We start from the raw sequence: 124345 nt of genomic DNA, 5'->3' as shown, positions 1-124345 counted from the left end.
CTCTTATTGATTATAGATTTATTTGTTACAAAAAGAGCAAAAAAGTATACTCTAATGACATTTGTTAATTTATCTTACTGTAAACTGCAGTAAGTTCGTTTGCATTATATTCTAGTAGCTGATCTCCAGCTGTGCTTTGTGACTCCTGCACAGCAGGTTTATAGTGAATGAACCTGTTCATTCTATTTCTGTTATGAACCAGCTAGCTCCCACGCCCCGAGTTAATTGCTCTACAAACCATATCTCAAATCCTTACGACCTCGGGCCTAGTAGACATTTTGCATAGAAGAAAACTAAAGCTTAGCTATATTAATTTGCCCTAAGCTACAGCTAGTAGTAGAAGATACGAAATCAAAAGCCCAGATCTGCAGGGTTCCAGACCCTGGCATATCTGCATGTTGTTTTAATCAAGTCGACCTCAACCAGTGGGAAATAGAGCTGACACCCCTGGTTCTCGCAGTACTTGGTGCCTTGTTTCCCATTGTTCCCACAGTGGCTTCTAGGCGAAGTCCAGAATCAGTCACGGCAGCTGATGGAGGCAGCAACCCTAGGAGGCACAGCATGTACTTAGGACTGTAGTAAGCAGTCGAGTACCCTCGAGAAAATGGCATGTGTACACAGGAGACACATAAGAATATTTATTGCAGCATTATTTGGAAATAATATTAGTGAAGGAGAAAGATAATCCCAAGGACTATCGCAGAGTAGAGAATGAGCTAGGCCTACGCATCAACATAGATAAATCTCAAAAACTACTGAACAGAAAAGGAAAGTGCAGAAGGATATATATGGTATGCTTCACAACAAAGATCAGAACGTTTCAGAACGTTCCAGCGTCTCTGCAACCTTTTGTCTGCAGCAGGAGACCCTTCTGTAGCTTCCCCAAACCATCCGTCCATCAGAGCCATGGGCTGATATTCCAAAACCACACCTGACATTTGGCTTTGCAGGTTGCTCAGTCGAAGTGCAGTTGGCTTCATTGTCTCACCAGGTTTCTTTGCAAGGAAGGATGTTGGTTGGACTGGGAGCATGTGGGTGGACTTGATTTTTACGAGTGCATAAGGAGAGCCGCCCAGCGCAAAAGAAAGTGCAAACTGCCCAAGTATGGTGCCGCACACACGAAGAGCTAATGCAGCAAGATGACGCAACAAAAAGTAACAGTTTCCCATGCCGCTGACAACAACAGAAGCAGACAAAGAACACACAGCAAATAGACACAGAGAAGAGACAACTGGGGGGAGGGGGGAGGGGGAAGGGAGAGAGAAAAAAAGAACGTAATTAAAAAAAAAAAAAAGAAAGGGCATTAGTGTAAGGGGAAAGGCACCCATGGAACGGGAGAGTATAGGAAACCACATACCTGATCAGGGCTTAATATCCAGAATATGTGAAGAACTCCCACAACACAGTAGCAGCCCAATCAAAAATGGGTTATGGATTTGAATAGACATTTCTCCAAAGAAGATATTCAAATAGTCAACAGGTATATGAAAATATGGTCAACATCGTTAGTCGTTAAAGAAAGGCAAATTAAAGCTCCAGTGAGGTACCACTTCACACCCACCCGGATGGCAATTGTTTAAAAAACAAAATAAGTGTTGGTAAGGATGTGGCGAAATGGGAGCATTAGCACGCTGCTGTGGAATTATAAAAATGGGGCAACCTCTGTGAAAATATTTTGGTGGTTGCTCAGAAAGTTAAACATATAATTACCATCTGACCCAGTAATTCCACTGAGGCTGAAAGCAGGGACTTGGAGAGAGAACGTGTGCGCGCCTATGTCCATCACGGGGTTATTCCTAACAGTCAAAAGTTAGAAGCAACCAAACTGTCCATTAATAGATGAGCAGATAAACAAAACTATGCACAGCCATACAATGTGGGGGAATAGGGTTACCTTTGGGTGGGGCTTTGCGGGCTTGAGGGGGGCTAGGGATGGGAGGATGGGCAATATTGCCCAAGAAATTGGGGGAGGGTGGGGCAACATATGAACATAGGAGATTGTCAGGTATTTAGTTGAGAGTATAATGCTGAGAAAACTTTTTCAAAAATATAATGAGTAAGGTTACCTATTTAAGATGCTTAAAGGGGATAATCCGATGCAGGACAGGCTCCTAGGGAATATGTGAATGCTCATTTTGCCATAGTGGGTTATATCATTGGATAGAGACCCATATAATGAGAGTGAAGGTATACCCACATCCTGGGGAGGACTAATGTTCTCAAATAGAGGAAATTGTATCTCTCGAGAGAAATGGTGGCTCCCAGTGCATTAGGGCAGTTGAGCATGTCAAGCCCTCAACACTGTTGCAAGTATCTCTGAACATGGCCCTTCAAGCAATGAAGATGAACTGTCACTGTGGGCCCTAAGGGGAAGGGGAAAGAGGTATTGAATAGATGGAACCAATGTAACTGTGTGGGCAATAGAAGTGTTGCACAAGATTACACAAGGATGGCTATAAGACATGTTAAATTATACCAAAAATATATAGGGGCTAGATAGGCTAAAATGTAAATCATAATGTAAAACATAAGATAACTAAAAATTTAGAAAATTATATAGTCTAAAATATAAACCACAATGTAAACCCAAATGTTACCTTGTTTGAAAGCTATTGTCTCAATATCTGTACATCAGTTTCAATGAATATAGTATGAATATGTAAAAAGTTTATTGCTGTGGAAAGGAAAAGGGTTTTATGTTGGATGTGTGGGAGTACTGTATATTGTATATATGAATTATGTATATATGATCTAAAACTTTTGTGACGATAATCTTAATAATTAGGAAAAAAAGAAAAAAGAAAAAGATAGGACGTAGACACTGAGGAAAAGACGGAAATAGTTGCCTTGCCAATTTGCATACAGGGCAACACATTGCAGTGGTGGAAGGCAAAATACTAAAAACAAAGCTTTTGCATTTTTAAATTTTTTGGTACCCCAATTTATTTTTACCTTAATTTTTCTAAATTAATATGTATTCTATATCTAACCTTTAAACTCATAGCTGTATTCCATTTTACTATTAATGGAACCTGGCAATATATTGGGCTTCACTTCTGAAGAAGTTTTGGATCACAGAGAGGTTCAGCAATGGCAGGGGAGGAATACTGGTCTGGGATGTTATTGACAGGGGACACATGGTTGGCAGGGAGTTCTTCAGGGCATATATCCAAGGTACATAAAAATGTTTGGATATTTTCATAGTGGTTACAATTAAAAATAACTGAGGGAGTGCTGAGTTCCTAGCCAGGGGAGCTTTATCACAGTCCCTAGAGGAACAGCAACAATCCCCCAAGTGCAACGGCAAAGACCAAAATAGAAGGAAGATCCAACAATGAGCCCTTGATACTAAGGACTATGCTTGTGAGCCTGTGCACCTGAAATAAGAACAAGGCCTAGAGCTGCGGTGTGCCTAAGAGTTACCTCCTGAGAGCCTCTGTGTTGCTCAAATGTGGCCAGTCTCAAAGCCAATCTCAGCATGTAAATGTGTTGCCTTCCCCCCAGTGTGGGACATGACTCCTGGGGATGAGCCTCCCTGGTGCCAAGGAATTACTACCAAGTACCAGCTGATGATGTAACTAGAAAATGACCTTGAATAAAAGGGTCAACTCGACCAGAATATCTCGGTCTACATATAATGCCAGGAGTTAAAAATGCTTTTTGACCTGAATAAAAGGGGGAAATGGAAAGGATAAAAGTTTATATGGCTATGAGTCTCCAAAAAGAGCTGGGAGGTTATCAGAGGGGTTGCCCTTATGCACACCTGAGCAGAGTCCCAGAGACAGATAAAGTAGATACAACCCCAGGTATTGATTCTGCTGAGGGCTACAGAGACCCACAGGTTGTATTGTCATGGCAGATGGGAGTTCAGTGCCATGTCAGTTGGCCCTACTTTGGAGTTTGTGTTTCTGTGTGATGGAGCTGGACTTTGATGTGATCTTTGTCCACAAGTCTTTCCTGTTACTTTTACCGGAACTGTAGTGGGTGCTGGGGTTTAGTGTATACCCAGGGGACCTGAATCTCTGGACTAACCATGTGATAGCCAGGCCCTGAGCCTCAACAGACTTGTAACTCCTACACTCTGGTTTACTGGACTTACCCACTCTTCTAACATGGAGGTGAAGAAGGTCAACCACCACACCAGGGAGCCAAGAGTGCCTACAACTGCTAGCAGGAGAATTGCATCCAGCATCCATGTGGAATCAGCCCCCTCTTGATATAGATGTGGAGTGGACATCACCATTCTAAGGTCCACAGGATGGAGGAATAGAATATGGATTAGAGTGGACTTACTGATAGTCTATTCATGAACTATTCTAATTAGTAATCAAAGAAAATGTGGCATTGGTGTGGAGAAAGTGGCCATGGTGGCTGCTGGGGGTAGGGAGTGGGAGGAAGAGATGAAGAGATGTGATGTGGGGGCGTTTTTGGGACTTGGAGTTGTCCTGGGTGGTGCTGCGGGGACAGTTACCAGACACTGTATGTCCTCCCATGGCCCACTGGGTGGACTGTGGGAGAGTGTGGGCTATGATGTGGACCACTGACCATGAGGTGCAGTGGTGCTCAGAGATGTATTCACCAAATGCAATGAATGTCTCATGATGATGGAGGAGGTTGTTGTTATGGGGGGAGGAGTGGGTTGAGGGGGTTGGGGGGTATATGGGGACCTTATATTTTTTTAATGTAACATTAAAAAACAAAGACAAAAAAAACCACAATGTAATATTATTCAGTCATATAAAGAAATGGTGCGCTGGTACATACTACAAAATTGACAAACCTTGGAGATATCGTATTGAATGAGATAAATCAGAAACAAAAGAACAAATATATGATTTCTCTTATACGAAATACTTAGAATTAGTGAATTCTCAGAGACAGAAAGCAGAATAGTGGTTACCAGGTGTGGGGGAAGGAGATATGGGAAGTTAACTGAGTTTTGGTTTGAGATGATGAAAATAATCTGGAAAAGTGATGAAAGTTACACGGTCTTGTGAAGGTACTTAATGTTGAATTGTCCACTTAAAATGTTTTAAGTGATTTTTGCTATGGTTATTTTACCACAACTAAAATAATTTAAAAATAGCAATTCCCAGGCCCATCCCTAGAAGCTGGATCCAGCAGGCCTGGGGAGGGCCCAGGAATTGGCATTGTGTGGGGCTCGGCCGATGCAGGTGCCCACAAACCACATGGGGAAGGTGCCTGCCAGGCCAGAGGGCGGCTCACGGCTGGCACTGCCTCTCCACGCGGCCACCCGGGCAAGCTGCTCCGGACCTGCGCCCCGGCTCAGGCCTGTGAAAGACGGTCCTTCTGGTTCTGGCTGCTGGCGCTCCCCTGGACCTCGGAGATGCTGCCCAGTACCCACCACCGCTTGCCATGGACTGTCGGCTCCTGGCCTTCCCCGACGGTCCCACCTGCCGGGAAGCTTCTCTCCTGCTCACAGGCAGCGGGGCTCAGTGGAGGAACAAGGAGTCCGGCCGGGCTGTGTGCGCCAGTCCCTTGAGCACGGGCTTGGGGAGGGGGGGTCCTTCCCCCTGGAAGACAGCAGAACATTTCCCTCCAAGGCGGTTAGCGCTTAGCAGGCCCTGTGCTTTGCTAGCTGGCATTCCCCCGAGCGTGCTGTCTTCCAGCTCTGGGATATGGTGAGTGCCACGTGAATAAGATGTCCTGGCTGTGACCCTCCCATCTCCTCTGTCATCTTTCACGCTTACCATGTGAGCCTTACACTTAAATATTTATACAGAATTTATGGAGAAAGCCTTCCATATCTTGCATAGTGCCTTGCACACAGTGCATACTTAAATATTTGTGAAATTAATACATGTAGACTAATCACAAATGAAAGCCCCCTTCCTTTCCCTGTGAAAGGTCAGCATTAAATCCTGGGCAACCCATCATGCTTAAGAAACATGTGAGACTCCTGATAGATTTTTAAATTCTCATGATTATTTTGAGTATAGTAAGTTACTTCTAAAGCAATACTTAGTCGATTTAACACTCAGTTTTTGTTTGTGGTGTGGGTGTGGGGTTAATTGACATGAACCCGTGAGTGCATGTAACTATTCCTACGTGTTCACACATGACTCTTGGTGAGGTTCAGGGCGTTTGAAGCAGGTGCTAATGGATTTATCATCCTCCATGCAACTCCCAGGACGCTGGACATTTCTGCAGCGTAGGGCATTTTGTGCGCTGCCTCTGGCTGAAAAGCTGGATCTGTGAGCTGCAGTGAATTCAGTGGATTGTGAGACCGCCTCTCTTTTATCTTCAGGTGATCTCATTAATGACAAAGCTAAGTCAACAGGGCCACTTCCTAGAGAACTGTATTGATTACATTTGAAAGAAATTAAGAATTTCAGGATGGCAACAACAGAGCAGGAATGAGGTGGGCCCTCTCAGCACAGGCTCGGGGGGACGTCCCAGGTGCTGTGCTCAAGAAGGCCCCTTGGCTGTGAGGTCCTTCCAATCGCTGAACAATATTTTTGTTCCATTGTATTTCCCAATTACTTTTGATTGTTTTGCCTTGCCTGAGATAATTTTAGATTCCTGAGCAGTTGTCAGCGATATCCTGAAAATGCCCCATAGTAAAGTTTTGTAAAATGTCAAGATAGTGACACTGATGCAATCCACCCATTTTATTTAGGTTCCCTAGATTTGCCTGTATCCATTTGCCAAAGAGTGTGTGTGTGCGCGCGCGTGCGCCTTTTGTCCAGTATAATCTTATTACATGAGTAGGTTCCTGGATGCACCACAACAGTCAAGATTTAGAACAGTTCCATCACATCACCCTTTTTTTTTTAATACTTAAAAAAATTAAAAAAAATTTTTTGATTACATAAATGTTACATAAAAAACGTAGGAGATTCCCATATGCCCTACTCCCTCCCTCTCCCACATTTTCCCACATTAACAACATCCTTCATTAGTGTGGTAAATTTATTTGTTACAATTGATGAACAGACATTGGAGCATTGCCACTAAATGTGGATTATAGTTTACATCATAGTTATATTCTGTCCTGCATAATTTTGTAAGTTACATCACCCTTTTATAACCGCACCCATCTCCTTCCCCAGCCCTGGTTCTGTAACTAACCCTTGACAACCCCTAATCTGTTCACCATTTCTAAAATTTTGCATTTTGAAAATATGCACAGGGGATAAGGAGAGGGGGAAGGGGATTGGGAATCGGAAATCCCCTATATTTTCTATGTGACTTTTCTGTAACATAAAGCTTCTTTGAAGATAAAGCAAAAATAATACACTGGGGAAATATATGGAGCAATTTTTCACTACATAAATGATAACACCTTTCAGTGATGAAAGAACCATTGAAGGGAAAATTTTATTGTACTTTATTTTTATTTTTACCTTTATTTTTAATTTTTGTATTTTATTTTCTTTTGAGGTACCGGGCTAGGGATTGAGCCCTGGGCCTCATGTGTAGAAAGCCAGCGCTCAGTCACTTGAGCCACATCCACTCCCCTTTGTTATTATTTTTGTTAATTATTTTAGTTTTGTTTTGGGGGAGGTTTTGGATTGCAGAAGTGTTACAACTGTGGGGGGAGGTCACTGGTATGGGTTTTAAGTGATGGGGGATATGTGGGGAGGGGTGAAATGGGCATGTGAATATGTTCAAGTGGTTGTGGGGCATTGTCTTGGTGGATGGAGACCCACACAATAACCAAAAAATATTGAATCCCCATCCTGGGAAGTCCTGCTACGTTCTCTAATAGAGCAGCAAGAATCCCAATTACATGGGCAGTGCCTAATGAAGGAAGACAGGCCATTTTCCTAGATCCTTGATCTTCATGGTTGTACTTATGAAACTTTTCTTAAGAAATTGAAACCTAGCCTAATATTATATATTGCCTAAGAGTTAACCTCCTGAAAGCCTCCTTGTTGCTCAAATGTGGCCTCTAAACCAAAGCCAGCATATAAATGCTCTACCTTCCCCCTGGTGTGGGACATGACGCCCAGGGATGAGCCTCCCTGGCACTGAGGGATTAATAAGCACTAACTAGCAATACATTTGGAAAAAGACCTTGACCGAAAGGGGGAAATATTAAATACAAATGAGTTTTTATGGCTAAGAGTTTTCAAGGCGAGTCAAGTGATCATTCCAGAGCTTACACTTATGCATGTTTCATCATGATCTCATTGACTGCCACAGTAAACAATGCCTCAAACAGCAGGGCTCCTGAAGGCTCTAGAGATATCTAGACTTTATAGGCAGAGCAGACAATCTGGGGAATTTGGCAGCCTGTTGGTGGGCCTTACTTTGGAATATATGCTCCCCAATGTAACAGAGTTAAATTCATTTACAATTTCCCTACACATGACTATTCTGCCCTTTTTATTTGAACCTATAATTAGCACTATATTCATTAAATATGTCACAGAGACTTAAATCTTTGGTCTGTTCATATGCTGGTTGAGCCCTGAATCTCAGCCAGAGTTGCAACATTGGACTCACCCAGAACAACTAACAAAAGGATGGTGGGCAATGCCCATCCAAGAAAACAGAGTATCTACCACTGCAAGCAAGACAGTTCCGTCTATCTGCTCCATGGGATCTAAGCCCTTTCTCAATCAAAAACAGAGTGGGCATCACCAAGCCAAATCCTTAAGGTTGAGGAATGAACAAACATAAGGGGGGAATGCAAGTGTGGACTTGAGTAGACTTACAATTACACTAGCAATGGAAGAACTTGTATCATTGATATAAAGGCAGTGGCCACCAGAGGTTCTGAGGGGAAGGAAAGGGAACATGGTGTAACTGGGGTACTTTGGGAACATTGGGATTGTCCTGCATGACATTGCAGTGATAGATACAGGCCATTATACATTTTGTCAAAACCTATAAAATTGTGCAGTGCAAAGTGTAAACTATAATGTAAACTATATAGTCCATAGTTAGAAACTTCATACTACTAACTATGCATACAATAGATATTCATCAATTGTAACAAATGTACCACACTGATGAAGATGTTGTTAATGGGGGAAAGTGTGAGAGGGGTAGGGGTGGGATATATGGGAATCCCTTATTTTTTTTTTTTTAAGGCAAATTTAACTTTTATTTTACCTTTTCCCAGAGCCCTTCATCTACCACCCAGTGCCCAGTGTCTCCTTCCACGAATGTACCTCTTTTCCCAGTCTAATACGTGCAGCAGTCAGACATAGAGATTTTTGCATTTGTAATGACTTAAAATATATCTAAAACTGCAGCTTCTGGAAGAACCACTTGTTTTTGCCTGTCTTGTACCTCTCCTTGAACTTGACTTTGGCCTCGCGCCAGGCCTTGCATTTAAGAGCAGGGTCTCTGAAAACATCTTTGTTGACAACGGTCTTGTCCAAGGGGATATCCACAGAGTACCTTGTGGGCATGAGGTGATTGTAGTTATAAACTTTCACGAAAGACTTGATCTTTGACCTCCTGGCGATTTTCTTTTTGCCCATGGCAGCTGTCACTCTGCGGGGGTAGCAGTCAATTCCAGCCACCAAAGCATGGCTGTAGGGGTGGTCCGAGGGGCCACCATCAATGTTCTTCACGATGACGGCTTTGCATCCAGAGTAGCGCCCAGCCAGCACCAGCACCACTTTCCTGGGTTTCATAAACTCGCCCATTTCGGTAGCAATCACTGGACCCTATAGCAGAAGGAAGGAAGGAGGGGATCCCTTATATACATATTTTTTATTTTATTTTATTTTTATTTTTCCTTGTTTCTCCCCCCATCCCCCCCCCCCCCCATTGTCTGCTCTGTGTCCATTTGCTGTGTGTTCTTCTGTGTTGTATTCTTATTAGGCAGCTCTGGGAACCCATCCTGGGACCTTCCGGAGTGGGAGAGAGGAGATCATTCTCTTGCTTTACCTCAGCTCCCTAGTTCACTGCATCTCATATTGTCTCTTCTCTGTGTCTCTTTTTTTTTCCTTTTTGTTGCATCATCTTGCTGCATAAGCTGTCTGTGGGTGACACCACTCCTGGGTGGGCTGCACTCTTGCGTGGGGGCACTCCTTGCACGAGGGGTACCTTGTGTGGGGGCCACTCCTTGCATGCGGCAGCACTGCACGTGGGCCAGCAGGCCCTGGGTATCGAACCCTGGACCTCCCATATGGTAGGCAGAAGCTCTTATCAGTTGAGCCACATTCGCTTCCCCCTATATTTTTTATGTAACATTTACGTAATCTAAAGCTTATTTAAAAATAAAAAATTTTAATAACTAAAAAAAAACAAGGAGAAAAAAGAAAATATATAAATGAAACGATACTGTTAGTAAACTTTTGAAATTGGTGTTTTTCACTTACATAATTCTTTGGAGTTTGTTAACAGTTTGAGATTATTTATGAATTCCAAAAAGAGATGTAGATCATGTTTGTAAACTGGTCTGTTCTTCTGGGCATGATACCCTTTGATTACATTATGTTACGATCAGGGCTTTGATTTGACCACATCATTAGGGTGACTCACTTTGAGTCCCTGCGGCGGCTTGCTCGGTCGGTAGAGGTGGGGTCTGGCTGCGGACGAGGGGTCGGTCCAGCTCTGGACGAGGGGTCGGTCCCGCTTGGGACGAGGGGTCGGTCCCACCTGGGACGAGGGGTCGGTCCGGCAGCAGACGAGGGATCGGTCTCACAAGGGGTTGCGCGGTTCGGCTGACGGGGTCGCCCGGCGAAGCCGGCGATGAAGGGGTCGCCCGGAGAAGCAGGCGACGAACTGGGGACAAGGGAGGCCAGGCCCTTGTCGGGGGCTCTCAGGACTGGAGGGCGCACGGCAGAAGAACTACCGCGGAGACAAGGTAAACACGCAAGTCCACTTTACTGAGGGAGAGGCAACAGTTTTATAGGGACTGGGGAAGGCTGATTGGTCGAAGCCACGCCCTGTTCTGATTGGTTGCCGGCAAAAGGTCAGTGGGCGGTACTGGGCGGGGGAGGGGTGGTGGTTAGGGATTGGCTGTCGCTGTTGCTGGGGGAAGGGGCAGGGTTTCGGGATTGGTGGCTGCTGTTGCTGGGGTGGAGGGCAGACTTGAGTTTCCCGCCCACGCCTGGCTGTTGCTGCTGTCGGGGGAAGGGAAAAGGGCGGGCTGGATTTTTCCGCCCACACCTGGCTGTTGCTGCTGTCGGGGGAGGGGAAAAGGGCAGACTGGAATTTTCTGCCCTGCGCCTGCGCAGGGAGAAGGAAGAAGAAGGGTGCCGCCCCACAAGGCATCGGGTGGCGCCATCTGGGAGGAGGGGCGGCCGCGGAAGCATGGCTGCTGAGAAGGGGAGACCCGAGGGCACTCTGCGCCCATGCCGAGCTTCCTTCAGGGGTGGCGGTGGGCCCGACCAACCACCCTATTATGGGGGCAGCGGAATTAGGCCTACCGCGGCCGCTCCCCTGCCAGGCCAGCAAACCACACTTCAGCCGGAGGGGTGACCGCAAGTCCCCACTCCCTTTGTAGGATATTTAAACAGATACTCAATCAAGGAAACACAGAAGCAGATACAAGAGAAAAGAGGAAGGGAGCTCACAGATATGGAAGAGGATCCTGCAGCCCCGGAAAGAGAGATGAACTATTTACCTGATAGTTTACAGCTGACCTTGTGAAGAGAAAAAAACAACTGAGCATGGGAAGAAACCAGCTCTCCAGCCTACAGTGAGATAGGAAGAAGCTGGGTCCAGGGAACCTTAACAGGAAAGAGGAAGGCTGAAACCTTGCAGATATCAGCAGCCATATTGCTTCAACAGATGGCAACAGACTTGGGTGAGGAAGTACGTCTTATGGTACCTTGAGGTGGACTCTTTAAGGCCTTGTAACTGTAATCTTCTACCAAATAAATACCTTTTATAAAAGCCAACAGAGTTCTGGTACTTTGTATCAGCATCCCTTTGGCTGACTAATACAGGGTTCATCTAGGTTGTTGCATGTATCTTGAGGCTGTGTGGTTAAGTGTATATACATGTAGGATGATTATTTCTTCCTAGTGGATTGATCCATTCATCATTATGTAATATTCCTCTGTTCCTAATTATTTACTTTGCTCTGAAGTCTACTTTATCAGATATTAATCTAGCCATTCCTGCTTTAAAAAAATTGTTTGCATGGTATATTTTTCTACATCCTTTACTTTATCCTATTTATGTCATTGAACTTGAAATGACTTTCCTGTAAATGCCTTATAGTTGGGTCATTTTTTATCTACTCTGTCAACCTGTGTCTTTTTTGGGAGTACTTTGACCATTTATGCTTAATGTAATTATTGGTATGTTAGTGCTTAAACCTCTTAGCTTACCATTTGTTTCCTCTGGTTCTTTTTTCTCTGTTTCTTTTATTGCCTTTATATGGATTGCTTCAACCTTTTCCAGGATTCCATATTAATTTGCTCATAGCATTTTTGAGGGTGTCTCTTTTCCATGGTGGTTGCTCTGGGTATTATTATGCACATGTGTGTCTTATGGCAGTCTACCAGTATGAACATTTTATCACCTTGAGTGAAGTGTGGTAATCTGACTTCTTTTAGGTCCCTTGGTACCTACCCCAATGTAAAATACTGTTGAGAATGAGATGGTCTTAGAATTTTCAATCACTGAATATGATTTATAACTTATGTAGAAAAGGATAGTTTATTGTATGTACCTATATTTCTGCTTTTTTCATTGTTCCTTCTTTCTGATGTTCCAAGATCATTTTATCATTTCCTTTTTGTTTGAAGAACTTCCTTTAGCCAGTCTTTAAGGGTAGATCTGCTTGAGACAAACACTTTTAGTTTTCTGTCATCTAAGAATATATTTATTTCCCTTTTATTCCCGAAGGATAGTTTTACAGGATATACAGAACTCATGACTGACAGTTTTTTTTCTTACAGCACTTGAAAAATGTGGTGCAACTTCTTTCTGACCTCCATGGTTTCAGATAAGAAATCTGCTGTCATTCAAACTGGTATTCTCTCATAAGTAATACATTGTTTTCTCTGCTGCTTAACAGACTTTGTCTTTGTCTTTAGTTTTCAGAAGTTTAACTATGATGCATGTTGGAGTGGATTTCTTGGATTTCTTCCAGTTTGTTCTTTTTATTTTAGATTAAAAAAAAAAATTATTTCTCTCCTCTTCCCCCCCCCCCAGTTGTCTGCTCTCTGTGTCCATTTGCTCCATGTTCTTCTGTGTCCGCCTTTATTCTTGTCAGTGGCACCTGGAATCCATGCCTCTTTTTGCTGTGTCATCTTGCTGCATCAGCTCTCAGTGTGTGTGGCACCATTCCTGGGCAGGTTGCACTTTTTTTGCACTGGGCGGCCCTCCTTATGGGGTGCACTTCTTGCACATGGGGCTCCCCTATGTGGGGGACACCCCTGCGTGGCACGGCACTCCTTGAGCACATCAGTACTGCGCATGCACCAGCTCCACACAGATCAAGGAGACCCGGGGTTTGAACCGCTGACCTCCCATGTGGTAGGCGGATGCCCTATCCATTGGGCCAAGTCCGCTTCCCCCCACTCTATTTTTGACCCCACCCAGCAAGTTTTTAAATTATTGTATTTTTTCAGTTCTAAAATTTGATTTGGTTCTTTTTTGTGACTTCTTTCTTTGCCAAGGTTCTTTTTTTTTTTTCGTTTGTTCAAGATTATTTACAATTGTGAAATTTCATTATAATGGCTGCTTTAAAGTCCTTTTCATATAATTACATATTCTTCATCTTGTTTTTTTGCTCATTTGTCTTTTCTCATTCATGTTGCTATTTTTCTTGGTTTTGGTATGATGGGTGATTTTCTAATGTGTCTGGACACTTTGTTACATTAGCAGAACTAGGGTCCTATTTAAATCCTTTACTTAAATGTTCAGTCACCCTGTTTAGGTCTTGCAGACAGGACCTGACCTATTTTGTGGGCTCTGGTTTCCTTGATCAATCTGGTCCCTGCTGGTGCTGCCAGAGGGGGCAGAGGCATTTCTCCAGGCCAGGCCAAGGTGTGCCTCTTGGTGGGGAAGGGACTCTCAGGATGCACAGATGAAGAGGCTCCCCATTGGTGGGATGCTAGCTGCCCCGGTGTCCCTGGAGGTGAAGGTGAGTGTGGCTCAGGCCCACAGCTTTAAAGAGGTCGGCCTGGGTCTTTTTCCCCATGCCCCCTCCTCCTCCTGCCCAGTCTCTTTGGGTAGGTTGCACTAACTTCTTCCTAATGGTTTTAGGATACATTGATCTTTGCTAAATGATTAATTTCACTGGAATTGGACAACTGAAAAAACATGGATGCCCACAAAAGGATTCAGCTAAATTCTATGTGTCTCCAATGGAGGAACACACTCATGCCTGGGAAGTATTCTTTCCAAAAACTCAAACCTGAGTATGATCAAGTTTCTGAGTACCCATTCACTGAAAATCAAAGGACAGAAGAATGTGTTAAAATATACCACAGGGTTCTAGCCAGCAAGTTCCAGACACCAAACCTGATTCTTCAACAAAAACATTGAAAGAAAAAAGAAGACATGAAGAACCTACAGATTAAAACCTACTTAAATGACACACCAATCACAACATATGGCCTTTTTTTAGATCCCAATTCAAACAAATGGAAAAAACCATTATGAGAATATTAGGAATTTTCACACTGACTGCATATTTGAGAATATTATATTTTAAGGAGTGATAATGGTGTTTTGGTTATGCTACCTTTCTTTTAGAAATATATGCTGAAGTACTCATGGGGAAAATCTTGTAGTTTGGGATTTGCTTCAAAACATGGGAAGGTGGGAGTGGATGTAGCTTAAATGGCTAAGCACCTGCTTCCCAGGTACGAGGTCCCAGGTTTGATCCCTGACACCTCCTAAATGCAAGAACAAACAAATGGAAAAAAAAAACCAACTTTCTTAGGGGAACAGATGTAGTTCAGTGACTGAGCGCCTTCTTCCCATCTGTAAGGTCCTGGGCTCAATCCCTGGTACCTCCTAAAAAACAAAAAAAAAAAAACAGAAAACTAAACAAAAGAAAAAAAAAAAAAAAGGAAGGGAAAGAAGTGTTTGGGATTATGATGATTGGCTATGAGTTGATAATTGTAAACCTGGGTGACAGTACATAAGGGCTTAATATATTGTTTATTTTTGTATATGTTTGACATTTGCCAAAACAAAAACTTAAAGAAAAAATACCAATGCTCAGGACCATTCCCAGTGACTTGATATTTTAAAAATGCTCTCCTGACATATGAATTAATTTTTGCTGCATCACGATCTACCCCAACACTTTACAGCCACCATTTTGTCTGCATACGGCTCTGTGGTCTGTTGGTCTGTTCTTCTGGCCCCGGACGGCTTGGCTGGGCTGGGGGGTCTGGGATGGTTTACGCATATCTGTGGCACCACAGGTTGGTTGGGATGGTTGGGCCCCTCTTCCCATGTCCCCTCATCCTCTAGGAGGCTCTCCAGGATTTGTCCCCGTGATGGCAGAAGAAGGTCCAAGCAGCAAGCCCCGGTGAGCAGGTGCTCTTGCACTTCAGCCATGCGGTCACCTGGTCAATCACGCCCAGATGCAAGGGATAAAGACTCGACCTCTTGATGAGAGGAGCTGCCAAGTTACAATATAAGGGGATGGACATACAGGATAGGAACAATTTGTGGCCAATTTTTGCAGTTTCAGAGAAATAGACCCTCTTTCTGTGATACAAATTGCAACTATTTCTCAAGATTGTTTTTTTGTGTTTTGCCTTTGCATGCTGACATTTATAATTTTATGGTTTGAATTCAGCTGTCTTTTCTTTTTGATATCTGGGTTATTCAAGATTATTTTAAAAATTTAAGTTCAATATTATAAAAAAAATTCTAAGTTTTTTATGCTTTCCTTTTTTCTTCATTTACATGTTTGAGTCATTGATATTTGTGTGATATAAGGCATGAAATACAGTGTAGGTTAATTTGATTTGGTTTAAGGTATGAAATATGGGCCTGGTTAGTTGTTTCCAAATGACTCTCCAGCTGTTCTGTGATGGTTAGGCTATTGTGTCAAGTCAACCAGGTAATTATGCCCTGTTGTTTGGTCAAGCAAGCACTGGGCAAACTGTAATGCAAGGGCCTTGATGGACTTTAGTCATCATTGACTTTACTGCAGTGGTAAATCAAAGACAGATGGTTATAATGACATCAGTCAGGGAGATTGCCACCAGCAATGAGTGATGCTTAACCCAATCGGCTGAATGCCTTGAAAGGGGAAGTGATTCCAGCATTGAGAGAGAATTCCCAGCTCGTCTTTGGACAGCCAGCATCTCCCAGAACTCGTCAAGAACCTTCATTGGACTTTCATTGCAGCCCCTGGTTGCAGCCTGCCTGCAAAACCTAGACTTGTGCATCCCCATGGCTGCGTGAGAGACTCTTATAGAATCACATACTATTGACAGATATCTCTTGTTGATTCTGTTTCCCCAGAGAACCCTAACTGATACATGTTCCAACATCATTTTTTCTAAAATAAATTACCTTTTATTAATGGGGTTGAAATGCCACCTTTTAAAATGAAATTCAGCAAGATTATTTGAGAAGTTTATCTTTTTAAAAAGATTTAAACCTTTTATTTTGAAATACTTTCAAAATTACAGGACGATTACAAAAATAATACAGCACCCATCAGAGAACTGCACCCACAGACACCCAGACCCACAAATGTTAGCATTCGACCGCATTTGCGACATCATTCTATCTGCCCACTTAACAGTCCATTTTCTGAATGCTTGTGGTTGTTTACATTATGCTCCTTGAGCACATATTACTGTCATGCACATTTCCTGAGAATAGGGATATTCACTGATGTAGCCATCTTAAGTGGTTACCAAGTTCAAGACTTTAACATTTAAAGCTTACAGTCTATATTCCAATATTTTCATTGCCCCAGTAATTCCCTTTGAGTCTTTTCTCCTCCCTTATTAGATTCTACCTAGGATCATGTATTGCCTTTATCATTGTCTCTCTCCCTCTTTTTTTTTTATCACCATTTATTATTATTATTTTGGTGTAATACCTATTATTATTTTTACCATTTATTATTATTTTTTTGGTTTGGCATCTATTATTATTTTGGTCTAACACCATCTATCATTATTATTATTATTATTATTATTTTGGTTTAGCATCATTTATGATTATTTTTTGGTCATTGTCTCTTTAGTTGCTTGCTCTTCCTGTTTTACTTGTAGGAATATACATATACATACATACACACACACACAACATAAAATTTCCCATTTCCACCCCTCCCAGGTGTACCTGTTAGTGGGATTGATCACACTCACAATGTTTCAGTTGCAGCACCTTCTATTGCTAAGATGTCCCCATCTCCGCAAACAGAAGCCCTACGCCCATTTCACACTAACTCCCCAAATCCCTGATAAAGTGCCCCTTTTTAAATAAACTAAATTCCCACATATATTTGGGTTTATTCCTTGGTTTTCTCTCCGTTCCACTGACTTGTTTGTTCATGCATAGGTATGACGGTATTTTAAATACTTAAATATTTTGGATTTTTAGTTAGCATAATGTTTTCAGGGTTCATCCATGTTGTGGCATGTATCGGATCTTCATTATTTTTTTTTCATTTAAGAATTTATTGAAGTAGAGCATTCATACCTGAACATACAAAAACAATAAGTATATAGTGAAAGTTGTGAACTTACAAAGCAAACAGATCATGCAGGGCTCCCATGCCTCATCCCAGCAACACCTTTCATTGTTGTGAAACATTTGAGACAAATTACGAAAGAGCGTCACCAAAGTATTACTGCTAACTATAGTCCACATCTTACATTTGGTGTATTTTCTCCAACCCACCCTCTTATTATTTTTTTGTTCTAAACCATATATTTATGTAAAGTGTACAATCAACAGCATTTGGTATAATCATAGATTTGTGCATTCATCACTTGAATTAATATTAGAACATTTTAATCAAAAAAAAGAAAAAAACAACCAAAAAACCAAATCACTATCATACCCGTATATTAGCATTACTAATTACAAATCCTGTGATGTGCTTTCACCATTTCTATTCATTTCCAAACAACTGTTCTGCACAGATTAGGCCTCAGCTCTCCACTCCCTAAGCACCTTCCATTCCATGGCGACTTTATTCTTTTCCAGGGTTGAACAGTCATGTACGGATGGACGTTTTGTTGGTCCATCCATTTGTGGATGGACACTTGGGTTGTTTCCACCTTTTGGCTATCGGGAGGTGGCCTTTCATTTCTGGGGAGTAGAGGTAATGTAGAGGCTCTCCTTTTGTTAAAATGGAGTTGTATGTTTTATTCAATGAGAAAAGCAATGCACGGTCAATGTAAAAAGTCCAGACTACATAGAAGGGTATAAACTATGAAATGAAAATCTCCCAGAATCACATCAGAAACAACTAAGGACCAAGAGTTTAGATTTTACCCTTCCAGGATTTTTCTATGTACTTGTTAATATAATAGATTTCCCTCCTTGTGTAAGGAGCAAGACTCAGAATTCTCCTTCACGCATCTTGCACTCACTGACCCGCACTCTTCCAAGTTTTGTACCTTCGTCGTGTATCTTTGAACATCATGTGAAGGAATTCAGCACCTCTCCCGGCTGTCCTCTTTGTGGGTCTTCGCCCTTTACGGCATCTGTGGGGCTGACTCAAACCATACATTTTGCTCCCACAGCTGTAGTGTTTTGTTTACTGTTCCGTGTTTGAACATAGCATGTTGCTGGGCATTTGGCTGTTTCTAGTCTTGGACCGCCGTGGCTGAAGCTGCTCTGCTGGTCGTGTACAGGTTTGGGGGGCTAAGCTATCCCTTCTCTTAGGAGTGGATGGAATGGCAGGGCCTGCGGGAAGGGTGCCTTCAGCGGCAGTAGAGCGGCACCCTAGGCACAGCTCTCAACGTGCTTGGGCTGATTTTCACTCCTGCTGGCAAGGTCAGGACGTTCCACTGCTGACCTCTGTAGTTTCAACCACTGTTGATGTGTGGTCAGTGGCCCCTGACCGGTGGCACTTGCCCATGCCCTTCCCACCAGGGCAATTTCAAGCTCCCAGTGTGACATCACTGAACCTGCACTGGGCGAGAGATGTTAGCCGCCACCATGACACAGCATTTCCACTACCCCGATGCGGCGGATGCAGAGAGCTTTAAGACGAATACTTGCATACAGCAAAATAACCAGGGAGAGATGAGGTTGGAGTGTTTATTACCTTTGTTTTGAATAGTGTATTTATTGTGTTTATATAATTTAATTTTTAATAATGACTGCACTGAATCACTGACTTACAAAATTCCTGAAAATCTCACAACCACCTCCTGCAGCTCCTGCGTCTTTCATTCGCGTTTCCCTGATGAGCGGGGCTGAGTGCCTCCTCACATCGTCGCTGGCTGCGGAGACTTCTTTGGGACATTCCTGCTCCGTGATCACATTTTACTCGTCCTGGTTGTCTGTCACCTCCATTTCCTGAGGGCAGGGCTTTGTCCATCTCGTGCCCTGCTGTACAAGGCATAAGATTTGCAGATCCTAGCTGTTCAGAGAATACTGACCGAATGAAGGGCAGACGTGCTGACCTCTCTAGAGCGTCTTGGTTTTTTGTTTTTAAATATGGAACACTTCACAAATTTGCATGTCATCCTTGCGCAGGGGCCACACTAATCTTCTCTGTATCGTTCCAATTTTAGTATATGTGCTGCCAAAGCGAGCCCTTGGTTTTAATTCCACTACCATCAGGGTGGTGGTGAGTGGGGGGCTGGGCAGGGGCCACATTGTAGCTCCAGGTCAGGTTGGAAACTGCCCTCCCTTCCGAGGCCTGGCTTCTGGGGCTCACCCGGGAGCCAGCGGGTTTGCAGGGGTGGACCTTGGAGGAAACGCGCTCCTCGGGGCTTCTCAGGCCGTGGCCCAGGAAGCGGGGCCCACTCGGGCCTTCTAGGGTCATAGGCAGAGTGACCACGAGGTGGGAGAAGCTGGCAGCGCCCTCGCGAGGGGACGCATGACCAGCCTGTCCATTTAGTGACAGGCACAGAAAGAGCTAAATCAAGAGGAAGGCGGTGTCAGTGTGCCAGGCTGCCGTAACAAAACGCCCCAGACGGACTGCCTTAAAAATCTGAAATGTGCTGCTCACGGTTCTGGAGGCAGAGCTGGAATCAGGGTGTCGGGGGCCCTGCTCCCTGCAGGGAGTCTGTTCTGCGCCTCTGGAGGGACACGGGCGTGGTCTGAGGGCCCCTGGTGTCGCAGCTCCAACTCTGCCTCTGGCCCCAGTGTCCTCTCCTAAGAGGGCACCGGTTGTACGGGTCACGCCCAGCCCAGGCCAGCCCGGACTCAACTTAATGAATAACACCTTCAAATCCCCTATTTAGAAACAGATGCACATTCACAGCGCAGGGCCGGACTTGAGCAGTTCAATCTCTATTGACAGCGTGGGAGGAAGGACTATTTACCATGGCTATTTTTAACTTGGGTAAAGAGCAAGTGGAGAGGAAGAAGCTAGCGTCCAGCTGTCACTGATGTTCTACTTGCCTGAAGAAGGCAGGATGCAGGACAGGGACAAAACCCTGGCAAAGCTAAGACGAGAAGCTCCTTTTCCTCCAAGGCTGGAGGGAGGAGGCAAGGTGGAGGCTGTCGCTCCCCAAGGTCCCCCACCCGGAGTGCCCAGCAGGGAGGGCTCCCGGCTCTGCCTCTGCCCCGCTGCAGCCACCTGTGACCCTCGCTCGGGGCTGGTGCGTGTTTCCTGGGGCTGCTGGTTGGTTCAAGGGAAGAGAACTTCATTCTCTCATGGCACTGGAGTCCGAGTCCCAAGCCAGTTCAGCAGGCCGTGCCCTGGTGCTGGCTCCCCACGCAGGGGTGCCCACGTCCGGGGGGCCGGCTGCTCGGCCTGCTGTGCAGGGGCCATCTGCAAGGCCACGCCTTCCAGTTGCTCTGCTCTGTTGTCAGACAGGCTCCTCCTGCTTCCCTCGTGTGAAAATACATGCGGAGTACACTGAGGCCCGGCTGGACAGCCCGGGATGCCCTCCCCGTCTCAGGACGCTATCCTTACTGCACCTGTGCAGCCTGACTGCCCCAGGTGCCCTGCGTTCTCAGGTTCCAGGCAAGAGCATCTGGTACCTGTGGGCCATGCTGTGCCCACTGGTTTTTGAGAGTTGCAGGAAGTCCTGCAGTGTCAGGCGTGGGATTTGTGATTGCTCCATTCTCTTCTGCTTGGCTGGTGGAAGGTTCTGGACCGGCGCAAGCTGTGACTCTGGCAGGAGGTGCCAGCAGTCAGCTCACCATCGCGTCCTCTGTGGGGGGAAATCCTGGGCCAAGAGGTGAGCTTGGCGCCCCTCGCCGGGCTGCTGGAGGCACTCCCTGTGCGAGTGATCACCCCACGGCTCCTTGACACCCGGAGGTGCCACGCAGCAGCCGGCCATCGTCGGCTGCCGATTGTGCCAGATGCCTTCAGACGCTCACATGTTCCAGAACAAACACGGGTGTGCAGGGGCCCCCAGGGGATCGGGGAGGCAGGGGGGCAGCCTTGCAGCCTCACTCCAACCCCAGGAGAGGAAGGATGGACATGCTGGAGGCTGTAGGGCTGGGAGCACTAAGCTATGTAGGAAGGGCCCTTCTCCAGCGCCTGCGTTCCTTTCCCGGGAAGGCCTGCTCACCTCTGGTTCCCTCCACACACCCACGTGCTGACCAGCGATGCAGACGCCAGCCTCCGAGTCGGGGGACAGCCGCCAACTTCGGTACCTAGGCTCGTTGAGAAGAGGCCTCTGGGAGGTTGGCAGCGTTTCATGACGCCCACAGAACCAACAAGGAGGAAGCCGTGGAGGCGTAGGCGTACCCGGGGAGGAGGTGGGGGGCCCTCACCAGGCGGGGGCCCCACACCAGGCGGGGCTGTTCAGGGCCGCCCCTGGCCACTCCCACTGGGCGTCCCTCTCTAGAGGCCTTGGTTTTGGGGAGTTTTATCAGCCAGACGCACCGGTCCTGGGGCCCTCAGGGCCTGCTGGTCCTCACAGGGGCCTGAGTACGCCCCCCCCTCCCCAACGTGTGCCCACCCAGGGCCCCTCCCGCTCTCCCCCTGCCGGGATCTGGGGCCAGGGTTTGGCGATTAGATCCCTGGCCGAGAGGCGCGCCCCAACCCCTCCGCTACCAGACAGACTGCTGTGGTTGGGACGGGGCGAGTGACCTCGGCGGGGGGCGAGTGACGCCGCGGGCAGGCTGGGTGCTGCCGGCAGCCCGCGCGCTCGGGCTTCGGGATCCGGTTTGCAGGGTCTTCGCCTGGACAGGGTCGGGGTCGGGGTCGGGGTCGGGGTCGGGGTCGGGGTCGGGGGTCGGGGCCGGAGCCGTGCAGACGGGCCGAGGGACGAGACACGGCAAGCCCTGGAATTCCGCGCCGCGCCGCGGACACCCGGCCCCCGAGCGCCCCGGCCCGCTCCCCACGAGGGTGGCGGCCCCCCAGCCAGGGCCGCACTCGGAGCGCCCCGCCCGCTCCCCACGAGGGTGGCGGCCCCGCGGGGCCTCCTGCCGCCCCGGGACCCGGTCCTCCGCTCTCGGTGGGCGCGTCCACACGGCCCCTTGCCGGCCCGCTGGGGACAGGTCCGTGGGACCCCGGCCCTGGAAGAGCCGCCCGGCCAGGCGGGGGTTCATGGGACCCGGGAGCCGGGGGGGAAGCAGCGCCCTGGTCGGGCCGGGCGGCGGCGGCTCCCCTGGGCGCCGTTCCGCGTCCTGAGCCCCTCCGGGTCCGGCCCCCGCCCTGAAGCCCTGGGGTCCGCCACCCCGCTTCCGCCTCGGGCGCTCTCTAGGACCCTGCGGCGCGGGGTGCGCGGGCCCGGGTGTGGGCGGGGTCCCGCCATTGTGACGTCACGCCGGGGCGGGGCCTCCCCGGGCGCTGCGGCCTTGGGGGCGCACGGGCGCACGGACGGACGGACGGACGGACTGACGGACAGAGGGGCCGGTGAGGGAGCCGCGGGCGGGAAGGAACTCGGGGCGCCTCGTTCGCGGAGCCCGCCGTCCGGGTCGGGTTCCGGGACGGGGCTGTGCGTGAGCCCGCGCCGCGCGCCCCCGCGCCCCGCACCGCGCGCCCCCGCGCCGCGCACCCCCGCGCTCCCGCGCCCCCGCGCCGCGCGCGCTTCTGTGGGAAGGACGCGGAGGCACAGGGTCCCACCCCAGGCGGTGTCCTGCCCGCTAGGGGTCCCGTCCCCAGGAAGGGGGTCCCGTCCCCAGGAAGGGGGTCTCGCTCTAGGAAGGGTCCCAGGAGGGGCGTGCCCACCTGGGGGGGGGCTCCCGCCCCGGGGGCGCACGGCGCGCTCCGGCCCGCGCTCCCCGATGGCTCCTGTGCGCAGGGCGCGCGGGCCGGCCTCCGCCGCCTGACCGCTGCTGGCCTTTTCCTCGCGGCAGGCCCGACGGCGGAGGACGCGGCCATGTGGACGTGAGCACCGGGGGAGGCGCAGCTGCCGGGGCTGCGCGGAGGGCGCGGCTGCCGAGGATGGACGCGCAGGGCTTGGACTGGCTGCTGGTGCCCCTTCAGCAGCTGGTGTCCTGGGGCGCGGCCGGGGCCATGGTCTTCGGGGGCGTCGTGCCCTACATCCCGCAGTACAGGGACATCCGCAGGACGCAGAACGCCGACGGCTTCTCCACCTACGTGTGCCTGGTGCTGCTCGTGGCCAACATCCTGCGCATCCTCTTCTGGTGAGCCGGCGCCCGGGGAGGTGGCCTGGCGGTCGGGGCTTCTGGCCGAGGACCTGTTCTTGCTAAGAGGGAGCCCTGGCAGGTCCGACTCGTCCTTGCCCTGGGCAAGGCACGGCCGGTCAGTGGATGGAACTTCCCAGGGAAAGCGGTGACAGCTAAGCTCCATGTCCTTCCCAGTTCTGCGTCCTCACTCTGCCCTGGCACCTTCCAGGGCCCGACCAGGGACTGCGGTGTCCAGGGAGGAAGGAATGACAGGAAGAGAAGGCAGGAGCCCTGGGATGGCCGAGGGGACAGCTTTGCCCCCGTGAGGGTGCCAGCCTTTCAGCCGCCCCACCGGCGTTGTTCTGGGAGTGTCGTGTTTGTGCAAGGTTGTTTTTAGAAATAGGAAGTCAGCTTTTTGGATAACCCTTAAGATGGGACTTTTCTCTTGCTCTCTCTCAACTTCCTTTTTATTATCACTTGTATCCTGTTGAGGAAACTGAATTGACTTTTAATAGTAGCTGAAACCAGACATAAGTGGGAGGATGAATTTTCAGAGGAAAATGAAGAGGTCACAGCTGCATTTCAAGGCCAGAGAAGTCTGGTCTTGTCCTTTCTCCTGGCTGGTCCAGGCATGGTGCCCTCTGGGTGCAATCTGTTGGGAGGCTGGTGGGGCAGCCGGCTGGGATGTCCAGGGCTCCAGCCTTCTGATCACGTTCTCTTGAGTTTTGGGTCCCTTTTTGGGTAAATATGTGTTTGGTTTTGCACTCTTTAACTTTTAGAGGTATACTTTACCTGGAATAAAATGTGCTTGTTTTACGTGTACAGCTGGATGAGTTTTGACAAATCCACCCGCCCTGCAGCACCACCAAGCCTGGAGCCTGCAGTGCCCCGAGCCCAGCAGCCTCCCACTGCTCAGCCCGGCCGGCCGCCTCTCGTGGCCTCGGTGGCTTGGGTTAGCTCTGCTTGTGTGTGGTGCTCTTCGGGGTTCTTCTGGCACCTTCTCAGTGTTGCAGGTTTGTTTAGCACGAGTTGGAGACACTTCGTGGTGCAGGTTCCTCCTCTCCCTCTTGGCTGAGCAGGGAAGGGTGGCAGGCCCCCGAGGGCCCCGATCCAAAGTGGCCTCGATTCAGCCTGAGGTAGAAGAGTGTCCCTGGTAATTGTTTGCTCGGGGCTCACGGGAAGGGATGGGGTGCACTTCCCACCACTGGGAAGTGGGGTGTCCAGTACCTGGCATGGCAGCCCAGCCCAGGCTCTCATTTGTAGGTTGGGAAGGAGCGCTGTTTTTTATCTTTAGAATTGCAAGCTACGTTTTCTCCCAAACAAGGAGGAGAACTGCCTAAATTGGGTTACCTTAGGCTTACCTTCGTTTGGGAGGAAAGTTCCATTTAGAGTTTTGTCCCCACAGTGTGCTCATCAGTTAAAATTGCTGCTAGGAAATGAAACGTCTTATCTCCAGCTCAGGGACTTAGAGAGGTTCCTGAACGCCATCCCGGCGGCACCTCTGGATGTAAAGGTACCTGGAGTGCTTGGAGTCCCACAGAGGCAGGGCTGGGACCCCTCAGGCCCGGCCGAAGCCCTGGGGACAGTGCACACCTCGCGTGGGACCTGCGCGTTGCTCGGCGGTGGGCGCGCTTCTGTACGCTGACCCCCCTTCCATAGAGCCGACATCCTGTGCTGTCCAGTTACTCGGGCTCTGCGCTGCCCTTCGCGGTGCGTCAGCACCAGGCCCCAGCGCCGGGCTCGGACTTGGCGGAGTGCTCAGGAAAGCGCAGGGTGGACACGCTGGCCTGGGGAGGGCTCTCAGGCTCCCCGCTGCTGGCACCACCCTGGCGGCTGTCTCAGGCCTGGGATGGGCCTCCCTCTGCCCCGCCTGCTCCTTGCACGTGGCAGTGCTTCAGGGCACACTGCGTGAGGTCAAGCTTGTGGCCGGGGCACCACCTGGGACCCTGGGACCAGCGCGTCCTCCATCCTGCCCCCTCAGGGGAGCCTGTCGCCCCGGGCGGAGCCTCCTGTAACCCTGCCTTGCCGGCCCCACCAGTCTTCATAGGTTAGCAGCATCTGTGACTTAAGAGATTTCTAGAGTTTCCCAAGTGCCCGACACTGGCCAGATGCTGCGGGATTTACGCTGTACAGACGGGATGTTGTCCAGGCAAGGCTGGAGGCTGGGCTGTGGTGTTGTCCAAGTGAGGCTAGAGGCTGGACTGAGGTGTTGTCCAGGTGAGGCTGGAAGCTGGGCTGTGGTGTTGTCCAGGTGAGGCTAGAGGCTGGATTGAGGTGTTGTCCAGGTGAGGCGTTAGGGCTGGGCTGTGGTGTTGTCCAGGTGAGGCGTTAGGGCTGGACTGAGGTGTTGTCCAGGTGAGGCTGGAAGCTGGGCTGTGGTGTTGTCCAGGTGAGGCTAGAGGCTGGATTGAGGTGTCGTCCAGGTGAGGCTGGAGGCTGGGCTGTGGTGTTGTCCAGGTGAGGCGTTAGGGCTGGGTTGTGGTGTCGTCCAGGAGAGAGGCTAGAGGCTGCCCCGTGGCACCGTCCAGGTGAGAGGTGAGGTGATGGCAGACGTGGCAGGGAGGTTGGTGAGCAGCCTTCCAAGATGGCCGGGCCCCACCCTAGAGTGCCCCCTATTCGGAAGCCTCTGCTCCTCTCCTACAGATCTGCCCTGCAGGTCCTGTGGACACAGCCTGGGGAGCTTTATTTAACTCAGGGTTTCCGGAACTTATGCAACTCTAAAGCCCTTGATTTCTTAAAACCTGCACGGTCGTTTTGCAAAACAGCCTTCAGTAGCTCATGCTTGTGCAATGCTGATGTGCAGGATTTGGCCCTGTCGGTGCCAGGTGCTAGGAGAAGGGCTTGGCATCGCCTGACAGCGAGTGTTTACAGGCTCCTGGCCAGGGAGAAGGAGCAAAATCCAGCCCGGTGCCTGGGGCTGCCCGTGTCCCCAGCCTCGCAGCCTCGTGGCCTGCTGGCGTCCTGGCCAGCCTAAGAAAGACCTCGGGTAGGCGGTGAGTGCGCAGTAGGCGGTGAGTGCGCAGCAGTGCGGGCAGCTTCTCTGGCCGACGGAAGGAGAGGCGCTCCCTTTGACGTGCTGGCTGGCCTGGTGCCCGCGTGGGCTGTAGCAGAAGTGGACCGAGTGGGTGCTCTGCAGCGCTGCTCCGAGGACGCGCGTCCCACGCTTGACGGGGGCTCCCCCGCCAGTCGGGAAAAGAAGTCAAACCAGTTCGATAAGTGAAAAATGGCATCTTCCTGCTCATTAGCTTTTAAAGGTTACTAACGACGACCTCTGTTTCTTAATTGTTTTGTCAGTTGTGTTTCTGGTGGAAACGTGTGCCTTCTGAAATTTTGTGTCTTGCCTATCCTGTTTTACTTCTGAAGTCTGTTAAATATTCACTTATGCTTTATATACTTTGTTGCAAATAGTCTCATTCTTTATTATAAATATTGAATTCACCTAGATTTTGTTCTTCATGTGTGATGTAAGGGGAAGTTCAAACTGTTAATTCCACCCCCCCTCCCCCCAATTTTCTGGTCACTCACTGTTTCTGTCAAATATTTTAAAAAGTGGAAGTGGTCTTTCACAAAGAGTGGACAAAATTGCACGTTTGGACCTACAGCGAGACTTGGCTTTCGGTTACGTGTCCCTGTTGAATCTTTGGAGTGACTTGTGTTTACCAGGATGCTGGCGTGCTCAGGACGCGGCGTCTCCAGCCGCCTCTGCCTTCCCCGGCTGGGAGGTCAGTGTCCCCTCCTCAGGCCTCGGGGACAGCGGATGCCCAGAGAGACCAGTGCTAGAAAGGCTGTGAGCCAGACCGTGTCCTCGTCCACCCAGAGGGGCTTAGTGTCCCATCACGCAGGGGGACCAGGGCTCGGGGTTGGGGCTCCTGGGCCGGGCGCCAGGGTGGCAGCGGGAGGGTTCACAGCAGCCTGTGGCCACGTCGCTGCTTCCTGGGCCGTGGCCGACTCCTTCATCCTGGGGCCCCCTGGGACCGCAGGGCCGTCTCCTCATCTGGGGACCCTCTGGGGCCCCTGGAACCCCCAGGCTGTCTCCTTCATCCTGGGCCCCCTGGGACCCCTGGGCCGATTCCTTCATCTGGGGACCCCTTGGACCCCTGGGCCATCTCCTCATCCTGGGACCCCCTGGCACCCCCTGGCACCCCGGGCCCTCTCCTTCATCTGGGGACCCTCTCCTTGCCTCTGGCCAACCCAGGGCACTCTCCAGGACCTGGCTTGCTCTGGTCACCTCTAGAAAATCCGTTCAGCTGCTCTCCTGGTGGAGGGGCCAGATGGGCCGAGGCAGGAGGGGTCCGAGGTGAGCCCAGGCTGCCGGCCGCGGGCCGGCCTGCGCCAGGCTGCCCTGTTCTTCACCTCCGTGAGCCCCAGGGGTCCCAGCGCTGGGCCCTGGATCTGTGCGGGGTATGGTGCTCCCGGCATCGGCCGCCCTGGGAGGACGTCTGTGGCCTCCTCCCACTGGCCTGGGCCTCGGGGAGGCTGCCGGACGCTGCCCCCTGCGGTGGCCTCGCTGGCTGGGCCTTGCCCCCGGGGGACCCCCTCTGGAGGACGGAGCTTGTCTGCGAGCGGCTCCACGGGGGAGCCCAGGGTGTGGACCCTGCATTGGAGGGTTGACCCGCAGCATGAGAGCAAACTCGAGGTCCATTAGGGACCCTGGCTCCTCTTTGCCTGGACCGTGCCCTTCAGAGCCGCCACGTCCGATTCGGCTCTGTGGGCCGTGCCAGCTGTGCTGACTCCAGATGGCTGCGGTGGGTGTCACTGCCGGTTTCGCGAAGTGCTTCTTGTTTTTAACTTTCTGGAGTGACTTTGGTGTGGCTCTTTTCTTTGGTGGTCGGCTACTGCGGAAGAGAGAGCAAGCACTTCCTGCCCTTCCCCAGGCCCCTGGGAAGGGTTAACTCCCCTGGCCGAGGCTGCAGTGACCCCTCCTCAGGGAGCACCTGGGGTGGGCGCCCTTGGACCCCGGGAGGGCGAAGCCTCGTTTCCCAGGAGGCTCGGGACACCAGGGTGCTCCTCGGGTCCACTGCCTTCAGGGTCGACCTCACTCAAGCTTGGAGACGCCCTCCGGCCAGCCACTGTCCAGCCACTGTCCAGCCACTGTCCAGCCTGCGCTCCAGAATCGAGGGGAGGGGCAGGGCAGCAGGGAGTACAGGGCTGGCGGCCCAGTGGTCACAGCTCGCGGTGACTCGGGGTGCGGGCAGGGACCCCAGGTGCCACCCCTCAGCGCTGGCTTCTCGGCTCCTCTCACAGCCCCCGGCCCCTGGTGTGGGCCCTCCAGGAGCCTCCGCGGGGAGACCCGGCACGGGGGAGCTTGGCAGGGGCCCGTCCTTGCTGGCGTGAGGCGGGGGCGCTGGTTTCCTGGCCTCTGCTGTGGTCTGGGCACTGGCGGGGTGCTGGCCGGTCGCGCCGCGGCGTCTGGGGAAGTGGGTTGACTAGAAGCCTCAGGACGGGTCCAGCCCCTGGCGCGTGCTGGGGGGAGGGCTCCACAGACCACCCCCGGCGCCTGGTCGCCACCGAAGCCCGTGTGGGGCCCGGGGGCGGGGGGCCGCACCCCGTCTGCGGAAGGCCCGTGCGGCCGCGGGACGTGTGGAAAAGCCTGCCGGGGCTTTGAGGGGTCTGCCCTGCGGAGCGCCCAGCCGAGGGGGGTCTCGCGGGGTCCCGGGTCAGGCTGCTCCCGTCCCCACCAGCAGCCAGGCCCAGGGCCCCCAGTCCCGGGTGCGGCTTCCGTTGGTGGCGGCCGCTCCCGCCCGCTGAGGGTGGGATCGCAGCGGCCGCCGTGCCCTGACGCGCTGCTGTCTCGCCCCCAGGTTCGGAAGGCGCTTCGAGTCGCCCCTGCTGTGGCAGAGCGTGGTCATGCTGCTGACCATGCTGCTGATGCTGAAGCTGTGCACCGAGGTCCGCGTGGCCGGAGAGCTGGGCGGGAAGCGCCGCTCCTTCGCAGGTGGGTCGCCGCGCGTCCGCCACCCTCCCTGGTGAGGCCCCGGCCATGCGGTGGCCGAAGTACAGCCTCAGGAGGCGAGGCCCCGGGGGCGCAGACCCTTCATGGAGGGGGTCCTGCTCAGGACGTCCCACGCGGGTCTAGCTGGGCAGGAGCCCGTGCCGGCGTTCTGGCTGGACCCCCGCAGGGAAGGCTCTGCCCGGGTGCAGTGTCACCTCTACCCGGAGGCAGGGACCGAAGGCGCGTCCCGGCCCCTTGACCGTTGACCCCGAGCGGGGCTAGCTGGACCCCTCTGCGCACGTCAGAGGGAGGCCTCTTGCGCAGGCCGGCCTCCCCCAGCACGTCCTTACACACTGGTCAGGGCCTCCCCAGCTTGTCCTTACACGCTGGTCGGGGCCTCCCCAGCTTGTCCTTACACGCTGGTCAGGGCCTCCCCAGCTCGTCCTTACACACTGGTCAAGGCCCCGCGCACAGGGCGGTCTCCCCAGCTTGTCCTTACGCGCTGGTCAGGGTCTCCCCAGCTCGTCCTTACGTGCTGGTCAAGTCCCCATGCACAGGGCGGTCTCCCCAGCTTGTCCTTACGCGCTAGTCTTGGCTCGCGGCGCAGGAGGCCTCTCCCGCGCTCTTGGGGGACACTTGTCAGAGGCACCCTCGGCGCAGGTGGGCAGCGCTGCACCATCCCAGCTGGCGCCAGGCCTTTGCTCTGACTCGCGATTCTTCCTGTTTTGCCGCCTCCGTAAATCCCCTGCAGCCTCGCGCTCTGGCCTGGACTCGCAGGCCTCTCCTCGGGCGTGCAGGGCGGTGGAGGCCGTGCCTTTCTCCTGGAGTTACAAAGCCCGGGACGGCTCCGCCTGGCTCTTGTCTGAGGGTCGGGTGTGTGGCCTCAGCGGCTGCATAGGGGCTCTTCTCTCCAGCATTGTTGGGTGTGGGGTCGCCTGGGCTGGGGTCCGCTGGGGGGCTGTACCCGTGCTTTCGTCCTGACCATCATCTTTCTGCCAGAGAAGCCTTGCCCTTTCCGTTTGCTTCTGACTTTAGAGGGAGACGGACATGCATATTTCAGTTTTTGAAGAAAACGGGCAGTGGCCTTGGCCAGTCAGAGGACGATCTGAGCCCTGATAGCTGCAGCGCTTGGGGTTTCTTCCTTCCCTGTTACCCGCGGCCAGCGCTTCTCCTCTGGGGACCCGCTCGCCGCTCCTCGGGATCTGGTCGTGATTGCAGCCCTCCTCTGCCTGGAGAGCAGGCGTGTGCTTCTCGCTTGTCGGGCACGGCTGCAGCGACCCTGCTCTTCGATTCTGCCTCCGCGCTTGGGCTTGCGCACGGCGGCCGCTCTGTGACGCAGCTTCCTCTTGGCGTAACTCCTCGCCTCGCACGGGGAGCCGGTGGCTCAGCTGCAGGGCGGCTCCTGCTGCTCCAGCCCGTGTGGCGGTACTGGGAGCCGCAGGAAGGAGTGACTGCAGGTGCCGGAGGCCTCAGGCGGCCCTGGAGGCTCGGGCGGCCCTGGAGGCTCGGGCGGCCCTGGAGGCTCGAGCGCCGTGGGCCGACAGCCTCGGCTGGACTAGGGACAGTGCCTGCGCGTCCCCTTCGCTCAGGATCACAGCGGCCGGCCCTCCAAATCCAGCGGGCAAGGGCCAGCGGAGCGGTGCCTTCCTGCACTGCCTCTCGTCCGAAGGAAAGTTTTACCCAAGAAAGCAGAGCCGGGGCAGTTGGCCGCCGCCGTCCCTGCTCACTGCATTCTCTGAATGCCTCTGAGAGGACGTCTAGCCTGGCCGAGCAGGAGCTAGTGCCAATGGTGACTCTCGGAGCCCGGGAAGGGGCCGCCGTCCTGGGGCTGATGAGCGCCTTGCGGGGCGGAGTGCGGCGTCCTGCCTGGTCCCTGGAGCCTGGGAAGGCTCGTCCCCCGGCAGAGGGGCTTGCGGGGGAAGGAGGGCGATGGGGAGATTTTCCGGGATTATTGGGGCCTCCGTCTAATCACAACGTCCTCTAGAGAGGAAGAGGATGGCTGAGGGCTGGTCGGGGGCACGTGGGGGCTCCTGCGCTGCCGTGGAGGGGCTGGTCTCACTTGCGGCAGCAGGAGCTCTGCCCGTGGCCCGAACCCGGGGCTGCGCCGTGCGTGGCCCGCCGACCCCCCTGCTCGTCTGAGAGCATGGGTGTAGGGCCGAAGTCAGTGCCGCTCTAAGCCTCCAGCTTGTGATTTCAAGAGACCAGCACGCCCTCCCCTTAGGGCCTGGGAAACTGCAAACTGAAGGCGCGTGGGGCAGACCTGGCAGCTGCCGCAGCGGCCACACCCCTGGGCTCCTCGGCTCGTGGGCAGCAGCTTTGCCTGCATGCTGTGGTTTATAGCGGTGCTTTTTTTTTAACCAGGAGGTCCTGGGGATTGAACCCGGGTCCTCCGTGTGGTAGACGGGAGCTCAATTGCTTGAGCCGTAACCGCTGCCCTTTTATGTGGGTTTTTAATTTTCAGGGTCACTAGTTCAATTTGAAAGTCACAAAGATCAAAGAAACAAACGATATTGAAGGAGAAAGGGCAGGCTGCTTAAATTAAGAGCAGTGTCTGTCCCTTGGGGGACACAGGATGTAAAATAAAACCCCAGCAGCTTTCCATCCCACCTCCCAGCGAAAACCATTTGTCACACTTTGGAACATCTTTTCTTCTTTTCTGTCATAGCCTCACATCACACAATCGAGATCATTATGAAATTAGGGCCAGACTTTTTGAGACCTCTTATTAGAATGAAATTTCTCGGGGGCCCTGCCTGCGGTGGGTGAGGGGCTTTGGGGCGCCCCCTCCCCACCAGGCCCCTCCCCCTCTGCAGCGTGATTTTGGTGCGGGGGGCCGCGCTGCCACCCCGTCCGAGCGATGGGCGTGCAGAAGCAGCTGACTCGGGAAGCAGGGCCTGCGGAGGCTCTTACCCGGGTGTGGCTGTGCCTTTGGGAGTGGCTTTTGGCGTCTGTCTGCGTTGGGCACATTTTTCCTTAAATTTTTTTAGGTCGTTAGTGTGAGGAAGCCCCGTGCAGCCACCAAATCCACTTTCACCAGTTTCCAACCTGTCGTCAGCCTTGTCTCGTCCCCCTTTACTACCCCTTCCCACTTTTTTTTTTTTAGGATTTTGGAACTCCCAATTTTTTTTTGGTGTTACAATAAAGTAAGTACAAAATATCAGGGTTGTTTGACACTTTTCCCCCTAAAACAATCTTCATTAGAGGTTTAAAGATTTAAGGCGAGTTTTTTCTCTCTCTAAAGTGAGTGAAGACGTCAGTTCTAACCCTTGATTACTGGCTGGCTGTCGGGCCTTTATTTTCAGGTCGTGACGAGGAGGGAATGTGGGCTGAGGTGGGGGGCTCGGCGGGAGCGCAGCGGTCAGCTTGGCCCTGGCGTCGCTCGGTCTTAATGGCGCTGCAGCGTGCAGGCCTGTCCCCAGACCCGGTGGCCGGGCGGGGGTCCTTCGCCAGGCTGGCAGGCGCTGTCGCCGTGGTGCTCAGCGCCCAGCAGGGGCGAGAAGACGACGACTTCCCCGGAGGCTCCCAGGAGGCCGTGCCGCGGTGCGCTGTCCAGCGAGGGGCGCAGGGTGCAGCTGGTGAACTGTTTCCGGAAATAATTTCATCTCCCCAGCAGGAGGTGGTGGTCGACGGTGGAGGCGTTTGTCTGCCAACCTCGCCGGCACCCGTGTGGGATTCCCACGGCCCCCACGCCGTGCCTGGTTCTTCTGGCTGTGGAGTGGGGTCTGCCAGGCCCCGGGTGCTGGGGTTTGCAGCCCTTCCGGGGGGCGCGCGCAGCTCCTCGGGCACGCGTGCTTTGTGCCTGGGCCTCTGCGGTGGTTTTCCTGGAGCCCTTCGTCCTCCGCCGTGTTGGGACCCTGCGTGCTCACGGGCGTCCCCTACTCTCTGCGTGCTCCTCCCGAGGGGCCTGGAGAACCTGCCTTCTGCCCGGCCCCCAATCGTGGGCCGAGGGAGGCGGTGGGCATGAGGACGTCCACCCCGCTGGGGGCTGAGGCCTCCGGCCGCCTGTCCAAGGCAGCACCCAGCCTGCTGGGGCCTCCCGGCACCTCCTGGGTGCTCTGCCTTTCAGGCTTGGGCTCCGTGAAAACTCTGGTGGAAGAGCAAGGTGCGGCCGGCGGCGCTGTGCCTGAGCGAGGTCAGCGCGCCACGCTGCAGAGGGGAGGGGCGCACTGCGCGGATCCTGAGTGCTGGGAAAGGGGGTCGGGGGTCAGAGTTCAGCGGAAGCCAGTGCCTCCCCACAGCGACCTTTTTCATCATAAACTACAAGCAGGGGTGCTGCAGACGCCCCCCAGCGAGGAAGCGCAGATGGGAGGAATTGCGCAGTGGCCAGGATGTGACTGGCAACCCCCCCCCCCCCCCCCGCACGTAAGGAAGCAGCTCTTAATCTTGAAGATTTTAAAAGCATTGGTGTTTTTTTTTTAAAGATTTATTTATTTATTTAATTTCCCCCCCTCCCCTGGTTGTCTGTTCTTGGTGTCTATTTGCTGCGTCTTGTTTCTTTGTCTGCTTCTGTTGTCGTCAGCGGCTCGGGAAGTGTGGGCGGCGCCATTCCTGGGCAGGCTGCTCTTTCTTTTCACGCTGGGCGGCTTTCCTCACGGGCGCACTCCTTGCGCGTGGGGCTCCCCCACGTGGGGGACACCCTTGCGTGGCAAGGCACTCCTTGCGCGCATCAGCGCTGCGCATGGCCAGCTCCACACGGGTCAAGGAGACCCGGGGTTTGAACCGCGGACCTCCCATATGGTAGACGGACGCCCTAACCACTGGGCCAAAGTCCGTTTCCCCAATTCTTTTGTTTTATCCCCCTCCCTGCTTGCAGCTTTTTGCTTGCTGTCTGCTCTCTGTGTCCTTGGCTGCAGGCTCTTCTGTGTTTTTGCTTGTCTCCCTTTTTTGTTGTGTCACCTTGCTGGGTCAGCACTTCATAGCACCTGTGGGCCGGGTGGCTCTCCGCAGCGTGCGGGCGAGCCTGCCTTCACAAGGAGGCCCCGGGACGTGAACCCAGGGCCTCCCACATGGTAGACGGGAGCCCAGCTGATTGAGCCACAGCCGCTTCCCAACATTTAATTTTGAAATTTTATTTTGAAGTAATTTCAAACTTACAGGAAAGTTGCAAATCTAATAGATAAATAATATGTAGAACTCCATCATCCCCCACCAGATACCCAGATTTATCAGCTATTAGCGATTTGCTGCAGTCTTTACATCTTTCTCCTCTCTGCCCGTCTGTTTTCTGAACCTTTGCGAGCAGGTGGTTCACATCAGGCTCCTGTAACTGCACATTTCCTTCCACATTTCCCGAGAACGAGGGCATGTCTTCACTTAACCATCTTAAGTGCAGCAGTCAAGTTTACGAACGCCAACATGGGTATAAAGCAGTTTCCCATGTCCTGAGTTTTCCAGTGGTCCCCAAAATGCTTTTGTGTCTTTTTCAGTGAATGGGCTGCCTTGTAATTCTCCTTTCCCCTTGATGGTGGTTTGTTGCTGAAGTGCCATGTTGGGTCCCGCGTAGCCTTGCTGCAGAGCTTGGCCAGAGCTCGGGGGACGCCGGCTCAGCATCTGCGGGGGGTCCCTGAGCGCTTGGCCGGAGCTTGGGGGACGCCCGCGCAGCATCTGCGGGGGGTCCCTGAGTGCTTGGCCGGAGCTCGGGGGACGCCGGCTCAGCATCTCTTGCTGGGGGTCCCTGAGCGAGGTCCTGTGCTGCCTCAGGAAGCTGCTGTGGGGTTGACTGCTGTCTGCCTTCTACGATTGCAGGCCCACGCTGCTTTCCATGGTCTCTGACCTTGGTAAGTGGTACATACCAAGGACGTCTTTAAAAGATTGCTGGAGCTCGAGGCCAGGTCAAATTCAGGTTGTTGGTTCCTCAGTTTTTGCAAGACGGGTGTGTTCTTTCATCGAGAGGTGCGGGGCAGGCCTCTTGGTGGTTGGCAGTCGTGCCTGCTCCCATAGTCCAGCCTGCCCTCCTGTGTTCGTTTATTAGCCGGAGTGTCTCCTCCGTGACCTTGCTCTCCAGCACTGTTACTTGTAGGGTAAACGCTTGATTCTTTCTCTTTATTGACCAGTTTTCCAAGTGGTTTCCTAGCGTCTTCAGTGATGACCACGTTCCTTGTTTAGCGTTTTCTAATGTGTGGATTTGAACGTTTGCTCTTTACTCGATCGTAGTTGTCATGTCGGCTCCTTGTGTCCCTTCCTGGCCCTTGGGAACCTCTGCAGCTTGGCCCCAAGCCCTTTGCTCGTGGTAGGAATCACTCTGTTCTCTCTTGAGCCCTGGTATCCAGGCTCGTCTTAGAGCTCTGAGGTCTGGGCATCAGGCCCTGGGGCCCACCGTGGCATTGGCCATGGTTTTCTTGGCCTTTTTAGTGGGCAGAGCTAGGGGAACTGAAGCTAGAAATGGTTAAGCTTAGTGAGGAAGGAACGGTGAAAGCAAAGATAGGCTGAGGGCTGGGCCTCTTGTGCCAAACAGCCAAGTTGTGAATACAAAGGAAATGCTCTTGAAGGAGGTGGAAAGTGCTGCTCCAGCGTCCACACAAATGAATGACAAGAACGCAAACGCCTTATTGCTGATCCTGGGGAGGTCTTAGTGGTCTGGATGGAGGTTCAAACCAGCGCTAACACGCCTTTAAACTGAAGCCTGTTCAGAGCAAGGCCCTAACTCGGGAATTCTGTGAAGGCTGAGAGAGGTGAGGAAGCTGCAGAAGAAAAGGTGAAGCTGGTAGAGGTTAGATCAAGAGGTTTAAGGAAGGAAGGTGTCTCCATAGCGTCAAAGTGCACGGTGAAGCGGCAAGTGCTGAAGTAGAAGCTGCGGCACGTCTATCCAGAAGATGTAGCTGAGACCACTGCTGGAGGTGCTGCGGATTTTTAGTATATATGAGACAGTCTTCCTTTGGCAGACGATGCCCTCTAGGGCTTTCATAGTTAGAGAGGAGAAGACCTCGCTGCAAAGTGTCAGAGGACGGCAGACTCTCTTGTTAGGGGCTATAGCAGCTGGTGACATGAAGTAGAGCCAGTGCTCATTTCCCATTCCAGCAATCCTAGGGCCCTTAGGGACTATGCTGAAGCCCCTCTGTCTGTGCAGTATACCTGGAACAACAAAGCCTGATGACCGCACAGCTGTTTACGACGTGCTTGACTGAATATTTTAAGTCCTCTGTTGAGACCTGCTCAGAAAAAGTTCCTTTCAAAATCTGACTGCTCACTGACAAGCACCTGGCAGCCCAAGAGTTGTGATGTAGATGCAAAACGGGGTGAATGCTTTCATGCCTGCGGACACAACGTCTGTTCTGCCACTCGGGGTCACTTTGACTTTCAAGTCTTAGTATTTAGGAAATACATTTCGGAACACTAGAGCTGCCATAGATAGCAATCCCTCGGAGGGATCTGGGCAACGTCAATTGCAAACCTTCTGGGAAGGATTCGCCATTCCAGATCCATTGAGAACATTCACCCTTCATGAGAGGAGGTCAGAAACCAACATTCATCGGCGTTGGGAAGAAGATTCCAGCCTTCATGGATGACTTTGAGGGGCTCAAGACTTCAGTGGAGGAAGCAGCTTCAGATGTGGTGGATACAGCAAGAGAACTAGAATTAGATGTGGAGCCTGAGGATGTGACTGAGATGCTGCAATTTCGTAAAACTTGAATGGAGGAGGAGTTGCTTCTTTTGGATGAGCAAAGAAAGTAGTTTCTTGAGATGGAATCTACACCTGGTGAAAATGCCGTGAATGTTGTTGAAATGACAACAAAGGATTTAGAATATTTAGAATATTACATAGACTTAGTTGATAAAGCAGAAGCAGGTTTTGAGAGGATTGGCTCCAATTTTAAAAAGTTCTCCTGTGAATACAATGCTACCAAGCAGCATCACATGTTACAGAGAACTCTTTCGTAAAAGCAAGAATCAATCAATGCAGCAAACTTTGTTGTCGTGAAATAGGCACAGCCACCTGACCTTTAGCAGCAACAGCCCTGACCAGTTGGCAGCGGTCAGCACTGAGCCAGCCCCTCTGCCAGTAAAGATCAGATGATGGTTAGCAATTTTTAGCAAGAAAGTATTTTTAAATTACGCTGTGTACATTTTAAAGACATAATGCTATTGCATACTTAATGGACTACAGTAAAATGTAAACATAACTTTTACATACACTGGGAAACCGAAAACTTTGTTTGACTTGCTTTATTGTGATGTGCTGGAAATGAACCTGCAATATACGCCTGTATACTTTAAAACACAAGTTCTGTTCAAACACATGCAAATAAGGCGGAAGAAAATATGCTGTGATGCCTACCCCCATTCTGTTAACAGTTGAATTTGTATTTTCCCAGATTTTTGAATAATTTAAAATATATGACTATGTAATTATAGCCATAGTTTTATTTTCAAGGCTCAATTTCTAGTTTCTTTCATTTTTTTCTAAAATCACCTCTGCTTATAAGCAACACAACAGCTTTTCTCTTGATTTTGTCTCCCACTGCTACGTCAGTGCTCTCTCCTTCCATTTCCTGCTACTTCCTAGAAGAGTGTCAGATCCGCCTCCACTGCAGCCCGTTGCTGTTCTGGCTTGCTCCCTTCCGCCCTTCATTAAAGCACTTCTCTGGGTGTGTTCTGGTTTTTAACCTAGGTATGGCGTGGATCCTCAGCTCTTCCTCTTTGGAAGCTGAGCCCCCCCAGGGCTCCTCCAGCTCCTCTGCCGTCCCCGGGGTTTCCGTTTGCACCTAACTACTGTCGGTCTAGGGTGCTGTCTCTTCTCTCTTGGTGCGCCGCACGCTTGGTCGTTCTCTCCGTAAGCCACCCTGTCGGCTCTTCCTGATAGGGACGTATGACTCCCAAACGGGTGGGCGTTCCAGCCGTCCAGCCTAGCTCTAATCTGGATTTCCCAGTCCTTCTGGAGCCGTCACCGTTTGCTTTGCAGTCACTTCCCTAGCTGCCTTTGCCCACCCCTGCTCCTCCGGCTGGGGCTGTGGGGCTGCTGGGGGTGAGCCCCCTCCTCAGCGGTGCCCCCGCACGCCAGCTGCACCCACTCGTGCACGGGTGTGACGTCCCACAGAGGAGACCGTGGGCAGGAGCTCTGTCCGTCCCGGGCTCTCCGGGTCTCTTGGGCCATCTCCCCCTCGCCCCCAGGGCAGTGGATGCGTTTCCCTCTAACTGTCGCAGGTCGACCTTTGCCCCAGCTAGCCCGGCTCCTCCGGGGGTCTCATCCTAAAGCGCCGTCTTCTGTGGGACATCTCCCTCGTGACCTCCTGGCAGGCCGGGCTGCGGGGCTTGTCCTCGAGAGCTGTCCGGGCTGGGCTGTAAGGTGGGCGCGGTCGGGCCCCCTCAGCCCCCGGCCCGCCTGGCGCCTGCGGTTTCCGCCCTGAGGCCCAGAGGGCGGACGTGACCAGGGACCTGTGCGCAGAATCTGCAGAGTGCTCACAAATAACCTAATTTAAAATGGGCCAAGGAACAGACATTTCCCCGAAGAAGGTAAACCAATGGCCAAGAAGTGCCTGAGAAGATGCTCAGCGTGATCGGGCTTCAGGAAAATGCAAATAAAACCCCAGTGAGCTGCCCCTTCGACCGCCAGGACGGCTGTAAGCAGAGGCGAGTCTCGGCGGGGATGTGTCTGAGTTGACCCGCACGTGCTCTCGGTGGGGCCACTGCGGGGAGCGTGTGGCAGCTTCTCAAAGAGTTAAACAGAGAATTACCGCCCGACCCAGCGATCCACCGCTAGGACACATTGAGGAAAATGAAAACACACGTCCACTCCAAAATGCGTACACAAAGTGTAGAGCAGCGTTATTCACAGTAGGTAAAATGTGGAAACAACCCCAATGTCCATCAACTGATGAACAGATAAACAAAATGTGGTGTATACATATAATGGGATACGCTTAGGCCATAAAAAGGAATAAACTTCTGATTTGAGCTGTAGCAACAAATCTTGAAAACTTTGTGCCGAGTAAAAGAAACCAGGCACAAAAGACAACATATTGTATGATCCCACTTATATGAAATGTCCAGAACAGGCAAATCTGTATAGACAGAAAGCAGATGGTTTGCCTGGAGCTGGGGGGAGGCGGTGGGGGCGGGTGACTGCTCGCGGGCACAGGTGTCTGTGGGCTGATGCAGATGTTCTGAGGTTAGGTGGTGACTGCACAACCTGTGAATATTCTGAAAACCACTGAGTTGCATGCTTTAAAGGGATGAATTTTATGGCATGTAAGTTATATTTCATTAGAGCTCTAAAAACATTTTTGGGTGGGAGGGTGTTTTAGTTTGCTACGTGCTGCCAAAGTGATATACCAGAAGTGGGTTGGCGCTTACAGTCTACACGTTGTTGTGATTATTAATTTATAAGGTGAGGCTGGGAAACCTGGCCAAATCATGGTACCAGAAGCGCTCCCAGAGGACACAGCTGCCAGCCTCCCCCGTGGGAGGCCCGAGCGGTGCCTGCCGGCCTCTGTCTTCCGCTGCTTTCCGCCGCCTTCCTCCAGGCTCCCTGGCTCTCGGCTTCTGCGGCTCCACGGCTGCGCCTGGGCCTCTTCCCTCTGTCCCCGTGGCTCCTGCGCTGTACTAATCCTTTAATGAAGGCCTCCAGTAAGAGGATAAGACCCTCCTGGGCCAGCCCTACTGAAGTGACCTAGGCCCGGGCCCTTAGTTAAAGTAATCTGGTCGAGTCCCACCTGCAGTAGATGCGCACCCACAGAAATGGCTTAGCTCTAAGGACCTGGTTTTCTGGGGCCCACCCGGCTTCACCATCACACTCCACCCTCTGGACCCCAGAAAGACATGTCCTTTCCACGTGCAGATACATCCATTCCATTGCAGTATTTCAAAAGCCTTAAATCATTTCAGTAACAATATTAAGTACAAAGTTTCATTAAAAAATGGTTATAGGCCTGTCTGTCTTGGGGCAAAATCCCTGTATGCTTCCAGGGTACAGAGGAGGGACAGTCACGGATAAGCATTCCCATTGCCCTAGGGAGAAACTGGAAGGAAAACGGGTCTCGAGTCCTAAACAGTTCCAGAAACGCGCAGGGCGCCTCCGTCAGTTTTCAGTCTGAACGATGGTTTCTTCTCCTCGGGCCTCCTGGGGAGCCCACCCCTCCCAGGGCTTGCCCATCTCCTGGGCCTCACCTCGAGCGCTCCCCGGCCCCCAGGGAACGTGCTCGGCTCTGAGGCCGGGCTGCAGTTTCTGGAACCACAGGGCGGCCTCACCCTGCTGCACGCGTGGGCCCGGGATGTTTGCGGTGCAGACCTCAGCGTCTGTTGTTCTGCCATGAAGTCATTCTCCCTTCAGCCTCCCTCTTCTGTCCCTTTTAGTTCAGGCTGGCCGTGGCTTCGTTCACGTGCATCTCACCGAAAACTTGCTGGTTTCGCATGCGGTAAACAGGTCCAAGCTGCCGGTGGAACTTTCCACAGCTCCTTCCTGGAGGCTGCATTGCCAATCCCGGGTTGCATGAGACGGCCGACTGGTTCCCTGGTCAGTTAGTCCCTCATGTGGGGCACTGTCCTCTGGGGACTCACTTTCCAGAAGCTCAGAATTTCCCACACCGTTACTTTCTGGTTTCTTTGTGCACAGGAATTCAACTTTCAGCTTATCTCCTTTTCTCATGTTTTGCTATACACTGCAAGGAGAAACCAGGCATATTTCTCTTGGAAATCTCACCAGCTAAATTTCTAAGCTTGTCACTTCAAATCCTGCCTTCCATCTAAGATCAGGAGTCAGTTTTGCCAGGTTTCCCACCACTTTGAAACAAGAGGTGCCCTTCTTGCAGTTGGCAGTGATGCATTCACCATCTCTAAGGCCTCGTCGGAAGTTGCTGTAGCACCCGTGTTTCTACCCTCTGTCTCTTCAGAGCAGCCTCGGCCTTTCTGTCAAGCACCTCACAGGCATCTCAACATCCAGTCACTGTTTCCACATTTTTGGATTTGCAGTTGTAGCACCTCACTTACCTGGTGCGCATGCCTGTTTTAGTTTGCCGAGGCAGCATACCAGCAACGGGCGGCTTTTCCCGTGGGGCTTTATCCGCTTACGAGCTTGCCGTTCCAAGGCTGGGGATTTATTGGCTTATGGTTTGAGGCCAGGAAAATCAAAGGCATTACCAAGGTGATGCTTCCTTCCCGCAGGCCGGCTGCCGCGGCCCTGGGCTCTGCCCCCCGCGAGGCTCCTGCGGCGTCTGGGGCGCCCCTTCTCTTCCGGGGCTCCTTGCTTTTGGCCTCCTGCTTCCCTGGCTTTCCTTCTCTTTGTCTGAATTCCATTCTCTTACAAAAGTCTCCGGTCAGAGCCTCGAGGCCCATCTGGGTGGAGGTGGGCCCGGGCTCCGTGGCTTGGAGCCTTTCGCTCGCAGCCGCCCGGCTCCTGGGGCTCCTGGGGGGTCCTGGGGCTCCTGGGGGCTCCTGTGGGCACCCCGCCTCGGCTCTGTGTTGCCTCCTCCCCATCCTCGTCCTATGAGGAAGGACCCGCCCGGGCCGCTCCCCGCGAGGCGAGGCACGCAGAGGTCCTGAACTGAACTGATGTAAACGCGTTCCCACGCACGGGGAGGCGTGAGCTCTGAGGACGGGGTTTCCTGGGGTCCCCCTGGCTTCACGCTGTCACAGGGGCCACATACCGGCTTTAAGTTTACTTATTTATTTATTTTAAGTAGGTACCCGGGATGGAACCAGGACCCCGTACATGGGAAGCAGGTGCTCATCCACTTGAGCTCCATCTTCATCCTCACATACTGCTTTTTTTTTTTTTTTTTTTTGAGGTACTGGGCTGGGGTTTGAACCTGGGGCCTTGAGTGTGGGAAGCTGGTCCTCAACCACTGAGCCACATTGGCTCTCCTGAGTTGTTGTTTTTTGTTTGTTTGCTTGTTGTTTTGCTTTTTTTTTTTTAGGAGGCATTGGGGCTTGAACCTGGGACCTCCCATGTGGGAAGCAGGTGTCCAATTACTTGAGCCACATCTGCTCCCCCCCCACATACTGTCTTTTGTAAATAAGTTGTTCCCTGCTTTCACTTATTTATTTTTTAGATTTATTTTATTTATCCCCTCCCTCCTTCCCCCGGCTGCTGTTGTCTGCTTTCTTTTTTTTTTTTTTTAAAGATTTATTTATTTATTTAATTCCTCCCCCCCCCCCCCCCCCCCGTTTGTCTGTTCTTGGTGTCTGTTTGCTGTGTCTTGTTTCTTTGTCCGCTTCTGTTGTCGTCAGCGGCACGGGAAGTGTGGGCGGCGCCATTCCTGGGCAGGCTGCTCTTTCTTTTCGCGCTGGGCGGCTCTCCTCACGGGCACACTCCTTGCGCGTGGGGCTCCCGCACGCGGGGGACACCCTTGCATGGCACGGCACTCCTTGCGCGCATCAGCACTGCGCATGGCCAGCTCCACACGGGTCAAGGAGGCCGGGGTTTGAACCGCCGACCTCCCATATGGTAGATGGACGCCCTAACCACTGGGCCAAAGTCCGTTTCCCTGTTGTCTGCTTTCTTGTCCACTCGCTGAGTGTTCTTCTGTGTCTGCTTGTCTTCACATTAGGCGGCTCCAGGAAGCGATCCTGGGACCTTCTGGAGTGGGAGAGATGCGCTCAATCTCTTGCACCACCTCAGCTCCCTGGTCTGCTGCGTCTCTTATTGTCTCTCCTCTGTGTCTCTTTTTGTTGTGTCCTCTCTCTGTGCCAGCTCTCTGCATGGGCCAGCTTGCTGCGCGGGCCAGCACTCCTGCGCGGGCCAGCTCTCCGCTCCGGCCAGCTCCTTCACCAGGAGTCCCCAGGTATCAAACCCTGAAGCACCCATATGGTGGATGGGAGCCGAGCCACTTGAGCCACATCTGCTTCCCCCACATACTGTTTTGAGAGTGTCAACTGGGGACCCCCCCGCCCAGGGAAAATGTTTGTTCCCAAAACACTAGTGGTCGTTGTCAAGGGGCTCTTGGCCTCTGGGCCGTCAGGTTGCGTTCCTGTGCGTCCCCCTCGCCTGCCTGGGGTGCCGCCGTGTCCTCTGCCCTGGCCCCTGCCTGCAGCCGCCTCCTCGCAGCGCCTGCACCGCAGCACCCCGGGACGATCTTGCTGGAGCAGAACTTCAGTGCCTGTGGCAGCGCTGTACCTTGTGCCGTGGCATGGAATCCTGACCAGCAGATGGTGGCCAGGCCTCCTGTCCGCTAAGCTGACCCCCGTCCTGGCTCCTGGCCATCCAGAGCACCTCCCTTGTCGCCTTTTGATCCCTGTGGTACAGCTGCCTTGCAGCCCAAGTCAGTGCCTTGAAAGGTCACGTGTGTTTGCTGGAATCTGCGGTTTGGGCAGCATTGCAGCCGCAGGCAGAGGTCGAGTCTTTTTTATGTCCCCATCTTGAAAATCACGTAGCATCTCCAGTGAGCACGTAAACCCGGGGGTGGGGGAGACGCACAGACTCCACCTCCAGAAGGGAGGGCAGGGCTCTTCGCGGAGGGACGGAAGTATCGCCGTGGCCACTTCTGGGAAGCACTGTCTGCTACGTGACTGGACCTTCCTGGGAGGGTGTGTGGAGTGTGTGTTTGGGGAAATCCTGATTGTTGAAACATTTCCAGCTGGCCCGTCTGCTCTGCCTCCTGCAGGCTTCCTCCCCAGAACGGGCGCCTACGCCCTGTGCTTCCCAGGGAGAAGCCTCAGCGAGCTGGACGCCAGGCCGCGGCTGGGGGGCAGAGCTGGCGGCCCCGCCTTTCACCCCGGGTTGCTGTCCAGGCACCCCACAAGCACGTGCTGTCACCCCGTGTCTCCCTCCAGCCAGGCCTTCTGCGGGCCCCTGGCAGACCTAGGGACCGAGGCGCTCTAGGAGGACCTTGTGCACGGTGCAAGGCCTCGATCAAAGACGGGCGCCAGGCGCTCGAAATCGGGGCCAGCGGGCCTGGGGGCGGTGCAGGGCCACCCGTGGGTGCCTGGAGCGTCCGGCCTCATCCCGCGGCACCCGGCGCCTGTGTGTGCGGACATTGCCCCGAGTCCAGGCGGCCAGGGCTCCAGTGGTGTTTACTCTTGGCTGTTGACTCAGGAGGTTTCCCTCCGTGCCCGGCCGGCCCAGCCTCGGGCTCCCGGGCTCCTGTGAGTCTCGCCCTCCGTTTTCAACCACTTTGCCCCCACGGGTTGTGCAGGGCTTTGTGGAGCCCCGGCACGTTGCCCATCCTTGAGGGCACGGGCTTGCCATGGTGGGCGCACTGCACGGGGGTGTGAGGCGCCGGCTGGACTCGCGAGGCGGGGGGGCAGTGCCGGAGCTGGGGGCGGGCCCCTGGGGAGCCGGCGGGGGCTGCCTGCCGAGCTCGGGCTGCTGTGCTGAGCCACGTCCGCGGCACTGGAGGCGGCTTCTGTGGAGGCCTTTTGCCTTGAGAAGACGTGAACTCGGGGAACAGCCCTGCCCACGTGGAATGCCCAGCAGCGCCCCTCCAGGGACTCCCACGTGGTGGGGACTGGCCGCTGGTCAGGAGCTGAGAGCATCAGACTTTCGTCGCTGTGGCCCGTAGAGGACATTTGGTGTGTTTCCGAAGAGGCTTTTGTTGGGCCTGGGACAGATACTTTGCGCCGAGGTCCAGGAGTGAACGAGAGGACAGAGCATTCTGGCCTTCGGGGACGCAGCAACGAAGAAGGCTCTGCTGTGCCCATGCGGAGGCTGTGCCGCCGCTGACCTTAGGGATCAAATGGAAACCTGGTGGCTTGCATTTTTGGTCCCAACTGCCCTCCCCTACCCCCATGTACTTTCTTATGATATTGGAGAAAGGTAGGTTTAGAGAAGAATAGTTCAGAAATTGAATTTTCAGGTACACAGAAACCAGAACCTTGTGGTCTTTTGTTCCGAGGGTTTTTTTTTTTTTTGTTTATAGGTGATGGCAGGGATTGAACCTGGGACCTCGTACGTGGAAAGCAGGTGCTCAACCACCGAGCTACATCCACTCCCCCTGAGGTTTTTTTAAAAAAAGAAATGCATAAAGGGCTGAGAGCCACATCTGCTCACGAGTGTTAAAACCAGACTGTTTTTGTCTTTTCTCCTCCCCCTTTCTGTTTTCTTTCTCTGTTATGTAGCTGCAGATAGTAAGGATGAAGAGCTCAGAGCCCCCCCGAGGCGGTCCTATCTGGGTATGTACCACTCGTGTGGCCCCCCCACAAAACGCATGTGCTCCCTCCATCCGGCAGCCCGGTACCCCTGCCGTCCCTTTTCCTGCATGCTTGCCTCCGCCCTGCATGCCTGTCGTCGTCCCACGCGTGGCTGTGTGCGCGCAGACTCGCCAGCTCACAGCCGTGCTCTTTTCAGCATGAAGCAGCTCTAGAAGCCTCTGCCGCTTCTGCTTGTAGGTGGAGATTTCATTTTCTTCAGCCCAAGAAAGAGGCGAGGGGGGATAGAAAGGAAAGAATGTTTTCCGGAGTACAAGTTTTACACTTCTTAAATTTATTCCAAAGTATTTGATTTCTTTTTGATGATATTATAAAAGGATATTTTCCTAAATTTTATTGTGGATTGATTATTGGTTCTTTGTAAAAAAACAGTTGACTCTTGAATATTGATACTCTACGTGCAGTCTTGCTAAACTTGTTTGTTCCAATAGCTTTTCAGTGGAATCCTTGGGATTTTTTATATGCAGCCATGCATGGCATCTGTAAATAGGAACAGTTTTCTTTCTTTCATCTCAGTCTTCTTGGTGGGGGAACATTCAGTCTTTCGCCATCGATCATGATGTTAGTTGTGCCCTTTATCAGGGCGGGAAAATTACCTCTTTTCCAAGTTAGTTGCTCTTTGTTTTCATGAAAGGATCTGGGATTTTGTCAAATGCTTTCTATGTCTGTTGAGACAATCATGTTTTTGCCTTTTTTTAAAGGTGGTACAGGAGATTGAACCCAGGACCCTTTGTACATGGGAAGCAGGTGCTCAACCATTTAAGCTACATCTGCGCCCCAATCGTGGTTTTTGTCCTTTATTTTATTATTATGGTACATTGCGTTGATTTTGGTATGTTGAATCAATCTTGCATTCATGGGATAAATCCCACTTGATCATGGTGTACAATCTTCTTATACATTGCTTTATTGAAGATTTGTGTGTCGATAGTTATAAGAGATACTGGCCGTAGTTTCTTCTCTTATGATGTCTTTGTCTGATCTTCGTATCAGGATAATGCTGTTCTTATAAAATGAGTGGGGAAGTGTTCCCTCTTCTAATTTTTTGGAAGAGTTTGTGAAGGATTGTGATTCTCTTTTAAGTGTTTGGTAGAATTCATCACAGAAGCCGTCTGGGCATGGACTTTCCTTTATGGGAAGTTTTAAAATAACCAATTCAATTTCTTTATTAGTTAAAAGTCTACTCAGATTTTCTATTTCTTCTTAAGTCAGGTATGTAGTTTGTGCTTTTGCTAGGAATTTGCCCATTTCATCTAAGTTATCTAATTTGTTGGCATATAATTGATCATAGCATTCCCTTATAATACTTTTTATTTCTGTAGAGTAGGTAGTAATGTCTCCTTTTTCATTCCTGTTATTAGTAATTTGAGTTTTCACCTTTTTTTTTAAAGATTTATTTATTTTATTTATTTCTCTCCCCTTCTCCCCCCTGCCCCAGTTGTCTGTTCTCTGTGTCTATTTGCTGTGTGTTCTTCTTTGTCCACTTCTGTTGTTGTCAGCGGCACGGGAATCTGAGTTTCTTTTTGTCGCGTCATCTTGCTGTGTCAGCTCTCCATGTGGATGGCGCCATTCCTGGGCAGGTTGCACTTTCTTTCATGCTGGGCGGCTCTCCTTACGGGGCGCACTCCTTGCGCATGGGGCTCCCCTGCACGGGGACACCCCTGCGTGGCAGGGCACTCCTTGCGCACATCAGCACTGCACATGGGCCAGCTCCACATGGGTCAAGAAGGCCCGGGGTTTGAACTGCGGACCTCCCATGTGGTAGGTGGACGCCCTAACCGCTGGGCCAAGTCTGCTTCCCTTCCCTTTTTTTCATAGTCAGTTTAGCTAAATATTTAACCAATTGTGTTGATCATTTCAAAAAACCAAGTTTGGATTTTGTTCATTTTCTCTATTGTTTTTTCTGTTCTCTATTTTATTCCTTCTTTTCTGGTTTCTTAAAATGGAAGGTTAATTATCGTCAAGATCTATTTTCTTTTTTTAAAATATAAGTGTATATTATACACCTGTACATCTAAGCACTACTATAGCTGTGTCCTTATAAGTTTTGGTATGTTGTGTTTTAGTTTCCATTCACATCAAAGTATTTTCTAATTTCCTATAAGAGTTCTTTGATACATTGATTATATCGGAGTGTGTTAATTTCCACACATTTATGAATTTCCCAAATTTCCTTTTGTTATTTTTATTTCTGTTGTGGTTGGAGAACATATCTTCTATATGATTCTAATACCTGTAAATGTAGCGAGGCTCGTTTTATTGTCTAGCATGTGGTCTATCCTGGAGAATATTCTGTGTGCACTTGATAAGAATTCTTCCGTTGTTGGGTGGAGGTGGAGGATTCTGTGGATGTGTGTTAGGGGGTTGGTGGCTCATAGTTGTTGGGATTGTGTAACGCCCCCCACAAAAGCCACGCTCAGGTCCCAGCCCTGGTCCTGTTGGTGTGAGCCCGTTGGAAAGCCGCTCTTTTGAGGATGTTGTTAGTTAAGGTGCCAGACTGAGTGAGAGTGGCCCTTGGTCCAACCTGGCTTAGGTCCTTGTAAGCAAAGGAAGTTGAACCCAAGAAGAGAAGCAGTTGGGGACAGCCAGAATCTGGAGGTCAACAGAACGCAGAAGGGAAAGGAGAAGACGTCCCCTTGGGCATTGCCACGCGACAGAAAAGCCAAGGAGCCCGGAGAGTGCCAGCCAGCCAGAAAATCCCGGCCCTGAGGGGGCCAGCCTTCCAGCCTCTGAAACCCTGAGCTGATAATTCCTCTTGCTCAGCCAACCCATTGGATAGTATTCTTTTAGCAGCCAGGAAACTAAAACATAATGTTCAAATCTTCCATTTACTTGTTATTTTTTCTGCCCAGTTATTGTATTCTTTAATAAAAGTGGGGTATTGAAGTATTTGGCTAGTATTGTTTAATTATCTGTTTTACCCTTTATTCTATCAGTTTCTGCTTTATGTATTTTGGGACTCTGTTGTTTGGAGCATGTATATTTGTAATTTACATGCTCCTGATACTTTAACCCTTTTATCGTGATAAAATGTCCCTCTTTATTTCTTCTAATATTTTGTATTTTAAAATCTATTTTGTTACATTAGTATAATCACTGTCCTGTGGTTGCTGTTTCCATGGTGTATTAGTCAGCCAAAGGAGTGCTGATGCAAAATACCAGAAATCAGTTGGTTTTTATAAAGGATTTTTATTTGGGGTAGAAGCTCACAGATACCAGCCAAAAAACTTAAGTTACTTCCCTCACTGAAGTCTGTTGCCACGCGTTGGCGCAAGATAGCGGCCAAGGTCTGCGAGGCTCAGGCTTCCTCTCCTCTTAAGGCTCCGTGGTCCCAGCTTCTCTTGTATCTGCGGTGGCCTGGGATGAGTCTCTTCTAACTCCTGGGCTCATTTCTTTCTGGGCTCAGCTGCTCTGCTCTCTCCACCAGGTCCGCTGTAGACTGTCAGGCCTATGGCTCGTCTCTCTTCCCGGGGCCTCTGCCATGTCTAATGGAGCCTCCTCTCTTTCCTCACATATCTGCTTCTCTGTGTATTTACTTCCCCGGGCTCCAGCATCCAAAACTCCAACTTTCTCCTCTGCCATATCACTTTCTCTGTGAGTCCCTGCCCACCAAGGGGCATGGCCCAATGAGGGCCTTAATCATTATTTAATCAAGTAAGAGTGAAACCTCTGAATTCAAGCCAGTCTAATATGCCCAGAGGAACAGACCATTTCAGAAACATAATCCAATGTCTGTTTTTGGAATTCGTAAACAATATCAAACTGCTACACATGGCATATGTTTTTCTATCCTTTTATTTTTTACTTAAAATTTTCTTTATTCAATTGCCTTTTTAAAAAAAGATACATAGATCACAAAAAATGTTACATTAAAAATATGAGAGGGAAGCGGACTTGGCCCAATGGATAGGGCGTCCATTTACCACATGGGAGGTCTGCGGTTCAAACCCTGGGCCTCCTTGACCCGTGCGGAGCTGGCCCACGCGCAGTGCTGATGAGCGCAAGGAGTGCCCTGCCACACAGGGGTGTCTCCCACGTAGGGGAGCCCCACGCGCAAGGAGTACACCTGTAAGGAGAGCCGCCCAGCGTGAAAGAAAGTGCAGCCTGCCTGGGAATGGCGCCGCACACACGGAGAGCTGACACAAGATGACGCAACAAAAAGAAACACAGATTCCCGTGCTGCTGACAACAACAGAAGCAGACAAAGAAGAACACACAACGAATAGACACAGAGAACAGATAACTGGGGGGAGGGGGGAGGGGTTAGGGGGAGAGAAATAAATAAAAAATAAATCTTAAAAAAAAATATATATATATATATAAGAGGTTCCTATATATACCCCACACCCCACCCCAGCCCACTCCTCCCACACTGACAAACTCTTTCATCACTGTGGCACATTCATTGCATTTGGTGAATACATTTTGGAGCACTGCTGCACCCCATGGATTATAGTTTACATTGTAGTTTACACTCTCCCCCAGCACATTCAGTGGGTTATGCAGGATATATAATGTCCAGCATCTGTCCCTGCAATATCATTTAGGACAACTCCAAGTTGCGAAAATGCCCCCACATCACATCTCTTCTTCCCTCAGCAGGATCCCAGAGACTGCCAAAGTAGACACAACCCAGGTACTGGCTCTCTTGAGGGCTATGGAGACCCACAGGTCCTATGGTCATGGCAGGTGGGTCTGGAGTTCAGTGCCTTGTCAGTGGGCCCTACTTTGGAATTTGTTTTCCTGAGTGTGATGGAGTTGGACTCAGATGTGACCTCTCTACACATGCCTCTTCTGTCACTTTTACTGACCCTGTGGTTGGCGCTGGGGTGGTGTATACTCAAGGGACTTGGATCTCTGGTCTATACATGTGCCAGCTGGGCCCTGAGCCTCAGCAGAGCTGCAGCTCCTATTCTCTGGTTTGTTGGACTTACGCAGGTCAGCTAACAGGGAGGTGAAGATAGCAAACCACCACACCAGGGAACCAAGAGTGCCTACAACTGCAAGCAGGAGAATCGCATCCATCATCCATGTGGGATCTAAGCCCCCTCTTGATATGAGGTGGAGTGGACATAATCATCTCAGGGTCCACAGGATGGAGGAATAGAGTATGGATTGGAGTGGACTTACTGATATTCTACTATGAAACTATTGTGGTTAGTAATGGAAGAAAATGTAGCATTGATGTGGAGAAAATGGCCATGGGAGTCTATCCTTTTACTTTTAATGTATTTGTATCTTTGAATTTAAGCATGTCTCCTGTAGACTTAGTGGATCTGTTTTTATATCTATTCTGACAATGTCTGCCTTGTGATTGCAGTGTTGAGTCAAGGCACAGTCAATGTAATTGTATGTTTGAATTTGCTGCCATTTTACTTTTTATTTTCTATATCTCATGTCTTTTTTCCCCACTGTTTCTCCTTTAGTGCTTTCTTTTTTTAAAATTTTTTTATTTTTAGTGCTTTTGTAGTGAATATTTTCTATTGTAATGTTCTAATTCATTTAATTATATTTCTTGAATTATTTTCTTAGCAGTTGTTCTAAGACTTACAATATACCTCTTTTTAAAGTTTTTAAAAACATTTTTATTTTTAAAAAAGATTCAGAATACACAAATGTTACTTAAAAAATACAGAGGAGGCACTCTGCCTAGAGGAGCCTGCATCCTCTGCGTATTTCCGTCCTTCTCTCCCATTTCTCAGCAAGCTCTGTTCTTTTCTCTCATTTCTCACTGAATTCTTTTTACTTGCCTAAGTTAAAAAAACAAAAAATCCATATGGGGATTCCCCTATCCCCCCTCCCACACACATTACAGCATCCTTCGTTAGCGTGGTTCATTTGTTACAATTGGCGAACGCATTTTGAAGCATTGCTACTAACCATGGACTATAGTTTACATTATAGCTTACACTTTGCCCTGCAAAATTTTGTAGGTTTTGACAACATGTAGAATGGCCTGTATCTGTCATTGTAACGTCATGCAGACAATTCCAATGTCCCAAAAATGCCCCGTGTTGCACCTATTCATCCCTCCCTCCCCTCAAACCTCTGGTGGCCAGTGCCTCTGTAGCAATGACACAAGCTCTTCCATTGCCAGAATAAGACTACTTTAGTCCATAGTTACATTTCCCTCCTTATTTTGTTCCTTCCTGAATCTTGAGGATTTGGGGATGGTGATGCCCACTCTGCTTCTGGTTGAGAGGGGCTTAGATCCCAGGAGGCAGATGGGTGGAGCTGTAGAATAGACTTCTGAGCCGATCAGAGTCTGCCGCAGATGATTTTCACTTAACTCCAGGAAGGTTTAGAAACTTGACTCCTCTTGCTCCCCCTTTTTTTGTGGTGTGTTATTATTATATATGTCTACACGTTACAAACCTAATAATACCTCATTACATTATTATTACTTTATGTAAATTTGTATATTGAAGTTGAGAGAAGAATTGAGAGCAAGTATATGTTTATAGAGTTATATTAACCTTCTAATTTGCCGTTTATGGTTCTTTTCATTTCTTTCTGTAGATTTGAGTTGTCATCTATTGTCATTTCCTTACTCTAATACAGCTTTGCTGCCACTCACCTCCTTTGTGTTATTACCGTCAAATATCACATTTCTATGTGTTAAAAGACTGACACTGATAAAACAGTTCAACTTGATGCAATTGCTTTGTAAATCATCTAAGAGAGGAAATCTTTGTCTTACTTGCAGTTTATTTAACTTCTTGGATGTGTAGATTAGTATTTTCATCAAATTTGGAAAGTTTTACGTCATTATGTCTTTGGGTATTTTTCTGCTCTCTTCTCTCCTAGGTATTCCCATTATGCATGGGTCGGTGTGTTTCACACTGGCTCACATTTCTTCAGGCTCTCTCTTTTTCCTAATTCTGTTTTCTCTCTGTTATTCGGATTGCATGGTTATTGATCTGTCTTCAAGTTCACTTCTTATTCTGCCAGCTCAAATCTATTGTTGATATAATAATATTTTATTTGTTACTGTACTTTTCAATTTCAGGATTTCCATTTGATTTTTCTTATAATTTCCATCTCTTTATTGTTACTATTTGATGAGACATTTTCATCACACTTCACTTTAAATCTTTACTCATGGTTTTCTTTTGTTCTTTGAACATATTTAAAATTGCTGTTTTGAAGTCTTTCTGCTAAGTTCACTGTCTCTGTCCCCTCAAAGGCGGTTTCTCTTTCTGTTTTTTTCTTAATTATGTATGGACCACACTTTCCTGTTTCTGTGTGTGTCTTTCATTTTTTGTTGAAAACTGTGCATTTCCGCTAGTAGATTGTGGCAACCCTGGACGCTGCTTCTCCGCCCTGGGAGAAGGGGTTTCTCGTTTGCTTGTTGGTATGATTGGTGCTGGCTGGCTTTGTGCAGTGAGGCCTGTGTTGCCAGCAGTGGGGGGGTCTCCGAGCCCACTCCTGTCCTTTGGGCTTTCCTGAGTCTCGCCTGGGCGGCCTCTGTCCTAGCACACCAGCTGCTGGTCTCCACGAATCGTAGCCTGTTGCTTCCTTGTTTGCGTGTTTGTTTTGAACAGCTCTACTGTGCTATCATTTCATGCCATGCAGTTCACCTGCTGAAAGTGTACGACCAGTGGTTTTCTAGTGTAGTCATAATATGTGCGGGCACTGCCACGGTCAGTTTTAGAACATTTCAAGCCTCGGAAAGAAACCTGTTGCCCTTAGCTTGTCACCCCCCGTTTCCCCAAGCCCTGGGACTTCTGACAACCCTGAACTGGGGTCTGAATTGCTCCAGTCTGATCCAGCTCGGGTGGGGCTGCCTGGCGGGGGTCTCTGAGCTGCCGGCTGCCCTGGGCTCTTCCTGGTTCTCGCTGTAGAGTTGGGGCTGGTCTGCTGCGTCCCTGTTGTGGTTCTGGAGCCACCAGCTCGTCTCTGCTCAGCGTGAAGAGACCTCCTGTTTTCTCAGTGCCCTTGAGCGTGAACTTGCCGTCTTCTGTTCCAAATAACATGAATCCCTTCAGGGACGGCCGCAGCGCCCTTCTACAACCTGCCCATCCCTGCCCCCTGCCCCGTTGCTGCGGTGGGGAGAGCCGTCGGCCTGTCTAAGACAGGGTGCTGGCAGGGCCAGGGCCCTGGTCCTCTGGGCTTGCCTCACTTGGGGGGCGCTGCCCCCCGCAGGTGGGGCTGTGTAGAGCGAGGAGCGCAGCCTCTGCTGCCCTTGCCTGGAGCAGAGCTGGGGCTGGACGGGCTGAGAAGTGCTGGCAGCGGCTCCCGGGGAGCGCGGCCGTGGCTCAGGCACCCGACTGTCTGTGGATTGTCCATTTGCTGTGTGGCCTCAGGTCACTTTCTGGAAACTTTAAACGGATGTTTCCCTTTAAATTTCCACCGTTACGGTCTTTTTGCTGGGGAGACCCTGCCGTTGGGGAGAAGCCCGTCCTTCTGCTGCTGTAACCTGGTGGGCCCTCGGGGACCCGCCCGTGTTCCCACTGACAGCTGCACTCTGACGGAGTCCTGGCTGTGCGCACTTGCTGTTGAGTCGAGGGGCTGAGCCCAGGTGAGAGGCATCCTCTTTCCTGTAAGTGTTTTGGAAGTAGGTCGTCCTGAAAGTTTACTTTTGAAGCGATGGTGCTGTTTTGACTTGGACTACTCTGTTGCAGGGCCGCCTGGCCGCGGCTCTCTGGCTGGCTCCGCCGGGCCGTCGCATGTGCTTCTGTAACAGAACCCGTTGGGGCGCAGGTCTTTGCAACGTCAGCGGGCACCTTGGCCAGCGGCTGCTTTGCAGAATGGCTGAGCAGGGAGCGCCGGCCCAGTGGGCAGCCTCACCCTGCCCTCCGTGTCCTGGTGTGTCCCCTGCGCAGAAGGTGGCAGGCAGAGGAGGGGCCTGTGGGTGTGGCCGAGGACAGAGGGCTCAGGTTCCCGTGGCCCTGGAGGCAGAAAGCCAGCAGGCGGGCTGGTGGGCTTGTCCTGGAGGCCCCCAGACGCCCTCGTGCCAGGGGAGGGTGCGGATGTGGGGGTCCCGGGCCGCTTGGCTCGCTCCGTGCTGGGGCGCCTGCTCCTTCCTCCTCTCGCTGGTCGGAGCAGTGGGCTCTTAGTCTTACCTTGCATCGTTCCGTGGCCACTGCGCGCCCTGTCCCGTCGGCCCGCTGTGCGTCTGCAGGGGGCGGTGGTGCTGGGGAGCCGGGACCAAAGGTGGGTCAGCAAAACCCACGGGCCTGGGAGGCCCAGAGGGGAGGTGCGGCTCTGCGCCAGAATGTGGGGCCTCCTGCTTAAAATCCAATCCCCAGGCCAGGCCCCCTTCCAGCCCCCCCAGGCCAGGCCCCCTTCCAGCCCCCCCAGGCCAGGCCCCCTTCCAGCCCCCCCAGGCCAGGCCCCCTTCCAGCCCCCCCAGGCCAGGCCCCCTTCCAGCCCCCCCCAGGCCAGGCTCCCTTCCAGCCCCCCCCAGGCCAGGCCCCCTTCCAGCCCCCCCAGGCCAGGCCCCCTTCCAGCCCCCCCAGGCCAGGCCCCCTTCCAGCCCCCCCAGGCCAGGCCCCCTTCCAGCCCCCCCAGGCCAAGCACTCCTCCAGCCGCCCCCCAGGCCGAGCCCCACCCCTACCCTGGAGGAGCCCCCCACGTGCACCGCAGCTCCTCACTTGCTGCAGCTCCACGGCTCACGCTGCACCTTGCCGTGCGGGTGTGAGTGGTTTACCTGGCTGGCCGAACGCTCTGGGGAGGGGTGCCCTGTCCTGGAGGGGTCTTGGCATTACTTTCTATTCTGGAGCAGCCACAAGGTCTCGGGAGGTGGCTGCAGGCCGCGCGCGGGGAGCAGTGGGGCATTTGCTGGTTCCTAAGCGGGACGTTCCTTGAGCCCGCAGGTGCCCGCCAGGCTTCCGTTAGCTCATGGGGTGCTGGCCGCATGTGCCTCCCCCGGGCTCCCGTGCAGCCCGGCCGCCCAGGCGGTGACAGCACTGCTGGCGGCGACACAGCGGGCAGGCCTGGCACCCCGGGTGGCCCTGGCAGTCGCGGCGTGCCCGCCACTCAGGGCTTGCTCGGTTTTGTGCGCGTCTCTCCGGTGGTTTCCGTCATTGCCTCCCTCTGCAAAGCTGTTGCCTGGGTTGGGGGCTCGGTGGAGTGAAGCCCCCTTCCCTGCACTGACCAGGGGTGTTCTCGGTGCCCAGATCCTCAAGGCTGGGGGTCCCGGGCCGGGGGCAGTGAAGGGCCCACGTGCCGTGGCAGGCGTTTGCTCCTGTTAGCGGAACATTCTAGCAGCGGAAAGTCTCCAGTGGAGCACGGAATCTGCTCTTCCTCTTTGGGGGAACAGGCAGCACTCGGCAGGGCAGGTGGGCAGGCATGAGTGGAAGGACACGCGGGGCCATGGCGCCTGCTTTCATTCTTTCTTCCCCTCCTGACCGGCCTGGGGCCCCGGGCATGGGTCTCTCCTGCCCTTCGGGAAGCAGCAGTCTGAGCGGAATCACCGTCAGTGACGCCTGCCGGCCATCTCGGCGTCGCCAGCGCCCTTCCACGCAGGCACCGTGCAGCGCCCGGGACCCGCTCTCCTGGCCCTGCGTGGCCCGTAGCCCCTGGGTCACCTGAGACCCTGAAACAGGGCGACTGGGGGCTTCTCGCGCAGACCCAGGGGCTCCAACCGCAGCCGCTGCGCCGTGCTGGGCTGCGCTGGTGGGGAAGGGAACGCCGCTTCCTGCTTTTCCTCTGGAAGGTGAGGCGCGTGCTCTGGGAGAAGGCACTCGTCCCCTCGGGCTGCCGGGTTCTCCGTTCACATGACAGCTGCCCGACGAGGGCGGGACGTGCCCCGTGGAATGTGCCTCGTGGCGTGGGGGGCGGGAACGCGCCCCGTGGAACGTGCCCCTTGGCATGGGGGACTGGAATGCGCCCCGTGGAACGTGCCTCGTGGCGTGGGAGGCGAGAACGCGCCCCGTGGCGTGGGGCAGCTCTCAGAGAGGGTGTGGACGGCGGGGCGCCCCGTGGCTGGCAGGTGGGGGCCTGAGTCTGCGGACGTGCAGGGGCCACGGGCTGCGCCCTCCTGCGCCCGCGTCGCCGGCCTCTCACTTTGCGTCCTCAGCTCTCGCCTGCACGGCCCCCTTTGCGGTCCCTCTCGTGGGAGTGCGTGCTGTGGGGCTGCGGGCCTGGGTGGGGCCTGGGGGCGGCCGGGAGCCGGGGTGCCCCAGGATGGCCCGCTTCCCCTCGGGGGCGAGGGTGAGGCAGGCGCTGGCTGGGTGTGGCTGCGCAGGGCGGCCTCCACAGCAGCGCCGTGGCCCCCACAGGCTGGCTGGAGGTGCCCTGGGCTGTGCCGTTGTGTGTTGGGATGGACCTGGACAGCAGGCATCCCCCGGGGTTGAGTCCCTGTGTCTTTCAAGCTGTTGCCCAGTGAAATAGAAGGACAGTGGAGTGAGAGAAAGGAAGAGGGGTCACCAGCCCCTCTGGGATCTCAGCTCCTCCATGGCGTGTATTCCGTGCAGAGTGGGCGCGGGGCCGGCGAGCCCTCTGCGCTGTTTGTCATTAGTGGCCATGCCGAGTGCTTAGGAAGCTCTCACTTTCCTGCAAGTCCAGGAGAGAACTGGCTCTAAGTACCGGCTGCGGAGCCGCGGCAGATGCTTCCAGCCTTCTCCGGCCGCGGGTGGTTCCAGGGCTGGTGAATCTGCAAACTCAGGCCCACCCACCCCTTGAAGAGCCTGGCCTCATCCCAGGGGAGGGTCTGCTGCCCTCATGTCCAACCCAGGGCCACCTTTGAGGAAGGGAAGAGCTGCTGGTCAGGGGTGTGGAGCGCCCAGTGGGGGTGGCAGGGCCCAGGACTCTGGGGGCTCTGGGGGCACCTGGCAGGTGCGGGGCCACCTGGGCGGGTGCAGGGCCTTCCACAGGTGCGGGCTTTCCTGGGTAGGTGGGGGGGACCCATCCGGGCAGGTGCGGGGCCCACCTGGGCAGGTGCAGGACCACCTGGGTGGGTGTGGGGGCCTCCTGGGCAGATGCGGGGCCACCTGGGCGGGTGCGGGGCCCTCCGCAGGCACAGAGCTCTCCTGGGCAGGTGCAGGGCCCACCTGGGCAGGTGCAGGGCCCACCTGGGTGGGTGTGGGGGCCTCCTGGGCAGACGCGGCGCCACCTGGGCGGGTGCGGGGGGGGGGGGGGGGGGGGCCTCCGCAGGCACAGGGCTCTCCTGGACAGGTGCAGGGCCACCTGGGCAGGTGCGGGGCCCACCTGGGCAGGTGTGGGGTTCCCACTGGACTGCTCTCTGGATCCCATCTGAAGAGCATGTTTAGTTGTATTCTGTGTTCCCAGTGCACTAGGTACAGCAGCATCTACCACACCATATATTAATTTTTATTTTAAATAAGGTATAAAAGTACACAATGACTAATATACCATGAACCCCGTGTGCCCACCACCCAGCTCAAGAAACTTCTCACCCAGTGAGCCACAGCCCGAGGGCCTCCCAGGGCGGCCGCTCCCGTCTCGGGGGCTCCTGGCCACGGCCATTTGAACGCAGTTCCCGAGGTGCAGGTGAGGGCCCTCCAGGGCCTGCCGTGGACAGCGTGTGGCTGTGTGGGAGGCTCCAGCGGGGCCTGCCCTGGACTGAGGCTGCTCCGGGACGTCTGAGCTTCTGAGAGGAGCTGGCCTCCTCACACCAGTGTCCCCGGCAGAGGCCAGGCCGGCTGGAGCGCACCCACAGCCCGGCCCGGCAGTGCCTGCTGAGGTGTAACTCAGGCCCCACAGGTCGCAGTGGGGACACCTCCTTCCCAGGAGGGGAGGGCGTGGGGCCAGGCGCTTCCTTGTCGCCTGCTTCGGGGATTCCAAGACTCTGGAAAAGGGAAGGAGCTGCTCCTCTCGGAAAGCTGCAAGAGGGAAGGCGCACGAAGCAGGAAGCAGAGAGGCGTGCTGTGGCCTCCTGGGAGCGAAGGAGCCACCGGAACGCCCCTAGAGCAGGGCATGGGGCAGGGGCTTGGAGGTGGGCTCAGCCCCTCACAGCTGCAGGGAAATGCCTCCTGAGCAGGGATGCACGGGGCTCCCACGTCCTGAGGCGGGAAGCAGGGCTGGGGTCTGACCAGCACGGCGCGCCCAGGGTTTGCTAGGAGGTGCGGGTCTTGGGGAGGCTGGGAGGAGGTCGGCAGGGTGGGCTCGCCTGGCCTGGAAACGGTCTCAGCAGCTTGGCATTGGAGCATCCGCCACACCCCCAGGACAGCCCTGTGAGGGGAGCCTCGCCCTGGAGGAAGCAGATTCCGGGAGCGCCTTCCTCCAGCAGCTGCAGCGCCGGGCGCCTGGCTAGGAGGCTCCCGGTGCCCCTGGGCTGATGGTCAGGTCTTGTCGGACCCTGGAGAGCCAGGACACCCGCCAGCTCTTGGCTCACAGAGGTCAATTCTGAATAGCTGTAGCGAGCTGCAACTGGCCTGCAATAAACTGCACGTACTTCAAGTGCCAGATTTCTGTTAAATTTTGATATCTATATACAACTAAGAAACGGCCATCCCAGTTAATGGAATGGGCACACCTGTCACACCCTGATTTCCTCATGCCACTGTCGAAAGACCAATCAGAGTTGAGTTTGCAGATTACAGCATGTTATTTGGGACACCAAAAGTTTTGCTGTGGCAATATTGAGACTTCTGACACAAAAACACTTTATTCATTACTTTAATTTTTCCCAGCGATGTTTCGTAGTTTTCCGTATACAGATCTTGTAGCTTGTCAGATTTACCCCTAATTATTTTGTATTTCTTATGCTATTCTTTACATTTCCATTTTTGATTATGCATTGCTAATATATAGAAATGCAGTTTATTGTTGTATATTGGTCTTATATCCTGCAGCCTGACTAGCCCACTTGCTGGTTCCTGTAGCTTTTCAGTAGATGGCATTGGGTTTTCTACATAGATAGTCACGTCATTTGAGACATTCCTGTTCAATCCAGCGCTCTTTATTTCTTTTTCTTGCCTTCTTGCCTTGGCTGGAACGCCCAGCGCAGTGTGAATAGAGCGATGAGAGCGAATGCCCCTGCCTTGCTCCTGGTCTCAGGGGAAAGCTCTCGCCTTCCACCGCGACGTGCGGGGCGGGCTTCTGTGTTCATCCATCAGGCTGAGGGAGTGCCCTTTTATGCCTCTTCTTTTTGTTTTTAAATCAGGAATGGCTGTTGAATTTTGCCAAATACTTTCTCTACATCTATTAACATGTTTTTCTTTTTTAGTTTAATATGGTGAATTACATTGACTTGTTTACAGATATTAAAACAGTTTATCCTGGGATAAACTCTGCTTAGTCATCATGTGTTAAACTTTTTATATATTGCCGGGTTGGATTGCTGAAGTTTTGCTTAGAACTTTTGCATTTATGTTCATGAGGTTTGTTGGCTCGTGTTTGTTGTATGCCTGGTTTTGGTGTCAGGGCGATGCTGGGCTCACTGAATGTGTTGGCGATTATTCCCTACTCTTCAGTTTTCTGGAAGAGTTTGTGTAGAATTGAAATTATTTCTTCTTCACATATTTGATACAATTTACCTTAAAGTTATCTGGACTTGGAGTTATCTTTGTGGGAAGATTTTTAACTACAAATTAAATTTCTTTATAAGTCATGTTACTTATTTCCTCTTGAGTGAACTTTGGCGGTCTGTCTTTCAAGGAATTTGCCAAATGTTGTCAGATTTATTACTATAGAGCTACTCATGATGTTCCTTTTTTCACTTGTTCTTTGCAGAATGAGGAGTGACCCCATCTTTCTCGGGGGTGATGGTAATTGGCATCTTCTCTCTTTGTGCCTCATCAGTCTGGCTAGGAGTTCATCCATTTTATTGATCTTTTCAGAGAACCACATTTTGATTTTGTTGATCTCTACTGTTTTTCTGTTTCCTGTTTCGTTGAATCCATTCTGATCTTTATTATTTCCTTTATTCTACTTACTTTGAGTTTATTAGACTCTTTTTTTTCTCTTTCTTTTTCATAATGAAGAAAATAATTGTTATTTTAGTTAACATTCATTCTTAAGTTGCAATTATGTCAAAATAATCTGCTAGCTGGGCAGTTGTAGAGTTCCCTGTACTCGGTGTCCAGCATCCAGTGGTGCTCTCGGCTTCCAGTATTTGGAAAATGAAGGTTTCGTGTCACAGCTGTGTCCTGGCAGTGGCTCAGTAATTACAGTCCACTCTCACTTGGCCTATCATTGCCCTGGAATTTCTGCTCATGATGGGAAGAGAAGGAATTGTAGCACTCTCGGCAACGGGGGCCGGTGAGCCGCTGTCCCCACTTGTCCAGGGAGATCGACGCCCTGAGCCAGTCCACGGAGGTCTCCATAGAAGGTCAGAGGTCAGCCCAGGGCTCCTGCTCCTCCGTCGGGTGTGTGCCGTGGCCAGTGGTCAGGCAGGGTCAGCCCAGGGTACCCGCTCCGCCATCAGGTGTGCGCTGTGGCCAGCGGTCAGGCAGGGTCAGCCCAGGGTACCCTGCTCTGCCATTGGGTGTGCGCTGTGGCCAGCGGTCAGGCAGGGTCAGCCCAGGGTACCCCGTCTGCTGTCGGGTGTGCGCTGTGGCCAGCGGTCAGGCAGCGTCAGCCCAGGGTACCCTGCTCCGCCGTCGGGTGTGCGCTGTGGCCAGCGGTCAGGCAGGGTCAGCCCAGGGTACCCTGCTCTGCCATTGGGTGTGCGCTGTGGCCAGCGGTCAGGCAGGGTCAGCCCAGGGCTCCCGCTCCGCCGTCGGGTGTGTGCTGTGGTCGGCAGTCAGGCAGGGTCAGCCCAGGGTACCCTGCTCTGCCATTGGGTGTACGCTGTGGCCAGCGGTCAGGCAGGGTCAGCCCAGGGTACCCCGTCTGCTGTCGGGTGTGCGCCGTGGCCAGCGGTCAGGCAGCGTCAGCCCAGGGTACCCTGCTCCGCCGTCGGGTGTGCGCTGTGGCCAGCGGTCAGGCAGGGTCAGCCCAGGGTACCCTGCTCTGCCATTGGGTGTGCGCTGTGGCCAGCCGTCAGGCAGGGTCAGCCCAGGGCTCCCGCTCCGCCGTCGGGTGTGTGCTGTGGTCGGCGGTCAGGCAGGGTCAGCCCAGGGTACCCTGCTCTGCCATTGGGTGTACGCTGTGGCCAGCGGTCAGGCAGGGTCAGCCCAGGGTACCCCGTCTGCTGTCAGGTGTGCGCCGTGGCCAGCGGTCAGGCAGCGTCAGCCCAGGGTACCCTGCTCCGCTGTCGGGTGTGCGCTGTGGCCAGCGGTCAGGCAGGGTCAGCCCAGGGTACCCTGCTCCGCCGTCGGGTGTGCGCTGTGGCCAGCGGTCAGGCAGGGTCAGCCCAGGGTACCCTGCTCTGCCATTGGGTGTGCGCTGTGGCCGGCGGTCAGGCAGGTCAGCCCAGGGTACCCTGCTCTGCCGTTGGGTGTGCGCTGTGGCCAGCGGTCAGGCAGCGTCAGCCCAGGGTACCCTGCTCTGCCGTCGGGTGTGCGCTGTGGCCAGCGGTCAGGCAGGGTCAGCCCAGGGTACCCTGCTCCGCTGTCGGGTGTGCGCTGTGGCCAGCGGTCAGGCAGGGTCAGCCCAGGGTACCTTGCTCTGCCATTGGGTGTGCGCTGTGGCCAGCCGTCAGGCAGGGTCAGCCCAGGGCTCCCGCTCCGCCGTCGGGTGTGTGCTGTGGTCGGCGGTCAGGCAGGGTCAGCCCAGGGTACCCTGCTCTGCCATTGGGTGTACGCTGTGGCCAGCGGTCAGGCAGGGTCAGCCCAGGGTACCTTGCTCTGCCATTGGGTGTGCGCTGTGGCCAGCCGTCAGGCAGGGTCAGCCCAGGGCTCCCGCTCCGCCGTCGGGTGTGTGCTGTGGTCGGCGGTCAGGCAGGGTCAGCCCAGGGTACCCTGCTCTGCCATTGGGTGTACGCTGTGGCCAGCGGTCAGGCAGGGTCAGCCCAGGGTACCCCGTCTGCTGTCGGGTGTGCGCCGTGGCCAGCGGTCAGGCAGCGTCAGCCCAGGGTACCCTGCTCCGCCGTTGGGTGTGCGCTGTGGCCAGCGGTCAGGCAGGGTCAGCCCAGGGTACCCTGCTCTGCCATTGGGTGTGCGCTGTGGCCGGCGGTCAGGCAGGTCAGCCCAGGGTACCCTGCTCTGCCGTCGGGTGTGCACTGTGGCCAGCGGTCAGGCAGCGTCAGCCCAGGGTACCCTGCTCTGCCGTCGGGTGTGCGCTGTGGCCAGCGGTCAGGCAGGGTCAGCCCAGGGTACCCTGCTCCGCCGTCGGGTGTGCGCTGTGGCCAGCGGTCAGGCAGGGTCAGCCCAGGGTACCCTGCTCTGCCGTTGGGTGTGCGCTGTGGTCAGCGGTCAGGCAGGGTCAGCCCAGGGTACCCTGCTCTGCCATTGGGTGTGCGCTGTGGCCAGCGGTCAGGCAGGTCAGCCCAGGGTACCCTGCTCTGCCGTCGGGTGTGCGCTGTGGCCAGCGGTCAGGCAGCGTCAGCCCAGGGTACCCTGCTCTGCCATCGGGTGTGTGCTGTGGCCAGCGGTCAGGCAGGGTCAGCCCATGGTACCCTGCTCCGCCGTCGGGTGTGCGCTGTGGCCGGCGGTCAGGCAGGGTCAGCCCAGGGTACCCCGCTCCGCCGTCGGGTGTGCGCTGTGGCCGGCGGTCAGGCAGGGAATGTGGCGCTTGAACTCCTTGTTGCTCACCAAGGCACCTCCAGGCTGTTAGACTTTTTGTGAAGATGGTGGGGAAACCCTATCGTCATCTTCCTCCAGAACCTCTAGTGTCAGCCTGACCCTCAATCTAGATTTAAAACATTTTTTCTTGGTTATTGAGATGGGAGGTTTTTCAGAATAATGCAGATGTAACTTTACTTGTCTGACACGTCAGCCACTCGGAGCCAGCGTTCCTGCACCGTTGTGACCCCACGTGCCCACGGTCAGTGTAATCCCACTTCTAAAGGGCGTTGCTGGTGGCTGTAGCTGAGTCCCCCTTGTGAGCTGTGACCTGACGTGGCCACCGAGAGCCGCTGGCTCTAAAAGCACCGTTTGCGGCAGTACCGCTGCACTAGCTCCTCCACTGAGGACGAGGGTTGCTTCCGTGGTGCGCGTCCACGTGTCTCGCTCGCTGGGGGAAGAGCCACAGCATTTGGAGTCCAGTTTCCCACAGCGTCAGTGTCCACATTTTGCAAACATTTCTCCTGGCAAGAGTTCCTCTTGTTTTGAAGGTCACCTGAGAAGGGGTCATTCTGATGGTTTCCTTTAGGATGTTGTGAGAAGTGAACATCCAGGCTGCCGGTCCAGGCGGCGGTGCATGGCCGGGGACCCCACCCCCACCCTGTGCGCCAACAGCTCAGCCGGCCACGTGAGCCGTGGTGGCCTCACCTGTGGGGCCACGTGCCTGCCGGGCTGCTCCGCAGAGTGAGACCTGAGCCGGTTGGGGTCAGGGACCAGAGCCGGGGGCCAGGGTCAGTGGCTGGAGTCAGGGGTCAGTGGCTGAGGGCCAGGGACTGGGGCCAGGGATCAGGGTTGGGGCCCAGGCCAGTGGTCAGTGGCTGAGGGCAGGGGCCAGGGTTGGCGGCTGGTGTCAGGGACCAGGGCTGGGGCCAGGATCGAGGTCTGGGGCCAGGGCCGGGGCCGGGGCCAGGGTCAGGGTCAGGGTTCGAGGGTCGGGGTTGGGGCCAGGACAGCTGTCACTCTTGCTAGTGCTCCCCCAGGCGGCCGCCGGGCTCAGGCAGTGGCTTTGCTCCCCTTTTCTTTTCTTTAAAGATTTATTTATTTGTTTCTCTCCCCTTCCCCCCCAACCCCGGTTGTCTGTTCTCTGTGTCTATTTGCTGTGTGTTCTTCTTTGTCTGCTTCTGTTGTTGTCAGCGGCACGGGAATCTGTGTTTCTTTTTGTTGTGTCATCTTGTGTCAGCTCTCCGTGTGTGTGGTGCCATTACTGGGCAGGCTGCACTTTCTTTCGTGCTGGGCGGCTCTCCTTATGGGCGCACTCCTTGCGCGTGGGGCTCCCCAACACGGAGGACACCCCTGCGTGGCAGGGCACTCCTTGCGCGCATCAGCACCACGCATGGGCCAGCTCCACACAGGTCAAGGAGGCCCGGGGTTTGAACCGCGGACCTCCCATGTGGTAAACGGATGCCCTAACCACTGGGCCAAGTCTGCTTCCCCTTCTTTTTTATTTTTAAATATTTTTTTTCTCTCCCCTTTCCTGCCCCACCCCAGTTGTCTGCTTTCTCTATCCATTCACTGTGTGTTCTCCTGTATCTGCTTGCATTCTTGTCAGCAGCAGCCTTTCAATTGGTGTTAGCATGGAATATTTTAAACATTTTTTTTAGATTTCTTTTATTTATGTATTTATTCATTCATTCATTCATTTATTTCTCCCCCGCCTCATTTTGCACTTGCTGTCTGTTCTCTGTGCCTGTTCATTGTATGGTCTGTGTCTGCTCATCTTTTTAAGAGGCAGCAGGAACTGAACCCAGGACCTCCCATGTGGGAGGGAAGCACCCAATTGCTTGAGCCACCTCTACTCCTTTGCTTGTTGTCTCTCTCATTGTGTTTCCTCGTTGTGTCTCCTTGCTGCATCATCTACTTGCATCATCTTGTGTCAGCTTGCCGTCTTGCTTGTCTTCTTTAGGAGGCACTGGGAACCAAACCTGGAACCTCCCATGTGGTAGGCAGGTACCCAACTGCTTGATCCACAATTGCTTGCCTATAGCAATATATTTTTTATCCCCCCTTGTGTCTTTTTGCGTGCTGTCTGCTCTCTGTGTCCATTCGCTGTGCATTCTTTTGTGTCTGTATTTATTTAATTTCCCCTCCCCCCTCACAGCTTGCTTGCTGTCTGCTCTCTGTGTCCATTTGCTGTGTGTTCTTCTGCGTTTTTGCTTGTCTCCCTTTTTGTTTGTCACCTTGCTGAGTCGGCTCTCTATGGCGCTTGTGGGTTGGCCGCTCTCTGGGGCGTGCAGGCGAGCTGCGCTCACAAGGAGGCCCCAGGACGTGAACCCAGGGCCTCCCATGTGGTAGACGGGAGCCCAGCTGACGGAGCCACAGCCGCTTCCCTTCCCTGTATTTTTAACTTTACAAGTCATTGTACTTAAATTGCTTGCTTTTTACATTTTAATCTGATTTATTAAAATCTTCCTTTTAATTGGGCTATTCAGGCCATGTACATTTAATGTGATAATTGAAAAGGCTAGGTTTAAATCTGTCATCTTATTATTTGTTTTCTATTTTGCACAGTTGTTCCTGATTCCCTTTTTCCTCTTTGGCTGACTTCTTTTTGATGAATTGAGTACTTTTTATGATTTTATCTCCTTTGTTGGTTTTGTTGCTGCTTTAAGGTTTTTAGTATTCATCTTTAACTTATTTCAGTCTACCTTAAAGTAATAATATGCTACTTAGTATATAATGTGAGAACCTTGTGATAGTATATTTCATTATTTCTCTCCTGACCTTTGTGCAATTGTTGTCTTATGTTAAACTTTATGTAAGTTAAAACTCCATACTATATTGTTCTTTTTTTGTTTAAATAGTCAGTTATCTGTTAAGGAGGCTTAAATTATAACGAAAAGTCTTACAGATTTGCTGCTTGTTACCATTCCAGTGTTTGTTCTCCTGGGCGGAGCCGTGGTTCTCTCTCCCGGTTTTCCTTCTGCCGCGGGACGTCCTTCAGCATTTCTAACGGGGGCCTGCTGGCGGCGGACCCCGTCAGCTTCTGAACGCCCAGCGTCTTCCCTGCCTTCGCTTTTGAGGGCGCTCTCCCTGGCTGAGTTTCAGGTTGACAGTTCCCCCTTCAGTCCCTCGAGGGCGTTGCTCTGCGCCTTTTTGACTGTGATGCGGATCTGCCCTCACCTCCCCTGCTCCCCGCACACAGTATGTCTCTTCGTCTGCTGCCTTCACGATCCTCCGCTTGGCGTTGAGGAGTTTGATGAAGACGTACCTGGGCAAGGGTTCCTGTGCGCTTAGAGTTATTTATTGGTTTTACCAAATTAGGAAAAAATTGGGCCATTGTTTCTTCAAATTTTGTGTGTGTTTCCTCCTTCCCCCTTCAGGGACTCTAGTCACACGTACATCGTGCCTCTTGGAGTTGTCCCACACACCCTGGTGCTCTGTTCATTTTTAAAATGTGCATTTCTCTCTTTCACTTCGGATAGTTTCTGTTGCTCTGTCTCCAAGGTCATTCATCTTTTCTTCTGTGTTGTCTAATCTGCTGGAAATCTTAAAAAGTGTATTTTTCATCTCAAATGTAATTTTCATTCTTCGTGTTTTATTTGGGTGTTTAAAATAGATGCATTTTCTGTGTCTCAACTTTCTGAACACATGGAATACAGGTGTAAGAACTATTTTGATATGTTAGTCTGCTAATTCTAACATCGGTGTCAGTGCTGGGTCATTTGCAGTTGCTTATTTGTCTCCTTCTTTGTCTTATTTTTCTATTTCTTTGTATGCCTGGTATTTTTTATTGGATTCCTGGCTTTGTGAATTGTGCCTTTGTGGGTGTTGGTTATTTTTATGTTCCTGTTAATCTTCTTGGGCTTTGTGTGCGATGTGGGTAAGTTGCTCACGTTGCTCTGAAGCTCTGTTACGTGGGACCAGAGCCATGCTTATCTTGGGCTGATTATTTCCCAGTCGTAAGACCCTCATCCTTGTTTCCTGCTGTGCTTAAACACATGTAGCGTTTGCCAAATGAAGGTTGAATTGAGTCGTGTCATTCCTCACACTAGAGTTACCTAGTGCTCACGCAGACATTTATATACACACATTTTGGTGAAAGTACCCTTGTTTGGACCTGTGGAGAAAACCCTAATTGGTTTATTTCTTTATTCAAAATATATTTATTTGGTTCTATCTTTTCCTAACTATGTAACTGAGATCAAATGATGTTACTAAGTTTCCTTACCCAGTATGGAAACAATACTGGTAACTGTGACTGGGTTTTGCGGGGAGAAGTGAGATTTTACTTTTGAAAAGTGGACGCCAGGCCCAGCGGGCTGAGTCCCAGCTGACGGCTGTTGCTTACATTCTGCACCAGGCCAGTGGGGAGGACGGGGCAGCTCGTCCTGGAGCGCGCGGCCCTCGCGCCCGAGCCTCACCCTGTCCTTGGTAAGAGGATGGGGCTCACGGCTGGGGGAGAGCCAGCTCTTCCGTGCTGGGGGACACCCGGTGCCTCTTCTCCCAGCGGCTCTGTGTGCGGAGAGCTTGGTGGCCCTGCTGGCCGCTGGATGCCAGCACCTCCTGGCATGGGCGGCGTTGGGCGTGGGGCCCTCGGGCTCTGGCGGTGGGAGCTGTGTCTACGTGTCCCCATGCACTCCCACTCCGCTGTGTCCGCGATTCCGAGCTGTCAGGAGACGCACGCGCACCCGAGGCTCCTGGCCCCGCGTCGTGGGCTGCCCAGCTGCGAGGGCAGGAGAAGCGCTGACCCTGGACTGGCATCGGGCCTGCTGGCGCCCCGTCCCACCGAGGCGCCCCCACCCGCTGCCCGTGGCCCTGAGGAGCCGCTGCGCAGGCTCTACGCCCCAGGCCGCGGCGGGGGGCACTGACCTTCCGGTGGGATGGGTGTGAGCCCCGGCGGACGGTTCACTGTGGAGGGGCTCGGCCGTGCTCCCTGCGGGGCTCAGACACTTTGCGGGGTGACCCGCTGGGAGAACCCCACGGGGGCTGGGGGGTTCCATCAGCCGGGGCCTGCCCCCCCCTCATGCTGCAGGAGGGGTTTCCAGCCACAGTGACCCCACGCCGAGTTCCCCAGAGAGCCCAGAGCACCGCAGGTGGAGCCGCACCTCTGCCCACCCTGCCGCACCTCTGCCTCCCGCACCCCGTGCCCTCACCTCTGCCTCCCCCACCCTCTGCCCTCCCCCTGCACCCACCCCTGCCCCCCCACTCTCACCCCCCACACTCCCTGCCCTCCTTCTGCACCCCCTGCTCTCACCCCTGCCTCCCCCTGCCCTCACCACTGCCTCCCCCTGCTCTCACCCCCCTGCACCCCTGCTCTCCCCCACACCCCCTGCTCTCACTCCCCCACACCCCCTGCTCTCACCTACCCCCTGCACCCCCTGCTCTCATCCCCAGCACCCCCTGCTCTCACCCACCGCACCCCTGCTCTCACCCCCTGCACCCCCTGCTCTCACCCCCCCGTACCCCCTGCTCTCACCCCCTGTACCCCCTGCTCTCACCCCCCCGTACCCCCTGCTCTCACCCCCCGCACCCCTGCTTTCACCCCCTGCACCACCTGCTCTCACCCCCTGCTCTCACCCCCCCGTACCCCCTGCTCTCACCCCCCACACCCCTGCTCTCACCCCCTGCACCCCCTGCTCTCACACCCCTGCACCCCTGCTCTCACCCCCCTGTACCCCCTGCTCTCACCCACCGCACCCGTGCCCTCACCCCCCCGCACCCCTGCTCTCACCCCCCACACCCCCTGCTCTCACCCCCCTGCACCCCCAGCTCTCACCTCCCCCCTGTACCCCCTGCTCTCACCCCCTGCACCCCCTGCTCTCACCCCCTGTACCCCCTGCTCTCACCTCCCCCGTGCACCCCCTGCTCTCACCCCCTGCACCCCCTGCTCTCACCTCCCCCGTGCACCCCCTGCTCTCACCTCCCCCGTGCACCCCCTGCTCTCACCTCCCCGCACCCCCTGCTCTCACCCCCCCGCACCCCCAGCTCTCACCTCCCCCCCGTACCCCCTGCTCTCACCCACCGCACCCGTGCCCTCACCCCCCCGCACCCCTGCTCTCACCCCCCACACCCCCTGCTCTCACCCCCCTGCACCCCCAGCTCTCACCTCCCCCCTGTACCCCCTGCTCTCACCCCCTGCACCCCTGCTCTCCCCCACACCCCCTGCTCTCACTCCCCCACACCCCCTGCTCTCACCTCCCCCACACCCCCTGCTCTCACCTCCCTGCACCCCCTGCTCTCACCCCCCTTCCTCACCCGCTCTCCTCTCCCCTAGATTTCGACCCGCACCACTTCTGGCACTGGAGCTGCTTTGCGGACTACGTGCAGTGCGTGCTGGTCTTCACGGGCGTGGCGGGCTGCGTCACCTACCTGTCCATCGACTCGGCCCTGTTCGTGGAGACGCTCGGCTTCCTGGCCGTGCTCACCGAGGCCCTGCTGGGCGTGCCCCAGCTCTACCGCAACTACCGGCACCGCTCCACGGAGGGCATGAGGTAGGGGGCTGCCACGCTCCGGCCGTGGCGGGGGCCGTGGCTGGTGGGTCGGGGGCTGAGAGCGGCTCCTTGGGGCCCTGGGTGGCCCGAGCGGCCAGGCCTCGTCCCCTGGAGCGAGCTGCCCAGGCGGGAGGGGGGCGGCAGGGGCGCTGGCCGGGAGCGTGCCTGGGCGTCCACGGCGGTGCAGCCCGCCAGCCCCTGCAGCCCCGCCCCGCGCCGGCCCAGCACCCCTCCCCACGGCCGCACATCCTCTCCTCCGAGTCCCAACTGCACACCCTCCAGTTTCCTTGGGTCCCTGTGGCTTCAGTACTGCAGTGTCCCCCTTGGCCCCTCCAGTCGCGGTCTGCCTGTACCCTGGACATGTCCTTCCTCTGACCGCGGGAGACATGCAGACACGCTCGGCGTTCCCTTCGCTCGGCCCTGCCGCTTTCTTGGACGTGGTGCTGGTCTCAGGTTATCTGTGTCGGTGCGCTCGTCCTCTGCTGCCTGGCCCTCCCAAGCCGCGGGTCCCATTTATCGTGAGGTCCTTATCATAGAAGTCAGTTTTTTTTCCCTTTTTTCCTCTTCGCATGCTTGGCTCAAACCCTCTGGGATTTGCACACAGGTCTGGAAAGTCCTTGGCAGGCTGTGTGCTCGGTCCTGTCCCCCACCGCTGCCCGTGGGTCCTTGAAGGTGCGCCGGGAGGCGGGTGTGGGGCGCAGGGCCTGCTCCAGCCCGAGTTTGGCCACCAGCGCTCCCTCCGCAGCGCTTCTCTCAGCCTGAGCCTTTTCCGATGTGTGGACGAGTCCACCTGCTCTGCAGAATCGCCGTGGGGGCTCCAGGCTCGCAGGCTGTGTGCCCACCCTGCCGGATCAGACCCTGGGCCTGGAGGGGGCCAGCGGTCTCTAACACGTGCCAGGTATCCCCGTGTCACCTGCGACTCCCCTGCCTGACGGACGAGACCGAGGCCCTGCGCCCCACACCCGCCTCCCGGCGCCCGAGCCGGGTTTTGGTTTTCTAGGCTGCCGAAAGCACGTGCCATGACGTGCGCCGATGGTTTATTAGTTTTCAGTTTCGAGGCTGAGAAAGTGTCTAAATCAAGGCATCATCACGGCAACACTTTCTTCCCAGAGACCGGTGGCCGGCACGCCTGGGCTCCTCTCCTCGGCTAGGCGCGTGGCGCGTCTGCTGGCCTCTGCCTTCTCCTCCGGGTTTCCTGACTTTCAGCTCTTGCTCCCTGTGGCCAGGAGGAGGATCAAGACCTGCCCTGAGTGAGGTGGGCCACACCTCAGCGTGTCACCTTCCCAAGGTCTGACAGCCGGGCCACACCCACGGGAAGGGATGAGACTGGCCGACATACCGCTTCAAGTAGTAAATGTTCACTGAATGAACAAACCGAAGAATGAAATTGCTGATGCTCTAAATCACCTTTGAGAAGCAGGAGAACACTGATAGAAGATTTTTTTTTCCTCTATTTTTTTTAAGTGTTACATTAAAAATATATATAAGAGGTCCCCATATACCCCCCACCCCCTCACCCCACTTCTCCCACATCAGCAACCTCTTTCATCATTATACATTCATTGCATTTGGTGAATGCCTTCTGGAGCACTGCTGCACCACATGGATTAGAGTTTACATTGTAGTCCACACTCTCCCCCAGTCCACCCAGTGGGTTACGGCAGGACATGCAATGTCCAGCGTCTGTCCCTGCAGCATCACCCAGGACAACTCCAAAACAAGTCCTGAAAATGCCCCCACATCACATCTCTTCTTCCCTTTCTCTCTACCCTCAGCAGCTACTGTGGCCACTTTCTCCACATCAATACTACAATTTCTTCCATTGTTAATCATAATAGTTCCATAGTAGAATATCAGTAAGTCCATTCTAGTCCATACTCTATTCCTCCATCCTGTGGACCCTGGGATGGTGATGTCCACTCCACCTCTATATAGAGAGGGGGCTTAGATCCCACATGGATGTTGGATGCAATTCTCCTGCTTGCAGTTGTGGGCACTCTTGGCTCCCTGGTGTGGTGGTTGACCTTCTTGGAAGACTTTGAGGCAGGAATTCTCCCATGTAGGCAACCAGCCAATCGTCCTAATTCTCGGGGAATTTGAGGCATGGCAGCGAAGGACCTGGAGAGCTGCGTGGGGTGGCAGCTCACACAGAGCTGAGCATCCCAGTCCCAGGAAGGCAGAGCTTGCGAGCTCGTTGCCCTCTGGGCTCAGCGGCTCCCCTCGGAAGATGGCCACGTGGCCACTGGAGGGAGGCATGGGTCCGGGTGTGCAGGCGCAGCACGGCTCTGTGCTTCCTGGCGGCAGTCGCCTCCAGGCTGGTGACGTAGGCGGCTGTGGTGGTGCTTCTGGGGCGGGTCGGTGTCCTGGGAGGACATTGCCATGGTCCTCTGAGCACAGCAGCGCCGGCCCGTGTGTCCTGCTGGAGGGCACGCTTTGCCTCCACGGGGAGAGTTTTGCTGGGCAGGGAAGTGGAGGTGGAGAGGAATGGCCAAGAAGGGCCCTGTCGGGCGAGGCAGGGCAGGGCTGGCCGCGGGGAGACGGGGGCCTCTGTCCTCAGGCAGCATACGAGGGAGCCAGGAAGGGGCTCCTGAGTCGGAGGGACCGGTGGGGTCCCAGAGGGTGGGCTGGCCGCGGGCCGCGGGGGCAGCGGAAGGAGAGGGCGGGGCAGCCACTGGCCGGGGGTCTCCCCCACTGGGGATCTGTTTGATCTCTATGTCTCTACCGCGCTGTCTGGATTAAAGTGCTTTGTAGTTTTGAAACCAGGGAGCCTGAGCCCTCTAAGTTTGCTTTGGCTAACCTGGTCCCTTGCATTTCCAGATGAATTTTAGGTGTGAAAACTTAGAGGCACGTTACAAAAAAACAACCACTTGGTTTTGATGGGAATTGGTAAGAGAGCCCAAAAAATGACAGTGTGAAGTTTTCACCGTTTTCTCGGAGGACCTAGAGGGGCCTCGAACCTGAGACCAGGCAGGTGCAAGTGCCCTTGAGCTGGCTTTAGGGTGGTCAGGTTCTGCTCGCGTCTAACTAGATAACCCTCGGGGGCTTAAGGTGACATGAGGCCACGGCAGCCACGTCCGTCGTCGAGGACGGGGAGCTCAGCTGGGATGTGTCTGTGCGATGGATGGTAAAGGACGAAGTGCTTTGGCCACAACTTGGATGAACCTCAAAACATGCCACTTAGTGTGTGATTCTGTTTATGTGAGATGCCCACAGTAGAGACAGCAAGTGAGGGGCCGCCAGGGCCTGGGGAGGGAAAGGGGTGGCTCCCGGTGGCTGTGGGGTGTCCTACGCTGATGACACTAGAGCAAGGTGGTGGAGGCATGGCCTTGTGTGTGCGTGGAGCTGCTGGGCTTGTGGGTTTCACCCTCTGTAGCAGTTTGACGTGGTTATGAATTTCAAAAATAGATATTGGATTATGTTTGTGATCTGGTCTGTACCTGGGCATGACTGAGTTATGATTAGGGCTTTGCTTGAGCCACATCATTAGGGTGTTGAGATAAAAGGCAGGGCAAAGGGCAGAGTGGAGGGTTTTGATGTTGGAGCTTGATGCTGAAGCCTTAAGCTGGAGCCCAGGGAAGCAGAGGAAAGAGAAGCCAGCCCCGGGGAGAGAGTAACCCTGAACCCAGAGAAGCAAGACCCTGGAAGGGAGGAACCCAGGAAGCCTGAGCCCTCGCAAACGTCGGCAGCCATCTTGCTCCAATACTTGAAAATAGACTTTGTGGGGGGGTAGTAATTTATGCTTTATGACCTGGTATCTGTAAGCTCCTACCCCAAACAAATACCCTTTATAAAACCAACCAATTTCTGGTATTTTGCATCAGCATCCCTTTGGCTGACTAATACACCCTCTTAAAAAAAGAAGGTAATAGTAGGGGCCCAGCAGGTAAGAATGTGAGTGTCTTGTGAGCTTTCCATTCATAGCTGTGACTTTAGAGGCCTCACATCAGACCTGCTGGAAAGCCATGCCACAGTGAGCTCGCTTAAAGGGTGCACATGCATGCACACAGACACACGAAGAACACACATGCATATGCACACAAGGCATGCAGTGTATGCACACATGCAGAGACATGCATGTACACAAGCATATACATGGATATGCACACATGCACACATGCATACACAGACACATGCACAATGCAGTGCACACGCATGCACAGCTACACATGTGCACATGCACATGCAGGCATGCAGTGCATATACATGCACCCGCACACATGCACACATGCACTGTCCACGCAGGTGTGTATGCATATTCACAAAGACATGCACACTTGCACATACACAAATGCATACACATACACACACACATTTATCTGCATTGGAGCAAAAGCTTTCTTCAACTGCCATAGATAATTTTGAATAATTATTTTCCTTCTAAAAAATATTAAATAACACTTGTGGCTTCTGAACCAGTGATAAAACTGAGGTGGCTTTTGAGATAAGTTTACTAATTAAGGCAGAGAGATCCAAAAAGCAAATTCTGTAAGAATATTTTTATTCTTCTTCCTCTACTTTTTACAGGATTTGAAGACTATTTCCTAACAAGCTACTGTTGGAGAGCCAGGAGGTGGGTGTAAAAGATCAGAGGAAGCCAGCCATTTAAAACACTCGGCACGGAGCGGATACGGTGGGCCAGTGGGGATGGGCTCTAGTGGGGCAGCCGTGAGGAACGCAGGGAGACAAGAGCGCGCCTGGGGAGGCCGGGAAGGGCAGGGGCGCGGGACCTGTCGCCAGGGCCACCCCCGCACGCCCGCGCACAGCCGTCCCGCAGCAGCGGCTCCCAGCCGCCCGCCTCGCCGCCTGGCCCCGCCGGCTCCTGAGCTGCCGCGCGGAGGACACGCGCTGCGTCAGAACAGGTGTGCGGGTGCGCGCAGCGCGGGCAGCGCTGGGGTCCCGCCCGCGTGGGGAGTGGGGTGCGTCGCCCCCGCCGCCTCGTCGTCCTTCTTGCCTGCACCTGCTGTTCTTTACAGTCTTTGACACGTAGCAGGTTCCCAGACTCCTACCGCAGAGGGATCTAGATGTGCGCAATTAGGGGAATGAAGAGTCAATGCAGCGCGCACAACGTAAGGGAGAGTGCGTCCCGAAGTCCTGAAACTTGGGCTCGAGTCAGTCCACTCCCAGTTACATCAGTGTCCGTAGCCACAGACCCGAACGGCCTCCCCTACAATCTAATTTTAGGATATTCCTATCACCCCCACAACATCAGCAGTCGCTCCCCATTTTGCCCGTGCCCCCAGCCTCCAGCTTTCTGCCTCTGAGTTTCCTTCTTTTAGGTTTCTCGTAGAAACAGAATCAGCTTGTCCTGTGTCTGGCTTACTCCACTCAGCACCGTGTGCACAGGCTCGTCTCTGCTGTGGCACGTCGCAGCCCTTCGTTCCTTTTGGGAATGATTCCACTGTTTGGCTTTACTACATTCTGCTTATCCTCGGCTGACGAACGCTTGGGAGGTCCTTAGGGGATGTTAGGGGGAACGCTGTGCCCATTTGTATACACGTGCGTGGAAGGACGTGCTCCTTCCGTGCCTGCACACCTGGGGGGGGACTGCCGGGCACGAGGTGGGGCGGGGCCGGCCTCTGAGGCCCATCGGCTATCGTCCAGCCGCGCCACCAGCGGGGCAGGGGCTTCCGGTCACATCTTCCTGGGTGTGAAGTGGACTCTCACTGAGCTTTTTTTCTTTTCAAAGCTTTTATTTTTCCTCTCCTCTCCCCTGTCCCGCCAGCTCTCTGTGTCCATTCACTATGTTTTCTTCTGTGCCTGCTTCTATTCTTGTCAGCGGCCTGGGAATCTGTGTCTCTTTTTGTTGCGTCATCTTGCTGTGCCAGCTCTCTGTGTGTGCGGCGCCATTCCTGGGCAGGCTGCACTTTCTTTCGTGCAGGGCAGCTCTCCTCACAGGGGACACCACCTGTGCATAGGGCTCCCCCACATGGGGGACACCCCTGCGTGGCGGGGCACTCCTTGCGCGCATCAGCACTGCACGTGGGCCAGCCACACGGTCAAGGAGGCCCGGGGTTTGAACTGTGGACCTCCCATGTGGTAGGTGGATGCTCTGTTCATTGAGCCAATTCCGCTTCCCTCTCACTGAGCTTTTGATGTGCATTTCCCTGATGGCTAATGATATTGAGCATCTTTTCATATACTTGTTGGCCATTTGCATATCTTCTTGGAGAAACGTCCATTCGAGTTCTTTGCGCATTTTAAAAATTAGGTTTTTTTTTTGTTGTTGTCAAGTTATGGGAGTTCTTATTAGCTATTTGATTTGCAAGATTTTTACTTTTTTTTTTTAAGATTTATTTATTTATTTCTCTCTCCTCCCCCCCCACCCTGGTTGTCTGTTCTCTTTGTCTATTTGCTGCGTCTTCTTTGTCCACTTCTGTTGTTGTCAGCGGCATGGGAATCTGTTTCTTTTTGTTGCATCATCTTGCTGGGGCAGCTCTCCGTGTGTGTGGCGCCATTCCTGGGCAGGCTGCACTTCCTTTCGCGCTGGGCGGCTCTCCTTACAGGGCGCACTCCTTGCGTGTGGGGCTCCCCTACGCAGGGGACACCCCTGCTTGGCAGGGCACTCTTTGCGTGCATCAGCACTGCACGTGGGCCAGCTCCACACGGGACAAGGAGGCCCGGGGTTTGAACCACAGACCTCCCATGTGGTAGATGGACGCCCTAACCACTGGGCCAAGTCCGCTGCTGATTTTTACTTTCTTGATGGAATCATTTGCTGATTTTGATGAAGTCCCTGCTGCCGTTACATCGAAGGGACTGTTGCCCACACAAGGGTTTGAGGATTTTCTCCTCTGGGATGTCTTCTGGGGGGATTTTGAATTATGGGTGAGTGGGAAGGAGAAAGCCTTGGTGCAGTGTTTGGGGCGGGCAGAAGTGGGGTGCAGGGGGGGCCTGCCCCAGATGCCGCAGGCTTGCGGGGGGCTGGGTGGGCAGGCTGCGCCGGTGGAGCAAGGCTGAGGGGCCGGGGAGGCGTCGCAGGCAGCACAGGGTCGGGGCGCGCAGTTTGGGGGGGCAATGCGGGAGCCAAGCATGAGGTACTGGGGCAGGTGCAGATGGGGCCGGAGGAGCGTGGGCTGGGAAGGGGAGGTGGCAGCTGCAGGCGGGACGTGCCTGAGGAGGGCGAGGAGGAGGCCGCAAGTCTCCCCTCCTGCACCCCAAAACTGGCTTCTCGGCTGTGGGCGGGGCTTCCGCTTCCAGGCGGCTCCTGGAGCTCCTTGTTGAGGCAAGACGGCGGGGGGTGGCCGAGCCAGGCTGACCGCGGGAGGACGGGCTTAGCCAAGGAGACCCCTGCCCCCTGGACTCCCCTTTGGGGCCTGAGCCCCCCTTTCCTCCTTGCGGGTAAAGCATCCCATGAACTGCGGCGTGGGACGAAGGCGGCGGTGCCTGGGGAAGTGCTCACGGTGGGCTGCAGTGGGCGGCACCCGGGCACCCAGTCACGTCCGGCGTCCACCGGCCGTGCGAGGCGTATCTGGGAGGTGCTCCTGGCTGCCCAGTGCACGCGCCCAGGACGGTCCCTGACCAAGGCATCCGGGCCGCGCTCGGTGCTGTCGTCAGCCTCCGCTCGCTGCGTCCGCAGGGGCCCGCCAGCCACCTCCCCATGACCCCCCGCCCCTGTGGGCCCCCCTCGGCGGCACCCCTGCGTCTGAGGGACCCCCGGACCCCCATCCTCCTGGGAGGGAGAGCCTCCTGTGGTGTGTGCGGTTCCACTTCCTTTGGTTTGGGAGGGCGGGCCTTTGGGTCGACTGTTAAAAATGCCCTGACCTTTCAGCTCTGAAAGGTGTGACCTGTGCTCAGTCTCGGCCCCTGCGGGGGGTCCCCGTCTTCTCGGCCTTCTGTAGAAACAGCTCCCAGGGAACGCTGGCCGCGTCGGTGCGGAGCTCCCCGCGAGGAGTGCAGCTTGGGGGCTGCAGAGTGCCCTGGCTGAGGCCTCCGGGCAGATCTGACCGATGGAGTGTGGCCCCGGGCTGTCCAGGCGCTCCCCGCTGCCTGCTCCATCTTGGGCCACCAGCTTTGGCCGCAGTGGTGGGCAGCCTGAGCCTGCACAGTAACGCCACGCCCCTGCCCGGGCCCAGTGCCCCTGCCTGCTCGTGCTTTCTGCTCGTGGGGTGGGCAGGCCGCAGTGCAGCCCCCTCCAGCCCTGCAGCTTGCCAGAGCTGCTTAACTCGCCGACTCCGACTTGGTGTCCACGCAGCGGGGAAGGAGGGACTTTGGAGAGTGGGGAAGTCACAGCAACAAGGTTCTGCCTGCTTCTCGGCTTCCTTCCCGCAGGGTCACCAGCACTGCCCGCAGAGGGGACGGCAGGGCTGGGGATGCACCTGCCACTTGGGGCAGTGTTGCCTCGTCTCGGAGCTCTGCAGGAGGCGGAGAGGCCAGGCAGCCTGTCTCCGAGTGGCCTGAGGATGCTGAGGGAGTGGGCGAGACCAAGCTGGACCTGTGAGCGACCGAGGAGGGGTTCCTGTCTCCCGGCCTGGAGTGTTCCCGACTGTGCCTGGGCGTGGGTGGCGAGAGCCCCAAGAGCTGCCCCTCTCTCGGTCTGTATGGGGTTGGGGGTGCCATGGCAGTGTGCTTAGAAATTACAGCATAATGTGAGATGCTGTGTGAGATGAGGAAGGGTCTCCAATCACCAGTCTGAGCTTTCACCTTAAGAAACTAGGAAATGGAACACAAAATAAACCCAAAGCAGGCAGAATGAGGGCAACAATCAAGATAGCAGAAAACAATGACATTGAAAACAAAAACAGTCCACAAGATCAATTAAAGCAAAAGGTGGTTCTTTGTGAAGGCCATGAAAATTGAAAAACCTGCCTCCAGACTGACAAAGAAGCAAGCAAAGTGACTCACAGGATGGAAGAGGGACACTGTAGGACCGGGGGATGGAGTGGGAGCACTGACAAGCCCTGCGCCCGCACGTGTGACGACGTGGGAGCACAGGCCAGTTCCTCGAAAGCCACCGCTACCAGAACTGACCAAGGAGAAGTCGATCGCCTGGACAGTCCTGTATCTGCCGAAGAAATTGAACTCATCACTGAAAGTCTGAAAAAGATCTAAGGAAGGCCAGAAATGTAGATTTTTAAATTTATTATTTTATTTTTGAAATTTCTCTCCCCTTCTCCCCCCCCCCCAGTTGTCTGCTTTCTGTGTCCATTTGCTGTGTTTATCTGTGACTGTTTCTATCCTTATCAGCGGCACCAGGAATCTGTTTTTTTGTTGCGTCATCTTGTTGTGTCAGCTCTCCGTGTGTGCGGTGCCATTCCTGGGCAGGCTGCACTTTCTTTCGCGCTGGGTGGCTCTCCTTACGGGGCGCACTCCTTGTGCATGGGGTTCCCCTACACGGGGGACACCCCTGCGTGGCAGGGCACTCCTTGTGCACATCGGCACTGCACATGGGCCAGCTCCACACGGGTCAAGGAGGCCCGGGGTTTGAACCGTGGACCTCCCATGTGGTAGGTGGATGCCCTATCCATTGGGCCAAGTCCACTTACCATGGGTTTTTTAAAAAACAGAATTAGTAACCAACTAATTAAAAACTATTTTGAAACATCATGAGCCAACACTTCAGGGCAGATAAAATGCTATAGACACAGCCTATCACGGAAGGCTGGATGGGAGCTTGCCACTTTTGTGATCTTGAGCCCTTTTCCCAGGCAGTGGCCCCTGGGGAGCTCACCCAGGTGTGTGCAGAGGCAGGAAGGCGCTCTGCCTCCTGTCCAGGGTCTGCTGGGCGCTTCAGCAGGCAGAGGGGCTGCCACTTGTGAGCGTGCAGCGGGGACACGGGTCATTAGGCCAGGGAGAGCCGTCAGCACCCGCTCCTCCCTGGCCACCGCGCAGCCCTCTCGGCCACAAAAGGTTCATAGAAGGTTCAGCCAGCTGATGGAAATGTGTTGAATTTAAACTTAGTTTATGCAGAAAAATACAAGTTTTCATTACTTGGCAAGCTGTGGTCAAAAATGCCGAGTGCAGGTAGGAAATGCGTGTAGGACGAGCGGCAGGAGTGGCACCCGTTCCTTATTCGTGGTTTTGTGTGTGCAGAGGGCGCCCGGGGGCAGTTTGCACCCACGTCCTGGAGTCACTTGAGGAGTCGTGCGTAAGGACGTCGGGGCATCTCGCCCGGCGGTCAGCAGGGTGGGCCGGCGCTGGGGCCCTGGTTTGTTTCCGGTACCCCTGGTGCAGGGGTGGCGGGTGCTCAGGAAGGGCGTCAGCCCTGCTCCCCGGTCAGCCCTGCAGGCGTGGGTGCCCCTTCCTGAGTTTTCCGAGCTGGACCCTGTGCGCGTCCAGGACGACGTGCCTGGGGAGGTGGAGGCTGCCAGCCTGGGGGCCCCGTCCTCGGCCCCGCTCCCTCAGTGCTCCAGCCACGACCTGAGGGCCGCTGCGTCGGGGCTCGCTGCTGCGGGGGCTCCAGCAGGCCTGGCCACGTGCCCAGCCCTCCCCTTCTTCCCCCAGGTCCCCCTCTCCCACCCCGGGATGGCCGTGGTTCCCAGCCCAGACCTTGTGGAGGCTGGCAGGCACGTCCGTGGGTGCCGCCGCTGCCCTGGGCTGGAGCAGCCCCTCCCCCTGCCGCACGCACCCAGGGCCTGGCACTCGGCCTGTGCCCTGACCGCCGCCTTTGTCTCCGCAGCATCAAGATGGTGCTCATGTGGACGAGCGGTGACACCTTCAAGACGGCCTACTTCCTGTTGAACCGCGCGCCGCTGCAGTTCTCGGTGTGCGGGCTGCTGCAGGTGCTGGTGGACCTGGCCATCCTGGTGCAGGCGCGCGCCTACGCCCAGCGCCCCGCCAAGCCCGCCGCGCACCCCGCCAGCGCCAAGGCGCTCTGAGGACGCCAGGACCGGGGCGAGGGCCGGGGTGGGCGAGGCGACGGCGAGGGGCGCCCGTCGCGCCCCCGAGGAGCAGCCCCCGTGCGCCCGAGGAGCGCCCCTCCCCGTGCACGCGTGCCTCCAAGGATGGGGGTGCAGGAGAGGGCTGTGGGAGGGGGCTGCCGCCACTACCTGGTGGGGCAGGCTGGGGGCGGGGCTGGAGCCGGGGCACCGGGAGGCCCCTGGGGCAGAGCTTTGTGTGCCTGGCGTGGCCGGAAAGGAGCTGTGTACGTATCGCCTTTTTACCTGTGCCACCTATTTATTTGACCAGAGTTGGAGTTCTGAAGGCTCTTGCGGCCTGGGGCTGGGTCAGGGGGTCCAGCTTCAGGCTCTTCCTGGGAGGTGCTGGCAGATGCCTGCGGTCGTGTGGGCCCTGGCCAGGGTCCTGGGCCTTGAGTTCCATGTCACAGGAGCCCCTGGCTGGCCGGTGGGGGCGCCGGGGCCACCTGCCAAGGCGCAGACCCCCGCTGGGGGAGGTCTTGGGGTCTTCCCCCTGGCACCGTGTGTGAGGGGCACAGCCCTGAGCTGCGTCTCCCAGGACGGAAGGCGACGGCACGGGCAGGGCCCTGCCGCCCAGGTCCGCCGCCTGCGGGCACCCTCACAGCCTCGCCGACCAGCGGCCAGCACCCCCGTGTGCAGGCGGGGGGCTCTCTGGGCAGGCTGGACCCTGCCGCCAGTGCCAAAGCTCTACCCACAGCGACGGCCGCGCTCTTTGCTGTGAGAACCTGCAAAGCCGTTTCCTCCTGAGTTTTCCTCAGAAGCTCTTGAATGTTTGAGCAAGGCTCTTACAGCTCTTGGGCCTACAAAATGCTTTAAAAATGTTTATCTTTAAAGATGAAGGGAAATGTCTGTAGCAGTCATTGCCTCCAAATTAAATTGCCACCGGTTCTGGTGCACCTTCTGTGCTGAATGTGTCCTACACGCTGGTGTGTCGTGTTGATTGTGGTGACTTTAAATCAAACGATATACGGTTCACCGTGGCTTCGCAAACGGAACATGGACGTTGTTGTGAAGCAGCAGGACGGCTGGGAGCCAGGCGAGGGCGGCCCGGCCACCCCGTCCCCGAGGCAGCCCGGCGGCTCCCCAGCCCAGGTGGTCCTGGGCCCTGCCTGGCTGCACAGCGGCACCGGCTCGCCCATCCCACCCGCTGTCTGCAGAGGGCTCCGGCCTCCGGCACCACTGCTGGGAGCCTGGGCTCCGCCGGCCGACGCGTTCAACAGCACCTTCCCTCCCGGCTCCTCGTGACGGGACGTGAGCCCTCGGCAGCCCAAGAGAAGTGGCCGAGGGCAGGGCGGCGTCACGAGCTTGGGGCACATCTGTGGGTTAAGACGGTAAGGAGCAATTCTTCCTCTCGTGATGGTGACACGGTATAAACTTGGACACAAGGATAGTATTTTGGAAACGGGGACAGCATGGTGGTGCTACTCTCTCGTGGGGTGGGCAGTGTCCATCTCACTGGGACGCCAGCCTAGAGCAGACGCGGAGCTCAAAAGATGTGAAACCAACGTAAAGTCAGCTTGTGCCCCAGCTCGAGAGCTGCCTTTGCCGCTGCAGTTCCCAGCCGGCCACCTGGGAACTCCCTAAATGGGGCGGGCATGGGGGCTTTTGGCAGCAGACACGGGGGTTTCCGACACCCAGCGTTGTCGACTTCAACTTGTCCCCTGGCGCTCATGATCCCAAGTTACCACAAAGCGCCCCAGCGCCCCGGGCTCTGGCCCACCTGCCTGAGGACCTCACAGCCCCGACGAGCCTGTGGGTCAGGTGACGAGGACGCAGACTGCTCGGAGCAGGAAGAGGAGGGGCCTGTGAGGGGCCTGGGGCCCGTGGTGGTGGCTCCCCACAGGGCAGCGCAGCCTGACCACGCAGACGTCCAGTCCCTGCCCTGGGGGAGCGGGCAGGCCAGCGAGACAGGCCCACGTGGGGAAACGGGGCCAGCTCCATGCAGGCCTGAGGGTCAGTGTCCAGCTGGCACCTGGGCTGGGAGGGCCTAAATGGGGCGGGCATGGGGGCTTTTGGCAGCAGACACCGGGGTTTCCGACACCCAGCGTTGTCGACTTCAACTTGTCCCCTGGCGCTCATGATCCCAAGTTACCACAAAGCGCCCCAGCGCCCCGGGCTCTGGCCCACCTGCCTGAGGACCTCACAGCCCCGACGAGCCTGTGGGTCAGGTGACGAGGACGCAGACTGCTCGGAGCAGGAAGAGAAGGGGCCTGTGAGGGGCCTGGGGCCCGTGGTGGTGGCTCCCCACAGGGCAGCGCAGCCTGACCACGCAGACGTCCAGTCCCTGCCCTGGGGGAGCGGGCAGGCCAGCGAGACAGGCCCACGTGGGGAAACGGGGCCAGCTCCATGCAGGCCTGAGGGTCAGTGTCCAGCTGGCACCTGGGCTGGGAGGGCAGACTGGCCAGTGGCGACGTCCATGGGCTCCCTGCGCTCACGGGGAGCCGCCCTCCTGGCCCTGGGACACACACTTTTTTGTCTGCCTGTGCCCGCCCTACTTTGTGTAGATCCCACTCTGGGTGTCCCCACTCTGGGTGCCCATTCTCGGGGCCCTCTGTGGTCCCCAGTGTGTGTGTGTGTGGGATCCCTGCTCTGGGACAGTTTGCTCTGTGGGTCCTGCTGTGAGAGTTTGTGGGTCCCCACTCTGAGGGCCCTGCTCTGGGGGCAGTCCTTCTCTGGGGGTCCCCACTCTGGGGGTCCCACTCTGGGGTCCCTGTTCTGGGGGCGGTCCCTCTCTGGGGGTCCCATTCTGGAGGGTCCCTCCCTGGGGATTCCTCTCTGGGGGTCCCACTTGGGGGGTCCCTGCGTGGGGCTCCCTCTTTGACAGTTTGCTCCATGGTAGCCGCAGGCCACGGGTGATGCCAATAGCTTGGACCCTAGCGTCTCAGCTGTGGTCATACCAGTTTCCAAACAGGCCCTGTCCCACATCTCGCCCCTTCTCCTGGCTCTGACCCCACACCAGGGCCTGCTAAGATTGGTAATGGAAAGGTGGCCGCTGATGGGTGCCCTTGGCACAGGTGGGCCGCCTGGGCGCGAGGCACGTCCCCTCTCTGGCAGGCCTGGGCTGCGATGGGGCAGGGGACACAGCTGAGCTCTTTAAAACAAAGTAGTATGCTTGGGCAGTTCCATTGCTCGTAAGTAGAAGGCTCCAGCTCACGTGGGCAGCTTCTGTAGCCACACACCAAGTGTCCCTGGAGCACCTGGGGGGGGGGGCGGCTGCAGCCCAGAGCTGGGGCGCCTGGAGGAGGGGGCTGCCCAGGAAGGGGAGCTGCAGCCCGGAGCTGGGGTGCCTGGAGGTGGGGGTGCTCTGGGGGCATCACCCCCTCATCCCCTTCTACTCACCGGCTCCCAAGGCCAGCCGGGGAGAGACGAGGTGCCGCAGGGTGGCTTGCATTTGACTTGAGTGTTGGGGAACCTGAGGCTGGGGGAAAGAAAGGGTTTCCAGTGTCCGCATGTAAACCTCAAGCTCTGCAGCCGACACTGTCGGATCAAATGGGAGTGAGACCACTGTCACCGTCCCCAAGGACCCCTGTCAGCGAGTGGAGGGGCCGGGACCCCAAAAGGCAGTGCTTTGAGCATTACGGCTGGCTGTGTCCGCATGGTGGCAGAGCTGGGGGCCGGAAAGGTCTCCTGCGGGTTGGGGTGCTCCAGGAGGCTGGCGTGGGGCAGGGTGGCACCGCCTTCTTGCACTGGCCACGGGATTGGGATTTCTGGGGCCTGAAAGTGTTTTTGGCCGGCTGGAGGGCAGGAGCAGTCCAGAAGAGGCAGGAAAAGGGCCGCAAAGGCTGGCGACGCTCTCCAGGAATCCTCGTTCACAGGGGCGCGGGAGCCCTTCCTCCGCTCTGCGCAGCTCAGGGCCGCGGGGACGGCCGCGCACGCCCCGGGCTCCGCGCGTCCCCTCAGCGTGTCCAGGCGGCGGCAGGCTGCGGCGGCGACCCTCTAGAGCCCGAGCCCCCCTCCCGGGGCTCTGGGCGCCGCCCCGCCCCGGCCGCCCCCGCGGGGTCAGCGCAGCCCGTCCCCGGCCGCGCCCTGCGCGCCCGCGGGGCCCCGCGCGCCGTCGTCCTCGGTGGGCGAGCGCGTGCCGTCGTCGTCGTCGTCGTCGTCGGGGCGCGGCCCGGGGCCGGCGGCGCGGCGCTGCTGCTCCTTGAGCTCGGCGTAGGAGCGCGAGAAGGTGTGGAAGATGGAGGTGACCGGGAAGGCCACGAGCAGGACGCCGCTGAGGATGGTGCTCAGCGCCACCACCTGCCCGGGCACGCTGCGCGGCACCATGTCGCCGTAGCCCACGGTCGTCATGGAGATGACGGCCCACCAGTAGCTGGCGGGCACGCTGGAGAAGTCGCGGCGCGCGCCCAGCTCGCGCTCGGCCAGGTGCACGAGCGGCGCGAAGAGCGCCGTGGCCACGCAGAGGAAGAGCAGCAGCAGGCCGAGCTCGCGCGCGCAGCGGCGCGCCGTCAGCCCGAGCGAGCGCAGCCCCAGCGAGTGCCGCGCCAGGCGCACCACGTGCAGCACCCGCAGCGCGCGCAGCAGCCGCAGCCCCAGCCCCGCGCGCTCCAGCGAGCGGCCCGGGCCCGCGCCCGCCGCCAGGTCGACGAGCAGCGCCGCGTAGAAGGGCAGCAGCGCCAGCAGGTCGAGGATGGTCAGCGGCGTCCGCAGGAAGGCGCACGTGCTCTCGGCCTGCAGGGAGCGCAGCAGGAACTCGAAGGAGAACCAGGCGGCGCACACGGTCTCCAGCGCGAAGAGGGTGCGGCACCGGGGGGAGCACTCGCCCTGGGGAGAGGGGGCACGAGGCGTCGGCGGCCAGGCGGGCGGCCCCCCGACTGGGCAGCGCGCAGCCAGGACAGAACCGCGGGCGGATCCCGCGTGTGTGGGGCGCGGGTGCTGAACAGTGCGGAAAGCACGTGCGCCCAGAGCCCAGAGGCGGCTTCCGGAGGAGGCCGGGCTGGCTGCGGCCGCTTGCCGCGAGCTGCCTGCGGGGCCCTGGTCGCCGCAGCCTCCCTCCGCGGCCCGCAGACCAGGCCTCCCTCAAAGCAGCTGGACTCCGCGGCCGACGCCGCTGCCAGGTGGGGGGAGGCGCCCCTGCAGGGTACCTCTTCTACTGAGGAAACAGCCGTCCATGACAAATTTGGAACATACAAGACCTTGTAAATAAAAAGTTCAATCCAGCAAGAAGATATAACAAATCATGTATGGGCCTAAAACCACAAAGCCCCCAAAGCAAAATGGACCGAATTGAAGGGAGCAGTGGACAGCTGTGCAGTTAACGGCTGGAGGCTGTCCCGCTTTCTGTAACCGATAGAGCCGCCAGCCAGGTCACTCAGGAGACAGCACTTCAAGGACCCCCCCACCCTCAACAGCAGAGCGCCTCTTCCTTTCAAGGGCCGGGGCGCTTCCTAGCATGGACCATAAAACATGGTTTTGCTCACTCACAAAGCAAATCTTATTACAAGTGAAAGACTGAAATCATGCAAACTAACTTTTCCCAACCACAGTGGGATAAAAGTAGTAATAACAGAAGAAACCTAAAAAAATTCATAGAATATGTGGAAATTAAAGAACACACTTGTAACCAATGGGTCAAAGAGTAAGGGAGGGGGAAGGAGGGAGGGGAGGGAAACGGAAGGGGAGGACGGAGGGGGAGGGGGAGGAGGGGGAGGGGGAGGAGGGAGGGGAAGGGAAGGGGAGGGGGAAGTGCACTGAAGTCAGCTCAAGGACCCCTGCTTTGGGACACCTGTTTTCTGGTCTCACAGTGGCAGACGCTTCACTCCAGGAGCCAGCAGCAGTCACTGGTTCTCTGAGATGTGACTCCACACGGCTTCCTCCTGGAGGAGCCTGCCCCCCCAGGTGTGCCCTCTTTCCCCCATGGGGTATTCCGCTGACCCCGTCTTCTTACCTGTCCTGGCCATAAATGCTCACAGCTCTGCATTTACCGAGCACTCCGCCCTCATACAAAACAGGGAGCGTCTGCACAGCCCCCCCGGGTGGCAGGGGGCCTCCCTTCTCTAGCCCCGGGTCTCGCACTAGGGAGTGGCTGCCTTGTCGCCGAGGCGTGCACGGACAGTGCTGTGCGCTGTGCAGCTGCTGAGCCCCCGAGAAGGCCTGCGTCAAAGGGGGCCTTGGAAGCGCACCGGGGGGCTGCCCCAGGCGCCCTCGCCACGCCCTGTCCCAGCCCCGCCTCAGCCTCCTGCTAAAGTTGCTTAGCTTTCCAAGAATCAGGTGTATGCTTTTCAAATGCTCAGACTGAGATTTACCAAGTTTTCCAGATGCTCCAACCATAAGACGCTTCATGAGTTCTGCTTTCCCGGAGGCTCCCGTTCCCAAGGGTCTCCAGCCCCCAGGCTCTGGCTCTGGAGCTCCCTTTGGCTCCCCTCTTGCTTGGTATTCCTTGCTTCTTAAGCAGGATGCCTTCCCCTTTTGGTTTACTCTTATTTTGTTGAAGCACATCCTCCAGTAGCATCCAAGAAAGGATGCATCCAAGCAAATTCTTTGCGTCTGCATATCCGGGAGTTTCTTTGTCCTCCCCTCAGCTTGACTGCTAGGAAACCGATTCAGAAAATGGGCTCCGCTGGGCGCGTTGAAGGGTCGCTCCATCACGTCCTCGCGCTCGCCGTGGCGGGTGAAGTTTCGCATTTGCACAGAACAGCGCCCACATCTTTAGTTAGAGCTGGATGAACTTCAGAGCCCAGGACCCAGCTCAAGAGACAGACCTTCGTGGCAGCTGCCCGCCCAGGACAACCACCGGGGCCACGTCCCGTCCATTTTGATCTCTCCTGGATCCCCCCCCGGGGGCTTTCGGGAGCTTGTTTTCCCCGGCGCTGGGTGGTGGGACTCCCTGAACGCGCCGTTTCGTGTGTGCTGGGAACTCAGGCCGCTGAGCGGCCCTGGATCCTGGACCTGCTGGAGGCCACAGAACCCTCCTCTTACCGGGGAGAGGCCGGAACCTGGGTCAACCTTCTGAGCTCTCGCCTCTTCTGTCTCTTTTTGTCTTTGGTTGTGTGGCAGCGTGGAGTTATGTACCCCAGACAAACGTGCTCCTGTGGTGCGGCCTCCTGAGGTTGCTCCAGGTGGGTCACGTGCTGCAGCCCCGTCCTGAAGCCGTACGGAGACACCCACAAACAGGAGGACGCCGGGGCGAGGGGGACAGCCAGAGCCAGGCGCCCACGGAACCAAGGAGAAAGGTGACACTGCTGCCATGTGTGGCCATGCGGCCCCCAGGGGCCCCCAAGGACCCCAAAGACTGCAGGCCGAGGGTACTGGCCTGGGATGAAGCCAGCCAGGAAACTAAAACCATTTTCACCGCTTTTAAATTTTTTTACAAATACTTCTGCACGGGAAGGGGATGTGGCTCAACGGATGGAGCTTCCGCCTACCACATGGGAGGTCCAGGGTTCGATACCCTGGCCCGTGTGGAGTGTTGCCCCGCACAGGGGTGCCCCCCACTCAAGAAGCGGCCTCTGCACAAGGAGTTCAACCCTGCCCGGGAGGTGCCGCCCACACAGAGAGCTGATGCAGCAGGATGATGCAACAAAAAGACACTGAGAAGAGACAATATGAGCTGCAGCAAACTAGGGAGCTGAGGTGGAGCAAGAGAATGGTCGCCTCTCCCACTCTCTGGAAGGTCCCAGGATGGGTTCCCAGAGCCGCCTAATGAGAACAGCAGACACAGAAGAACACACAGCGAGTGGACACAGCAGACAACGGTGGGGGGGGGGGGGGGGGAAGAAATAAGGAAAAACAGAACACACCTAATACTCCTGCTATCTTATCCTCCAAAATTTCTACACTTCTTTTCAGTTACACTGATCACATCTTAAATTCATCTTAAGAGCTCCTCTTTATTCTCTGCTCCGTTTTTCAGTGTTTCGTTCTTAATTTGAGGACGTAGCACTTTCTCTTGGCCCTCCAAGTAGTTTGGGTCTAATTCTTGCGTTTTCTCTGAAGCCTGCACAGTCCTTGGTCCTTGCTTCCTCAAGCCTGGTCCCTCTCTGTGCTCTTAGCGTGGGTTGTATGTCACTTCCTGGACCCTGGCCTTGGGGTGCACCTGCACTGGGCTCGGCTGACAGCTCACAAGGCTGCCTGGCCCCAGTGTCAGTGGACGGAATTCCTTCCTTACGAGGCTTCTGGCTTCTCGAGAAGGACCCTCAGGGCTCCTGCCTGGCCCCACAGCCCCTGCGGTAGTGCCCGCCACGCCTCAGCCCCTCTCTGCACCCCAAACAGAGGCTCTGGAGGCAGAGGGAAGTTGTGGCACGAGGCGGGCTGGGGAGGGGCTGCGGCTCACCTCCTTCCCGTTTTCCCTCTGCCTGGGTACCCGGACCCCGGGGCTGCCCTCAGGTGTGAGGCCGAGCAGCTGGCCCGGGCCGCCCCTCTCCTTGGTGCGTGCTTTACACTTTCACAAAATGTCGAAACACACATCCATCGTTAGACCCATTTGTATCTATCTGCACTCTCCTAGTGGATTTATACCCCCCCTTTTCTATCAATTTTGTGCGGTTTAAGGAGAATAGATCAATGGATGTGCTCAATCCACATTTGACCGAAAGTCAAAGTATAAATAAATAAGTGCATAAATAAAATAAAAACCAGGAACTTAACCAACCAATACTAAAGGAAAACTGGATGATAAAATTAGGGTGTCATCAAATGGCGTGCACAGTGCGGCTGTAACAAATGTTACTACTGAAAAAGATTAAACACACAAAATGCCCTCAACCTGTTAAACGGAGAAAACCGGTTACACAGCAGTGTCTGCAATCCATCCCGGTTAAGCCTATCTGTGCATAAACAAAAAGGGAAGGAACAGGAAGGAGCCTCCAGCTCCACAGCGGTGGTGCCTGCCGACAGGAAAGCCGAGTTTCTCAACATCTACACGCGTCCGACACGCCCAGAGCATGAATTCATGCTGAAGTCACCGGACAAAGCCGAGCCAGGACCAGAGCAGAGCTGGCCCTAGAGGCTCAGGAGCCAGGGGAGCGGGCGCCAGGGGAGTGGGGACCCAGAGGGGCGGGGACCCAGGGGAGCAGGGACCCAGGGGAGTGGCGTGTCAGGGGAGGAGGGAGCCAGAGGAGCGGAGCGCCAGGGGAGCAGAGACCCCGGGGGATGGGGCACCGGGGGAGCGGGACCCGGGGGAGCGGAGTGGCCGCGAGACCGCAGGCTGGAGGGCAGGAGGCGCGAGGCTGTCTCTGCGCAGCCAGGCCCGGCTGACGGTCCCCACGGGCTCCGCGGGGCCAGGACACGGACGTCCCACTCAAGCGGCTTTGTGGAAGGCGAGGCGGCTTTGGAAGCCACCTCGTGACTTGACAGCCCGAGCAGCTTGACCCCGGCCCAGCTTTGGTCATCCGTGAAAGGAGGACGAGCGGCCAGGCGCTAGGCGCAGCCCCGGCTGGCCCAGGGGAATGGCCCGGCTGCTCGGCCGGCTCCCGCACGGGGTCTCCCAGCCCTGAGCTCTGAGGCTCTGTGGTCACTTCAGAGCATCCAGGGCCCAGAAGCCTCAGCAGGCCGAGCCTGCCCGTCTCCCTGAACACCTGCCCCTCCTCACGGCGGCGAACCAGGAGCGCGAGAAGCAGGTGAGCCTGTCGTGGCCATAGGCAGGCAGTTCATCTCCACAAAGGCACACGGCGAGTTAGCCCCCCCACGCCCCTAACCAGGACACCTTCTGGAAACTGTTGTATCACCAAAGACCCAAGGCTCGGATGCTTTTCTCAGCCAGTTTTTCAGAGCTGGGTGTGTAATTGAGCTGTGGGATGCGTGTGCCTCTCTGACCTGCTGCTGTGTCTTCTGCACACAAAGCCCCAAGACCTCAGCACCTGCCCACCTGTCCCACTCCACCTCCCTCTCATCTAGCCAGGTGAAACGGCCAGCAGCAGGGAGTGCCCGCCACGGGACGGCCGCTCGAAAGGCATGAGTTCAGGGTAGTTTGCAGACTGGACACTGTGAAGACAAACCATACAAGAGGATTTATCCTTATTAGTTTCTTCCTCATTAAGGACTGTGCAGATTTATCATTAGCCTCTCGTAAATACCTGAGAAAAAATATTTAATTCATTTCACTAAGAATTTGAAATAGTTTAACTTTGAACTGAATTGAGGTCTATTCTTTTCAGTTATCTATAGAAAACGGTTCTTGTAGTCAGACTTGGTAATGCAAATAGAAAAGGAAACAATATTAAATCTACTTAGATGAACACACTTTAAGAAGAGCGCCGCAGCAGCCATTCACAGAGGTAACGACTGCTCGCTTCCCTTTCTCTGCCAGTCCCTCCCGTGGCTCACACAGGTAATCGGCTTTTGAGTAAAGAAATGTCACGTGTAAAGGAAAGAAGGCAACTCGATGATCACACGTCCATTCTAGAGCCTTCCGCAGGTTCCCGCACGGCGTGCCGGCGTCTGTGGGAGCTGAGTGAGCGAGGGAGCAGCTCAGGCAGGGCCGCCTCCAGCTCCCACAACTGCGCACCCGGGAGGCGAAGCAGGTGTCCCGGTGGGGCCACTGCAGGGTCACGCGCCCCAGCAGCTCTGGTGGTGCGCGCTCCTGGCAGACAGAGCTGGGAGCGGGCCCTGCTCTCGTGGGCTTAGGTTCTAGCACATTCTCTCATGAACTTGTGTTTTAGCATGCTCGTTTGTGGGCTCAGTCTAGCCTGTTCTGTAGTGGGCGTGCATTCTAGCATGTTCTCTCATGGCTCACATTCTAGCATGATCTCTTGAGGGCTTATATTCTAGAGCATTCTCTCATGGGCTCAGGTTCTAGCATGTTCTCCTGTGGGTTTACATCAACAAGACAGTTACAGCTGGTGGCCCATCGTGAGAAAACAAGAGGCTCCACCTCAGGAGAGACGCACTTGAACTCTCCTGGGTCACAGGCCACAGCACGGAACGAGAGCCGCTGCTCTTTGGTTCACTGCCTTGAGCCGTCTGTCCCGGGGGCCACACCCCGGCCTGGAGCCGACCCCCTCCCAGCGACACCGTGGTGGGCTCATCGCCCACTGCTCCAGGCCTGGCGCTGCTCTCACCTCCGAGCCACGTCTCCGCTGATCTTCCTGAGCCACGGCCTCGTCACCTGTTCAGGCCGGGCGGGTGCCCCCCCAGGGCGACGAGCCTGAGCCGGAGGAGCCCCCACGTGGGCCCAGTGCGCACGGGGCCGGCGAGAGGCGATGGCCCCGCGGCCCTGCCCTCACGCTGCACGGCTCGGGCGGGGGCCTTCGCGGCCCGGGGGCCTGGCGCGGGGTGAACCAGCCCCCAGGCCCCGCCAGCCGGTCCCGAGAGCAGGAGGGTGTGGCGCCACAAATCCGTGTATGGGTCCACTTCCCACTGGGCTAGCAGGAAGTGACTTTTTCCAGAAAAAGGTTTAAAATGTACATGAGAGGAGAGCCTTGGCGGCCTGAGGGCAGAGACGCAGTGGGGGCGCCGGGCCACGCGCTGGGCACCGCGGCCGTTTCCCGGGCACAACGTGAACCCGGGAGCCGAGGCCCAACACGTGAGGGAGTCTAGGGAGGTTCACAAGACCAAGAGCCCTCGTCCCGTCCAGGCGGCGGATGCCGTGGGCCAGGGCTCGCGAGTGGACCTACTGTGTGCCTCAGAGGGAGGGTCTGCAGCCCACATCTCGTGTGCCCGGGTCCCACGCGCCCCAGACTTTGTATGCCCGGGTCCCATGTCCAGGCCCCTGTGTCCAGCCCCCATGTGCCCACACCCCCAGGCCCAGCCCCCCGTGTCCAGCCCCCCTGTGCTCAGTCCCCGTGTGCCCAGGCCCCCCGTGCCCAGCCCCCCGTGTCCAGCCCCCCTGTGCTCAGTCCCCGTGTGCCCAGGCCCCCCGTGTCCAGTCCCCCGTGCCCAGCCCCCCCGTGCCCAGGACCCCCGCCCCCAGTCCCCCCGCCCCCCATGTCCAGGCCCCTCAGGGCAGCACGTCCCGGGGTCTCCCCGTCCCTGTCATTCTCTGCCGGCCCCTCCTCTTGGAGCCCACCCCCTTCCTCACTGCACTTTCAAATGACAAAACAAAACCACCCACCCCTTCCCTCCTGGGGAACTTTTGCCCTCCAGCCGCTCACCTGCCCGCCTCTGCACGCTGCCCATCTGCTGAGGGTCCCGCTGCCCCCGGGAGAGGGCGCGTGTCCCGGGCGGGGGGCTCTGAGTGCTCCCGCACTCGTCGCGGAGCCGGAGGTGGAAGAGGAGCCCGAGCGCGGCCTCCATGCAGGCCTGGGGGGCAGCAGGGCCTAGGGGATCCGTGCCCGCTGCTGTCCTCACCGCACTTCCAAACCAGGAGTGGCCGCGCAGGGACCCTGGACACCGGGGCTGGCGTGGGGCCAGGCTGTCCCCTGGAGCCCGCCCGCTGCCCCCGGCAAGCCCTGACCGTGGCACCGGCACGTCCCGGGGCCACAGCGGCCACACATCCCTTAATGCGAGCCACTCGGCACCAGAGGGGCCTGGGGCCAGGCCAGGGGCGCGCCGCGGGGAGGCGCCCAGCCAGGGGGTCATGCCAGCCCTCCTGGCCCGCCAGTGGGGGCGGCTGGAGCCGTGGTTTGGGGAGCCAGAGGCAGGGGGCGTGGACCCCCTCTGGGAGGTGGGCGCGGGTGGCAGAGGCCGGGTCAGGAGCCGCGCGAGGGCTGGGTTCTGGGCTCGGCCCCCCGGCCCTCAGCTACGCCGATGTCTGGCCAGCCCCGCCCGCTGGCTCTGGACGCCCCGAGGTGGTCTGCCCCGAGACAGGCGCCCCGGGAGCCACTGACCAGGTTGACGCTCCCCCCAGTGTCCGGCCCCTTGGGGACCTGGCGCTGTGGCCCCCAAACATGGTGGACTGGGTGTTTGCATCGGCTCTGCTGCCTGCCGGGGTGGGCTGCCGGGGGGTTCGTCTGGGGGGCTTTCCGGGGGGGCTGCCGGCGGGGGACCATCTGCAGGCATGCAGGGGGCTGTGGGGGGCTGCCTGGGGGGCTGCCTGCGGGGGGCTGTGGGGGGCTGTCTGGGGGGCTGCCTGGGGGGAGCTGGGGGGGGCTGTCTGAGGGCTGTGGGGGGCTGTCTGGGGCACCCCTTCCTGGCTCTGGCACTTCTGAGTCCAAGGCCGGGTCCCGCGACCACGCCTCCACCTGCCCCTCCTCACTTCACCCCGTAGCTCACAGGCCCTCCCGGGCTCTTCTTCCAAGTGGGAAGTTCAAATCCAACCACGGGAGGAACCCCCATCCGCGCAGAAGGCCACGCCCCTGGGCGTCAGGAGGGCAGGAGAGGCCGTGCCCACTGACCGCTGCTTCCAAGGGGCTTCCTGCGGGGCACCGAGGGGTGTCAAGTGGGGGCTCGCTGGGCAGCCCCATCCCACCCCCCACCTCCCATCCCCCACCCCCCACCTCCGCACCCCCGAGCCCCCACCTCCCCACGCCCGGCCCCCACCTCCCCGCCCCCGAGCCCCACCTCCCCGCCCCCGAGCCCCCACCTCTGCACCCCACTCTGCAGGGGAGCCGTACTCCCAGGGCGTTCTCTAGCGGAAAGGGAGGCCCACACCAGGAAAAGCATCTCCACGGCCTATGACAGACCTGAGAAGAAGGAAAAGACCCAACAGACGCGGAGGAGGAAAAGAACACCACAGAAGTGTGCCTGGGAGAGGAACATCCGAAAGGGGTCGCTGTCCTAGGACCAAACGGAGATTTGAAAAGGCTTGAGAGGACTTTTTTTTTCAAGATGGGCAAATTTTATAAGGCCACGGGTGTAGGTCCAGCAGAGCGGCCCAGTGACCCGGGATGTTCTGATCCCGGGCTGGGGGGGGTCTCCTGGCAGGGGCCGGCCTTGTGGGGGGGGCAGAGGTGTGCAATGGGAAAGGGCGTCCACCAGCACAGCCCCCATCGCGGACCAAAGAGATCCAGCCCTTGCAGCCCCTCTACTGACCGGGACTGGCTGCTGAGGATGCAGAGGGGACTGGAATTATTCCTTCCCTGTGGAAAGAGGGGGCTGCCAGCAAAGGCTGGAGAACTGTCCCTGAGGAAGTTTGAATACGAGCCTCTTAGCCGCCAGGCATGATCCTCCCTCACACTGATCCAGTCCCTGGTGCTGCAAACACACTCCAACAGACACTGAACTGAGCGCTGCCGCAGAGCACCACCTTCTGGCAGACCAAGGAAGTGCATGTGAGAAAATTAAAAGCAAACGAGAGGCTTTCACAGCCTCTCTCCCCACGGTCCTTGGAAGCGAGTCTGCGTCCATGGCCCAGATTTGAGCAACTAACAAGGACAATCCTAAAGACCCAGAACAGGCTGAACACACAGTCTCCTGCCACTAAAACCCTATGACAGAGAGAGAAATTGAGCATCAGAGTAAATGCACCATCCTAATCAGGTGCCCAGACGTCGGCAAAAAGCTAGGAGCCGTATTAAGAAAACGGGAGACATGGCCCAAGAAAAGGAGAATATCAAAGCTACAGAAGAGATGCAGGATTTGAGACAACTGATTTAAAAAATTTATGCATATTTCCAAAATCAAATTAATGAGTTGAAAGACAATATGACTAAAGAGGTAAAGGACATCAAGAAGACACTGAGGGCAGCGGATGCGGCTCAGGTGACTGGGCTTCTGCCTACCACATGGGAAGTCCTGGGTTCGGTTCCCGGTGCCTCCTGGAGAAGGTGAGCTGGTGCAGTGGGCAGGCACAGGAAGCTGATGCAACAAGATGATGTAACAAAAGAGACATGAAGAGGAGCGACAAGGAGAGATGTAACAGACCAGGGAGCTGAGGTGGCTCAGGTGACTGAGTGCCTCTCTTCCACATGGGAGGTCCTGGGTTCAGTTCCCGGTGCCTCCTGAACAGAAGACAAGAAGACACAGAGAGTGCACAGCAAATGGAAACGGAGAGCAGACAGTGACTGCAAACAACGAGGAGGGGGCAGATTAAAAAAATCTTAAAAAAAAAAAGATAACACTGAGGAGGCACAAGCAGAATTGGAAAACCTGAATAGAAAAATAATAGAGGGAAGCGAATGTAGCTCAAGTGATAAGGCTTCCGCCTACAATATGGGAGGACCCGGGTTTGATCTCTGGGGTCTCCTGTGTAAAAGAAGAAGAGACAGCATGCCCACGTGGTGAGCCAGTGCCCATGTGGTGAGCCAGTGCCCGTGTGAGTGCCCGCATGGCAAGCCAAGTGCCCGCGAGGCAAGCAGAGTGCCCGCATGGCAAGCCGAGTGCCTGTGTGAGTGCCCACGTGGCGAGCTGAGAGCCCACATGAGTGCCCGCATGGCAAGCCGAGTGCCTGCACGGCAAGCCGAGTGCCTGTGTGAGTGCCCACGTGGCGAGCTGAGAGCCCACATGAGTGCCCGCATGGCAAGCCGAGTGCCCGCATGGCAAGCCGAGTGCCTGCACGGCAAGCCGAGTGCCTGTGTGAGTGCCCACGTGGCGAGCTGAGAGCCCACATGAGTGCCCGCATGGCAAGCCGAGTGCCCGCATGGCAAGCCGAGTGCCTGTGTGAGTGCCCACGTGGCGAGCTGAGAGCCCACATGAGTGCCCGCATGGCAAGCCGAGTGCCTGTGTGAGTGCCCACGTGGCGAGCTGAGAGCCCACATGAGTGCCCGCATGGCAAGCCGAGTGCCTGTGTGAGTGCCCACGTGGCGAGCTGAGAGCCCACATGAGTGCCCGCATGGCAAGCCGAGTGCCCGCATGGCAAGCCAAGTGCCTGTGTGAGTGCCCACGTGGCGAGCTGAGAGCCCACATGAGTGCCCGCATGGCAAGCCGAGTGCCTGTGTGAGTGCCCACGTGGCGAGCTGAGAGCCCACATGAGTGCCCGCATGGCAAGCCGAGTGCCTGTGTGAGTGCCCACGTGGCGAGCTGAGAGCCCACATGAGTGCCCGCATGGCAAGCCGAGTGCCCGCATGGCAAGCCGAGTGCCCGCATGGCAAGCCGAGTGCCTGTGTGAGTGCCCACGTGGCGAGCTGAGTGCCCACATGAGTGCCCGCATGGCAAGCCGAGTGCCCACATGGCAAGCCAAGTGCCCGCATGGCAAGCCGAGTGCCTGTGTGGTGAGCCAGTGCTTGCACAGTGAGCCAAGTGCCCACGTGGATGTCCACATGGCGAGCCAGTGCCCGCGCACGTGAGTCATGCAGCAAGATGATGACATAACTAAAGAGAGAGATGAAGGGGAGAGTCAAGGTAAAGTGCAGCAGAAACCAGGAACTGAGGTGGTGCAATTGACAGGGAATCTCTCTCCACATCAGAGGTCCCCAGGATTGAATCCTGGTGAACCCCAGAGGAGAAAGACAAGAAGAGAAGACAAAAAAAGACACAGATACAGAAGATCACCCAGTGAATGGACCCAGACAGCAAAAACAGCAGGGTGGGAGAGGGGGAGGGGGAAATAAAGAAAAATAATAGAGCTCATGGGAATGAAAGACATGATATGTGAGATCAAAAACACATTAGACGGGAAATGGATGTGGCTCAACCAATTGGGCTCCCGTCTACCAAACTGAGGCCCAGGTTTGATCCCCAGGGCCTCCTGGTGAGGGCGAGCTGGCCCACGCAGCGAGCTAGCCCGCGTGGAGTGCCAGCCCACTTGGGAATGCGGCCCCGCACAGGAGTGCCGCCCTGCGTGGGAATGTCACCTCGCATGGGAAAGCCGCCCCGCGCAGGAGGGCCAGCAAGATGACACAACAAGAGACACAGAGGAGAGAAAATAAGACATAGCAGAACAGGGAGCTGCAGTGGCTCAAGAGAGTAATTGCCTCTTTCCCACTCCGGAAGGTCCCAGGATCCATTCCCGGAGCTGCCTAATGAGAAAACAAGCAGACACAGAAGAACACACAGCGAATGGACACAGAGAGCAGACAACAGGGGCAACGGGGGAGAAAGAAAAAATAAATCTTAAAAAAACAACACATTAGAGGCATATAACAGAAGACCTGAAATGATAGAAGAAAGAAAAAATGACACAGAAAACAGAAAAGCTAGAATTTAAGAGAGAAAAGACCAGAGAGAAAAAAGTATAGAAAAAAATTGAGCAGGGGCTCGGGGACTTGAATGACAACACAAAATGCAGTAACATATGTGTCATGGGAGTCCAGAAGGAGAAGAGAAGGGAAAAGGGGCAGAAAGAATATCTGAGGAAATAACAGCTGAAAATTTTCCAACCCTAATGAAAGAAACGAACTTATAGGTCCAAGAAGCGCAGCGTACCCCAATCAGAATAAGTCCAAACAGACCTACTCTGAGAACATACTGCTAGAATGTCAAATGTCAAAGACAAGAGAAAATCCTCAGAGCAGCAAGGGAGAAGGAAACCATCACATACGAGGATACCCAGTAAGACTTAGTGCAGATTTCTCTTCCAAAACCATGGAGGCGAGGAGACAGTGGTTAAGATTCAATTAGGATACTGAAAGAGAAATTGACAGCCGAGAATTCTTTATCCAGCAAAATTGTCCTTCAAAGATGAAGGTGAGTTTAAAATATTCACAAACAAACAGAAACTAATAGAGTTCATAAAAAAGAGTTCACCTTTGCAGAAATATGTTAAAGGAAGACTTACAGCTGAAAGAAAAAGACAGGGAGAAAGGTTTGGAGGAAAATATAGAAGAATAGCAGAAAGGATAAGCAAAAGAGTTAAAAAAAAACAGACGAAAGATATGACATGCGAAAACTAAAGAATAAAATGGAAGAAGTAAATAATACATTTACAGTAATATCATTGAATGTAAATGGATTGAACTCCCCAATCAAAAGATACAGGCTGACAGAATGGATAAAAAAGATGAGCCATCCATATGCTACCTACAAGAGACTCACCTTAGAACCAGGATATAAACCGGCTGAAAGTGAAAGGTTGGAAAAAGATACTCCATGCAAATAGTAACGAAAAAAGAGCAGGGGTAGCTATACTAATATCAGACAAAACAGACTTTAAATGTAAAAAGTTATGAGAGATACAGAAGGCTATTATATATTAATTAAAGGGATAATCCACCAGAAGAAATAACAGTCATAAATATCTATGTACCTAACCAGAGTACCCCAAAATACATGAGACAAACTGGCAAAACTGAAAGAAGAAATAAGCGTCTCTACAATTATAGTTGGAGACTTTATTTTAATATACCACTCACATCATTAGATAAAACAACTAGAAATAAGATCAACAAGGAAGCAGAGAACTTGAACAATACGATAAACACGTTAGGCCTAACAGACATATACAGAAGGTTGCACTTAGAGCCACAGGGTTCCACATTCTCCTCGAGTGCTCGTGGATCCTTCTCCAGGATAGACCACGTTAGGGCACGAGGCAGGTCTCAGTAAATACAACAAGAATGAAATCATGCAGAGCACCTTCTCAGATCATAATAGAATGAAACTGGAAATCAGTAATAGGAAAGAGGTAAATTCACCAATGTATGGAGGCTGAACAACACTCCTAAATAATCAGTGGGTCACAGAAGAAATTATAAGTGAAATTAGTAAATATACTGAGGAAAATGCAAATGAGAACATGACTTACCAGACTTATGGGATACAGCAAAGGCAGTCCTAAAAGGAAAATTTATAGCCCTAAACACATATATTAAAAAAGAAGAGTTAAATCAAATATCCAACTGAACAACTTGAGAAACTAGAAAAAGAACAGCAAACCACTTCCAAAGCAAGCAGAAGGAAAGAAATAAAGATCTGAGCAGAAATAAATGAAATTGAGAAACAAAAAACAAAAAACAAAACCCAAAAAAACAATATAGAAAATCAACAACAGGAGAGGGTCAGGTGTTGGTGGAGAGTAAAATGCCGAGAAAATCATATCACAATATAATAAAGAGGGTTACCTGTTTAGAATGCTCGGAGGGGAGGGTCTGATGCAGGACGGGCTCCTGGGGAATGTCTAAATGCTCATTCTGCCAGAGTGGGTGACACCATGGGGTGGAATCCCAAGTAGTGAGAGTGGGGGTGGACCCACATCCTGGGGAGGACTAATGCCATCAAATAGAGGGAACTGTATCCCTCGAGAGAAAGGGTGGCTCCCAGGGCATTGGGGCAGTTGAGCAAGTTAGGCCCTGAACACTATTCCACCTATCTCTGGAAGTGGCTCCTCGGGAAACGGAGGCTGGCTGTCACTGTGGGCACCAAGGTGGAAGGGAAAATGGACGTTAAATGTGTGGAACCAAAGTAAATAGGGGGTAAGAGAGGAGTTTCTTGAAAGTACACAAGGATGGATATAAAACATGTAATATTACAGCATAACATATAGGAGATGACAGACTGATAATGTAAACCATAATGTAAAACATAGGATAACTAAAAATGTAAAGAACTGTGTATCCTAAAGTATGCACCACAATGTAAGCACAGATGTCACCTTGTTAGAAAGCTAATGTCTCAGACTCTGTACATCACTTTAAAAATATGATATGAATAGGGCGTAAGAGTATCACTGTGGAAGGGAAAAGGTTTTCTGGTAATGTGTGAGAGTGCTGTATATTATATATATACATTGCTGTGGTCTAGGACTCCTGTGAAGAAAAGCTGAATAATTAGGGGAGGGGAAAAAAAAAAAAAAGAAAAAAGAAAAAGATAGGATGTGGAATTTTTTCAAGTCAACATTCTTTATCTAAGTTCTTTATCTAACTTTATCCAAGTTCTTTATCTATCCTTTAAACCCATTGCTATATGCCATTCCCTAGTAAGGGACCATGACATTATATTGGGCTTCAAATTTCGGGGAGTTACGGATCACAGAGTGTTTCAACAATGGCAATGGAGGGATACTGGTATGGGATACCAATGACAGGTGATATATGGCTGACAGGGAGCTGTACAGAACATATGTCCAGGGTGCATGGTAATGTATGGATATACTCATAGTGGCAACAATTAAAAACCACAGTAGGGGGGGTACTGGGTTCCTGGCCAGTGGTGCTCTGTTGTGGTCCCTAGGGGAGCAGCGACAGTCTCCCAGATACAGTGGCGGGGACCGGGAGGGAGTGAGGGTTCAACAGTGAGCCCCTGATGCTAATGACTATGCTTGTGAGCTGATAAACCTAAAATAACAACAAGGCCTAGAGCAACATTGTGCCTGGGAATTCCCTCCTGTCAGCCTTCATGTTACTCAAATGTGGCCAGTCTCGAAGCCAAACTCAGCATGTAAATGCAATGCCTGCCCCCCAGCGTGGGACATGACACCCGGGGATGAGCCTCCCTGGCAACGAGGGACCACTATCAACTACCAACTGATGATGCAACTGGAAAATGACCTTATACGGAAGGTTCAATGCGGATCAGCAGAATATCCATGTCTACATAAAATAACATGACTTTAAAATGCTGTTTGACCTAAAGTAAGGGGGAAATGGAAAGGAGAAATGAGTTTATATGGCTACGAGTTTCTAAAAAAGAGTCTGGAGGCTGGCAGAAGGATTGCCCTCATGCACAACTGAGCAGAGTCAGAGAGACAGATAAAGCAGATACAACCCCCAGATATTGGTTCCTGTGAGGGCTAAAGAGACCCATGGGAGTTACGGTCATGGCCGATGGGGTTAACTACCAGGGCAGATGGCCCCTCTTTGGAAATGGTGTTTATGTGTGATGAATCTGGACTCAGATGGGATCTCCCTTCATAAGACTTTCATGCTAATGTGCTGGAGGTGCAGTTAATGTTGGGGTTTAAGATATATTTAGGGGATTTGAATCTCTGGACTGACAATGTGATAGCCAGGTCCTGAGCCTCAACAGACTCCAGCACCTACAATCTGATCTATTGGACTTACCACACTCAGCTAAGATGGAGTTGAAGAAGGACAACCACCACACCATGGAGCCTAGAGTGATTACAACTGAAAATGGGAGGATTGCATCCAGCATCCATGTGGAATCTGAGCCTCCTCTTGACATAGAGGTGCAATGGACACAACCAATCCAATGTCCACATAGAAGAGGTGGCATTGGATTGGGAAAAGTGGACATGGTGGACGATGGGTATGGGGAAAGGCAGGAAGAGATGAGAGGTGGAGGCGTCTTTGGGACATGGAGCTGCCCTGGATGGTGCTTCAGAGGTAATCACCGGACATTGTAAATCCTCACAGGGCCCACTGGATGGAATGGAGGAGAGTATGGGCCATGATGTGGACCATTGACTATGAGGTGCAGAGGTACCCAAAGATGTACTTACCAAATCCAATGGATGTGTCATGATGATGGGAACGAGTGTTGTTGGGGGGGGAGAGGGGGGGGTGGGGGGTGGGGCTGAATGGGACCTCACATATATATTTTTAATGTAATATTATTACAAAGTCAATAAAAAAAAAAAAAGAAAATCAACAAAATCAAAAGCTGGTTCTGTGTGATCAATAAAACTGACAAACCCTTAGCTAGACTAACAAAGGAAAAAAGAGAGAAGATGCAAATCATTACAATTGGAAATGAAAGGGGGTAGTTGTGACTGACCCCACAGAAATACAAAGGATCATAAGAGACTGTATGCCAACAAACTAGAAAACCTAGAAGAAATGGGCAAATTCCTAGAAATGCACAAACAACCTACACTGACACTACAAGAAATACAACAGCCTAACAAACCAATCACATTTAAAGAGATTGAATCAGTCATCAAAAATCTCCCAATAAAGAAAAGCCCAGGACCAGATGGCTTCACAGGTGAATTCTACCAAGCATTTCAAGAAGAATTTTAACATTGATCCTGTTTAAACTCTTCCAAAGCATTAAAGAGGAGGGAAAATTACCCAGCATTTTATGAAGCCAACATCACCCTAACATCAAAGCCAGATAAAAATACTACAAGAGGGAAGCAGACGTGGCTCAACTGATAGGGCATCCGTCTACCATATGGAGGGTCCAGGGTTTGATCCCCAGGACCTCCTGTCCCATATGGTAAGCTGGCCCACGCTCTGTGCTGCCACGAGCAAGAAGTGCCAGGCCACGTAGGGGTGCCCCTACAGTGCCCCACGCGCAAGGAGTGTGCCCCTACAGTGCCCCACGCGCAAGGAGTGTGCCCCTCAAGGAGAGCCGCCCCACGTGAAAAAAGTGCAGCCTGCCCAGGAGTGGAGCTACACACACACAGAGCTGATGCAGCAAGATGAGCAACAAAAAAGAGAAGCAGGGAAGCAGCTGTGGCTCCATCATTTGGGCTCCCGTCTACCACAGGGGGGGCCCTGGGGGTTCGCATCCTGGGGCCTCCTTGTGAAGGCAGGCTTGCCCACATGCTGCGGAGAGCTGATGGCCTGCAAGTGCTGCGGAGAGCCGACTCAGCAAGGTGATGCAACAAAAAGGGAGAAAAGCAAAATCGCAGAAGAACGTGCAGCAAATGGACACAGACAGCAGACAGCGAGCAAGCTGCAAAGGGGGGCGGGGATAAATAAATAAAAATTAAATAAATACAGATACAGAAAGATGCACAATGAATGGACACAGAAAGCAGATAGCAAGCAAAAAGCAGCAAGGGGAGGGCATAAAAAAAAAAAGAGACGCAGTTTCCTAGTGCCGCCTGATAATGCAAGCCAATATAGAAGAACACACAGCGAATGGACACAGAGAACAGACAATGGGGGGAAGGGGGAGAAATAAATCTTTAAAAACAAACAAAACAAACAAACAAAAAACACTACAAGAAAAGAAAATTATAGACCAATCTCTCTAATGAAAATATATGCAAAATTTCTCAACAAAATACTTGCAAATAGAATCTAACAGCACATCAAAAGACTTATACATCATGACCAAGTGGGATTTATTCCTGGTATGCAAGGCTGGTTGAACATAAGAAACCAATTATCGTAATAGACTACATTAACAAATTGAAGGAAAAAAACCATATGAACATTTTCATTGGTGCAGAAAAGGCATTTGACAAAATCCAGCATTCTTTCTTGATAAAACACTTCAAAAGATAGGAATAGAGGGAAAATTCCTCAATTTGATAAAGGGCTTACAAGAACAACCCACAGCCAACATCGTACTCAGTGGGGAAGTGTTGAATATTTCCCTCTAAGATATGGAACAAGAGAAGGATGTCCACTGTCACCATTGCTATTCAATATTTTGCTAGGAGTTCTAGGTAGCGGAAAAAATAAAAGGAATTAAAAAAAAACACATACATATATATATAGGAAAAGAAGAAGTAAAACTCTCACTATTTGCAGATGACATGATCCCATATTTAGAAAATTCTGAAATTACAACAAAGCTACTTTAGCTAATAAACAGTTTAGCAAAGTGGCAGGATATAAGATCAACTCGCAAAACCCAGGAATGTTTCTGTACACTAGTATTGAATAATCTAAGGAGGAAATCAGGGGGAATAATCCATTTACAATAGCAACAAAAGGACTCAAATGCCTAGGACTCAATTTAACCAAAGAAGTATAGGATGTATCTGCAGAAAACTACAGAACAATACTAAAAAATCAAAGGAGCTAAGCAGATGGAAAGACATTCGTGTTTGTGGACTGGAAGACTAAATATTGTGAAGATGTCAATCCTACCCCACTGATTTATAGATTCAGTGCACTACAATCAAAATCCCAACAGCTTCCTTTATAGAAATAGAAAAGGCAATCACCAAATTCATTTGGAAGTGAAATTGCACCTGAATGGCCAAAACCATTCTAAAAAAAGAAGAGCAACCTGGGAGGAATTTCACTGCCTGTCCTTGAAACATATTACAAAGCCACAGTGGTCGAAACAGCATGGTATTGGCATAAAGATAGACACATTTATCAGTACAATAGAATTGAGAGTCTGGAAATTAACTCTTACCTCTTGGCCAACTGGTTTTCAACAAACCTACCAAAGCTGTGTTAACAGGACAATCCTTGTTAACAGGACAAAACAGTTTCTTCAACAAATGGTGCTGGGAGAACTGGATAAGCATAACCAAAAGAACGAAAGAGAACCCCTACCTCACTCCCTACACAAGAATCAACTCATAATGACCAAAGACCTAAATGTAAAAGTCAGGACCACAGAACTCCCAGATGAAAATGTAGGAAACACCTTTAATACCTTGTGGTGGGTGGTGGTTTTTTGGACCTTACACCCCAAGCACAAAAGAAAAAATAGATAAATGGGACCTCCTCAAAATTAAACACTTTTGCACCTCCCAGGACTTTGTCGAAAGGGTGAAAACGCAGCTGACTCAATGGGAGAAAATATTTGGAAATCACATATCCAAAAAATGTTTAATATCCATGATATATAAAGATATGCTACAATTCAAAATAAAAAGACAAATGACCTTATTTAAAAAATGAGGAAAAGACTTGAATAGACATTTTTCCAAAGAAGAAATACAAACGCCCAAAAAAAAAACACATGAAAAAATTTCATTGTCACTAGCAATTAGGGAAATGCAAATCAAAACTACAGTGAGATCTGATTTCACACCTATCAGAATGGCCACTATTAAAAAGACAGAGAACTACAAATGTTGGAGAGGAAGTGGAGAGATAGGAACACTTAGCACTGTTGGTGGAATGGAGAATGGTACAGCCACTGTGGAGGGCTGTTTGGTAGCTCCTAAGGAAGTGGAATATAGACTTGAGACGTGACCCTACAATACCACTACTGGGTATATAACCGAAGAACTAAGAGCAGTGACACGAACAGACATCTGCACACTGATGTTTATAGCGGCATTATTCATGATTGCCAAAATGTGGAAACAATCCAGGTGTCCATCAACAGATGAATGGATAAACAAACTGTGGTGTATTCACACAATTTAATATTAAGTAGCTGTAAGAAGAAATGAAGTCTTGATGCGTATACACAACATGGATGAACCTGGAGGACATTAGGTTGAGTGAAGCAAGCCAGGCACGAAAATACAAATACTGTATCACTGAGCTACCATGAACTAAACATACTGTGTAATTCATGCAGTCAACTTGAATATGGGTCACCAGAAAATAGAATGAGGTTAAAGAATGGAGAGCTGAGGGTTAACTTGTATAGAATTGGTAAACAGAGTATGTGTCAATCTTTGGAAATGAATAGAAAAGTTGAAAGCCCAACATAATGTTTCTAACCAGCAGTGTTATTATGTGGGTATGAAAGTGGTTTAAAGGGAAAGTCTAAGGTCATGTACACTACTAAAAAGAAGGCTAAAAAATGTAACACGGGACTGTATAGGATAGTAAAACTGCATGTGAAATATGAATATGGGTAAAATTGCATATATAAGACTTTTTCTTTGAAATTAAACAAATACATGTTAACAATATAAGATGTTAACATCAGACAAAAAAACAACATTATGCTAGGTGAAAGAAACCAGACACAAAGTATTACATATTGTGTGATTCCATTTACATAAAATGTAAATATAAATCAATTTATAAAAATGAAATTAGACTAGTGGTTACGTAGGGCTGGGGAAGGACTGCTAGGGAGTGTGGAGTTTTTCTTTTTGGAGTAATGAAATTATTCTAAATTTTTTTATGGTTATGAATGCACAACATTGTGCTTATACTAAAACCATTGATTATACACTTTGGATAAATTGTATGGTATGTGGATATATATAAAGAAAACTGCTTAATAAATAATTGTGCAAGAATAGTTAGAAATAGTGGCTATGTATAGCAGGGGAAGCATAGAGAGATTGAGGGACAAATTTTCTTGTTTATTATCATTGAAATAAGGAGAATGCTCTAATAAAGATAGGGGGATGAACGCACAACTAGGTGGTTATACCTAACACTACTGACTGTACACTTTGGATGATCTGTATGCTCTGTTAATATGTATCAATAGAATTGATTTAAAACAAAACAAAACAAAACTTAAAAGAACAGAGCAGAGCGGCTCAGCCCCCTGCCCTGGGAATTGTCGCAGCGTCCTCCGTCCGAACGGCAGGCGTCTTTTGGAGCACGGCTGGGCGGCCGGTCCAGGACGGGCTCGGGCTCGCGCAGCCTCCCTCCCAGTGCCGAGAGCCCGGCTCTGCCTGGCTGGCGCCGACCGGCTTGTGAGGGCACGGTTTACTTCTCAAGGGGTTCTTCCTCCCTCAGGATCAGGAAAGCGCGACCCCCACACCCACACTTCTTCACGGGCGCCCTGCGCCCGTCCCCAAGCCCCTGCTGGCTTCGGTGACAGGGTCGGAAGGAAGGCTCTTCACCGGCCCCGGGTCTGCACTGGGCGCTCGGGAGGGCTGCACGGATGCATTTCTTACGAGGGCCTGACTGACCCGTGCAGACACCTCGTGGGTACTTAGTAAATTAATACATTTGGTGAAATAAACAATGCAAGCCCCTTGTTTGGAAATAGCTGATTTGCTGAATTCCAGTAGCTAACCTCCTCTTATTAAAAACATCCCTTCATGGGCACATCAGTACCAACCCCACAGAAATAAAAAGGAGTAAAAGAGGATACTTTGAACAACTGTTGTACACCAAGTTAGAAAACCTAGGTGAAATGGGCAAATTCCTTCTATACATAAACTACCTACACTGACTCAAGAAGAAATAGAAGAACTCAACAAGCCAATAACTAGAAAAGAAACTGAATCAGTAATCAAAAGCCTCCCCAAAAAGAAAAGCCCAAGATCAGATGGCTTCACTGGTGAATTACCCAAACATTCCAAGAAAAATTAACATCAGTCCTGCTTAAAGGCTTTAGAAAACCCGAAGAGGAGGGAACACGCCCCAATTCTTTTTATGAGGCCAACATCACCTTAATACCAAACCAGATAAAGAAACTACAGGAAAAGAAAATGAAAGACCAATATCCCTTATGAATATAGATGCAAAAATCCTCATCAAAATACTAGCAAACTGAATCCAACAGCACATTAAAAAAGTAATATGCCACAACCACCTGGGATTTATCCCAGGGATGCAAGGTGGTTCCACATCAGAAGATGAAATAATATAAAATACCACATTAGCAAAACAAAGGGGAAAAAACACATGATTATCTCAATTGATGCAGAAAAGGCATTTGACAAAATCCAGCTCACCTTCTTGATAAAAACACTAGAACACAAGGAATAGAAGGAAACTTCCTCAACATGACACAGGGCACATATATATATATCACAAAACCCAGAGCTAACATCCTACTCAGTGGTGAGAGACCAAGAGTTCTCCTTTTCAGATCAGGAGGAAACCAAGGACGCCCACTCTCACCACTGCGGCTCAAACACCGGGCTGGAATTCTTCTAGCCAGAGCAGTCAGGCAAGAAAAGGAAATACAAGGCATCCAAACTGGAAAAGAGAAAGTAAAACTTCCCCTGTTTGCACATGACACAGTCCTGAAAAATCCACAACAAAAGCTACAAGAGATAAACAAATTCGGAAAAGTGGCAGAATATAAGGTTAATGTGCAAAAAACAGTAGTACTTCTATATACTAATAATGAACAATCTACAGACTCAATGCAATCCTAATAAAAATTCCAACAGCTTTCTTTGCAGAAATGGAAAATCCAATTATCAAATTTATTTGGGATGGTAAGGGGTTCTGAAGAGCCAAAAATGTCTTGAAAAATAACAAAAAAAGGAGGACTCACACTTCCGATCTTAAAACTTATTACAAAACCACAGTAATAGAAACAGCACAAAGCTGGCCCAGGGACAGATGTGTAGACCAATGGAACTGAACCAAGAGTTGAGAAATCAGCCCTCACATCCACGGCCACCTGATCTTCAACAAAGGTGCCAAGTCCACTTGATGGGGAAAGACTACTCTCTTCAACAAATGGTGCTGGGAAAACTGGATTTCCATACACAGAAGAATGAACAGACCCCTACCTCATACCTTATACAAAAATCAACTCAAAATGGATCAAAACCCTAAATATTAAGAACCAGAACCATAAGACTCCTAGAAGAAACCATCAGGAAACATCTTCAGGACCTTCTGTTGGGCAACTGTTGCTTAGATTTTACACACAAAAACATAAGAACAAAAGGAAAAATAGATAAATGGGACCTCATAAAATTGAAAAAACTTTGTACGCCAAAGGACTTTATAAAAAATAAAATAAAAAGACAATTTAAGCAATGGAAGAAAATATTTGGAAACCTCATCTCCGATAAGGGTTTAATAGCCAGAATATATAAAGAAATCCTTCAACTGAACAACAAAAAGACAACCCAGTTGAAAAATGGACCAGAGTCTTGGACAGACAGGTCTCCAAAGAAGGCCTACAAATGGCCAAATCACACATGGAATGATGCTCAAGATCATTAGCCATTACAGAAATGCAAATCAAAACCACAACGAGATACCATTTCACACCCACTAGGACGGCTACTTAAGTTTGCCAGAGGCTGCTTACAAAAAAATAACAGAAGGAGTTGGCTCCTTTACTGGGGTAGGAGCCTCCAGGTCAAAGGCTGTGGAAATGTCCCAACAAGGCATCAGAGATGCTGTCACCAAAGGTCCACCATGAGGCAAGACGGCGGCTCTGGCCTCCCACCTTCTCCTGGAGCTCAGCTCCTGTCCCTGCGCTGCGTCCCCTGAGCCCCTCGGGGCTTCTCTTTCTGCAGCCGGCAGGGTCAATACGGCAGGGCGCTCTCCTCTGTGTGTGTCTCGTCTTCCTCTTTGTGTTCTCAGTTTACATAAGACCCAGCAAGAGGACGGAGACCTGCCCTGGGTCACGCCTCACTGACATAGTCCCATAAAAAGCCCTAAAGCAACTAGTCAAGTGACCCAATCAAAGGCCCCTTAACTGAATTTAATAGCCAAAGGGCCCCACACCCCCGGATGGATTAATTCAAGAACAATCTTTTCTGAGATTCACAAGATTCAAGGGGAGCAGATGCGGCTCAGGCAGCTGAACGCCTGCTTTCCACAAGGGAGGTCCAGGGTTCGGTTCCTGGTGCCTCCTAAAAACAAACAAAACAAGCAAGCAAACAAATAAAAAAACCAACTCAGGGGGGCCGATGTGGCTCAGCTTCCCACCAACGAGGTCTGGGGTTCAATCCCCAGCCCTAATCCCTAAAAAAAAATTCAAACTGTCACAGCTACTGTTAAAAAAATGGAAAAATACAAGTGTTGGGGAAGATCTGGAGAAGCAGGCGCTCCCGTCAGGGCTGGTGGGAGCGTGGAAGGCTGCGGCCGCTGTGGAGGACAGCGTGGTGGGCTCAGAAAGTTAAGCACAGAACTACAATATGGCCCGGCAATCCCACCCCAAAGAGCTGAAAGCAGGGGCTTGAACAGGTGTCCGCACACTGATGCCGACAGCAGCAGCATTCACAGTCACCAAAGGATGGAAGCAAACCGAGCACTCATTCACCAGCAAATGGATGAACCAAACGTGGCTGTATTCACACGATGCGATACTCCTCGGCCATAACGTAGTCCTGACGCGTGTGCCGCCGCGGGTGAGCCCCGAGGAGGCCAGGCTCAAGGGCACGTTCTGTGCACCATCACTGACAAGCAGCTCCTGTCGGAACCTTGACTACAGGCTGCCGGGGGTGCGGGGGGGGAGGGAAAGGGAGGCTGAGGCTTAGAATGTAGAGGGTTCCTGGAGGAGCGATGGAAATGCTTTCCTAACGGGCGGTGGTGCTGGGAGCACAGCTCTGTGCATGTAATTCACAGCCCTGAAATATACATTTGAATGTTGTTAAAGGGGGAAATTTTAGGTTGTATATATATTACTAGAATAAAAATTTTAAAACAACAAAATAAGACTCTACGACCTAAACAGGAAACCCTCATATAAACCAGAGATGTCTGGTAACACAACTATGAAAATGTTCTTTTATCAGTTTTCACAAACTTTAAACAAAATACCACAGTAATGCAAAATGTAAGTAACAGGGCTTTTTCATGCCTGGTTTTTCTGTAAACCTTCAACTTCTCTAACAAAACAACCAACCGAACAGAAGCCGCCCTCCCTGTTCCTCTCGGGTTTCAGGTTCACCGTCTGGATTACACCTTCCTGGTCCCCACCCCCCTGGGGCCTGCTCATGTGCCTGGACCCCTGCGTCCCCGCGGGGACGCCCTGAGACCTGTCCCCGTCCCCGTGCACTCCAGGAAGCACCGGTCTCCCAGCGGCCCCTTTGCCAGCAGGGCCGGGAGATTCCCGGGGGCGCTCTGGGGGCTGAGAGTGGCCCCCTCCCAAGCTGACAGGCTGGGGTCCGCGCCCCCAAATTCCTTCTCTGGGATGGGCCAGGGGAAGAGCCTCCAGCCTGGGGCCGGGTGGGGTGGGGGCTCCTGCCGCCGCCTGCTGCACCCCCGCACCGCTCACGCCCTTCTCGGCGCCCCCCAGCCCGCGTCCACTCCTCTGTCCACGCAGCAGGGGGCTAAGCTCCCGAGGTGGCCCGGGCCTCTGGGGGTGCTGCTGCGAGTCGGGGGGCAGGGCGGGGGACGGGCCTCCCTGGAAGGTCTGGAAGCCGGGGCGGGGCCTCCGGCACAGGTGCTCCGGCCGGCCGCCCCCCACTCCCAGACTCCGCGTCAGGGACTCGGGGACTCGGGGTGCGGTCCTGGGACGTGCGCTGCAGGGGGGCTGCCCCTCCCTGGGGCAGAGGCAGGGGGCTGGGGGAGCGCAAACCTGCTCCCTGGTGGCCCTGGTGGAGGCTGCAGGCGACAGCGAGTTGGCCGCGCTGAGCGGTCCCTGCTGACCCCCGCCCCCCGCAGGCCCAGCACGGCCGCTCCTGGGTGAGACTCGCGCCTGTCCACCTGCCTCTGATGTCGAGCTCTTCCGGCGACTCCAGTGCAGCCTGGGGGAGGGGCGACGATGTGCCGCCAGGACCGGGGACCCCTGGAGGACACCCCAGCACAAACCCCGTGGCACGTGGCTTCTCCAAGTCTGGACCCGGCTGTGGTCAGCCTCCGAGCAGAGCGCTGGGAGAGCAATGAGCAGCCATGCTCACCTGCACACGGCAGAGGGCATGTGTTGCTGTACAGAGGAGGACGCGGGGATGGCCTCCCGGCCCAGGCCAGGGGCTCCCGGCCACTTGGCTGCCCAGCACGAGCTCTCAGGTGTTTGCAGCTGCAGCACCTGGCGGCCCCCCTCGGGCAGGGGAAGGGGCGGGCGCACACCACCCACCTGCGGGGACAGGGAGTGTCCCAGGCTGCGAGGCAGTGCTGTGAGCTCCCTGCCCGCCCCACGCCTGGCTCCCCCCAGGGCCCACAGAAGCGGCCACGTGGCAGCCTCGGGCCAGCTGGCCAGGGGCGGGCATCCGGGCCGTGTCCTCGCCTGCCAAGTGCTGGGAGACCCCGGCGTTGACCGGCTCTCTAACTTTGGGTGACACTGGATTCCAACACCTGCCGATGCTATTCCCAGAGGCGCACTTCCAAAGAAAGCTGCCACAGCTGCTGCCGCGCCTGCCCTCTGCTCCCCCTCCCAGCGCCGCCCCAGGGGCCTCCTAGGGCATCGTCTAGGGCGTTTCGGGTGTCCGTGCTGCTCCCGGTAAAACAAGCCCCAGCCACTTCCTTCTCCCATGACCCAAGCACTGCCCAAAGCACTCGGGTGAATTATTCCATTAACCCTATAGTTACTGGATTTAACACTTGCAGGTGCAGACACTGCTCCGCTCAGAGCCTGGACGCTGCCGGCCCCCAGCGTCCATCTCCAGGACACCGCAGACTGGGCGACTGCGGGAAGAGCTAGGCCTCCCACGTGCAGCGAGCACAAGCACGGCACCTGCACGCAGCTCCTGCTTTCTCCAGGGAACTCTACAAAAAACGCAGGCGAAACGCGGGGCTCGGTGCTCACCGCCGGCTGGTGAATTAACCACCCACCAGCCCTGGCTCCAGCAGGGGCTTCCGCGCAAACCGCCGCGGTCTCTCGGGGGGTGCACAGCCCGCCTGACGGGGCTGCTGGGCTGCTGGGGCGGGCGGGGGGCGGCTGCGATCGCAGGGAGGGCCCGGCCCCTTTGTCAGGGGGTGCACCCCCGAGCGCCTGCCTGATGGCGGGGGGCAGGCCCAGGGCGGGGCAGACCCCACGGGGCCCACAAGGGCGGCTTCCGACGTGGGAGCCGCGTCAGGGATCTCGGGAGGCGCTGGCGGGCCTGGGCTGCGCGGTGGCCGTGCTGTTGTCCCTGCGTCACCTCCGCTGGCCCGAGCAGCGGCGCACGCTGTGGGTGCCCGGGCCACGGGAGGGGCGGCTGCGGGGGGGCTCGCCGGCGCCGGCTGTCGGACCGGGGCACCTTCCCTCCTTTCCCATAAGATGTGGCCAAAGCTTGGCTGGGGGTGAGACCCCACCGAGTGCCCACGCAGCGGTGATGGTGAGCAGGGGCGGGAGGCACGAGAGCGAGGCCACGGCGGGTGGAAGGCTGCGGCCTCTGCCCTCTCGCGCCTCTGTCCTGGGGCACGGCCGCGAAGGCGATGCCCTGGCCCCAGGTGGGGTTGCTGTGGAGTACCACTCCTGGGCCAGGATGAGCGCTGGGCTGCGGCGGGGGAGGCACCAGGCTCTGGGGCTCTGCTGCAGCTGCTGGACTCCAGCAGCCCCTGTGAGCCCTGAGGGCCAGGAAGGAGGAGGCCGCTCCGCCGCTCTTCCGGCCCCTGCCGGCGCCCACGGCTCTGTGTCCCGGCCTGCCCAGCTCCCCTGGGCCGACCGCGACCTGCCTGCCACGTGATCTCATACCGGGTGCATGCAGGCGGCCACCTGTGAGCGAGGCCAGACGGGGCAGGCGCGCGTCACTTGTGGCCAGAGAGCCAACCCGAGAAGCCGGAGCCGGCCTTGAGCTGCCGCCCGAGCTGGCCTGAAGGGGACGCCCTCCACGAGCGCCTCGGACACGCATCTCAGCAGGAAATGGGCAGAATTCGCCGTGGGCCCAGGTGCCAGGCAGCTCTGCCACCTGCTCTGGGCGCCAACGCGGAAACCTCGGGAATTCAACAGCTGGTGTCCAAGACACGGAATCCACGGCCACACCGGCCGTGACGGAGCTGTGTGCGTTTGCGAGGAGAGGCCCAGCGGAGGCAGCCAAAGGCCGGCCTAGGTCAGGGGACGTGGGGGCCCTGGGAAGGCAAACCTCCCGCACGGGGCTGGAGCAGGGGCCGTCCAGGCCCGCCGCGGAGGCAGCCAAAGGCCGGCCTAGGTCAGGGGACGTGGGGGCCCTGGGAAGGCAAACCTCCCGCACGGGGCTGGAGCAGGGGCCGTCCAGGCCCGCCGCTCGGGAGCCGTGCCCGGCATTGCAGAGCAGCCGCCACGTCCGACCAGCTGCTGGCGGCGGGAAGCGTCGTCCTGCCGGCCGCAGAGGGGTCCGGTCTCGCACAAGCCGAGCGCCGGCTCCGGCCACCAACGCCTCGGGAGAAACGCAGGCCTGGTCTCCAGACCCCAGGCCGGCTCAGCGGGCCGGGGTCCTCGGGGTCTCCACTCGGGTTGGCACACGCATGGCACCCAGCCCCGGGCGAGGCGGGGAGGGGCAGGGGAGGTGGGCTTCCCTCGACGCAGCTGGGAAGGCTGCGGCTGCGGCAGCAGCGCGAGGGCGTCGGTCCCCGCTGTGCTCTGCTCTCGGGCGCTGGGGGACCCCGCGCCCCTGTGTCAACGTGGGCAGTGAAGTCTGTGGCCTGGCGTGGAGCAGCCCACCTGCCCTGGGAGAGCCCGGGGGTCCTCTGAGAACAGGGGTGATGCCTCCCGCGGGGCCCCCCAAGCCCGCGCCCCAGAGCCTGTGAGGTGACCCTTTGGGAGGGGTCTCTGCACAGCTCTTCATCGTGGCGGCGGGGGCCCGAGGCCCAGCAAGTGGGCTGGACAGACAGACGAGCCGCCGTGCTGAGGACGCCCCGTGCCCTCTCCTCAGCGCCCGAGGCGGCGGATCAACAGCCCTGACCCGCGACCCACCCACGCCCCGGGCCCCTGGCGCTGCCGCGCAGTGAAATCCAGACGGTGCTGGGCGCACCTGCAGGGTGCACTCCTGAAAGAGGACCTGAGGCAGGTAGTACCACAACGAGGGAAGGCGGCAGGTCCCAGCCAAGGCCAAGGCCACCCCTGCCTGGGAACCCCGAGGGGAGGCAGCTCTGGAAAACAGCTGACCCTGCGAAAGCCACCAGACCCTGGTCACGAGGTCTGGTGTGAAACTCCGGGGCCCCAGGGAAGCCCGAGACAGCTCCCGATGGAAGGCCCCTGCCTCGGTCCCGAGAGCCGGCAGGGGCAGGCCGAGTGGCCGGTGGGTCAGCCGGCAGGAGGGCAGACGGCCGGCTCCTCGGGGGCAGGGAGGGCAGCAGGCCCCACCGTCTCGGCGTCCACTTCCCTCTCTCCTTTCTCTGTAAATGTGCGTACCTGCTGTACTGACCAGGCCACCTTGGAATTCTTTCTCATGGTACAGCCGAGAACGGAGACACAGCCCCAAGCAACAGACCTGCGTGCACCGGCACACGCGTTCCCATCGGACAAGTGTCCCCAAACTGTTCCAGGAACACCGAGCACCTCTTCGCCCTCACTCAGGGTATAAAACCGTCAGCTGAGCCACACCAGGGAGAAGCAGGTATGAGTTATCCACGCTCAGTCACCTTTGTCAAGCTGAGCGACGTGAAAAGGAACCTCGTTAGGGCAATCTGCACTTAACAATAAGCAAAGGTAAGCATCTTTCACAGGAACCTCAGTGTTCAGCTCCCGCCCAGCGCCCCAGGGCTATAAAGCAATTTACCTTCGTAGTCCTCGGCTGGACATTCAGACGCTTCCGCGTTTCTGTTGTAATTAACGCTCCTGCGCCTGTGCATCCGTCTCCCGTGCTCTGACCTGTGCCCTGGGATCCATTTCTCAGCAGGAGGGTGGTCCTTCTACGGCCTTGACCCACATTGCCAAGTAGCTTTCCAAAGAGACCGTGTTAATTTGCACTGCTAGTATTTCCACCACGGCCTCACCAAAATTAAGGGTTATTATTTTCTCATTGTCTTGGGAAACGAGGGCAAGGCGCACGGACGGATGCATCTAAACGGTGGGCCAAATGAAGGCAGTGGAGGCACCGACAGGGCTGTGAGATTCAGGGAAAGGGCCGGTGCTGCCTCTGCGTCCCAGCACAGCCTGACTTCTCTTCCCTAATTCCTATATAAATGGACTTTTTTCTCCTGCATATTGCATGAAATTGTTGACCTTTAGAAAATCCAAATATGTAAAGAATCTCTTCAGAAGCAGAATCAGAAACACATTTAGTAGAGACAACTGGACACGACACATTTAGGAGAGACAACTGGACAACTGGACAACTGGACATGACTGGACCCAAACAATGACCCAACCATGCCTCCGTTTACATTTAAATGTAGACTGCAGGGGGTTGCTCTCCTGGCCAAGACGGCTTCAAGGGCTCCTGGGGGCGGGGCCCTTCCCACCCCTCGCCCCCTGTGTCTTGATAAAGCGTAGGCCACTGGGACAGCTTGACCCTCCAGGGGCAGCTGAGCCACCTCCAGGAGCGCACGAGGGCAGCTCAGGCCCCCCAGGAGGGCAGCTCAGGCCTCCCCCAAAAGGGCAGCTCACTCCCCAAGGCAGCTCAGGGACCCCCAGGAGAGGAGCTCATCCCCCCAGCGGCAGCTCAGGACCCCCAGAAGGGCAGCTAATCCCCCCCAAGGGCAGCTCGGGGCCCCCCAGAAGGGCAGCTCACTCCCTAAGAGCAGCTCAGGGACCCCATGGGAGAGTAGTACAGCACCCCCAAGGGCAGCTCAGGGCCCTGCCAGGGGGGCAGCTCACCGCCCCCCCTCCCCAGGGCAGCTCAGGCCCAAGACCCCCCCCCGCCATCTGGAAGGCTCTGGGTGCCTGGAGCCTGCTCTGCCCGGCAGGTGCTCAAGGCAGGGGTCCCCGCCTCACCGGGGCTGGTCGCCTTCCGGGTGCTTCACCTGAGAAGGGGCACAACCTCTTCAGGGGGACACCCAGCCTCGGGGCTGAAACACAGAACTCCTGAGCACCGCCTCTCGCGCCTGACCCGCCCTGAACCCTGTGCACAAACCACGACCACCTCTCCTTCCTGCTTCCAGGCCCCTTCCTGGTAACGCCCCAAGACCCAGCAACTCTGCTCCCACCCTAGATGCACACCGGAGCAGGGGGAGACGCGATCAGAGGGGCAAGAACTGCAGAGCCTGGGGGTCCCGGCACCCACGCCCCACTCGCCACCCCTGGAGAAGGCGGAGGCCACGTTCGTCCTGTCGGTCTGGGGGTCCCACTCTGGGGTTAAAGCCCCGCCTCTGGCCTGACGCTGCCCACTTCACCCCTAGCCGTCCAGGGCCGGCCGGGCGCCTTCGGCAGGTTCACAGGGCCAGGGCCTGCCCGCCTCGCGCCTCCGGGGACACCGCGGTGGAGAAGCCTCGGCCGTCTGGGCGCACGGCGGCTCCTGGGCCCCGGGCCTCGCCGCGGGCCACTGACCCGCCCTGGCCGAGCCCCGCCGCCGCCGCCACGTTCAAGCCCTGCTGCGGGATGCGGCGGCGGTGCGCTCCCCGGCCCCCCGCCTCGGCCCCCCGGTCCTCCGCCTAGATCTCCGGGCCCTCGGCCCCCCACCGCGCTCCCCGGGCCCCCGCCTCGGCCCCCGCCCGGCCCGGCCGCGCTCACCCGCTCCTCCTCGGCGCGGACGTCGGGCATGGTGCTCAGGCAGAGGCTGACCGCCGTGATGGCCACGAAGGAGACGGAGACGCCGGCGAAGAGCTTGCCCGCCAGCCCGGAGCGCGGGTTCTCCAGCACGTCGCGGAGGCGCCGGCGCGCGCGGGGCGGGCGCGGCGCGGGCAGCTCGGGGGCGCCCGGCTCGGGCCCCGCGCGCGCCGCGGCCGCCTCCTCCGCGCGCCGCTGCAGGCGCCGGCGGCAGCAGGCCTCGAGGCGCGCCTCGTCGATGCCCCAGTAGGCCAGCTCGTCGCGGAAGGCCAGCGCGCACGGGCCGCGCAGCAGCCGCAGCTTGCCGGCGCGCAGCAGGGCGGCCAGCGCGCGGAAGGCGCACGGGTTGCGGTCGAAGAAGAACTCGTCGCGGCTCGCGTCGTAGTCGTCGCACACGCGCAGCAGCTCGTCGCGGCCGCGGCAGTTCCGGAGGCGCTCGAGGCGCGCGAGCGGACAGCGCGCCAGCGCGGCCCAGGCCAGGCGCACGCGGCAGCCGCCCACGTTGATGGTGACGAGCCGCGCGCCGCCGCGGGGGCCCGGGCCGGGGGCGTCCGCGGGCCCGGGGAGCAGCGCCATGGCCCCGCGCGCCCTGCGCGCTCCGCGGTCCTGCCGGCGGCGGCCAGGAGACGTCCGAGGAGCGGGCCTGCGGAGGAAGGGGCGCGTTCCGCGTGAGCACAGGGTTTGGGGAATGGAGACCCCACGAGGGCGTCCTCGCCCCTTGCCGGCCACCCCTCGCCTGCCCCCCTGCCTGTGCCCCTTTACCTGCCCCCGCCCTGCCTGCCCACCTTGCCTGTCCCCCGCCTGCCCCCCCACCTTGCCTGTCCCCACCCCCGCTGCCCCCCTGCCTGTGCCCCTTTACCTGCCCCCGCCCTGCCTGCCCACCTTGCCTGTCCCCCGCCTGCCCCCCACCTTGCCTGTCCCCACCCCCGCTGCCCCCCTGCCTGTGCCCCTTTACCTGCCCCCACCCTGCCTGCCCACCTTGCCTGTCCCCCGCCTGCCCCCCCACCATGCCTGACCCCCCACTGCCCCCCCCGCCTGCCCCCCTGCCTATTCCCCGTTACCTGCCCCCACCCTGCCTGCCCACCTTGCTGCCCCCCCGCCTGCCCCCCCACCTTGCCTGTCCCCACCCCCTTGTCTACTACCCTGCTGCCCCCTACCTGCCCCCTTCGCTTGTGCCCCTTTACCTGCCCCCATCCTGCCTGCCCCCCAACCATGCCTGTCCCCCCCCACTGCACCCCCCCCGCCTGCCCCCCTGCCTATGCCCCTTTACCTGCCCCCATCCTGCCAGCCCACCTTGCCTGCCCCCTCACCTTGCCTGTCCCCACCTGCTTGCCGCCCCCCCCCCGCACTGCCCCTCCCCGACTGCCCCCCTGCCTATGCCCCTTTACCTGCCCCCATCCTGCCAGCCCACCTTGCCTGCCCCCTCACCTTGCCTGTCCCCACCTGCTTGCCGCCCCCCCCCCCGCACTGCCCCTCCCCGACTGCCCCCCTGCCTGTGCCCCTTTACCTGCCCCCACCCGGCCTGCCAACCTTGCCTGCCCCCACCTTGCCTGTCCCCCCTTGCCTCACCCCCAGTGCCTCACCCCCACCTTCTGTCCACCTTTTCCTCAACCCCGCCTCCCCGCACTACCCCCATCTCCCCCCCCCCCCGTTGCCGCTGCATTGAGGTTTTCTTGCATATCTGACATCACCCAATCCCAGACTCTCCCTCTAGTCTAGTATCAGACACATCAAGGTTCCCAGCAGAGTCCCTGCAGGAGCCACCAGGCCCTAATTTGTGAAATGGCCACATCGGGGGTGGAGCAAGGGATGGAAGGGAACTTGGACGGCTAGAGAGGGGCCCACCCTGGGGGTGCTGCCTCAGGGGTCTGTGGTGGACGCTCTGAGCTAGCGCTATGCATTTGCACGTAAAAAACCACATCACCTATCTGCTCTTCCACAAATAAAAGCCAAGGGAGCAAAGGGTGTTATAAAATAAGAGAAACAGCAAAAGCAGTGTGGACATTGTTGAGCATTCAACCAACCTTAAAAAAAAAAATCAGAGTAAATGAGAAAACCTGAAAATTAGACATTACATGGTTTTAAGAATTTTTGAAAAGATATGATAATGGTATTAAGGAAATGTGAAAAAATGCAGAGGGGGTATTTCTTAGAGGTACAAAGTGTTATATTTACAGATGAAATGATATGTCTGGGATCTTAATTACACAAATTGGGAGCTGAGGTGCAGATGACAGTCTTGGTGTGACAATTATTGGAGCAGCATGATGGTATTCTCTCTATTTTGTGCCTTTATAAACATTTCCATAATTTAAAAACTTTAGTTTTGCTTTTGGAAAGCTTCCAGATAATTTTGCTGCACTTCTGGGGTTGAGAAATAGAAAACTCGCAGTACTTGGGCCTCACCCTGCCGTGATCACCCTAAATCAGAGGTTATTTTGGTGCCCGTGGAAATCCTTCAGGAGGTCCGTGAACCTTGTAAAATTACATGCAAACTTTGGTGTGTACGTACATTTTTCTGATAAAAGGTCCATAGGCTTTATCAGGTTCTCAGAGCAAACTGTGACCTTTGAAAGTTAAAGACCGCTGCTCTAAACACTTACAGGAGGAAAAGACTTTGGAGCACGTGGACTGCTAGCCCAGATCCCATTCAAAACATGCTGAATATGTGTTACTTTGCTTGGTTTAGCTTGGGGATATCCAGGGGGTGTTGTTGAAAAGGTTTAAAGGAAAATGTTTTAGTTGTTGCTGCCTGAGGCAATGCATAACCACTAGGGCAAACGGTGGACTACCCCAAAAGCTTGAGGGAAGGCTGGCGAATGAGATTCGGTGAACAAGAGCTCAGAAAAGCTCGGCATGGTCTTGGGCATCTAGAAAGCCATGCACGTGCGTGATCAGGAAAGACTGAGACGGCCCTGAGTGCTCACCCCTGGCTGACACTCAGGCTGCGCAAGGAGGAGGTGAAGGCCGAGGCAGAGTTAGAACTGCCTGGCTAAGTTTTGAAGGTGGAATCCAACACACACAGAGTCCATCTGCAAAAACCGCTTTTTGTTTTGCTTCCAGGACTTTAAGGGTCTCTGTCCTTGACAAGCTGAGCACTAAGCTAAAGGAAGAGAGACTTTGGTGGCAACATAATATAAAGAATACAGACTTTACAGATTAGTTCAGGAAAGCTACTAAACAACAACCGCACCAAGCAGAACAGTGAACCCTGGGAACAGGAGAATATCTGACTCCCAGGGCTACCACATTAACTATAAAAATGTCCAATTTCCAACAACAACAAAATGGGAATATGAAGAACAAAAAAAGTGTAGCTTATACTTAGGGAAAAAAGCAATCAATACAAACTGTCCCCAAGGAAGCTCAGACATTGGCTTACTAGACAAAGACTTTAAATCAGCCATTTAAAAGATGTTCAAAGAGTTAAAGGAAACCACAAGACTAATGCATCACCAAAACCAGAAAATCAGTAAAGAGAAAGAAATGGTGAAAAGAAAATAATAGAAATTCTGGAGTTGAAAAGTACAATTATGGAAATGAAAAATTCACTCGAGGGGCTCAACAGCAGATATGAGCAAGGGGAAGGAAGAGCTGAAGTTAAACTGAAGTTAGGATGCTTTTCCAGGCTGAGGAAGAGAAAGAAAATTAAAGAAGGATGAGCACAGCCCCAGAGATCTCCTGAGCTGCTTCCTCAAGGCAAGGACGTTGAGGATTCATGGCTCTCAGAGTTCCTGCTTGCCAGTCCCCGGGGGCTGGCCCGTTGAACTTTCCTACGAGGCAGTGAGACCTCTGAACGCACCGCAGGGAACAAACAAGCGCTGTGGCGGTTTGTCAAGGAAGTGCGCAGATGCAAGCCCTCTACACCTAGGCATCGTGGGAGGGGCCCCGGAGACCACCTCCCGTCTCTGCAAGCAGCAGAAGGCAGAGAGAGAAGACGTCAGAACCATCCGCAGCTTTGGGAGAAGTTCATGCATCGTCCCAACCCCTGATTTTCTGTGGCTGCCCCAGTTAGTGTGTGTCAACTTCAAAGTGAAGCTGGAAGCACAAAGGCTACCAAGACCCTCTGGATCGTTTCCTTATTAATCAGCTTCTGACCAAACTCTGGTGGGTCTGGGTGCGTTTGACTCTGTGAAAGTATAGTATAGTCTCTTCCATGCTGCTGCTAAAATCAAAGTTGAAGCCAGCAGATTGTACTTGAAATACAAACCTCAAGTTCCATCACAAAGGATGGAAAATTAACCGGAGTTCTTATGTAACAAGCAGCGTGGCTGGAAAGCAATCGTTGGCCGCCCAGTTTTGACTTCTCCACTTCTCTAACCCCCTCAGGACTCCTGTACTAAATTGGTAGAACAGGTTGACTTCTTTTGTAACCAAGTCAAACTGTGCTCCAAATTCTTTGTAGAATTTGATAATCACTAAGATAACCAGATAATCAGCTACAACTTGGAAATTTTGCTGTAATGTTTTTTTCCCCTCCCAGAATATACATTTAAAAATATAAACATAAATGATAGATCATTTAAAAAATGTTTATAAATCAACTTTATGTTGACTGAAGAGATTTCAGAGTGGCTTCTGGAACATAACAGATATTTAAGTGCTGTTGATTATAGATAAATGGGCAAACAGAGTTTTCAGAAAAGGAAAACGAACAGCTTTTAAACATATAAAGATGCCCAGCTTCATTCATAATAGCAAAATTAAATATTTTAAATTACTATAAAGTACCACATTGGCATGGATAAAAAAGTTTGATGACACACTCTAGTATCAAATGTGGGGTCTGTTAGACTCATTCACTGATGATACAAGGTAAATTTGTACAACCATAATGGGGGCAATTTGGCAATATTTCTCAATTTTAAATGCACATATCCTTTGATCCACTCAGCTCTTCTGGGGATTTGTCCCATATAGTCATACTTGTGCAAAATGATGTATATATAAGGATGGTGTTAGCAAAATATTGCAAACAGCACGTTCATTAATAGAGTGATTAAATGTGATACAGCTCTGTAATGGAATATGATGAAGCTGTTAAAATGAATGCTCTCCTACATAGTGAAAAAAGTAAAATATCATTTTCCATGCATAGCTCTTTCTTCTCAAGAATTTAAGATTTTAAAGAAAGACACTAAAGAATCTACTTTAAATGAAGAGCTTTTACTTACTTTTTAAAGAAAGTAAGAGAAAGCCTCAGGGCCAAAAACAAAGATGGAATCTAAACACAGAGAGCTAAGTGTGATCTCACCAGGCGGCTGCTTGTGCGTCTGGGGGGCGTGCAGCTGAGCTGAGCATCCCGAGCGGACGCTGTGGCCTTGCAGGGAAGGAAGGTGAGTCCTCGGGGACAGGTGTGAGGTACAGGGCTAGACGTGATCCTACATAAAGCAGGGCTACACCCTCAGTGGAAGGTAGTGTAGAGAAACCTGTCCACTAGTGTAGGAAGCTTGTAAGGTTTCTCTGCTGGGTCCATATCGTAAACAAGAACACATGTCTAAAAGCCTGGCTGCACAAGTTCGACGTTGGAATTTTGGTCTGTGAAACGCAAAGCTAAGAAAATACCCCCATAAAAGGTAGGTTTGTGATATCCCTGGGGAGCCTGCTAGAACCGAATGTGCAGTCAGTCTAGAGCAGAGGTTCTCGCCTGGGGCCATTCCGCCTCCAGGGGACGCGTGGCAAAACCTGGAGACGTTTCTGACTGTCTTGATGGGAGGGGTGCACCTGGGGGGGGGGGGGGCAATGCTTCCTAGCACCCAGCAGTGCACAGGGAAGCCCACAAAGTGCTCTCAGGTACAAAGGGCAGTGCTGCGGCTGGCCTAGGAGACAGGCCTGAGTCACGCTCCGGCCTCCCCACGGAAGCAGCCTCAGCTGAGATGAACCTACAAGCAGTTAGGAAGCACGGAGGAAACAGGCACCATGAGCAAACGCCAGCAGATCAGTGATAGCGCTGCTAACCTCCGGGAGCTTTTTAGGTAATAGGATTATGAAAATAACTAAAGAGATCAAAGAAGGAACGGATAAAATGAGAAAAAAGCAATATATTATCAAAACGCCAGGCAGATCTGAATAAGAATAAAACTTCCAGGGATGAAAAAATATAGTCAATAGGTGAAATAAAAAGTAGAAAAAGCTGAAGATCAAGTTGAGGAATTCTCTCCCAGGTCAACAGGAGGTTAATATCACGGAAAAATCCATACATGTGGAAAATAATGTACAGAAAAAAAGGATGAAGTGTCAATATTTGTTTATTAGGAATCCCAAAAGGGAAGGAAAAAATAAACTAAGGAAAGGAAATATTTAAGGATTTGGAATTTACCGTGTGAAAAGAAAGATGAAAGACCTCCGGCTCACAAGGCCCCTGGAGCGCCGGCGAGGATCGGGAAAGATCCACCCCCGGGATTACGGAGAAACCGGCGCGCCTGAGGCACGAGGCGACGCGCGCAGGGCCCGGCGGGCTGAGGGAAGGACCGGCGAGCGGTCCCGGGGCCCTCTGCTCGGGCAGCCTCCTCGGCCTGACTGACCGGCTCGGCCGCGAGGCTCTGCGGCCAGCTCCTCTGCAGGGCAAACCCCGCGGGGGTCCCGCCTCCTGGGAGCACCCGCCGGGTCCCTGGCTCCGAGCGCGCGCGTCCGCGGGGGTCCCGGAAGTTGTGGGTGCCCTGCGCGCTCTGGGCGGCAGCCGGGTCGGGGAGGGAGAAGGAGCGACCCCGGGGGCCGCGGGCAGCGCGGAGGGGAGGGTGCGTGTGCGCGTGGGTGCGTTCATGCGCGTGTGTATGCGTATGTGCGCGTGTGCGCATATATGCGTGCGCGTGTATGCCCGCGTGACTACGCACGTGTGTGTATGTGCACATGTGCGTTTGCTTGTGAGTGTGCGTGTGTGCACGTGCTGGTGTGCGTATGTATGCACGCGTGTGCATATGCGCGTGCTGGTGTGCAAGCATGTGTGTATGCACATGTGTGTACGTGTGTGCACGCTGCCTCAATGTGGGGGTGAAAGGGAGAGGAAATGATAAGGAGAAAGCACATGTGGGATTTGCCCTGCTTCTGGGAAGAGTATTCTGGAACTGAAGTTTGCCATTTTGTAGTTAGGCTCAAAAACATTAACTGGAAAGGACTAAAGCCTCTTTAGGAGACCCTGAGGTTCTGAATTGCACCCAAAGAATGGAAGTAACTTTTTCTAGGAGAAATGTCTTTGCATGAGAAGACTCTGAGCTTCCTTGTCAGGGAAGCTGCCCCTCACCACCGGGGCAGACGCAGCCAGCTGCCCGCAGACCTCGGCTCCCAAGACGGGCTTTGGGTGGACGCGAATGACCGTCTGCACGGCTGGATGAACCTGCCTCGGGCGGCGTCCTGCCTCAGCACAGGCCCAGCCCAGGGCAGCGCGCAGCCCCTTCTGAGGGCCGCTGGGGGGCTGCCCTGCACCCGTGGGGCGACTCGGGGGGCCTGGCGCCGCCTGCCCTTCCCTGCCCACCTGCCACCCCCCCGTCCCGC

General features: G+C 54.5%; 3 protein-coding genes and 1 non-coding gene across 8 annotated transcripts; 1 reads left to right on the top strand and 3 right to left on the bottom strand.

The window, feature by feature from the left end:
• Positions 1–9212: 9212 nt before the first annotated feature.
• Positions 9213–9665, bottom strand: LOC101411290 (large ribosomal subunit protein eL27-like). The gene has a single exon (XM_058277239.1). The coding sequence runs from the start codon at positions 9624–9626 to the stop codon at positions 9216–9218; it is 411 nt and encodes a 136-aa protein (XP_058133222.1). The 5' UTR covers positions 9627–9665; the 3' UTR covers positions 9213–9215.
• A 9874-nt stretch (positions 9666–19539) lies between these two features.
• On the bottom strand, positions 19540–19646 carry LOC111763692 (U6 spliceosomal RNA). The gene has a single exon (XR_002796515.1). It is a non-coding gene; the product is annotated as a U6 spliceosomal RNA (small nuclear RNA).
• Positions 19647–21875: 2229 nt separating this feature from the next.
• SLC66A2 (solute carrier family 66 member 2) lies at positions 21876–81362 on the top strand. Of its 5 annotated transcripts, none has more exons than XM_058277933.2 (6): positions 21876–21940; positions 23314–23604; positions 29388–29521; positions 45506–45559; positions 69383–69599; positions 80215–81362. In XM_058277933.2, the coding sequence occupies exons 2-6, from the start codon at positions 23402–23404 to the stop codon at positions 80411–80413; spliced, it is 807 nt and encodes a 268-aa protein (XP_058133916.1). In that variant the 5' UTR covers positions 21876–21940; positions 23314–23401; the 3' UTR covers positions 80414–81362. The 5 variants fall into 5 exon arrangements, with proteins under 5 accessions (XP_058133916.1, XP_058133915.1, XP_058133913.1 ...); XM_058277932.2 differs by lacking the exon at positions 21876–21940 and adding an exon at positions 22180–22203; XM_058277930.2 differs by lacking the exon at positions 21876–21940 and adding an exon at positions 22770–22870.
• A 3089-nt stretch (positions 81363–84451) lies between these two features.
• On the bottom strand, positions 84452–117430 carry KCNG2 (potassium voltage-gated channel modifier subfamily G member 2). The gene is made up of 2 exons (XM_058277109.1): positions 116819–117430; positions 84452–85216 (listed from the first exon to the last, which is right to left on the bottom strand). Exons 1-2 carry the CDS (start codon positions 117428–117430, stop codon positions 84452–84454), a joined length of 1377 nt encoding a protein of 458 aa, XP_058133092.1.
• Between the last annotated feature and the right edge of the window lie 6915 nt (positions 117431–124345).

Source organism: Dasypus novemcinctus, chromosome 16 (genome assembly GCF_030445035.2).
Source record: "Dasypus novemcinctus isolate mDasNov1 chromosome 16, mDasNov1.1.hap2, whole genome shotgun sequence".
In the NCBI taxonomy this organism is placed as follows: Eukaryota; Metazoa; Chordata; class Mammalia; order Cingulata; family Dasypodidae; genus Dasypus; species Dasypus novemcinctus.
Note: the sequence above shows the minus strand (reverse complement) of the source record. Positions and strands in the feature narration are given on the sequence as shown.

Bases quoted from the DNA above. Each gene is read 5' to 3' on its own strand.
- LOC101411290 (XM_058277239.1), bottom strand. From the start codon at position 9,626: ATGGGCGAGTTTATGAAACCCAGGAAAGTGGTGCTGGTGCTGGCTGGG.
- SLC66A2 (XM_058277933.2), top strand. From the start codon at position 23,402: ATGGACGCGCAGGGCTTGGACTGGCTGCTGGTGCCCCTTCAGCAGCTG. The intron at 23,605-29,387 runs GTGAGCCGGCGC...TCTCGCCCCCAG, and splicing joins ATCCTGCGCATCCTCTTCTG to GTTCGGAAGGCGCTTCGAGT. The intron at 29,522-45,505 runs GTGGGTCGCCGC...TCTGTTATGTAG, and splicing joins GAAGCGCCGCTCCTTCGCAG to CTGCAGATAGTAAGGATGAA.
- KCNG2 (XM_058277109.1), bottom strand. From the start codon at position 117,430: ATGGCGCTGCTCCCCGGGCCCGCGGACGCCCCCGGCCCGGGCCCCCGC. The intron at 85,217-116,818 runs GTGAGCGCGGCC...CCCTCTCCCCAG, and splicing joins TCCGCGCCGAGGAGGAGCGG to GGCGAGTGCTCCCCCCGGTG.